We start from the raw sequence: 144,179 nt of genomic DNA, 5'->3' as shown, positions 1-144,179 counted from the left end.
GTGGAAGATGAGCGGATTGAGAAAGAGCGTGAGAGGCCCAACATGCAATGATTCATTGATATCTCTTTTAGAAAATTTAAACTATGCCTAGATATATTGGAAGAAATCAACTTAAACATTCATTAAAGCAAATAATTTCAAAACATAGAGAACTAACGTATTAGCATTTTCCTTCACAATCTTTAGCTTTGGTTTGGGCACTCGTTGCGACTACTTTTCTTGTCTTCCTTGCGCTTCTCCTTGGGTGGCTTCTCATGGAAATTTTTAAGTATACAATTTAGAGTATCATGAAGTTTAAAATTTTTCCTAGAGGTATGTTAAAAATAAAAAAAATAAAAAAACTTCAATGCCTTGATAAAATTTATTTGGATGTGCAAATTATTTTTATCCCTTCATTCAAGTGTAAGGATTAGCAATCGATGACTACTTATCTTCCTCCTCCATTCTTGCTAGCTTGAAATTTCGATAACTAAATAACTAAGTACACGACTTTCATGATCATTAATTCTCTCATCATTATTTCTACTAAAAGTCCAAAAATCTTTTCATCTAATAAGATTTTCTTTTACTTTTTAGCTTTCATCAAAAATACTAAAACAATCAGTTAGGATCATATTGTTTTCAATAAAAGTTTGCTTGTTGTATTAGTTGATTGCATATAAATTATAGAGTAAGATTCCAAAATATCATAGATCAATTGTTCCAATACCCTCCCATAATTTGATTGTCTGATTCATAAGTTTGAGCCCCAAAATTTAGTATAATCATGAACATCTCCTTTATCATTTAATATTGATACTACAACAATTCTTTTCAGATTATTTGGTATCCCTTTAGTGCTGACCTCCATATATGTGTCATGATCAATGCAAGCAAATGGGAGGACGATCAATAATTGTTGGCGGGCCTGACGTTGTCGAAACCACTCAAACTTCACCTGAGTGTGAAATGGACTGCATTAATGCATTTAGAATGTAAAATTTGCCAGATAGAAACCGCTCGCATGAAAATCGGCTCAACCAAGTGACAAAAGTGACAGTTAGTAGGTGCTACATTATGCAAAACTCTCCAAACGACTTCTAACCGCCAAACGAATTGTGCTGATAAAATCAGAGCATTGAATTTATCAAAGGGGAACCCCTCGTAACCGAATCAAGCAAAGATGATAAAAATTGACGGACTACAAACGCTACGTTATACAATATTGCCCAAATGTCGTCTATTCACAAAACAGACTTTGTCGTTGAGTCTGTAACGTCGAAAATACTCATAAAAGATAGGGGTGTCAAAATGGGTTTTTGAACCAGTTTCAGGGCCAAATCGAAACTGACCCACATTCAACTAATCCAAACCAAACCCGACCCAATTAGGCAAACGGGCCAGGAAATCAGACCCGAACCAGACCCGCCAAGTTTCCGGGTTGACCTAACTCAACCCATAAATCGGGGTTCCGAACAGAGAGGGTGCGAGGTGTGTGACACGCAGGAGTGAGCTGCGTGACGTGAGAATGAGTTCGAGCTGCGTGACGTAAGAATGAGTGCGAGCTGCGTGACGTGAGAATGAGTGCGAGCTGCGTGACGTGAAGTGCAACTACCAGGTGCGCGTGCGAGCGCGGCTAACGGCCTGCGACCGGGCGGGATGGAGCACTTGTGCTTGTGCGAAAAGCGCGGTTGGGTGCGATGTGGGCACGGTGCGAGTATGGTTTGCGAGTGTGAGCGGTCGCGAGTGCTGGATGTGGCGTGAGCGTGGTTAAGTGTGAGGTGCGAGTGTTGTGTGGGGTGTAGAATCGAGAAGAGAACAACCAGTCATCACCAACCCAAGTTGTATTCAGGACACCATAGGGTTTTTGAGTCAACTCAAATCCAACCTGATTTTTGAAATGGATCAGAATCTTGAACCTAAATGTATGGCAAATGGGTTAACTCGAATCTAGAATATTCCAGATGGGATCCAGATTGGGTTTCAGGTCGGGTCAAATATTGACACCCCTAATAAAAGACTATAATATTGCCTATGTCATTGAACAAACAAAAATGATGAAATGCACGAGATGACGACACATAAATTGAGAGGTACGAAATACAAAAAATTAGGCGAGGGGACAATTCACACTTTTTTATCCATTTATATATTTATTGATTCAAACTTTATTATTATTATTATATATATATATATATAATTAAAAAAAATCAAATATCCTAGTCCATTCTATCCTATCAGCCGTTTCAGCTTATCACCGCCCAACTTATGAGCAAATTTTATCCATAGCCACTTAATCTAGTGTTGGGAATAATAAAGAAAAGAAAGAAGTTATATTAAAATGCAGGCATGTGAACTTCCCTCTCACTCATTTGAAATAAGTAGTTGCTCTCGTCCCCTCTCCACTCTCGTTCCACAATACCGACATACGCACCCCTTCTCCCTTTTCCTACTCCCTCATCCGACTTCCCCTTGCATTCTCCACTCATATCCTTCAGTCGAACTCCCCAGCTCGGTTCCAACACAACAGCCAACATCTACTATAACCCTCTCCACTTACCTGCATAAGCCGCAACCTCCACCTCTGCTCTTCACCTAAGAGATCCCACACACGAGCAAATATCAGTCGCAACTACGGGTGTCAATTCAGTTCGGGTCGGACCCGGAATTGACCCGGCACTGTTCGGGTCAACCCGAACCCGACCCGTTTTTAAAAACGGGTCAGGTTTCCGGACCCGAACCCGTCCCGATTCGGATCCGGGTCAACCCGACCCGACACAAATGACCCGAAGTTGACCTAAAATTACTAATTTTCTGGTCAAAAATTGGTTCAATATTCGATTTTCGGGTCAAAAACGGGTCAATCTCGGGTTTTCGGGTCAAATATGAGTTTTCGTGTCACTTTCGGGTCAATTTAGGGTTGTCGGGTCAACCCGAACCCGACCCGATTTTTAAAACTGGTTGATTTGCTCAACCCGACCCGTTTCGGGTTTGGGTTGACCCGAACCCGGATTTTTCCGGGTCGGTTCGGGTTGTGTTTCGTGTCGTGTCAAAAATTGACACCCCTAGTCGCAACTCCTTTCTCAAACACTTGTCCAGCTCCCACTCTAGCCAACCCTGCAACAACCCTCATCTCATCTCCTTCTCTCTATTCGCATAGAGCCAGCACTCAACCACTCTCTTACCCTCACTCAACATCCCATCACCCCCTCTTCCCTAGCCCAAACACCCCACTGCCAACAATTCCAACTGTCGGGCTCATCCCACTACAGGAGCCCCCATCCTTGGTCCTCCCAACTCCAACATTTCCTCCACTTCACCGATGCACGTTACCCATCCAACCTATTGCTCCCTCCAACAGAAATCCTTCCCAAGTGTTACTCCTCTTCCTCCCTTAACTCCCACGTGCAAACCCATCCAAATCAACCTACAACAGCTCCCTCTTCAAACAGAGAGCAACTTATGTTACTCTCTCTTCATCTCTCTAACAAAGAGAGTCGCCATCTCTCTTATATTCTCTCTCTAACAGAGAGAAGTTTCACTTCTCTATTATTAGTATTAGTATTGTTATTAGTATTAATATTATTATTAGTGTTGAAGAAAGAGAGAGAAAATAGTAAAAAAAAGGAAAGAAAGAAAAATAAAAGAGTGTCCCCTTGTTATCATCCTCTTGTCGCCGTCGCTTGCGCATGTATAATTTCAAAAAACCCCAAATAAGCACTCATCCGCTTCTAATAAGCGTTGCCAGAAAAACTGCAAATCTAAGTATCTGTCTGCTTCTAATAAGCATGACGAGGAAATTTGCCTTTTGCTCGTGTAGGTAATGAAGACCTCACACGCTTCTGATAAGCATGTTGGGGAAAAAGACCTTCGGCCGCAATGTCAACCGACACCGACGATCTCGCTTAAGCGGGCGGGCCTTAGCTCTCCCAAAATTTCCCCTAAATGGGGGAGAAGCCGGGAGGCTGCCGAAACTCAGATTGAGCATTTATCCGAGCATTTACAGGGAATCGAGCCTAAGTTAACAATTAAAAAAAATGTAATTTAAAAGAAATTTATAAAATTAAAAGGCATAAATAGGGGGACTTTTACTTGAAATTGGCAGCTTAAGAACAAGAACAAGGGACTTCTAACATGCTGCCTATGGGTAGGAAGAGAGGATTGTAATATGAATGTAATAGCATGTCTACGGGCAAGAGCAGTAGGCTTTTGATGAAAATATCAATCTAGCAAGACAACAACAAAGGACTTCTAATGCATATAGCAACCCGCCTATAGGCAATAACAAGCAATTTCAAATGATCACTACTTGCCAACAAGCAGTATTAGAAAAGTTGTAAAAAATACAGCAACCCACTTACGAGCAATAACACGAGACCTTTAATGGATACTACAACTTGCCTACAGGCAATAACAGAAGACTTGTGTAGTGTTCACATCAATTAGTCTAAAGGCATGAGTAGAGAACATGCAATGCATAATAGTCTACCTATGGGTGACAGCAATGAACATGCAATGAATGTAACAATTTGCCTATGTTCAATACAGGGAAGTTGTAATGAACATCATGCTTATGGGCAATAACAGGAGACTTTTAGTACACGCTACAAATCAGCTATGAGCAAAAGCGGGGAATTTGTAGTAAACACTACAATTTACATGTGGGTAGGAGTAAGGAATTCGGAATGCACATAATTAGCCTTAAAGGCGAGAATAAGGAGCTCATATCGAGCAAATTAGCCTGCCTACAGCGACAATAGGGGATTCGTATCAAACAATGTTGTTCACTTACAAGGAAGAGCACGATCTTCCAGTGTTTATTGAACAAACATCCCCTCGAACTATGTTAAATGATATAATAACATGAAGTAAGAAAATAAATTGAATATCTCTCTTACATACAACAATTGAAATCTAATTTGCATTCAACAAATGTCACCGGATCCGCAATATTTATACAAGCAGACAGAAGACATAACTTTAAAACTTTGAAATGAAATTATGTGCGCACTCTAACAATAATTACGTAAATAATAATATTTAAATATTTTAAAGTCCTTATGCTTTAAAATGCAATTTTTTAAGCCTAAGAATGTTACTTCAAGCATGCCACCGCTAAAGAAGTGTGCAACAATTTCGGAAAAAATGTGACAGTCCCAAGAAATATGCTAACTCCTCAAGAAGCATGTCACTGTCGCGAGAAGTGTGCAATAAATCAACAAAAAATGTCTTGAGAAGCGTGTTGAGACATTGAAAGGCATGCAAACAAATTAAAATGTGCAAATATGTTATGCAAATACATCAAAATATGTGCAAGTGCATGCATCACATGAACGCATAAAAAAGCGTACACATTAATTTAAAAAAGAAGATTTTAATTCCTTGCATGTGCTCCAACAAGCGTTCTAAATTTACAAATGTCAATGTTTAAGAATACTACGCGGGATAAAAAGCACGCTAATTTAAAATCTTATTTTCAAAATAATTACATGCATGTGCTTTTACCATTGCATGTAACTCAATCTACAGGTTTGAGAATGTTGTGCAGGTTAAATTCCAAGTCTAATCCTTCTCCTTGAAAAGTCTAAAGTCTACATGACTTTGATTAACAAGTGAATGCCTAATTGCAAATTCACAATGGGGCTTTCTTCTAAAGTTCACATTAAGCCTTTAAAGGCTCTTTAAAAGAAACTTATAAAAAATATAAGCTCTTGATTCCTATCGTTCACACTATCATCAATTGTTCAACCTGATCCTCTGCTAGCAAGCAAAGATGGTTGACAAGGTTCACATAAATAATTATTTAAAACTCCTCGATAAGGTCATGTTGAAAGCTAATCTCAACCGAAGAGAACTCTACCTTTTAAATGCCTCTAAATTCCTACAAAATACAAACATTTTTCAAATGACTTTAACATCACCTCGGGGTGATGGCCTTGTTGAATGTAAATATTAATTGGAGGAGTTAATTTCAAAATTTCATTAAAACTCTTAAGCTCATACCGATGATGACCGTGTTGAAAGTAAATATCAACTGGAGAGGTCAATTCTCAAAGTTTATTAAGATTTCAAATCATTGAATCAACTACAATTCTAAAATTTAAATAAAAATTTAATCATTCATAACTCAAAGCAAAATTCATCCACCCTCTGTAACTGTTTGGCGAGGGCAATGAACTCAAGGATAACTCTAGCTCAAGAGCAAATGTCCAATCAAGAAAATCACTAAAATTCATTCTCAAATAATTTTTTGCTATTAAGGATGTGACATTGATGTAGCCGACCCCACGTAGTGGGATAAAGGCTTGATGTTGTTGTTGTTGTTGTTGTAAGGATGTGACATTGATCCTTTAATTAGTGGCTTAGCTAAACAGCTCTACAGAACCCGTAGATTGGCCAGATGACTGTATGTGATAAACGATTATGACTGATCCTCTTATCAATGGCTTGGCTAGACGGATCAACAAAGAACTTGTGGTTTGGCTAGAACGATTCCACATGGTAAATGATTATGATCGCAGTTTTCTGACCTAGTAACTTGGTTGAACGACTCCACTATATTGCAGTCACGGCTAAAAACCCGTATGTTCCCCAATGGCTAATGACATTGAGTAATGAATTATAGTGTATAGTCGATAGAGTATAAAACCCTCTATTAGCTAAAGTTGACTTGAATTTGTCCCTTACACAATCATTAAACCCATATCTACAAGGTACCCTTATATGAAGCAACCGATGGTTGCCGATAAAGATTATTCGGTCAGGTTGGGTCGACTACCTCCTCTGACTAAGTAGACTACGGATCATGATGACCGAGGACAATGGAACTATGAGATCTTGATCGGGTTCATTTCCCCTATCATTCGCTTAAAGTGCAAGTAGCAAATTTATAATTCTAAATTCTAAATATGTTGCTATTATATTCTAGATACTAAGTATTTGTTTAACGACTATCCTTAATCGAAAGTGTTCTCTCGTTATCGAGAGGAATAATTAACTATAGGGGCTTGCACTTATAGGAAACTAGAATTCAATATTTTAAAATCCTTACTAAGAGAGTAAAATCTCCATGTAGCATATTGCCTCTATCTAATCTGCCTTCCAAAAATATATAGGGGCTATTTGGTTGCCTGAAAAATGAAATAAGTGTAAAAATAATGCGAAGTAAAAAAGAATACTTTGGAACTATTTGGATGAGTGAAAATGGAACGCAGGACTTTACATTTTTTTGTTTGGTTTGAAGTAAAGTGAATGCTATGTAAATTGTAAGAAGGTTGTGACCGGGATGGCCAGTAGCCGATGGTGAGAGATCAAAGTGTGCTTAAAAAAAGGGTGAGGGTTCAAATAATTTACACTAATGGTATTGTGCTATTATATTACTTCAGATTAGAAGTGTAGCCCAATATTTGCATGCGCTTAAGGTGGCTAAATATGAAACTTCTGCATTACAACACTCTTTATAATAATACATATAATTTAACAAGGGCGACCATCATCATGTTCATTGTACTTTGACAAATTCTGCCCAAATAATAAATACACTACAACAACGATATTACACCATTGTATACATTAAACCTAAAACATTTGTCTAAGTGATTATTGATAAAAAAAATCAAAAGTACAGCATTGTCAAAAGATTATGGAATGGTTGGAAGGATTAATCTGGAACTTAAAGGATCATTAGTTCTTTCCCTGTAAATACCACCAATTATAAGCCAGCTAGAAATTTCAGGATTCTCACCACAATCTTGATTTATTGTGGGATGATCGATTGATCGTCCAAATAATCTAAAGTAAAATTTCAGAGTTTGTTGTAAGTACTAAAAAGAACAAAAGGATAGCCAGTACACTTTACTTGAGCGATTCACATATCTCCTAGCCAACTAGAAGATCACACTTGTTATGTCTAAAATTTATAGAAAGATCACTATAATTTTCCAAAATTATGAAATATCAAACCAAAATTACAAGAATGCCCCTTAAGCACAAAAATCTTAAAAAAAACAGAGAAAAGTACACCAATAACTGTAAGCCATTTCTAAAAGATTCCAACTTGGCTTAAGTGCATAAGGAGGGGCCGGCTATTTTGCGGCATTGACAACTACGGGTCCAGGTTGGACCGATTCAGCCGGCCCCTCCTGGACCGGCCTAACATTTAGCAAGTGAAAAAAATGAAATAATTGTATGAAACAAATTATATGAACCTCCTCTTTTCCAATGGCTCCTATTAAGTGTTGCATGAGGTAAATAAATTTGAACAGAACTGCTAAAATAGAGGCATACCAAATACATGGAGTTTCTAATAATGAAGGATCTAGATATAGGTTGATGAACATAGCTGCTACAAATGAGCTACAATGATATTTTAACTAAGGGCACAAATAAGATGATTGGGAAATAGAAATCAAAGTCATGGGAGATAATGATAAACAAAAACATACTAATAGATATAAAATGAATAAAGAAGGATTAGAGAGAAAGGCTACACAGCATATTTTTATTAATTAATCTTTTTTACATATTAAACATCAAACAAATTATTTAAAAAACCATACCAACACCTCTCTGGCCATGATATTCAGACTTGTAAACAAATAATATAAAACCTTGAGAAAAGACAGTAATAATCGCATATCCATGTCATCAAATTCTATTCATCCAAATCAGAAAAAACCTATAATGCACAGACACGAACACGGCGACACGGATACGACACGAAACGGACATTGGACATGCCAGTTATTGAAAATATAAGACACAGACACGGGTTGAACACGGTATTATAGTTTTTATTTTTAAAAAATAATGTATAAAATTTAAATAAGTATAATTTTAAAAATAATTTTAAAATAATAAGTCATTTAACTAGAATTTGTGCTTAAAATGATTAGTATTAGGATGTCGAGAGTCAGACGTCAATGTCGTTTATCAGTCACAGAAAGAGGAGATGAAAATACCTTCACTGCCAAAAAGAAATGAAAATGAGAATATTCGATGATTGCGTATTAAGTGCGGATGTTGATTTGGTGTTGTGGATAGGAAATAAGAAATTTAGTTTAAATCACGCCAAATACAATAAATTATATTTAAAAAAAATCATAAAATATTTAAGATGCGCGTGTCTGACACGCGTGTCCAATTTGTATTTAATATTTTTTAATTGGACACGTTTTCGGCGTGTCCAAAACGTGTTGGAGGAGTGTCGGACGAGTGTCGTGTCGGATACGATGTCAGACACTGCACGCCTCTTTGAGGAGAAGTGTCGGTGCATCATAAGAAAAAACTCTACCATAATTTAGACATATAATATGAAGTATATGGAATGCTCCAACTTTAAGCCCTTACTCTCCCTCTATTCTTTTTCATTGTCTTTGACATTTCTAAAGCCCTGCACGCCATCTATTCTTGCCTGCCTTGGCATAGATCAGGTGCTCCGAGAACCCTAGATGGTCTTGGCGACTATTGAACTACCATGCATGTTTATCTTGAGGAGAACAGAATAGGTTTGACTCACATCATGTTACCCCCTTCATAAAGGGTGGTAAAAAATGCTTTGATGAAATTTTGAAGAAATTCCAAAGTTAAACACCAAGTTACCTTGCACAAAGGTTACTCACCAATTCTATCAAACAGCCAAGAATGCACTGGACTTGAGTATCACGCCTTTGGCAAAGTACATGAACAAAAAGAATGGCAAAATCAACTAAAGAATCAAACAAAATACCATTAAAGAACTCTTTGGTGCTGAGAACAAACATCTCCCATGTTATTGAATCTCACAAATCCAAGTGGAGTTTAGTAGGATCAGGAATGAATCTCTCAACGAAAAAAAAAAGGGATAAAACAAGGTATGAACTCTAAGGCTTTCCATCCAATGTCAATGAAAAGACTGACAATCTCGGTTCATCATTGGATGATCGTCAAGAATGTCTGAATGATCTAAAGTCAACTTTTGAAGTCTAATGTAAGGCAAAAAAGAACAAAATGATGTCAAGTGCATTGTAGATGAGCAATTCTCACTCCCGCCAACTAGAAGATAACAAATGGAAGGTCTAAAAATTTGTAGAAAAATCTCCTTAATTTTTAGAATTATGAAACTATCAAACCAAAATTACAAGCCATTGGCACCATTTTAAGCACAAAAATTTTTAAAAAAATCACAGCAAATTGCACCAATAAGTCTAAGTCATTTCCAAAGCCAATCAAACTCGGTTTATAAGTGCAAAATCTACATTCTTTTTCATTTGCAAAAATTAAAAAAAATTTAATGTTGGTTGAAATTACTTGCTACAGATTTTGGTGAGGACTTGCTTCGAAACCTTACTGTATAATTAAAGTAAACGTAAGTAGCTATTATAAAGTTTACCTTTAACATTTAGTCCCAACTAAATATAGCACATAAAGCATTTAATTCACCAATTGTTTCTTTAACCCATTTACAGTGATTGATCAATAAAATAATCTATATAAAACAACAAAATCCATACACATTTAGCTTCAGTAGCAGGTGCCACATCATAGGCTGAATTAGATTCATTCATATAACTAAACTACTTGATGCCCAAGTAAGCATCAAATATATCAAAACTTGCCTAAGTTATTTGGTTTACACAAAACACAAATTATTTGATAGTTTTAAATAATCATAACCTAGCTTGGACTTCTTTATCATGAACAAAAACTCAACTGAATCATAGAATAAGGTGCAAGCAATTAATGTAAACTGAAATACATTCAAAATTGACAACTAGTCTGAAATATCTTAAGCATATAATGGTTAACTTGTTCTTCGCCTGCATGCCTTATTTCTTTCTTGCAAACTGCTATGGCCCAAAGCTTTAGCATGTCCAAAGTAAGCTAGCCAATGCTAATAACCTAATGAACTTAGCAAGTGAGGCAACTTATATATAATTGTATGAAAAAATATATATATGAACATCCTCATTTTCCAATTGTTTATAATCGTTGCTCATTTGAATAAAAAAGAAAAAAAAATGATAGAGGCATGTGTAAAAAATGGTATAGTCACCTTCTGCTTCTTAAGCCTTTTGTTCTCCTCTTCCAATCGTGAAACCTTGTTCTCAAGCTCATTAGTATAAGCCTGACAGTAAACAAAATATAAGCCAAGTTTGTTCTATCATTGAATACCATTAAAATTTGCAGCAGGAAGAACAGACCTTAAATCATAAAAGAATTTACCCATAGGAAATGCATATATAAATCGAAAAACAAAACTTGAAAAAAATTCACCTGCTTCCTAGCCCTTGATCGGGCAGCCGATTCTCGGTTTTTAATCATCCTTTTCTGTCTCCTATCCACCAGCTTATCAGCCATGTCCCCCGAAACTGCTCGTTTACGCCCCGTCATATGCGAATCAGAAAGAGTCCCTATAGTCGTAGATCGGCTCTGCATGTAAGTATCCATTACATTCTGCTGCGCCTGCTGCTGATCAATACCTGGCATATGGTGATACTGATGCAACCAATGTGCACCATGAGCATAATCCTGAACACCTTCCATCTGATTAGTGATTACCATACCACCTACATTCATGTCCTTATGCTTAACAACAGAACCCTCTGCAACTACACCTGCCTTAACCAGAAAATCCTCCAATGTCATCTCCCCAAAAGTTGGCTGTCTCTCTTGTCCATGTCCCACCTTTCGATCCTCATTGCTAGGACCTTTCTTCCGCCGCCCTTGTTGAATGTCCCTCCACACGTCATCCACTGTTTTCTTGCTCAGAGAATGCGGCATAGTGATACTACCCTGACGTTGGAGGCCAGAGCTAGAAGCATACTGAGAGAAACCCTCAATGTCCATTCCTTGGCCTTGATTTGCCTCCCCAGGGAATACGCTCTTGAGGAGCTCATCAAGGTTCATACTATGTAAGGGCTCACCCAGCTGACTTTGGACTTCATTGAGGGTGAGTCCATAGAGGGATCCTTGCCTGGACAAGCTCTGAATCTGTGGTCGCTGCATGCCGTCACCATTGCCACCACCACCCGTAGCCGCTATTGTTTGAGTACCCATCAACCAATCTTCTCTAGTTAAATCAAAACACTCATAGTTCCTGTCTCATAACCCACATGCAAATTGCAGGAAACCCTATATGCATAAGATAAGAACAGCCCTTTTCCTTGCTTTGATTCAGTGGACAAACTAGATCAAAGAAAGACTTACAGTAGCCTCATACCAGAATAAATTGAATAGCCTAGCGGTCTCTTTGGAAAATAGCTCTGACTTTCCCTCCGCCAGAAAGAGAAAACGAGGAAAAAAGCTGCAAAAGGGCCGAAAGCTCCCACAAACTCCACTCCAGCAAAATTAACGAAACCTTAAAATCACCTCCGAGCAATCAAGAGCAAATCCGAAAGAATCTCCGATCGAAGAACTCAAGGTACAGTGACTGCAAATCTAAGAAATCGGGAGTGGAGATAGCCAAAACTTAAATTCAACACATAATATTCCAGAAGGTTCATAAAAGGAGATTTACAAGGAAATCCATCAGTCAAAATCGCATTTTGAAGAACCACAACCCTGAAATAAAGGATCTTTCATCAATCAAACCTTCTAATCCTGGATTGCCGCCCCTTTTTCTAACACAGTTTCACCGCGCCGAGTCAAAGAAGCAAAAATATCAAAATAAATAACGAGAAATCGCTCAGCTGCAAGCCTGCAACGTGGATCTTCAAATCAATGAGCGTCAACGCCGATCTGTATCTCCAATATCTCGCGCCCGAAAATCAAGAAATCTAAAAATTAGGAGTAGGACAAGTGACGCAGCGAGGAGTCGAGAAGCGCGGTGCCGGCTCTAGAAAGTAAAAGGCGCTATTTGTATGACATTGAACATGGTGACCGATAGTTCTGAACTGGTTAAGAGAGAAATTGGAGAGGAATCTCTCTGTTTAGCGCCTCTATTCACTCGTGCCTACAAAATTGTGAGCTTGTAATAGTAGTCAAATTGAAGTAGTAAATAATTAGAAGCGCTTTATTGTCATAACTTGGAACAAATATGGATAATTTGTCCTATTTTGTATGACAGCCCCTTGAAAAAATATTATGGGGATGGTATTGAAACAACAAACGGTGAACAGTTCCACTCTAGAATTTTGATGTTTATCTTTTTTGGAAAGGGAATTTTTTAATTAAGCATGCTAAATACTACAATTGTTAAATCAATTTCGTTAAAACTACGTTTATTATAGCTTTTAAATTGGGCTGCAAACGAATCGAACCGAGCCGAGTATGTGAGTGTTCATGTTTGAGTTCGTTTATTATTAGCTTGTTCAAGTTTGGTTCATGTTTGATTTGAGCTTAATTATTTGTGTTCATGTTTTGTTCGTTTAAATTAATGATGTTCATATTTGGTTCATGTTCAGTTCGTTTAGTACTTATCAAGTTTTAAACAAACAAGCCTTAACGACTTATGTTCACGATCAAATTTAGTGAATTTTTTTATACTATGAAACAAGCACATTCATGAACAAATCTAATAAGTATTCTTGAGCTATCAAATTAGCAAGATCATGAATATATACATAACTAGTACTTTCGAACTACCAAATGAACTCGTTCATGAACAAACGATCTATGATTATCTTATATTTGTTCATGAATATCTTAAACAAACAATCTAACAAATATCCATAAATGTGAAATGTCTCTTGTTCATGAACAAATTCATTCTATTGAAGGTATGAAACAAAATGAAATTAAATTTATAATAAAAGCAATTATCCATTTAAAATGAAAATATGATTAATCTATATAAATATATTAATTGAGCTTATTCGTGAGTTCTAAATCAAACATGAATCGAGCTTAATGTCGAGCTTGTTCATGAGCTTCAAATGATGTTGTTCATGAACATAAATGAACCGAACACATTGTGTTCAAGCTTGTTTATTTATGGATCGAGTATTAAAAATGTTGTTCAAGTTTGTTTGTTTAGTTAATTAAACGATCACAAACGAGCTTTAACTGAACCGAGTAACGAGTAGCTCGTCGAACGTTTGGTTTGCTTGCAGCACTACTTCTAAAAATTTATTATGTTATAAGAAAAATTTTAAAATTTTTACATGGATATTTTGATATATTTTGTATTATGATAAACTAAAAAAATTGATTTCATATGTTAAAATTTGAAATATTATACAGCTAAATTTTTTAATTTTTTTTATGATTATTGTGTTCTAAAATATTCGTGGTAGTAGAGAAATATAAAATTTAGCGTTCAAACTAGGCACAAATATTTAGCACACATAAAATAAAGAGAGAGAGGTGCAAGTAATAAGAGCCACCCAGATTTTTATGTGAAAAATTCTTAATAATGAAAAAAATCATCGGATCTAGCTGTATTAAAATGATTCTACTAATCTTCCTGAGAGGGAAGGTCTTGACTCAATATAGCATATATATAAAGAAACTATTGAGCAAATGATTAGATGAATTGACAAAAACTTATATTATTATTTAAATAAATATTAGATGAATATATTAAAAGCTACTTTTTTAAAATTAACATTTAGTTATAAAATATAAAGAGAATAAAAGTGCGAGAAAGAGAAAAGAGAGAGTTTAAAAAATTCTAAATTTTTTTATTATCATAAAATATAATATTTTATGTGCTCTAGGTTTTCCCTTTAACCTATTTTTATAGATAAGGGTTTAGATAGTTCCATTAAAAAAAATAGATTTAAGAAAAATAAATATATTATATAATGTAGTTTAATAATGACTTATCATAAATAAATAAATAAAAAATTTACTAGTATATCACTATTAATTACTTTGAATATAGATTATGTGTTTTTAATAGGTAATAAGTCCCTATTAAGCAACCCATCAAATTCATTATAACTTGTTAAGCATTTTGAGTTATCTTGTTTAGTCAGCCACTATGGCAGAGTAGATTGGCAAGTTGCTTTAATGACTTTGGAATGCTTTGTATAGTTTGCTCTTGGGCTAAGAACACTTCATTAGAGAGCCCAGTGTGCCTTAATATCAGCAAGGATTTTACAATAGAGAAAGTTACTTCATATACCTTGGTGTTGAGCATGCTAGCTTGCTTCAATGGCTCTGACAAGTTTACTCTGACATATTTAATGGATTGACATTTCTTAATTGGCCTAATAAATATGAACGGAACTAAGCGAATTTTAGATATACAATTTAACAAATTTTATGCATAACCTCCTAAAAAACTATATATGTGAGCATACTAATACATAGATTTTGCATACAAGGTGGTTCAATTATTAGTTATTACATTATATATAGGATGAGCAAAGTTTTAACTTATTCACATCCAAATAAAAAATATATAGAGGGAAATTTATATAATTGTTTAAGAATGGCCTATAATGATCTCTTCAAAATGAATAATTATTAGGTGCGGAGTGTGTATCGTCCGCACAAGCACTGGGTACAGCTAGGTACCTAATGCTTGTTGCGGACGGTTCTTCCCGTCCGCACTCCGCACCTAATAATCTTCTCCTTCAAAACAAAGAAGTGGCCGGGCAGAGCCGCAGAGCTAGATTTACATTGAATAAGTACTAAATACACTATAAGAAGTTAAGCATGTGGATCCGTCATGCATATATATACTATAAAAATGAAAGCAGAGATGTGGGTCTCTTCAACTAGTACTAGGTTTCAGATGCCACGTGTCTACGTTTGTTGATCCTATTCAGTAATCACTCTACTGTGGGCCTTTTTATCATTAAGAGTAAGAGATAGAGTAAACTGCAAAGTGTTAGCTAAGGCCTCTTTTATTATTCTATTCTATTTTAATATTTAGTTTATATGAAAAAAACTTATAATGGAATAAAAATACTATCATAAGGGTTTGAATTTCTACATTTGATATGGCATTTATTGTATTCTAAACAATTGATGCATAATCTAATTCATAAACCTAGGTTTCGTTTGTGACAACTTTCTTATTGATTCTTAAAGCAAATTTATGTACCAAAAAACTACTTAGAAAGCAATAAGAAAGTTATCTCAAACGAAACCTTAGGATGCTTTTGTCGAAAGTATGGCGTTACTTGGAAATTTGGGGGTCAGTTGGTAGTTCGATGGTGATTAGACAAAACTTCTGTGTTGGGTAGTGGTCCGATAGAACTCCGGCGTCGGGCAATGGTTCGACAGAACTCCGGTGTCGGGCGATGGTCCTGCAGAACTTCAGGCGCTAGGTGGTGGTCCGGTGGAACTCCGGCACGGGTGGTGGTCCGGCGGAACTCCAAGCATCAAGTGGTGGTCCAACGGAACTCCGAGAGTCAGGTGGTGGTTCGGCGGAACTCTAGGCGTCAGGTGGTGGTTCGGCCGAACTCCGGGCTATGGTCGAAGAGGCAAGAGTGATCTCCTATCTCTCTTTTGTTTCCTTAGGCTTTGTGGTCCCTTTTCAAGAGGAAGAAGATGTCTATTTATATATTTTCTAGAATGGCATTGCCCGTAAATAGGGAAAAGATCAAGGGGTAAATGGGGAGTGGTTTGGATGGACGATCGATATTGAATCCCTTGATTGGGGATCGTTCGTTAAACATTTGAAGGTTTGAATGATGTTGGACTTCCGTGATCTTGGGCTCGTTGGATTTGTCTCGTTCAGCCGCTCGATTCAACTATTGCATGTCATATTTGGAAACCATTTGGTAATCCAAATTATGGTTTGAACCTTCCAACAGTGCTTCGGGCCCTTGACTTGGATCCATTTGGGCTCGGATTTGAATCAATTTGGTGTCGTTGGGTTCATATTTTTTAGGCATTCAGTTCGACTATAAGTTTGTTGAAATCGGATTTCGGATGGTCCAAATTTTAAGTTTGGAAGTTTCCAATTTAATTTTGCCTTGAAATTCGTGCCTGATCATGAAATTTTTTTTGTTGATGTATCAGTTGCCTCCTTATTTTCGGACGTCGAAGCTGCAGAAGTCCGAAAATATGTGTCACAGCCTTTTGAGAATTTTTTTTACAATTTGGAACTTGAAATTAATTCAAACTTGGGCATAGAGATCTTGAATGACTTTAAAAGTGTCAAAATTGTATCTGAAACGTCGAAAAATAGTCCCGGTATCCTAAAAATGTTTGATTTGCCCCCTCCAAGGCCAAAATCGAGCCCGAAAATGAGCCGAGGCTTGGCCGCCGGATATATCGGTGTTTTCAACGGCCGGTCCTCCGGTGATTTGATCGCCAAAATTTAACGGCTGTTTGAACCGCCAGAAAATTGCGGGTACATTTAGCCGTCGAAAAATGGCCGTCAAAATTCCTTTTCTATATGGTTTATTCTAGCAATTTTAAAAACACCAAAAAAATCATCGGAAAATTTTCAAACCGATAAAAATGGCCACCGCTATTCGACCATTTTTCTATAGTGAACGAGGTATGAGCTGCAGTAAACGAAGCTCAAAACAATTCCAAGAGTAGAATTATTGGACCGGTAACACCACATGAAATCAAGATACAGAACACCCAGAAAACTAATCTCAAACATTTTATTCTCCCTCCCTTTATTACAAATGCTAAATGTTTATATAGCCAATTGTTGGCTACTTAAAACGGTACGCACTCAGCTAAAAAAAAAAAAATGGAATGCTACCTTTAAAAACTTCAAAATCCTCGTTGATGGTGTATCTTATAAATTTCATCATTTAAAAAAAAAATTTGTCCAACTTTATGAAATCGAATCATCCTTTATTAGTAGTGTATATTTTGCGAGTCATACTAATATTCCTAAAAAACTTATTTATAATTCAACTTAGAGACATAAAACATTATTTATTTAATAAAAATATTATTTTTTAGGTTTAAGTTATTGTGATGATAAAATTCCATTTAATGTCTTGAATTTAATAGGGAATGTTCATTTATGTTCTTAAAAAAAATATTACTTGTCATTGACATTCAACTGATGCAGGGTCATAATAATTATGGGTAATTAAAAATGACAATTATATTTTGTTAAAACAAATTAATGATTTTCAATAACCATATTCTAAAATAACAATCATTATATGAATTATTTGTTCATGAATCAGTTATAGCTTTGTACGAATATCTAGCACATAAATAGATAAAAAAAGTAGGGCACAATATTCATAGGTGACACCAATATTTTTACATAGAAAATATTGAAAATGGAAAAAATCATGGGGCCTGACCCATTTTTGAATGAATCCATTAGTATTGATAGCCGATTACAAATAATACCCCTCCTAAGAGGAGGGTGTTGGTTCAATGTAGAAAATACACATTCTATAAAATGCATCATATAGCATCAGTTCTTAAGAAAGTGTTGGAATATTTATTTAGTCAGTAGGATTGTAGTCGGTGGGCGACGGTGGTTGGAAGGACCGTAGTCGATAGACAACAGTGGTGGTTGGAAGAGCTGTAGTGGGTGAGCGACGGTGGTCAAAAAGACCATAGTCAACGGGCAACATTGGTCGGTTGCATGGTCGACAACCAGCATAAAATTTATCGAACAATCATTTGAACCCACGTAGTGAGATAAAAGCTTGAGATTGTTGTTGTAGAGAACTCATAAATGTTATTGTGCTTGACAACACTGAATACTTTTTTACTTAATTTATTATCATTATTTTTTTTACAAATGTTGCGTGTTAGAAAATACGCGGCGGTAGAGTTTGTAGATTCACGTCCGAGCGTTGTACGTAAATTTAACACACAAGCAGAAAAGAAGATGTAAACACCATAGTTTTTACGTGGAAAACCCAAAAAGGGAAAAAACCACGGGGCCTCGTCCAGTTGTAAAGTTTCACTAGTGTTTTTGTAGATTACAAATGGCGGATTCGTCCCACAAGTTGGGATAATCCGAATACAATTTGTTTCTCCCAAGAAGTTTACAAAATTCTTCAAATTCCCTGCGTTTCCTGAAAATCCGGCAGAGTTCTGGCGTCTTCAGGCGACAGGAAGAGCTCCGGCGGTGATCGAGATGGTGAGGAATCTCCTTTTCCCCTTTTTCCTCTTCTTCTTCTCTCTCTTCACTTGAGTTCCCTTGGTGTAGAATGAGGACTCTATTTATAGTTTTTCTGGAGTGGCATAGCCCGTAAATAGGCGTGAGATCAAGAGCGAATTGGGAGTGGTTTGAATGAACGGCGGATATCGAATCCTTTGATCATGCACTGTTCGTTGGTCATTTTAAGACCTTAATGATGTCAGAATTCAATGATCTTGGGCTCGTTGGATTTGTCTCTTCGAGCCGTTCGATTCGAGTATAAGCTCGTCAAAATTGGAGACCGTTTGATAACTCAAATTGCGGTTTGAACCCTCCAACAGTGCTTTGAACCCTTGATTCGGACTCGTTTGGGCTCGGATTGGGTTGATCTTGGTGTCGTTGGGTTCGTATTTCCTAGACGCTCAGTTTGACTATAAGTTCGTCGAAATTAGAGTTCGGGTACTTCCAAAATTAATTTTTGAAGTTTCCAACTAGCTTTTGCCTCAAGATTCGTGCCTGATCAAGATAATTTTTGCGTGATGTATCAACAAAATAAGGCTGTAGTGTGAACTTGTTTCCACATTCCCTTGCAAAACTCCATTATAATAGTAATTGATGTGCATCTAGTTAGGAATTTTGTTGAGGATTTTGTTCTGCACAGCAGTGATTGAATTAAGAGCATCCAAAGCAGCTGTTTCTAGCAAGTTAAATGTTATATAAGGGTTCATAATATTGAATTTGATTTTTTTTTCCTTCAAGCTTATTAACTAATTCTTCTTTGTAAAATCTTAAGGGAAATTTTTTATCTAGTTGATCTAACAGCTTTTGCTCTTGATAAGCATCCATGATCACGGTTGGCGCCACATCCGTCATGTCCTACGCTGATATTAAGGTTTCATTTGAGATAACTTTCTTATTACTTTCTAAAGCTGTTTTTTTGTACAAAAATTTTGATTTCATAAAATTTTTGTATTAGAAAATTACTTTATGAAACAGTAAGAAAGTTGTCCCAAACAAAGCCTAAAAGGCACAAAAAAAAATTATGACTTAATTTAATGGCTAATCAAATCATCTAAAAATTTAAAATATAAAATATTCAATTTATACCATAGTTAAAATATTTAAATATCCTCAATACTTCAACCAAGTCATAGTGTCATACTAGAGTTATTTTTTTTTTTTCTCAAAGACTCAAACACATTAAAGGCCTCTTTGGGACGACTATAACGCTTTATAAAGTTAATTGTAAAATTATTATGAGGAAAATAATTTAATTTAATTTTGATTATAAAAATTAGTTTTACATCATAAAAATTTCTGAAAAATAATGAAAAATAACAAATAATAATAATAATATCCAATTGAAATTATGATGTTGTCAGAAAATCAATGTAATTAAAATGCTATATCAAATAGGCCCTAAATATTTCTTATTTTTGCATCTTTATTTATCAATATAACAATTGAGACATGCATTGTTAAATGAATTGAGAGCGGTGAATATTTAGCTTTTAAGGTAAATCATCAATGACATCAAATATTAATTTTTATAGAAAATTTATTTTTTTTATGTATTAATCTTCATTAGTGTTAGTTTTGTGTGGAATATGATTGAGTCGATCAATCAGGTTGTCCTGTTGACATAGACCTCAATTATGTCAGTCAAATCTTGTGGTAGTACAATCTCTGGTTAAAGATAGAAAATAGAGCATCATGACGATGTAGGTTGCAACGCCATGACATTTGCAGAGTGAACTCAGAGACAAAGAGTGGAGTTTCATAGTGCTTCAAACCTTAGCGGGCTTAGAAGTTTTTTTTTTTCCTTCTTATTTCAGTTGAAGGGTTGCATCCTTTAGATGTTTTTAAGCGTCGCTTTTCTGTTTTGAGTTGATTGCGGTGTGTGAAGGAGAGATAAAGAGAAAGTGTGAGAATAGAGATTTGTGCAATCCCCCAATTTTTATAGTGCATCCTTTGATTTGGTGTAGTGTGACGCCGTGATTTTTTCCTTATTTCAAAATTTTTCATATTAAATCATGTTGTTCTTCCTTCTTCGTTGCACTTTTATTTTTTCTTGTTTATTTCCCTGCGTGATTTTACTTTCCAACCAACTAACATTAAATGCCACAAATCTAAGCGGGCCAAAAACACCTACTACGGTCTGAAATCTGCCATATCCAACAAAATTAAATCTATGTAATTCAATTCAATAAGGCAAAGAGTTATATCAAAATATTATGATTGCATGCATTATGAATTTGTGATTAATATATCTTTCTATATTAGTATATTAGATTCATATATTATGAATCATTTCATATGAAATAGAGAATAGATTATTCTAGCTTCATTGTAGAAATTAACAAATTAGAAATACTAAATAGCTAAATACTATATATAAATCTCAATTTATATACTCTAAATACTAGAAATACTAGAAGAAAAGAAAAAAGAAATAGAGGCAAAAGATGGCAAAGGAATTTTGTATATGCGTGGAATATTAATCTTCATTAGTCTTAGTTCTGCATGGAATATGATTATGTCGATCAATCAGGTTGTACTGTTGACTCATATCTCAATTATGTCGGTCGAGTGTTGTGTATAAACAAGTTGAGTCGAGCTCGAGCCATATCAAATTAGAGCTAGGCTTGCACAATTTTTAGGCGGCTTGAACTCGACTCATGTGTCCGAACATCTAGCTTGAACTTGGCTCGTTAGCTCAAGCACGAATAACTGGCTTGAGCTCGACTTGATTGCAGGCTATAATAGAATGCATTTTTATAAAAATTTTATTGTAAGCTAGTTTCAAATTCTCAATATTTTTGTAAAAAAAAAAAATTAGTTTGGCATTAAGTAGATAGCTCCAAACTCCAAGCCTCTTTTTTGTGAAAAAAAAAAGTACATAGCCCATTCACCAACTATTTAAAAAAAAATTGTAATAAGGGAAAAAAAATAATACAATTTTTTTTAAAATATCATAAAATATACATATAATTAATACAACATTATAGCTCCATTACATTTTCATAGAGTACATTAGTTAAATGAACAAACCCAAATAAGGTATAACATTTCTTGATAACAAAGTTTGCAAAAATCACCCATTCTATTTTCAAATAGATTTATAATAAGAAAGTTAACCCAGGAAGATCTGTCCATTGCTACAAATTCTGTACAAAGTTTCTATGCTTGTATCACATGCAAGCTTTGTCATCACCATAGGAAACATAGAGAAACTCCATAAAAACCATCTCAGCAAAAGCTTGGTCGGCTCAACTTGTAAAGCCTTGAGTTTCTTTTGCATTTGCACCTGCTGCTTTAACAATTATAAACATTGACATATTTGCTGCTTAACAGCCAAACAGTTCATATTAATGAACATAATAAAATAGTTGAATGTTTCAAATGGCCTATCCAAATTGCAGATATAGCTACAAATCTCTCTCACAAACTTCACTTAACAAATATGACATTAGAAGATTATAAAGTTAATTAAAATTTTTATTTTTTTCATGCTTCTCTAACATTTGCCATTCAGTTTTTTAATAACCCGCAAATGACAAAAAAAAAAAAGTTAACTCTTTGCATAAATTGAATGTAACGGTAATGGTAATTTTTATGATTTGTTGCTAATCTACGAATCATAAAATTTAAAGTTATCTCCTTTGCATTAAACAGTAGCTTTGATTAGAAAATATTGAATAAGATACAAATTACCGTGGAAATGATTTTAAGTAGATGGTAATTGAATCTCAATCTCCTTATCCTCCTCCTCCTCCTCTTCCTCCAAAAGATAAACATCACAATATGTAAGCAAATAAATAACAATTATTAAAAATATATAAATAATAACAAATTAATACATTTGTCATGCCTTTCAATCCATATTGGGCATAAACCCAGTTTGACCTACATATCAAAGCTTGTAATGTTTCAACACCCAATTTAAAATGATAAGTATCTACAACTCTCTCGCATGCTGAAAATATAGATTATGAAGCAACTGTAATAATAGAAATTGATAGTATGTTTTCATCCAATATAAATAATATATGATATTTCATTTGGTCGTTCTTCCACCATGCAATACAATTGCATGTCCTATCAACTGGACAAATTTCTAGACCATCTTTAAAATATTTAGCTAAATATAATTTTGCAAGTTGATTACTGGTTTTTTCAGATACATAAGCCGCGAAATCAAACCACCCACTATATTTTTTTATCCACCTTCTTTGGTCATTCTTGAACTGCTACTTTTTCCGATTGAAGTCTTTCTCTCCCCAATCTAAAAGTTTCACCTGCCCCTTTAACTTCTTGTTCAAAGCATGTAACATATTCCTCATACAAATTATGTAATAATGCACGAAAAAATTGAAATATTCCGTGCACTCTCACCTCCAAAAATTATGGGATATGTAAACTCATAAAATTATTCATGTGACATTCTAGAGTAGGTAGAACAAACAAATTAACTTTACGGCAGCAATTGACAAAAACAATGTTTATAATTGTTAGAGCAATAGGCACAAATGATTGTATATTAAGCATAGACAATACATACAGTACATATTCACCCCCCCCCCCTAAATTTTTTTTTTAAAAAAAATTGATTATCTGATTTTTTCGGTAATTTATCCCTCTTTATTTATTTTTTAGTATTTATTACAAGGGTTTTTAGGCAATTCCCCTAAAACTTTTAAAATACCATGGTCTTTAGGTAATTGCCCCCCACAAATAGTAAAGAGAATTCATCATTGAATTCCAAAAATATCCTTCAAACTAAAATTTGTTATGGAGCCGATGCCCCAAAGACTCCCGACAAATATGCCTTATATGCCCCCCCCTAAAAATTAGGAATGGCTCCGCCCCTGTATTCAGTAGTAAGGAAAAAAGAAAACTATAACCTGATGGTAAAAAAAAACTATACTACGGTAAGAAAATTCGACCAACAGACAACAAAGCTCTAGACCTTATCTAAAATAGAGATTTCTAATGATATCAAGATAATCAATCTTAAATGTCATTTCTTATTTTTAATCTAAATTACAGAATGAATTTTTAATATCAATATCTCAAAAACAGATTTTCTATCACTAAAAAAATTGTAATTTCTTTCAACCCGTATATAATAAGCAATGATATGAGTAGAAAGGAATAAAAAATTTGAAGTAATATGATAGCCAAAATCATCCACATGACTGAGAGCAACAAAAATATTGAAGTAATACTAGAGCCAAAATCATTAGTATGATTAAGAGCATGTATAATGGTACACCTATTACAATTCGGGAGTCAAATATTTTGATGATAACAAATATTTTTAGATTGTATTTATTTTTTTTAATATTTTATTATTGTATATATTTTTTATGTGCACTAATATTTCGGGTTTAGCATACACCAAACATCGTTAGAAAATCAGAACTTAAGGCTGGATAGTATATGATTAATTTAAACAAGAGTATGCCCTTTTTATTTTCTTGAGTTAGTCAATGTAAAAAGTTGTATGTTAACTTAGCAATCGTGCACACACACAGGGGGAGTGAAAATAAATATTTTAATTTTTTTAAATAGTACTGGACAATGTGGATTTGTACTGAATGATCTAGATCATACTATACGATATGTGTAATCATAAATTAATGATAAATATTTAATTAATCTAGATCATACTATACAATATATATATATATATATATACAATCATACTTTACGGCCACTTAATCATATTGGACGATCATATATTTTAAGAAATCCTGTTGTTAATTAAATTAGGCAATAATTTAAATTTTGAATTTTGTTCTATTCATACTGTATGAACCTAATCGTATTGTACAATGCTTTAAAATATTTTCTATTTTAACCTTGTGAATAATCAATGGAATTTATATTAATTAAGTTTTAGATCGTACTATACGATATTGATTGTACTGCTCGATCAATAGAAGCGATATTTGGTCAATAAGCTTCATGGCGTTGCAGAATGAACTTAGAGACAAAGTGTGAAGTGTCGCAGTACTCCATACCTCAGTGGGCTAAGATATTTATCTTTTTTCTTCTTATTTTAATTAGTTGAAGGGTTACATCCAAAAACATCCTTTAAATGTTTTTAAGTGTCTCTTATATATTTTGAGTTGATTACAAAGTGAGAAGTAAGGAGAGATAAAGAGAGTGTGAAAAGAGATATCTTTGCAATCTCCCAATTTTTATAGTGAATTTATTAGTATAGTGTAATGTGATTTCGTGATTTTTTTTTTAAATATTTTTATATTAAATCATGATGTTCTTTCTTCTTCGGTGCACTTCTATTCTTTTTTTTGTTTATTTTCGTGCGTGATTTTACTTCCCAACAATTAGCATTAAATGGCACAAATCTAAGTGGGCAAAGAGTTAAATGGCACCTTCTCGTGTTGGAAATCATTCCCATTCAACAAAATTAAATCCTTCTAAATAAATTCAATTAGGCAAAAATTTATATCAAAATAAATTATGAAAGAAAAAATTTTACTTACAATAAAAAGTTATTTGACTTTAATTGAAGGACTTTTAAGTTATCCTATCTAAAAAAATAACCCCTTATATATGGTCTCTAATTTCCCCTGTTATTCAATCAGATCTCATTAAACAAAATTTATTTTCAACTGAAAAAATAATATAGTAATTTATTCATGCCAATATTTATATCATTTTAATAATACCAAAGCCTCTACCAACTACACATGATCTTATATCATTTTTTGTTGAATCTAACAATAAATCTGAATTTCAGTGTATAATTATTTCGAAGAAGTTCTATATATCCTTATTTGATGAATTTATGCCCTTCCCACCCCACATCTCCCTCTCCCTCTCTCTCTTTCTCTCTCCCTCTGTGTGGAGGCAGAAGTGCAGAGCTGCTCATAGGGAGCATGGCAACCCAATTGCCAAGTGTAGCCTCTCTCACACAAACCCAAGCCTCTTTTGAGCCTTGGTAACCTGTAACTCTTTTTGACCCTTGTCTTATTCACTCAGACACACCAAACTCATTGTCCAAAAAGACTCACATGGCCTTCCTCTTTCTCTCATTATACATCTACTCTCTCCTTATGTTGTTGAACCACTCATAGCCACCCCCCAAATTAAAAGCAAGCTAAAAGCTTAATAAAACGCCTTTTCCTTCTCTTAAACCCACCCAAATTTTCAGATGGAGAAATCAAATTCTTCTTTCTCTTCTCCCTCTCCTCCTCCTATTTCTAAGCCAAGGCACAAGAGAAGCAAGAATGCCCATGCGATCACTGACAAGAACAATGTGGGAGGAAGCACCAGTGCTTGTGGGAAGCGAAGCTCTATCTATAGAGGAGTCACCAGGTCATTCTTTTTATACAATTTTCTTCTTTTGCTCTCTGATTTTTTTGCTTTAGTATATCCATATATGTTTGCATGTCAACTACAGGCATAGGTGGACTGGAAGATATGAAGCTCATCTGTGGGACAAGAATAGCTGGAATCTCATGCATAACAAGAAAGGCAGACAAGGTTTATAGCTACAGAGATCATGAGTTAGGCTTCGTTTGGGATAGACTTTTTTTATGCTTCTTAAATTTTTTTTATTAAAAAGCTGCTTAAAGAAACAGTCCGAAAACCGTCCCAAACGAAGCCTTTTAATCTCAGATTTTATACCGCATTATTGATATTTGAAATATTAATCATCTGTTTCTTCTCTTTTGTTTTTGGGTTGATTTTGGGAACTTGGAATATTTATGGACTGGGCGATTAGTTTATTTGGGTGAGTTAATCATCTAAAATGCTTATTGCTTCTTATTTTTTCTGGAATATTGCCGATTTTCATGATCTGATTGCATGGGCTGATGGTGATATGGTGAAGGGGCCTATGATGATGAGGAGGCTGCAGCTCATACCTACGACCTTGCCGCACTTAAGTACTGGGGTCCTGATACAGTGCTTAATTTCCCTGTAATTAGCTTTTATCGAAGAAATCTCGTGCTAATTATTGCAATTCATGCATGTTTTATTACATTTCTTAATTTTTTTTTTTTGCATGAAGGCAAACACCTATTTGAAAGAGTTCGAGGAGATGCAGAGCATGTCAAAGGAAGAATACTTGGCTACTCTTAGGCGAAGAAGCAGTGGCTTCTCCAGAGGAGTATCTAAATATAGAGGCGTTGCAAGGTAAAATCTCATCAAAATAACAATACTGTATTTTTTCTTAACAAAGTTTGATACATCTAAGGGCATCTCCCATAAAAAAATCTAATTTTTCACTCCAAAATGAAGTGAAACTAAAAAATGCAGTGATTCAGCTTCAATCGAACTCCATTTTGCCCATTTTACAAAGGTAATGATTGTTCTCTTCTTTGGTGCATTTCTTCGACAAGTTTGATAGAGATAAAAAAATAGAAAAGATGAACAGTGCAACGTCAATATTGACTTCCGACTGTTCACGCGCAACCAAATAGTGGAAGTTTTACCGTTCAGCTGGAGCTCTCAAGCGATATCATACAAACATTTAGAGTTCGGTTGGAGATGCCCTAAGCTTTTTTGTAACATTCAGAGCAATGTGGTTTATGTGTCTCTACATACAATATGCAGATCAATATTAAAAAAAAAAAGAAGTATCCAATGTGTCATAGCTTGTGAATGAACCAGACGTATTCTGATAGTCTTAATATTTTGTGCTGATTCTAACACGTGATGTCAGCATTTCTACATGTGCATGATTCTAAGGAAAAATAGAGTAAATTAGATTATAACGTATTAATAATCAATGCTTGGGGATTACATTAACGAGAATAGTATTTTAGCATTTTTCTGAAATATAGGTGATCAGCTCGTTAGGTAAACCTCACCCTGCCAGTTGCAAATAAAAAAATAAGAGGATTCAAAGAGAATGCGAAACCACGTATTTAATTAAGGCTTCGTTTGAGATGACTTTTTTTTTACTGCTTCTTAAAACAGTTTTTTAGTACAAAAATTTAATTTTTGTACTAAAAAACTGTTTTAAGATGCGGTAAAAGCCGTCCCAAATGAAGACCAAACTGGTCTACGGCTAAGACTTTCTTTGTGACAGATTTCTTATTATTTTTTACAGCAACTTTTTAGTACAAAAATTACTTGGAAGTAATCAACATTTAGTGGTAAAAAACTATCTCAAATGATGCCTAAGGTTTCTTTCATGACAATTTTCTTACCATTTTCTAAAACAGCCTTTTAGTACATTCTACAAAATTTTAAACTAAAAAGTTGCTTTAGAAAGCAATAAGAAAGCCGTCTCAAATGAAGCCTAAATCAATTTGAAGGTTTGACTTGCCTCAATCCTGATTCACTCGTTAATGCGTAAATGCTTCTCATTATTTTATTGTAGGTGAAATATTTTGAAAATTGCATGTAAATAAAAATTAATTTCTAAAAATTTGTACAGGCATCACCACAATGGTCGATGGGAGGCTAGGATTGGACGCATCCATGGCAACAAATATCTCTACTTGGGAACTTTCAGTATGGTTCCTCTTCCCATGCCGTTTTCACATCTTCCATAAGAAAATTTCATTCATATAACGCCTCATTTTAATTTGTTCCTTTACTATTATTATTTTTATATATTATAATGTTTGCTTGTAGGCACACAAGAAGAGGCAGCCCAAGCCTACGACATGGCCGCCTTAGAATACAGAGGCCCCAATGCGGTGACCAACTTCAACACTAGCTACTATACAAGCCATCCACCCCCATCGCCAATGCCAATGCTAGAGCCCAACTATTCCATGATTATGCCGTCTCCTTCCTCATTGAAGTCTCTTGACAAAGAGCTTTCTGACATTATCAACATACAAGTCCCAGATGACTTTGGAGATCTTCTCTGGTCAGATATGGAGAATAAGGAGTTCGACTCTTCTCAAGAAGTTAACTTTGAGGAAACTAATAACCTCCATGATTTGTTTGATTGCGTTGGTTTTGAGGAGAATATCGAGCATCTTTTCGAGGGGATCGATTATGATAATGGCAATATTGACAACAATAATGATGATGGTGGTGGCGGCCTGGCGGAGGAAAGGGCAAGCTCGAGTACGCTTAATTCGGCTGCTTCTTATCCTCCTCCAGTCAGTATATACTCTTAGCGTAGTTGTTATTTGATTTTTTTTTTAATGGAATTGGGTTGGTTTGATTTGATTTGGTTTGATGTCATTTGGTTGTTATTTATGCTTAGAATTAATGATGGAGTTTTGCATTGACCTTACTGGCCGGCCAATATGGTTAACTAGATAATATATGCATGGCATGTGAAGTAAGTTGAGTTCTATTGCTTGTAAGTTGCAAGAAGCTTTGAATCATATTTATTTTCAATTGAATTTAAGAAAAGTTGGCTGGCCACTCATGATGAGAGGTAAGAAAATACTTTGGTACATGCATTTTTCTCCAACTAACATTCTGAACTTCTCTGTACTGAAATTTTTTGGCTTATAGTTTCTGTTACTTGAATCTAAATCAAATACAAATTAAATAATATTTGCTTCCAAAGTTATAGAAAAATGTCATGGATTTTAAGTCATTCTAGCTTATTTTCTCATAATGTAAATGATGAGGAACATGAACTCCTTTTTAAACAAAATCATATAAGAAAAAACATCTTGATCTTTTGAAATATTGGATTGCAATTCGAAGGTTGGATCAATGGCTTCCTCCACATGACAATATCATGAGAATTTCAACTACAATTTCATGCTTATTTTGTGTCACGATAATAGTTGTTGTACTTTATTGTTATTGTGCTATCCATTATAATGTGTAAATTAAGGTTGTAGTTCTTGAATTTCAAGGTTCTAATGTGTGGATTTAGGCTTCGTTTGGGGTGGTTTTCTTATTGTTTCTTAAAAATATCATTTTAGTTCAAAATTTTAATTTTTATACTGAAAAGTTACTTTAAGAAGCAGTAAGAAAACCGTCCCAAATGAAGCTTTAATTAGAAGTGTATTATATGAACTTTGTTGTTGGATCAGAAATTGAATACGATGACTTGCACTTATATGGATCATTTACAAATTGAATGTAAAGAAAATGTCTAATGAATATTGGAGATCAAACCACATGTGAGCCCAAGTAAAGGAACATGTATTTCTACATTATCAAGCTAAGTGACCTTCAAGAAATATAATTATCATGCCAAAAGAAAACCGATATGTGTCAATCTTTTAAGCTCGCCTTGATCAAAATTGGTCATGAAATCCGACCTAAATCACTATACATGGATAGAATGTAATCATAGGTAAGTTTTAAGGGCTTCAATTCATTTCACATATGAGTTCAGGGACGAGCTTCAAGATCACTTATTTGAGGATATTCCTAATGTTTTGTGAAGTTGCAATAGAAAGTACTTTTTAAAAATTGATATATAAAATAACTTCCTAGCATAATTTTTTTTTTTTGAAAATAATAAATTTTTGATCAAATAAAAATTATGACTGTAGTATGAAAAATAAAACAGTAATAAAGATGTCCCAAATGAAGCCTAAGTTTTTATTTGTGATCATTTTTTATTATTTTTGCATCAGAAAAAATATTCAATAAAAATTACATTTACATTTATCTTAATGACAATTTTTACATTATTTTTTTTTAATTTCACCTTAAAAAAGTTATATTTTGAAAGATATGTAAAATTGCATTTGAAGTCCAAGTGGCGGTGGCTTTTTCATTTTTAAACAATTCAATAAATATGTAATAATTTTATTTCTTGTGGGCCAGAAAAATTCTAACCTAAATTCTTTGTCATTTAATTTATTTTCCTTTTGCCCGCTTTGGTTAACAACTAACCTGTTTTGGTTAACAACTCCGTAAATTGCCTGACACTCAAAAGAAAATTTTATCATAAAAAAAATTAGCCAATTTATCTTACAATGGGAGTAAGTAACAGCTCAAAATTTTTAATATAATTAATTATCATCATTTGATTTATCATTAGCAGACTAAGCCAGTTCTTATTATTCTGCTTCATAACATTTATGCCAACAAGTAGACCCGTCAGGTTCAGCACGTGGATGCCATTAAAAGCAGCCCTGACCGACCGTAATCCGTCTTTTCCTCCAAACGCGAAGAAACCGGGAGGAGAAGCGGAGGAAGATCGAAACCAGAGGAGACGAACCAACAACCATCCATTCTCACCTTTGCTCCTTGATCACCCGACTGACTTGAAAAAGCCCCAGGCAATTTCCAGATTTCAGAATCTTTGTTTATTTTATAATCGATCTTATCCCTTTTTTTGTTGTTCCACGGTAATTGCTCTCGATAGTTTTGTTATGATCTCCTGTTGAGATCTGCTTTTAAGATCTAGGGATATTTCAGTGGGTTTTTGCACACGCTAGGCTAATTTGTTTATTTCATAGATCTGTTGGAGTTTTGTCTACGGGTTGGTTGCGGTTGTGTGAGGGGTTTGTATGGATCTGTTGGGTCTTGGCGTATTTTATTTGTTTTGGTTCTGATTTCGAGTATTTGCGTTGATAGAACAGAAAATAAGATGGGGCTGACGTTTACGAAGCTCTTTAGCCGTCTCTTTGCCAAGAAGGAGATGAGGATTCTCATGGTTGGGCTTGATGCTGCTGGTAAGACGACAATTCTGTACAAGCTCAAGCTGGGAGAAATTGTTACTACCATTCCTACCATTGGTGAGCACTCTACTTTTCCATGTTTATTTGTTCACTTGTGTGGTTGGAGGATCTGGTTTTGATTCTTTGGCATTAACTTGTTGAAATTCAGTATTTTTTCTACCAATTTTCTGGTTGAGGGTTTAGGCAATCATGAATTGTGGTATGAAGATGTATGGTGCATTATTTTCTCAATTTGTCAGAAAGCTTTACTCATGAAAGATTACGGAATATGGATATGATTTTTGGGCCGTGCTGTTGTGTTATTATATTTCTACGGTAGTAGGAGGATATGTTTTTAGCTAGCTTTATATGTGGCTGTGTGCTTTAAATGGCTATTACCATTAGTCTGTGGTGTTTTTTTTAAGTATATCACACCCCGTATCTTTGTAATTGATAGCTGTTTGTCTACATGTCAAATTTTTGTATATGCCTAAGAATTACATGAAGTATTAGTGCTATAATCATCTTTGATTTATATTTCACCGTAAAGATGAATAACTAGGCTACTCAGGTTGTAATACTCAGCAATTTGATAATGACACCAGCTACAGAAGGGACTTGGCTGGTGTTGAATCGTAAAATTTAAAATAATTCATACAAAATTCTATCTCATTGTTTGTTCAGAAGTACATATCTCATATAGTTTTCTGGTGAATTTGATCCTTCTTGGAAAGGATGTTATGCTAATGGATTCTAGTATATTTAGTTGAGATTAATCTTCTGAGACTGGATATTTTTTCCAAAATTCAGTTTTTATCTATTTGACTTCTAGTTTACATGTTTCAGTCTCTTTTTTTGTATTTAATGAATTTTCATATGAGCCTTATGCCATCACACTATTTCTTATTGCGGTAAATAGTTAAAAAGGATATCTTATAGCTTTATAAAAGGATTTAATTAGTTAAATGGTATCCATTCTTGATACCATACAGAATAATATTGGTCTGACTTATTTTGTTCTTATGAAGGATTCAATGTCGAGACTGTAGAGTACAAGAACATTAGCTTCACTGTCTGGGATGTTGGGGGTCAGGACAAGGTACTTTTCCAATCTCTTCAACAAAGCTTTGTGATTTCAAGCTCCATGTTGGATTTATGAGGTGTTCAGAAAGCTAAATTTGTAGTGAGCACTTACAGTTACAGTTCATTATGCTAATGACATATATCACTTGTATGCTTGTTTTAGTTAGAAAGTCTTTCTGCATTTGAACAATTTTACAAGAGTCCCCCACCCCTTTTAGGATGTTTTAAACATACTTATACTACATTCTTCAATTTGTTTATTATTATTTCAATGCACCACTTCTAATAATTATAATTTCATTCAAATTGAATGAATTCATGAAATGGAACATCATTAAAAAACAGATCCGTCCATTGTGGAGGCACTATTTCCAAAATACCCAGGGTCTTATCTTTGTTGTAGATAGCAATGACAGAGACCGTGTTATTGAGGCAAGGGATGAGCTCCATAGAATGCTCAATGAGGTATGTCTCATTTTTTTAACTTTCTTTGATGGGTTATGTGCCATTAGTTGCCTAACCTTCTTTCTTTGAATGTTCTTATTCATGGCCTATTCATATATATAAGTTGCTTAAGTTATTTTGGTTGTATTTTTTTTTTTCTTTTTATCAACTCTTTGCTTTAGCATGCTCCCATGTTTGCATTCCTTAAAGCATCAGCTGGGAGATAACTACTTCCTAGAGACCAAAAATTAGTGTAGCAAGTACAAAATAATAGGACTAACCTAATAATCATGTTCTTTACTACATTTCATTCTGATGGTATTTAATATGACACAAGAAAAATCCCCCTTTCGGCATCCTTATTTATTGTTTTTTTGGGGAACATGAGGAAGCGAGGATTATGGGCCCAGGCAGTGGTGTTGTAGTTCTGAATTGGGTGGCATTTGGGTTAGGGAAAATATAATAGCATACATCGATGGGCTGAATGGGTAGGAGAAATTTTTGTTAGCATTATTTCTATTGATCCATGAAACCTTTTTTCAAAGGCATTTGCATTAGATATAATGACTAAAATTGAATTTATGTCTTAATTTTAGTTATTCCTTCTAAGTGCAAGAAAAATGAAACCAAAGAAAGGAGAAAATGGTTTTAGGATCTTAAGTTTTTTAATAGTGTTGAAAAAAAGAAGGAAAAAAAGTTAATGTTGTTTCATGGGATTTGCTACTGAATTCTGGATAAGTTTTACAGAACTGTTAGTCATTTATTTGTACTAAGAATGGGCACTACAATACATGTCAACAATACAAAATAGTGCATGCCATGGCACATAGTGTGCATGGCGTAGGGGATGAAATGACGCACTCTGTTTGAGTCATCTAAGGGCGATTGCGCATTATGCAAAGCCCTTATTTTAATATTTATAATTTAGGGCCCAAAATGAAAATTTGTATTTTTAATTATAAATTTTCTAGTTTTTTCTTGCCCCACTTAAAATTTATTAGAGTATGATGACTTCCAACAATCCCAATGGATGAAGCTCTTGCATCTTTGTCTATCATGTCATTTGCCTCTTTGCTTCTTTTGGTCGTGACTTGAGAATGCTGCAAGCCAAGCATCTTCGTCTCTCTCTCAAACCATTTTCATCAGTGTCATCTCTATTTCCAAACACCGTATACTGAGCATCAAACCATCATTCGTCTCTCTCTTGTTGAGTCTCGTTGAATCTGAATGCTCAAACCATCTTAGACGAAAGAGGACTTGACAAAGTTCCAAACACACTTTTGGAGACCGACATACTCACCAAGGCCAAATATTCAAACCATTTTCGACGAAGGACTAGGGTTTGATAAAGGTGTATTCCTAAGCATTTGATATTGCTTGAGCTTTTTTTTTGTCCCTTGGTTTTCCTTTATTATTTCTTTCTAATTGTTTTGTACCATTGCTCTCTACCACCCTATCCGCAATGTGATATTTTATTTATTTCTTATCTTTTTTATTTTCATTTTTGAATTTTTGCTGATCTTTTTTTTTTCTATTTGATATATATTTTTATTCAAAATTTTCTAGCATACATATTTTAGTATTTGTTATCTTTATTAGTATTAGGTACCCAAAAAAATGTTCAATTTAGCTGCATGTTATTTATAATTTTTTAATATTTTGTGTCAAGTTTAAAATTGTTTATACTACACCATGCACTATGATTCCATGGAGACCTTAGCACTATGATGTGACATTTGCTATTTATAGTATGGGCATTGCTTTAATGAAGTGTTTGTGCTTGGGGTTGCATTGTTTGACTGGGGAAGAAAGGGGCATACATATAAAGAGATGAGTAGTACTAAATTGAGGCTGGTTTTCTTTTACTTGCAAATTCATTCATTCAAGTAAATATATTTTCCATTTTATGTAGCCAATCTTTTATTATCTAAATGAGGAACTTACCACTTAGAAAGGATACTGCTCGCGGTGGTTGAATGTAAAAGATACGATCACACATCACCACTTACACTATCTTTGGAGTGTGTGGGTCTACGAAAGGATCTTGCTCGCGGGGGTTGAATGTAAAAGATACAATCGCACAATCTTATAGGACAAAATGGTTGTAAATATTACAATCTATGCAAGCAGGTCAATGGTATAATAGATACAATCATACATATAATTATCCATGAGAATATTGTCTTTCGTTTATACATCTTGATAGACAGTAGTATATATGACTCAATAATCATGATATTTCTCCCATTCAATACATCAGCTCGAATTGGGTTGATTTGATGTGAGAGTTGGTTACCCGCGGACGTAAGTCTCTATGGTTAATTACATTTTAGGCCAAGGTCTAATAATACTCTCTATTAGGAATGTTATTTTATTCTCTTCTTGATTTTGTGCATAGGAATGTTATTTATTATCATTGAAGAAATTATAGATTTAAAATTTATCAGGAGTTAGAGAAGACACACTTGAGAGATGTACAATCTAGGCTTATGCTTTCCTGGAGTGAGCTATCAGCTAACATCCTAAACACAATCAATCGTCTTATGAATGCAAGATATGATGACTCTAATCTTAGGGAATTTAATATATTTAATCCAGAAAGTTTAATCAATATTTTATAATATGCAAATGTATATAGCTAGTGTCATATAAGATGATGCATTAAGCAAATGCTTAAAGAAAATCTTTTATTCATTTATTTAGAATGTTTTTTTCCATGGTCTACTAAAATAAGATAGCCAAGCTCCACCACAACATGATTGGATTTTTACTATAATGAATTTAAGTTCAAATGCATTTGCTTAGTTTCTTCTAACTTCAAGTCTTCTATAGAGTTTTAAAAGAGAACACCTTCAAAGGAGAGGGAATTATCTTTGGAGCCCTATTTATTTATGTAAACTAACATCTTTGAACATTTTATAACCTTTGAAATTGAAATATACAAATATACATTGAGCACTTTAATGTTGGGTTTCTAGAAGAACACAAGGTTTAGAGGAATCCTAGGCACATGCAAGGCTTTAAAGACCTATGAGGCTCTAAGTTTTAGATAGTTTATCTCACTGGAGGGAGTCAATGATGCAACCGATTTGTTCTAGTCTTACAAAGGCGAGATGGAGGGAGGAGGAAGCTTGACCTCGCAGTCCAAGTATCTTCACATTTCCTCCCAAATGAAAATATAACACAAAGAGATAAGTAGGTGTTAGAATTTCATGTATATTAATTTATAAATGTATACAAATAGAAAATTCATAGAAAATACTTTAGAACAATCATATATATTAACACAAAATATTAGCATTTATTCTTTCTAGGCAAGAGTATAAAATCAAGTATAACACCTTATTTATAACATCTCATTTACAAATAGTAGAGATATAAATATGTTCATAGTGAATTATGAAACTTTATGTACAATCATTTAAACTCGATATTGAATTTGATTTACACTATAGACAACAAAGATAGAACTTTTGTTAACAACAAGAATTTATTCAACACCATTCTTACTTGTAATTTGAACTTGATGCATATGTTAAAGGAAAATTGGGAAGAGAAAACAAATGCAATTTCACTTCTTTCCAATCATGAATGAATCTACTCATGCCATCTCCAATCTCATGCCAAACACACAAAGCTTTTAATCGAATAAATAGAACTTTTAGGAATGATGAAAAGAAAGAGAAGTTAAATGGTCGAAACTCTACTACTCCAACCTACCACCACTTTGAATGTATTCTCAAAGATGAATTTGTAAGAAAAGCACATTTCATTTATAAGATTTAAACAAGAGAATTATACATCAGTAAAGCCAACGAATTATTACTTGTAAGACATTCATATGAAGCATTCTCTATCTTGATTATCATATCAACTCACTTGTGTGAATTTAATTTTTTTTTATTTATAAACTTCTATTCGAAACATGAATGAATAGATGAATCATAATACTTTACATATGCTATTTCCACATTCACATTATAATTTGACAATTCAGGAGAAAGTTATTCATATTTTGCATTGAATACACTAATATCACAATATGAATATGTATATTAACCTTCCAACATGGCCATACAATTTCTTTAAGGTTGGAACAAAAATTTTATGAAAGCTTACTAAAATAGTCATCAACCCTTACATCACGTAATCTCAAAGAGATATGATAAATTTTTCAACAAACTTTAAAAACTCATTTAATGTTGGGGAAATGTTTAGCTTAAGCATCATTAGTGACTTAATAAAGTGATTAAACATATTAAAAAAATTAAAACTAGGCATAGTCACTCCTTTGATAGGTGACTTGTCTTATTCCAAAATTTTTTAAAAAATCAGCTTGAGAATATATTCATTGATGGAAGAGAGTAAGTTAATGCAAACTAGGGTAAGTCGCCCATCTTGTCTTATTTCACATTTTTTTTAAAGATCGAATCGAAAACCAAGCTGTTAATGGAAGAAAGTAAATTAACACTGCGGAGAATATAGTCATTAATGGACGGACAACTCATAATAATAATAATTTATTCATTATTAAATATTTTTTTTGTGTATTTATAACAATGTTAAACAAGATAAGAGTGTATTATCAAATAAGATTGACAATACTGGGTGTTAGAATCCATGTGGTCTTGTATAACATCAGTGATTGAAGACCATAATGAGAGAAAATAACATTGGGTTCTAATAATTTTATCAGAAATCCCTGTAAAGATTTTTATATGGTATTATTGATAAACAAATTTGAACTCTTTTGTACAATAGAACTTCAACTATGTAAGTCTCGTTGTATACTCAGTATTTGCATGTTCACTTCTCATTATCCGGCTAATGCATTATGTAGAAGAAAAGGCGAGGTAAGACAGATAGCTTCTTTAAATGTATAAACCACATGGTAAAGGAAACTATATTGAATGTTCACTTCCAATGCATCAAGAGCCACTTAAATAGTTGAAGTTATATTGTGCAAAAGAGTTCAAAGTTTTCTATCAATAACACCTTATAAAAATATTTATAGAGATTTCTAATAAAATTATCAGAATCCAATGTTGTTTTCTCTCATCATGATCTCCCATCACTGAAGCTATACAAGACCATATTGATTCTAATGCCAATATTATCAATACGATTTGATAACATATTATTGTCTTCTTCAGCATTGTTACATATGCACAAAAAATATTTAATAAGACCATATGGATTCTAATGCTCAGTATTGTCAATACGATTTGTCAACATATTATTGTCTTATTCAGCATTGTTACATATGCACAAAAAATATTGAATAAAATTTTATTTTAAAAAATATATTTTCTGTAAGTTGCCCATCCATTAACGGCTATGTTCTCAGTAGTTTTAATTTATTTTCTTTTAATAACGGCTTGGTTCTCGATTTGATATTTAAAAAAAAATTGAAATATTTTACGTTAACTTCCTCTCTTCCATTAACGGCTATGTTCTCAAATCAATTAAAAAAAAAAAAATTGGAATACGGCAAGTCGCATGTTAAACAGGCAACAATGTCTGGTTTAAAAAAAATACATGCTTAATCACTTAATTAAGTCACTAATGATGCTTAAGCTAAAGTTTTCCTATTAATGTCAAATATACACAATGTTGAAGCTCAATCTTGCATATGAACGCTTGCTAATATCAGACCTCCTTAAGCATGCCTACATTAATGAGATTGTAAAGAAAATCACTCATCAAACAATATGAAAAGACACTCATCTTGCAACAACGACCATACAACTCTTCTATTTACTCCGATTCAATACTTAAGGTCAAATGCAATTTCAAGGAAGAAAAAAGGATTGATGCAACTTTAAATCTTTCAAGAATCTCAAGGAACCTTCAACTTATTACTTCTCTTTTCTTGCTTCTCAAGAGAAGAAACAAATCCCAAATGATTGCTAATCTCTTCATCTCATCCATTCATTTTGATTTGAAAAGACATATCAAGAAGTAACAACTCAAAAATTTCATTAAAACTTCTAAAGAACAAATATCAAAACTCAAGAATGAAAGAAGCAGAACCACAACATCTCAATCTCTTTAACTCACCATTATAATAACATTGCATTAAGCTTAAACTATGGGTGTCAAAATAGGTCAACAGGTCGGGTTTGGTCCAACCCGAAAATCCTCATCTCAAATAGCCAGTGATACATTCGAAATATAAATACTAAAATGGAAAACAAGCTATCGACGACTCTATCCACTTCATCAAACAAGCTTGGCATATTTTAGAAAACTTCATCTTATTGCCCTCAATTCTCCAATATATATATAGTTCAGCAAATTGTAAGTCTTCATGAAGATTTCAGCACATGGTTAATAGCGATGGACATTTATACTATAACGATTTAGATGTATCTTGAGTAAAATAGTAAAGAAACATTATCTAAACAAGGAACATTTACATGACATAAATTTATATAGATCCTTCAAGAAAAATCTGTATAGATCTTGTACAACAACAATAGCAAAACATAGCAAAAATCTATATGGATTTTATACAAAATAATAAGAAATCAATACCAAAATCTATAAGGATTTTGCACAAAAACAGTAGGAAATTAATCCGATATTCTGTAAGGATTTTATACAAAAGCAGTAGGAAATCAATCCAAAAATGTGTATGGATTTTATACAAAAATAGAAGGAAACTAATACAAAAATCTGTAGGGATTTTATACAAAACAGTAGGAAACTAATCCAAAAATCTCTAGAAAAAAAAAGTATATTTCATTGTCTCTTTGTATAAATGTATACATGTATATTTTCCTTGCCATAAAGATAAAACAAGGTACGAAAATCTCTCACTTTGCTTGGCCGAAATTTGAAGCTTGTTTTGCTTGTTCAAAATCTGCTATAGGAGGTGCATGCTTGCTGAATGAGGAGCAGATCTTTCTCTTGATGGCCGAATGAAGAGCAAATCTTCCTCTCTTGGCTGAAATACCCAACAAATAGCCCTTTATCTTGGCCTAAATCTACAGCAGGTTGCTTGCTTTGAGGTCTTGTGAAAATGAGAGGGAGAAAGAATAGAGGTCACTTGGCCTTAGAGATACGGATTGAGGGAGGCGTGTGGGAGGAAGAAGAATCATGGAACGAGAGCCCCCTTGCTTGGCCGACCCTAATTCCCTTTTTTGCCTGAGTAAGAGCTGGAGGAATTGGGTTTTGGAGTCTCATGTGGCCAGCCCTAGCAGCCCCTCTCTTCCCCTTAGTAAAAACCTATCATGAGAATAGAATAAAAAATCAAGTGAAGCCCTAAATCTAAGGATTAAGATTGAATCCTGCTATTTCCTTTGAAATGCTTTCAAAAGTGATCCCCTTAACAGATTTCAGCCATTTGATTTGAGTTGGATGGTTATTATTGAAATGTTTTACATGTAAGCTTAATATGAGACAATTTGAGTGAAGGTTTGTTTCTTCCATTTATTAGATATGTGTATGTATATTAACTAGATAGATTTTTTATTTTTAAATGATGTGTTTTGTTTTAATAAAATTATATATTTATATATTAATTTTTTTTTATTTCAATTTATTCTAATTATCAGATTTATTAATAGAAAGCACATGATGTTCTCTCTTTTCGACACGTATCAAAAGATGTCCGATTCGTGCACGAATAGATTCATTTGATTCATCTTGACGAGCCGAACACAACGGTGCCATCCGTTTTGCAAGATAAGGTCCCAATCAAATGATTTTATGTACGGAACAAACATGCGCATAGAAGGCTCAAATGCACGTAAAATACACATAAAATTGGCATTGACCCAATCACGCATATTTAGAATAAAATAGATGACAACGTGTAATCAAAAGGAATAAATTTTAAGGCCGACGACGAATCTAGGTAAAATACAAAACTTGCCTTTCATTAGACTAGACACAACGGTGCAACTTGCAAGAAAGTGAATCGACTCGCGAAATATGCAATAAGGCTATGTAGCTGATCAATGCCAAAAAGGAGGTCAACAGAGTGTAACACCGAAGCACCAAACACATTCCATTACTTGATTTAGTAATTAGTAGCTTTTATGCAATGAATCAGTTAATTAATTTTGAATTGATTACTTTATGTTCTCTGAATTTTAGACTCTTTAGGAGTTTTTTTTTTCTTCTCTGATAACGTGAGCTTGAAAGATTCAAGGTTTCTTGACATTTCATCACCTTCATTTTTTTGTCTGGTTGATGACACGTGTCTAAAAACTTGTTCCTTCAAGTGTAATTATTTCATCATTTTATGTGGCATTCGTAACTCATGTATTCCTAAATGTTAGCTCAAGTAATATGCTACTCAAATTTTAGACATAAAAGTACTTCCTCCTAAATTTAGGTTGATTCACTTTTCTTGTTAGTTTCTGCTTGAACTGTATCGTTGGGTTGACTTCAGCAAGGCAGGATGGGGGAGATTATCCAAACTATAGCTTGAAAAAAAAAAAAAAAAAACTCGATGGAGTTATTCGTATGTTATTGTTCATGTTAGACATTGCTTGCTTCGGTATAGCTCAATTGAGACTTTGTCATTTCTGTGCAAACCAGATAATAAATGCCCTCTAGATTGTTACTTTGTTAGGTCAAACCAGCCATTTGAAAATACGCTGTTGTCTCAAGAGATGGTAACCCAAGCAAATAACGTCTGTTATTGCAATAAGATAGCACTACTCATTGATGCCCGATTTTGGCCATTTGTCATCCTCAGTAATCAAGTTGCAAGTGTCTTACATATAATTTGGGGCGGTATATCTCATTTAATTTTGTTGAATTGCTCAATGACTTAGGTTTCGTTTTGGATGACTTTATTATTGCTTCTTAAAGCAGAGTTCCAGTACAATTTTTTTTATTTTTATATTAAAATTATGTTTTAAGAAGCAATAAAAAAGTATTAGTGAGCGGCTAACTGTTCCAGTGGATATGACAGGATGAGTTGCGAGATGCTGTTCTGCTTGTGTTTGCAAACAAACAAGATCTTCCCAATGCAATGAATGCTGCTGAAATCACTGATAAACTTGGTCTTCATTCCCTTCGTCAACGACATTGGTATAATCTTTTCATCCTCCTTTGTTAACTTCTAATGAATGCTTGTTTGCCTACGGCTCAGTTGGGTTGTCGGATTTCTTAGATTTTTTTATTTTTTTTTTAATTGGCGTAATATTTGATTTAGATAATGCAAGTTTGGCAATGATCATATTCTGAGATAAACTTATGAATTGATGATAAATATGTTTTTTTTTTTTCACACTTAAGTTTGTTATGCTGTTAGCCATCCTTTCATTGATGATTTGTATGCTGGATGTGCTTTCCTGATTCTCCATGATGTCGTCAAATCAGCATTAGATCCAAGAAATTGGATTATTTTTTTGGACTTTCGAATGAATTAAACTTAAACACACATTGCATATACAAGTTTTAAATTCTAGATCTCTTGGTTGACAACCTAAGCTCCCAGCTAATCGATCCGCATAGAAATTGAATTTTTGATAAGATTTCAACTGCGTAAATGTTATAATTTATGCTACATTGTCATATTCATTATGTCTAAAAGAAAACCTTTTTATTCCTTTATAGACTAACTTCGATAGATTGCTTAATGAGAAAATCTTTGGAATTTTTCTCAGGTACATCCAAAGCACGTGTGCTACTTCTGGCGAGGGACTGTATGAGGGTCTCGATTGGCTCTCTAACAACATTGCCAACAAGGTGTACAACTCTTTCTGAACGATATATATTAATTTTAAATCTTCTTGAATTTGAATAAACCCCATTAGATCGAAGCTCTTTTTATGGACTTTTTATTTTTTGAGGACACTGGACAGAGATAATCGTCTGGTTTTCTCTGTCTACTGGCAAAGCACAGCTTGCTACAGTAACTATGCTTTTTTTTTTTGCCAAGGCCTCGATCAACCTTTACAGTAACTATGCTTTGACTGTAGATAGAGAGAAAAACCGGACGATTCTTTCCGTCCGGTGTCTGCACAGAATAATATTCTTTTTTATTCTTTTATATTTTAATTCTTCACTGTAATGATCTTCTTGTTGACAGTAGGCCTTCCATGATTATTTTCAGGGTTAAACTTGTGGGATGCCTGGACGGAGAGAGGTTTATTTCTCTAAAAAGTGATGAGTTTGGTCGTGTTAATTCTCCTCGGATTATTGAACTTGGTAAATGGTTTGTTTATTGCTCATGCTATCCTTATAACTTATAAGTTTGTACTCCTATGACACTAAAAAGGCTTCAGCAGTTGCCAAGTTGCTCTAAGAATCTATATATTTTCTCCCTGTTCTGTTTTTCTCATCACTTGGAGCACTCGGCGCACTTTGCTGTTAAAGAGAGATCAGGGTGTAAATCTTAATTACATGAATTTTGTTGCCTGTTATTTGTTCAGTATGCTTCAGAGCACACTACCAATTGTTCGCATATAAGATTAACGCTGCTTTTAGATTATTAGTTTAGAGTAAGGGTGTGAGTGAAGCCGACTTATAAATAGACTCCAGCTCAACTTAATAAATGACTCGTGAGTTGAACTTGATGAGTTAACAAGTCAAATTTGAGCTAGCTTTGACTCGATTCGGTAGCTCACAAGTCAGTTCATTTAAAAAAGATTAATATAAGGGTTTTGATTATTAAATTGTTAAAAATGTCTAAAATTTTATTTCATCCTTAAAAAAAAAAAATCAAGCTCGAGATTTTATTATAAATAATAATGATTATGATTTATTTACTGTTTACTTAGATAATAATCATTCTCTTTTCATGATAAATAAATTGGTTTGAACACATAAAATAAAATTTGAGCACAAAATTAATTAATCAAGTTCATGTTAAAGGTGACTCTAACTTGATTGAAATCGGTTGCACTCCTAATTTGTAGGGTGAAAAAAAAAAAAAGAATATCTTTGTTGCTTGCTTTAAATTTAATATTTTAAAATATTACTAATTATATTAAAAAAGTAACTTTTTAGTCAATTACTGTGTTTTTTTTTTTTTAATTTGGAAATAAATTAGTTTTTTTTTCTTCCAAACAATACATGAGGTGCTTTCATTTATTTTCAAAATATCTATTATGGAAATATGAAATAGCTTAATGATAAGAAGCCATTGTATCTGAACCTCACAACCGATCTATCTGGAATGAGATGAATTAAAGGCACAGAGCTGAGGTGAAGGGGAGAAGGTAGTGGGAGCTTGAGAGTGGAGAAGGTGTCACAAAGCGACTTCACATGAGTACATGACTTTATATTACATTGGTCATACCGTCTTTGATTGTAGTAAGACTCACCTCAAAATTCAGTTGAAAAAGTATTGAAACAAAACTTTAATTTAAACACATCACAAAACCATTATTGAATACAAATAAAGCGGAAGATTAATAAATCTCAAAATAATTTTCAATTTATCATCGAAAAATACATATAAAATATGAAATATCTACAATAGCACTTGGTAATACACAACATAATAAAATAAAAGTCAAGTCTTCAAAAATTAAAACAAATTAAAATATACCTATAACATAGATAGGAGCATGTTATCAAAAACTACTCAGCTCAAAAACTACCCTAAAATGAAAGTAAAAGTATGAGTGAGCTAACATGGCTTGGTAGGTTATTGCAGTCTAAAACAGAAGTCAATAACTGAAATCAAAAGAGCTGAAAATACTATGTTGTAATAATAAACTAATTATTGTACGGAAAGATGAAACTGAAATATATATTGATACTGGATGCATTTAATTAACCAATGAACAATACTGAAGCTAGGGGAGTAAACTTGACCCGACTCAAAAATTCTGAGTTCAGGTCAACCAGTTTGTCTTATGGGTCGGGTTCGGGTTTGAGATTCCAACTTGTTTTTAAAATCAGGTTGGGTTTAGGTTGACCCAGAAACTCTAGCCTACACGCCATACGTGATCCTAAGCTAACACCCGTTCGCGATCTTGGCTTTACTGCGTCTGTACCTGTTGGCTTCGCCCTAGCTTGATTTCGTGTGCCGCAGGCCCCACAGTTCACATAGGCTTGATCCCTCCTCCACACATGTTGGCTCGAAGCTCAATTCGAGTTGACTCGAACCAGGTTAGGTTCGGATTCCCGACCTATTTCCATAACCAAGTTGAGTTTTGGTCGAGTCAGCTAACAACAGGTCAAGTTCAGGTTGGACCTGAACCTAACACGACCATTTTGACACCCCTAACTCATGCTAAATATAAATAAATATTGACATTTTTCAGAATAACCCTTAGGCTTCAACATTATAAAACATCTCATATCAGAATCCAACCTTGGTAGCACATTGGCTCCGATATAATATCACATATCATATTAGAATCCCACCTCAACAGTTCACTGGCTCCGGCATAACATAATACCACATCGGCATAACAAAATTTTCTCACTTCCACAATGTCACATTTCTTTTAATATTATACATGTATTCAATACATTTCATTAAATAAAGCATAATTTGACTTAATTCACAAAGTGTCAAAATATCCTAACAGTAAGCAACCGAAGCACTAATGAGCAAAAATTCACTATTTTAAAATATAATCAAATTATCATAGATTGTGTATAATGACATCCCAAAGCTTTAATTGAATTAAATAATTTTTAAGATGTCAAAATAATTTTTTACTTTTTTGAAATTACCCTTACAAAAATTTTCAAATAAATACTCAAAATGACAAGAACTGTTACAAAGATAAAAGTTACCATAATCCTATAAAATAATATTTTTTTGTAAAACCAAATTATAAATTTGATCAAACAATCTCAAAAATATTAAATTATTGAAAACTGAAATAAGCAAAATATATTCTAGCTCAAGCTGAGTAAATTTTCCAACTATACCGACTGAATTAGGCAACTTAACTCGTAAGCCAAAATTGAGGGGAAAAAATAGAAAAATTGGTGACGATATCCATCAAAGCTTGGTAAGAATCAATTTTAAATATTATAAAATTATTTTATAATGCGTACAATATAATACTTATATGTTAAATTAATCTCAAAACAAATCCAAAAATTTCCTGAAACGAAAAATAAAAACTTACAGATCCATGAGATGTTAGAACAATAAAATTTAAAAATTTTAATGACCCTCAAATTTTGTTAACAACGATGGGCACCAACTCAAGAACGTTAAAATTAAGAGGCTCATCATAATTCAAATAACAATCATCCGTCCATGCGCTAGTAATAAAAAGTGAATGAAAAATCCATAGGCTTGCTTGGTCTTCTTCTCTTTTGATACTCTTTCCGACGAACAATTCCCTGTGGCCAAGGTTTCAGGCGGTCAGACCCATCTTCGGCTGAAAAAAACTATCATGTCCAGCCACTCTCTAAGCAGAGGACAATGATGCAGCAGATATCCAAGCTTTATAAAGACCATGATCTTTAACCCTGGAAAAATAACAATGGTAAGCTCAATCTATAGGCAGATAAAAGATGGATTTTTTGCATTTATCAGAGCATCTCTAGCCGAACTCCATACAAATGTATGGCATTCTTCCGTCGCTCCATCCGATTGGCAAAAATGCTGCTCTTTGATTGTGGGTGAACAGTGCGACACCAATATTGACGTCGCACTGTTCATCCGCTATTTTTTTCTTAAATTTGAAAATTAATTATGGGAAGGAATATAATCGCTCCATCCGATCGGCAAAAATGCTGCTCTTTGATTGAGGGAGAACAGTGCGACACCAATATTGACGTCGCACTGTTCATCTGCTATTTTTTTTTTTTTAATTCGAAAATTAATTATGGGAAGGAATATAATCGCTCCATCCGATCGGCAAAAATGCTGCTCTTTGATTGCGGATGAACAGTGCGACACTAATATTGACGTCGCATTGTTCATCCGCTATTTTTTTTTTCATTCGAAAATTAATTATGGGAAGGAATATACTAGGAATATTCTTTATTTGGTGGTAGAAAATAGAGTTCGGTTGGAGATAAGTTACTATATTTTGTTGTATTACTATATTTTGGAGTGAAAATTGAGTTTTTTGGTTGGAGATGGCCTCATTATCATTAGTTGCAGTGACTTATCACAACTATTTAGGGAAACTATATCACTGAGGGAGTTAAATTGTTGAAATGAAATTTCAGATAGCAAAGGGTGAACTAACATTAGCTCGAAACATAATGATGCAAATTAGAAAATTTATTATAATTGCATATTGATATGTAAATCGTGTGGGCTAATGTTACTTGTTTAGTTTTAAATTTTATATGTAATCATGGCAATGATGTTTGTGCCTATGAGAATAGGATGGGTTCTCTAGTATTTTGATTACATTGATAGATTTGGTTTACTACTGCAAGTTGATTTGCAGCTGCTCTGGAGTTCCATAATTTAGCTATTTTCGATCCCTATTTTAATATAAGGATGTTGTTTCCCAGTTTTTTTTTTCAATCACTATTCACTATTTAGGAAGATTACTAATTTACTACTCCAACATATCTTCACTTTCAGGTGCCTTTGATTCTGCTGTTTTCTTCTACAAAGATGACTAGTTATTTCCTTCTTCACGAGGCTTTCTAAACTATAACTGGAGCCAGTGGCTGGCTGGATATTTCCTTAAATTTTCCTAACGTAAGACTTTCCTACAATGCAAGTGTTTGACTGCTCCCGACTGTCACTGTAGCAGGAAATCAAACATAGCTGAAAATGGCATATTAAAATTAGAATATTATTGTTTTGCATGGAATGGATTGACAACTTTTCGTTCTTGCTGGAATCCAAATTTGTTGAATTCAAACTTGTAATTTCAAGCCATCTTTTGAAGGATTTTGAGAATTTACTGTTTTTGGGTCATTCTTTATTAAAAATAAGAGATTCTTAGGCATGTAAATTCAGTATATCGTTGATTTTTTTTTTTCAGTACTGGTATGCATTGTTAAATATAGATTCCTCAAGTCTTTCTGAAGATAAAAAGGCAATAGTCCTCCGATTATTCACATGTGACTAATTTAACACATAGTTTCATATTTCTCTAAGTTAGTTCATCGACTATATAAAATGAATCCCAAATGATCCCCTGTTTGAAAGAAACAAAAAAATCAACTACAGGCTATGAATTGATAAATAATATTTTAGAAAACACGGGTTTATATAATCTATCTGATTTAGAAAAATTACAAGGGTTGCAATACATTAACCTTGACTTATCCAATTCCATTCTACTGTTATTAGAGTTGCAAATGAACCGAGCATTCAACGAGCTACTCGTGGCTCGGTTCGTGGCTCGGTTCGATAATAGCTCGTTCATGTTCGTTTGATAAGGTAAACGAACGAGCTTGAATGCTTATGATAAATAATTGATAGCTAAATAAACGAGATTGAACTTAGTGTTCGGTTTGTTTATGTTTATGAACAGTATAGTTTAATGCTTGCGAACAAGCTCATAAAGAAGCTCGATTAGCGCTCGACAAAAAAGCTCAATTAGAACTATATTAGAGTTTTAAAAAAATATATATTATTAAATTTAATATTTTTTTTTTTTACTTCCCACATCCGCCTAAAATCTCGAACAACCCGCTTTCTGTACAAATATAAAATAAATCATAGATCGTTTGTTCGTGAACAAGCTCATTTGGTAGCTCAAAAACACTAATTAGAAATGTTCATGAACGGACTCATTTGATAGCTAAAAAATTCTCATTAGATATGTTTGTGAACAACCGTATTTGATAGTTTAAAAAACTTTGCTAGATATGTTCACAATAGGCCCGATGTAATTTTTTGTTAGAAGGCTCGATAAGGCTCATTTGATACATCGAGAAGTAGAGCTTATTTATAGCTAGATAAGGCTAGTTTGTTTAAAACCGTTTGCATCCCTAATTGTTATCCTTACTGATACGAAAAAATTTTGTTGTCATTGGAACCTAGGGAAAGGTGATGACAAGACTAAGTCTTCTTTTTGCCCTTGATATCTTGCTATTGATAGACTATACATTTGTAACTTATGCCTGATTCAAGCTTGTTATAAAGGTGTTAATGATAAATATCGTGTTTCAATTCCTAGAAAGATTTCGTAAGATTTCTACAAAACGACGAACACATTCACTTCTTGAATCCAGAATGAGAGTACTAGAACATCGAGTTGGTGATTTTGAAGATAAAATTGAGAGACTGACTATAATCTCCACCAACTGGTAGAAAAGGTGAAGGAATTATTATTTCTGATGATCATAAAAAATCTATATCAATTCTCAAATAGCCGAAAATTATTTCTATACTTTTTATTTTAAAACTAAAAATGTTGATCTAGTGGAAACATATAAAATGATGGGATTGAATCTCCACTATCCAACCATAGAAGAAATAATGGAAGAACTAGAAATACAAGCTACTCTCTTTCATATAGATGAAGATAAATGCCTGATATGACTAAGGTACGTAATTTCTAACCCTACAAGTGTCAGTTTTCAGACAGAATCTTTAGATGTATGGTGGGCCCCACAAAGCACATGAAAGAGGATGCTGTATAAAAATACTTCTAGAAGTTTTTGAGTGTAGGCAAACATGCCACCATTGAATTATTTATTTATTTTTTGAGCTAGGCATGCTTCCAATCGATCATAACTCATGCGAAGATGAAACGGAATGAAATTATATTTGCATGCCATTTTTTTTTTTATCAAAAACTTGCACTACTTCTCAATAAGCATTAACACAAACACCTTGCATGCTTCTTTTGATAAAAAATGACATAATTTCTCATAATCCCTCATGACTTCTACATGAATTTTTAAATTACCCATCATATGATTTAAACCATGAGCAAGTACAAACTTCATGTACAAAGAGTTCATTTCCAAACAATGTAAATCAACACATGAATTTCATTTATATCTCATGAAACTATACATTCAAGAAAAGCAAAGAAAGTTTACTGATAAAAAAAAAACTAGAAATCAAGCAAATGTATGTATTTGATTATAAAGAGGAAAAGTGCACTTCATTCGCCATTATTACTCTTGATTGCCATAGCTTCTCAAAGAAGAATGAAGGAAGATGGAAGGGAAGATGATAAAGAGAAAGAAGAGGAAGATGAGGAGAAAGAAGAGGCAAAACAAGAAGGGAAAAGGGAAGGAGAAGAAAAATAATGAGGAGAAGAAAAAGAGGAAGGGAGAATATACCTGCAGCTGAGGCACGAGAGGGAGGCGATCGAGTCGTCTTGCGAAGGCTTGTGGCTTCTCTAGGACGAGTGATCCAAAGAGGGGTTCAACATTGAGATCGTGAGAAAATAATGAGGGAGGAAGGTCATGGGTGTCTCAAGAATAGAGGAGAGCGAGAGGAAGAGACAAAGTGGGGACTTTAGTCCGTTCATCTGGGTGGTTTTGAGCAAGGGGGACGGAGAGATGTAGGGGTTGGCTAGGGTTGGGGTCGAGAGCTATGATGCACCGACAAACCTCTTGAAGAGAGAATGCAGTGTCGGACACGGACACGTGACCGACACGGCTGGGATATGTGTCGGACACGGCAGACACGTGTTCGATTAAAATAATGTTTAAATTTAACCTGAAATGGCTGTGACATGTGTCAGACACGTGTCGGACACGTTTGGGACACGCGTGACATAATTTTTTATGATAAATTATTTTAATTATAAATATATGATATCCAATGAACTATTATGAGAGAGAATTAGAGAATAATAGAAGTAAATAGATACATTCTTTGTAATTTAGATTAGAGGATAAAGAGATATCATGGGAGAGAATTAGTGAACTAGAGTAAAAAGACACAAAGAAGAACCAACTTTCATTACATGATATCCAATGAAATATTGCAAATTTTTCTCTTGTTGAACTAGAGTTGAAAGCAATGATATTCAATGATGATGATATTGAAGGCCAAAACAAACCTCTAAAGCTAATCCTAGTAGTTGAAACTTGAATGCTTGATGTTGTAGTAAGTGATTATTTACTTATATTTTTGTGGTTGTACTAGACATTTTGTACTAAATATTTTATATTATAAGCTAGACGAGTTATCATGTCATTTATTTATTATTGTTTGACATTTTTAATATAATGTTACATTAATATCAATACATTATATAAAAAAATGTAATGCCATGTCCGCGTCGTACCCGTGTCCTATATTTTCAAAAAATTTGTGTCCCGTTTCCATGCAGTGCGTGTCCGTGTCCGTGTCCGTGCATCATAGGTCGAGAGAGAGGGAGGAGACGAAGACCTTGTTCCATCTGAGGCGTACGAAAACAGGTAGACCGGAGAGAGAGCGGGTGAACAGCGTCGAATGAACTCAATGCCCCTCCTCTTTTCCTTCGTCTTCCTCTATACTCAAACATCGAAGCCGACGCTTTGTCCGTTGATTGTCACAATAACCCTTGATCTCTGCCGCAACGACGATAAGATTTTATGTGCACGATCAGCTGCTAAACTCAACAGGAAAAAGACGGGGAAAATCCATGATAATAATTAAAAATGAGAGTGATCACAACTGTTGATTTCAAAGGGTTGAATGGTAGTTGATTTGAGTTCGAATCATGCTAGATTTGAGTCGATTTGAGTTCAATTTGTTTCGATTGAATTTATTTGACGAAATTGTATCCAAATCAATGCTGATTCGAGCCATATTAAGCTCGACGAGGCTCCATCGAGTCAATCGAGTTCAGTTGAACATAGTTGGGCTTGGTTCGATTAGATTTGAGTTTGATTGGGTCCAATCAAGTCAATTTAATAAAATTGAACTCGAATTAATGCAATTGAAACTAAATAGGCACCGACTTGAATTGGATTAGGCTCGACGGAGTTCAATTAGCCTTATCGAACATGCACGAGGGAAAATCGTACCAAAATTGACGTCAACAAATGACCTTTCTTTTTTAGATTTAAATGAGAATTTGGCTCTTAAGAAGACAATGGAGAAAAAGGATTCATGTAGCCTGCCCCACTTAGTGGGATAAAGGCTTGATGTTGTTGTTATTGATGGTTGCTAATGCCCTGTCCCACCCAATGTGTGTTGCTAGTCCTCTAGCGAGCATATCTTAGACAACAAACTCATGTAGTAAGGTTCTCGAGATGCCTAACTAATGTCCTTTGAATAGAAATCCCATTCGGATATGATGCACTAAGGGCTTGCTAATCACATTGGAGGATGAATTCTTTCTACATGAGATATCGTTCCTAAAGTTGTAGGGCTTGGATGATGACATATAGTTCTTGCTCAAACGTTGCCCACTTTTGTTGTGGCTCGCTAAGTTTTTCACTGAAGAACTCAACCAAATAGTTTTCTTGAATAAGACATCACCAATGCTCGTCATATAGGAACCGACTTCTACATCAAATGCATGTTCAAAATTTGGGAGAACTAGAATGCATGTGGAAGTTATCTTCTCCTTTTACATGGCAAAGCTTACCTCTATTGTATGCCAGTGCAACCCTTTTTTTTTTAGGCAATCTGGGGATGGGGGGTAGCGAGAGTGTTGAAATTATGTATTAAACACTGAACGAAAGTTACAACCTTGTGTGAAAGCTACATACGCCATGTAGGTTAGTAGGTGTTGGCCACTCCCAAATGTTCCAAACCTTCTCATCAACTTGGACACAACGACTACTTATGATGAAGCTAGTAAGCTACATAACAAAATATTGTTTGTGAGAAATATATCTTTCTTTAAATCTAAAGAGGGGGTGTTAGTTGACCAGTCCAAGATTCAGGCCATGGTGGACTGACCTCTTCCTAAGAACTTGAGGGAGTTGCGGGGATTCTTAGGGCTCACTAATTACAACCATAAGTTTGTGAAAGGATATGACACCATATCAAAACCTTTAACAGAGCAATTAAAGAAGGACAACTTTAAGTGGGGGAGGAAGCGACAAGAGCTTTTCAAGAGCTGAAGACAGCTATGAACAATGTACCAATACTGTCCATTTGTGGTGGAGATAGATGCATCATGTTATAAGTTAGGAGCAATACTCATGAAAAGTGAGAGACCTATGACATATTTCAGCCAAGTGCTCATAGCAAGGGCAAAAGCTCAAGTCAGTATGTGGATGCGAGTTGATGGCGATTGTCTTAGCAATTCAGAAGTGTTTCATAGTCAGGATAGACCAGAGGAGTCTAAAGTATTTAATGGAGCAGCAGATGGTCATGGAGAAGCACCATAGATGGTTATCCAAGTTGCTTAGATATGATTTTGAGATCCAGTACCGACCAGGCCTAGAAAATAAAAAGCAGATGCCTTGTCCAGGAGGGTCGAGGAGCCATAGTTGGCAGCCCTATCAGTGCCAATGATCTTAGACTTGGAAGCAATGAGGAGAGAGAGAGTAAGCAGGATAAAGGGTTGAGGAAGATCAAGGAAGAGTTGCTGAAGGACCCGAACAGTTACCCCAGTTATGCTCTAATGGGTAATAACTACTCTATAAGGGGAGGTTTGTACTCTCACAATCCTGAAGTTAGATTCCCAAGCTACTACAGGAATTTCATAGCAGTGTGATAGGGGGGCATTTAGGGGTACAAAAGAAATACAACCAACTATCTGCTGAGCTATATTGGGCGGGGATACACCAGATGTGGAAGATACTGCGGCAAGGTGTGATGTGTGCTAGAGGCATAAGTACTTGATTATGGCACCCGGGGGGTTACTGCAACCATTAGCTTTATCTAAATGGGTATGGGAGGAAGTAACCAATGATTTCAATGAAGGGTTGTCAAGCTCAAAGGGATATTCAGTGATACTAGTAGTAGTGGACTGTCTGATCAAATACACACACTTCATTCATCTGAAGCACCCTTATAACGCGGTCATTATGGTTACTATTTTCAAACAAGAAGTGGTGTGCTTATATGGCTTTCTAGAAGCCATTGTGTCAGACAAAGACAATTTGTTCCTTAGCGACTTTTGGAGGGAATTGTTTTGTTTAGAATGGACAATCCTAAAGAGAAGTACAACCTACCACTCCCAGACAGATGGTTAGACATAAGTGGTTAACAAAGGTGTAGAGACCTATTTGAGATGCTTTGTATCAGACATGTCAAAGAGTTGGACAAGGTGGATTGCTTGGGCCGAATATTAGCACAACACATCATACCATTCAACAGTACAGACCACGCCCTTCAAGATTCTCTATGGGAGAGATCCACCTCATTTGATTCACTATGGACAGAGCACAACACTTGTGTCCAATGTTGAGCAGTACTTGGAAGAGAGGGACATGATATTATCTGAGCTCAAAAGATATTTGTTGAGAGCCCAGCAGATCATGAAAAGGAAGGTTGATGAGTACATGAGAGAAGTAAATTTCGAGCCAAGAGACATGATTTACTCAAAATTGAGGCCCTACAGATAGAAGACACTAGCCAAGAGGAGGAATGGAAAATTGTTCCCATGATATGTTGGGCCTTATGAGGTCTTGGAATGCATTGGAGTAGTAGCCTATCGATTGAAGCTACGACCCTCATCATCTTTGCACTCACTCATTCATGTCTCACAACTAAGAAAGGCAACAAGAGAGCACACATCATCGTCACTACCCCCGACTTTGACAAATAATATAGAGGTCATTTTGGAACCCCTAGAAGTAACTGGTGTGCTCAAAGGAGAGATAGAGACACAGGAGGTGTAAATCAAATTGAAGGATCTGCCATAGCACGATGCCACATGGGACCCATACAAGACAATCAGGAGACAATTTCCATCCTTCTACCTTGAGGACAATGTGCATTTTGAGAAGGGAAGTATTGTTACGGCTATAGGCAAATGGGGGTTGGACCGACCGATCCAGCAGGCAAAGGAGATAGCGAAACCTAAACCAAATCCAGGCTATAGATTTTGGCTCCTCTTATGGGGCCAGCAATGAACTAATTCATCATGTTAGGAGAGTAATTAAGGAATGGATCAATTAAGAAAAGATTGAGAGAAATTAAGGGGAGGATCAATTAGGAAAAGATTTCCTAATTGAATTCAAATTGAAAAGGGAAATTAATAAGGAAAGAAAGTAATTTTGGGGGGAATTGGAGAGTTTATTTAAGAAGGGATCTAAGGTTTATGTTTCTTCATGCATGTTTGGAGTTTTGTTGTAGTTTTTGCTTGGGAGATTTCCTTGCGGCATTTAGGGTTTGTGAGAAAGCTAATCTACCTCTCAACTAGTAGATCATTTGTATCTTTTATTGTTGTTGAAGAGATAATAAAAAATCGGCTATTGACTATGTTCTAGCAATATTCTTCCTATCTATTTGCTGTTTTTACTTCCAAGATGCATAGATTCATTGTAACCCTTTCATCGTGGAGCTCAGGCATCCTCTAGAAAAATCCATCAAGCATCCCTATGAAACATTCGATATCCAGAGTTGACAACGTTGAGACCTCCTGCATTTGTTCGTTTGTGATCACACTCCCTGTTAGGACGATCAGATTTTTTCTGTACATCTATGAATATAGCACGTTGAGTCACCGCTCTAACATCATGATGGAAGCCTGAAGGGTGGCCTGCACATCAAGATCTGCATCTATGTCACAGCGACTATCTTCATCCAAGCCAGCAATTGCATTGATTCTCCAAGCTCTGGAACCAACTTGGTGTAGAAGATAATTAAGAAACCAGAGAAAACTCCAAGTGCCTTTACTTTAGTGAAAACAGAGGACGGAACAAAAGACCCGGCTATTATTGATGAGGACATCGACAGACGCTACCGACATGTTTATCGCCGGCGAAACCGTAGATCGACGGCCTCGATTCAGCGCCTCTACTTTTGATTATGATGTCATGATGTATTATTTAGTATTTTCAGTTTTTCCATTTGTACCCCTGTGGGGAGTTGCTTTGTTATTGTAGCCCATAGGGCAATTTCGTACTTTCTTTTTTTTTTATGAGTTGAGGCCTATATATAGTGGTCTCATGTGTTGTATGAGGTTAATGAATATTTTGAATGAAATTTAGTTTGTTATCTTTTCAACTTCTTCTTGTGGAGAGCTAGAGAGGAGAACGAGAACCCAAGGTGAGGGCGAAAAGCAATACCCGCCAGTGACGTGGTCTACCTCCACCATCCCGATCCCCTTCCTCTTCCCAACCCGCCGGCCCTAGCCCACCTTTGGCCGCCGACCACCCCACCTCCTCCACCCACTCCCAAGCACGTCCACCGCCGGCCTCCTTCCACTCTCCCCTTCTTGTTCGAATTTTGAAATTACTTGAATTCAAAGTTTCCAAATTTGGCGAAGTCAAATATGGAAAGTTTTCGAATTCAAAATTCGAATGAAACCTAGTTGTTGGAGTCTTTAATCATGAGAAGCTTATTTAACAATGAAAATAATCACTATTATGAATTTACAGTTAGATAATAAGTGTTTTGTAGTATTCCATATGATTCATGTGAAGTTTGCTAACACTAGTTTTTATTTTGGATTCTCCCTCACCCTCGCTTAAATCTCTTCTCCTTGAAAGATTCTCCAACATCAAGCATGCATGGCGGATCCGGAGCTTGAGTGGGGTCTTGTATTCAACGCCGACGAAAGCATCAACATCCTAAAATCTCCGTGCTTTGACGTGGGATTTGAAGATGACACCACCGTGGAAGAATATTTGGAGCGAGTCGTCCCGATCCTTGCAAGCATCATCGACCGACGATTTTCAAATTACGATTGGAGTCTCGACGGCCATCCACTACATCCATCTCCACCGGCGACCTCTCCACCAACAAAGTTCTTCGGCGCCATCTTTGTAGTGGTAATATCTTTCATCGTTTGGCTCACCTTTCTCCGCTAAAGCCTACAAGTAGTTGAGTGAGAAGGCCTCGAGGTGAACCTCTCATTGTTAAGTGTTGGATTATGTTACTTGTACTTTGCATTTAAAATTACTTTGTTTTTTGAAAGGATAGTCTTGATTATTCTCTATTGCTAATCTTTGGCCTAAACAAGTTAAAATTTTTAAATTCTTAACTCTCTCTTGCATGATCGAAATAAACTTATAAGAGCAAAACTTAAAACAATTCTCTTTTAATTTTTAATCGTAACTCCTAGTAGTTTCACATCAATTATAGCTCTTTGCAATAAAAAAAAAGCATCTTCTAGATGTAATGACTAATATCTACCCATTAGCTACATGAAAAACAATAGTTATCTCAAAAGAATTAAAGGACTGACAAACTCTCACCTGCTGCATTACAAAGAGCTAAGATGCACCCTACTCCGGTAAAGGATTAACAATTTTTATTGCTCTTAGAATTTTTAAGTGAATATGGAATGACACTGAGATCAAGAATAGTAAAAATAACATAAAAAAGCCAATAAATAAATGCAGAGTACTTACAAGTAAATATTGCCTAGTTCAAATTCTTTGAACATATTGACATAGAAGCGGAAACCATCAGGGCTGACATCCCTGCACAATAGGCCTGAAAAAAGACAAGATTGAGAACACATCCAACCAAGCTGATGCAATTCTTTAAGCCAGCAGGGTAATATATCGTATATACCTCTACTTTCAGCATTTAACAGGTGTTCTTTGGCAAGAGCTGGTGCAATACCAAGTGTTAAAGCTGCATCACTGGGGCTTATGCCCATTTTCAGAGCATCTGGCTTTTGTGCAAGAGAGATGATTCTTGCGAAAACCTACATCATATAAAACATTAGCAGCTTAAGACAAAATTAAGTTCATTAAATTTAATCAAAACATGTGGAGACACATTATACTACAGAAATTTTGGGAGAATAATTTCGATGCAGAAGCTGGGCCCTTATTAAAGAGATTAAAGTGGAAAGGACGTTTTCACTGGGATATATTCATTATAATGAGAGAAAATAATCAAAATGGCTCCTTTTTTTTGTTTTTTTTTGTTTTTTTAATTTTTTTAGAATCAAAATGGCTCTTTGACTCTTCATGAAGGATCAAAATGATCACTAACTATATTAAATGATCATTTTAGTCCCTCGAATCTTTAAAAAAGAATCAAATTAGTCACACGGTGGGACTATTTTAATTCCGCTTTAAGGAGTTGAGGGACCAAATAAATCCTATAATATAATTGGAGGCTATTTTGATTTTTTATAAAGAGTTAAGGGACCAATTTGGTCATTTTCTCATTATAATGATGAAGGCGTGAATAAATTAAGAGATTTAGTGTTTGCACACAAAGGAAACGAAAAAATTATTTGGAGCATGGATGGATGGAGGTGTTAATGATAGACAAGAATGAAGTCATCATGTGTAAAACTATGGAGTATACAAGGTACATGCGCTTCAAGTGGAGAAAGAACATGTGCAGAGCATGGTTTAATAGAAGACAATGCAATATAGCAGAGAGTGAGAACTCATTGAAGGCAACATTAGCTGAAGTATATATGTGATTAGTAGTTGGGTTATAATAATGATGGCCTTTCTGAGAACAAGAGTATCCTAGAAAGATACATCCCAAGGTGAGAGTTTGTCACCAATATAAAAAGAATGACAAAACAAACACAGCCAAAAACTCTAGGTTGAAGAGGATGCCTTGGCTAAATAATAGAGAAGTGGGTGACATCAACCAGAACTACATATGGAATGCAATTAAAAAGATGACATATAGCCAAAATAGTGGCATCATAAAATTAAAGAGGTATGAAATATCATGGTATGGGCTATGTAGAGTAAATGATTATGCTCTCATTCAACACCCCATTCTATTAAAACATAAAGGAATGAAGTTTAATGAATGATTCCATTGTCAAAATAAAATGAGTTAAATTAAGAATGCATATATTCTAGAGCAACATAATCATAAAGAATTTTGAGCGTAGTAAAAAATAATATTTTATTTCCTGATAAAAAGTGTGAAAGACAAACAAAACTCCAACTTGTACTTCAGCAAATAGACCCGTATGACTCAAGAAAGATCATCAACAAATATAATAAATTACTTAAACTCTAAAGAGATGAGACCAAGACTCCAAATATCAAAATAAACTAACTCAAATAGGACACTACTATGACTTGACATAAAAGAAAATAAATTTGATGAAGTTAACTAAGCTCACATGCATTACATTTAAACTTTAGACGGAGATGAGACGATGGTAACAAAACCTTTTAAGCCTTAGTAGCGAAGGATGATCCAAATGATACGTCGTACTGGTACAGAAGATAGAAAGAACCTCATTTGTAAAGTGGTAAATTCCACCAGTGTCAACACCTCCAATCATTTTCCTCATATTGATATCATAAAAGACACAGTGGAATAGATAAATGGCTATAGAGCACCCATGACTTTAAGTTACATAGAGAATAGAGTTAAATGATAGAAAATTTGAGAACATATAACAAATCTAGGAGGGGAAAGCCCTTCAAGAGAAAGAGCCTTTCCCAACAGGAGGAGGAGAACCAATAGTGACAATAATAGAAGGTAGAGAATATATGATAAGGAATCAGAAAAACTATCAATTACCTATCATATGTGAAGCATCACCTTAATTTGCATAACATACCAAAAGAAAAAATTGTAAATCTATATGAGAAAATGACATAGGAGACAAACACTGATACTTGAGGGTATTGAACAATGTGATCATAGACCTCTTGAGAAAAAGAACGACAGACTCAATACAGATAGTTTGAGTAGAAGCACCATTAACAATCATATCCTGCTTAACAATTAACAATCATATTGGGCAATGGAGGGATAGCCGAATTTGGCCCAACGATAATTTAAAGGGTGATCTGTACAACATGTACAAGGGGAAAAGTTCTTCCTCCATGACCATGACCGCAACAACTATCAATATAGCCATCACGATCATGACCACCATTGTCAAAGGAAAAACGATATAATGTTAGAATTAACGTTCCTTCACTAAGGTGTTGTTGCACTTGTAGAATGCACGAATTCAATTGTATATGATTGATAAAGGAGAATAAAGAAAGCATAATTATAATTGATGTTTTTCATATAGATCCATAATAGATTATTGCATTTCACTTAAGCATTGTAAATTAAATAAAAACTAATTAAACTCCACAAATTCTCAAACTCAAGAATTGCCTCCTTTGTGGGTTGGTGAAGGGCATAAAATCTTAATTTAACCTCGGTTGACCCCATAAATGGGTCAAATCATCTTGAGGGCCCCCCAGACATTGAATAACCATAAAATGACATTCAATAGTCATGCAATCATAAAATTTAAACTTTGAATCCTTGGGTGCAAACCAAGAAAAAGCTATGATCGAATTGGCTCAATGTATAATTAAAAAAACGCTAGCCAACTTGGCCATCTTTCAAATCAAACACAAAATAAATCTTGTTATAATCGTACCTCAACAAAGCAACAAGAGGAACTGTCAAAGGCCACAAAGATTAGATCTATTGCACCAACTAGTACAGTGCATCTTGGGACCCAAAAACCTTGATGTGGACACTATTATGGTGCATAACTCACAAAATATATGGTGCTACCGAGTTTAACTAAATTCAAATCAAAAGTCAAAGATAATCAAAATCAAGACAAGGACAATTAAACATATAACCAAAACCTCCATTGGGCTTTCCTCTGAGGATGTAAGTCTCAATTGTTAAGCAGGCTTTCCTGAAGGGCTGGGCTATAAAACCCATATTAAGCATCTCTAATATTAGAGACATAAGGCATATGCTCAAGTAAGCCTTATCTAAGTTTAGGCCACTCTAAGATTATATTATTAAGTCCAAAGCCTTAAATCAAAGCCAACAATCAATGTCAAAATACTAATCAATTCAAATTAAATCAACCACCACAAGCTTTCCAAAAATTACGGTTGTAAGCCCTACATTGAATCAAATATTTTGGGCTTCCTTAAAGCTAGGTTTATAAGTCTTAGTCCTTAAATAAGCTTACATTGAGGATCAAGTCAACTTAAACCCAAGTACAATCAACTCATAGCTTAAGTTGCCTCGATTATACAGTGAGGTCATAAAATCCATTATTAGGCTGACTCCAATACATTAGTCATAAGCCCAAATCTTTGGGAAACTATACAAATAGATCAATAAGTCCCATACTTCAAATTAAATCAACACCAAAAATCAATTATAAATCAAGGTCTAAAGAAAAAAATTGTGTTTCCCTAGATGTCTTGTTAATACAATTCAGTCAGCATAAAAATCATAAGCATATACAAATATGCCAACAACTCGATCTTAAGACATCTCTACATCATCTAGAGCCATAACCCCTAACCTATGGGCCTCTATAAACCATAATATAAAATCTCATTTGTTTGGCCTTCTTCATTAAGAAATAAGTGCAAGGTCCCAAACCAATAAGTCTAAATCAACAAAGCACTAGTTAAAAAATACAAATCAACAAATATCAATTCATGGTCGAGCTTTATCACACTTGCATAAATTATAAGTTGTGCCTATAAACCCCTTCATATCAAGGTCATAATTCCCTCGCTTGGGCGTTCCCAGCATGTAAGCCTCAATCTTGTAGTTGACCCGAAGTTAAGTTGAAACAGGCCACCAAATCCAAATATCAAGCCCTCGATTTGTCTTTACCAAATCCAGAGACCTAGGCTCTCACATCTACACAAATTCCAATTAGGTCGACACAAAATCAATGACTGCACCACAAATAAAACTATAAGCAAATAAGACGAAAATCCCATAAGCCAAACTTTGAGTTGAGTTCATAGTAAATACATGCATCTCAAGTCTTATAAGTCCCAATTTCCCTAAATAGCTAGATTGAGTTTGGGACAAATAAAATAATTTCAAATCTTTAAGCATCTCTTTCAAATACAGAAATGTTAAATCATGCATTAACACAAATCAATCTTCAAGCCACGTAAAACACCCTTAAGTTTCACCAAACATCCAAATTCATCTGTAGGTAGATATAAGTCTCATATTTCCCAAAATGGAGACTCTTCTATCTAATGTAAACTAAGCACACACCAAAACAACCAAACTGCTAAAAACCTTGTTGCTTAAGATTTCTCTCCAAGTTAGGTGTGTTTCAACCCAAACTCACGCCAACTCATGTGTCTAACCTAAAGCATCTCATTGACATGACATCATAACCACGCATAAAACTAGCAACATGAAGGAAAATTTAGAAAAAAGTTAGATGATTACCCCGTTGTTTCTATAACTATTAATGATTAATATGACCTGGTAGATGCTTATGATGTAAAATTTGAGTAAAAATATTAAATAAAGAGGAACTTTGGTTTTAAAATAAGAATTATAGATTTCAACAAAATAATTTATCAAGGTTGTTTTTGAGTGGATAGTTAAATGACATTGTAAGACTCCGCTGAGAAGACTACTCATAGAATAAAATTTACAAGTTCATATATACAAATAAAGACTGAAGATTGAATCATGGGTATGATCCTATAATTCTTATATGTGTAACTTATGAATAAGTACTTAAATCACAAATCCACAAATGTCGATCATAAAGTAAAAGTGTCACAAAGAAACTTGATGAAACTATTTTCTGCATTGCATGAGACGATTCAGAGCGCTGCATCAAAGAGATGAAAAAAATAAAATTTGATTTCATTAAGTTTAAGTCAAATTCGTGGGATCATCCTACGGCAACCCTAAAGCCAAACAAGAGCACGATTGACTAGCATAATAAGAACAAAGTTCATTCATGCCATATAAAAAATAACAGTACGAAAACAGAAATTTGGATTCAGGTTCCACGCCCACGACCATCTTCATGAGAAAATGGGCCAAAATGGGCCAACAACAACAATAGATGCCTCCAAATAACAAAATTTTCATTTCCTACTGCATTATTTCATGACATCCTACATTCGTACCTAAAATTATGGACTAAAATACTGGCATCAACAAAAACAGATTCAGTTGCTGAAGTGTTCAATCACCAAGGAAAATTGAGTTTGATAATTTTTGGCAAGATTAAAAAAAAAATGGAAAATAAGCAAAATAGAATACAAATACAAGGGATGAACACAACCTCCTCATCACTATGGGCCTTGCTCTGAATGACCATTACTCCGCTATCAAACTTTCTAAGCATTGCAGGGCTGTTCAAGGTAATGAACCAACAAGAATAAACATTAAAAGGCATGTACAAATAAAAAGAAAATACTTGAAAAATTGAAAAAGGGTAGGCAACTGTAGAAGGGAATGCTTCTTGATGCCACACTATTGTGATAATTAGACCACGAAAAAGTGCTAGAACCTGAAAAAGGTGGAAGGTTCTGTTATTCATACACTTCATATTTTTCCCAGAGAGCACAGGCTTGCAAAAGATCCTCGGGTGAAATTAATTCTGTCAAAGTTAATTGAAAGTTTAAATGAAATTCAAATGAAAAGTAATTGAAAAGCTATTCAAGAAATACCTGTTCCTCTAGCACGATTAAAAAGACAGTACACATCTATCAGTGCAATCATTCCTCCAGATTTCTCAAGTGGTAATTTCACAAAATCAGCCAGCTGAAGAGGAGCAAGTCATCATCATCATCAATATCTTTATCCAAGTAATTTGGGTTGGTTTTATGAATCCTCTTTCTCCAATCGTTCAATTACAAAGGTAAATATCAAACTAACAACTTTATTCAATTTACATGTCTTAGATAGTAAAGAATTTTGTGATAATAAAGATAAAAAAACAATCGCAATACATGTGATTCAACATCTTGAGGAAGCTGTAGGACAGAAACCTTTCGAAAATAAAAATGAAGAAAAACTTCCCCATGCCTAAAAACTTAAACTAGTGAAAAAGATGTTTTTAAAATAAGGATCTAACAAAATTTAAGGATAAGATAAAGAAAATAAATTAAGAAAAATGGGCACGTCGCTGAAAATTGTGTTTGATATGTTTTCTTTCAAAATTAAAGTCAGACAAGGCTAAGACATACCCTAACATGTCTAGGGCACACAGTAACATGGTTGAGACCATGATGATGATGAAATGTTATTTTTTTCTCAACGAGCTAGCTTTGCAAATTATATTTTTTACTCAACAATGGTAAATATACAATTGAAGAGAACATTAATGTTAGTGATGATGATCATGGAAACATCCAGTTTGTTGGTCCAATTGGCGATACATATATGTATTTATGTTTTCTAAGTTGAATTGAATATCACATACCCTGTTTTTTTGGGTTTTCGGTATTTTATAAAATAATGTCTGATTATAATGCTCATGTTTTTTTTTTTGTTGATTATTAAGTGGACTCAGTGAAAATGAAACAGTAACTATACTTAAACCAACATTAGTCTTTCTTTTGTTGATCCGTAAATTTTGTTTGTGATATATAGGATATTTTATTTCATTATTTGATGTTTTAATGTAAAAATCTATAAAAAAAAAATACTAACATTAGGTAATTTAAATAAAGATCTGATCTATGGACTGGATAGTGCCGTTATTGGTACAACCATTAGGTCTATATTATCAAACACTAGTCAACTGCAAAATACTAAACATATCTAAAACAAGATCTGAACAACAATATTGCATATACCTTTGTATAAATAAAACCATATGCTTGAATTTGGCAACAATAATAGCTAAAAGGGTAACTTAATTATCCTGATTTGCTTTGCTTGAGAAAGAGTAAGTGCAGATAATATTTCTAGTTATCATGGTTAAAATAATTAGAAAGCACATTTTGCTTTTAATACATATTTTAGCAATGCCAGTTTGGTTTAATATAATGCATGCCACAATTTTTTGATTTTTCTCTTATTAAAATCTGTCAGGCCGTCCCGTGGCCTGCTTGATCATCAGATAAGATAATAACCCTGCAATCCATCTTGAGTTTCTTCAATAAAATGGAATATAGAATCTGAATTAAAATTAGAACTACCACAAGGTCAAGGTCGCCTTATTAGAATGTAAGACCGTATGACTTAAATGATTTCTAAGCATTGCCTCAAAGGCAAAAAGAAGTTTTAAAATGGTTTTATTTTAATTCCATGAGCTTTCGAAACACTAAAGACAAATAGAGAGGAATATAAAAATACTGGGAATGAAAGGGGATGGTAAATGGGAGGAATTTCTTGATCAAATGATTAACTTCATTTCATGATTATCATTACAAAAGTTCTCATTTTAAGAAGAGGTTGATGTAATGTAATTTGCTTAATTTGGTCCAAAATTATGGGCCACTTGTTTGTCAATTCAATCAATATTATTTAATGCACCATTTTATGTCATCAACCCTTTTTTTTCCATTTTATTCTTTGCTTTTAATAATTTTGTTCTTGGGATTATATAGCTAACGGTACATTTGGTATATAATAAGCCAAGGGGTGGTAATTAGGATGGTCGATTATGCAATAATAAAGATATGACGATTCTTTGGAGTTCATTTTGGAAATCAATTCCTCTGTCTTTCTCCTAGCTATGAGATTCTTTCTTTGTTTTTATCCTTGCCTCCATCCACTAGAGACATTCATTTATCTCTTCTTCTTAATCTTCTTCTTTCTAGCTACTTGTCATTCTTCTACATTGGATTTTTTTCTTCTCAACAAATCAATATATCAAAAGTTCAATATAACCTTCACTTTTGGAACCCCTTGCTATGCCAATTGGTATCAATATTGAAGCTCCCAAATTTGAGTTCGTCTTAAAGAAATAGGTATTTTTATATTGAGGTTTTTAAATATCATGGCATCACCAAATTTTCTCTTCAATCTCTTTAGTCGCTCTCTTCATACGCTCTTCATATGAATGCTCGAAAATTCCATCATACTCACTGACACAAATTCAATCTATAATGTAAAATTCTATAACTCATTGTTTTATTTTATTTCTCGTTGTACAACTTATTCTACTATTTTTTATATGTTTTATTATTATTGCATAAAATGTCTTCTTTTGCCACCAACAACATACATTGCCTCTTTCCACAAATTCTTCCAACACTTCATTAGGTTACTATCAACAAACTTTAAAAATAAAAAATAAAAAACCTCAAATTCAAAACTGTTTTAAAAGTTCGAATTTAAAATTTAAGGAAATTCTAATTTTAAATTTAAGAATTTTTAAAGTACTAAAAATTAAATTTTTAATATGAATTTTAATTCAAAATTTAAATTTAGTTTGAAAATTGGTTGCAACTATTATATCCTTTCCTCCCCCTTTCAAGCAATGATTCTATTCATATTCTCCATGATCTCCTTGATAATATCCTTCACAATTCTTCCATCAGAATCTCCAAATTTAACATTTGTTTCAATATCAATTTGAAATTTGAATTCTCAATTTATAAATTCAAATTGGAATTAAGAAAAAAAAAAAACAAATTTAATATCAAAGTTCAAACTTTTATCCAAATCACTTCCAGTTTTTCTCCAGCCACCATGGCCTAATCAAAGTATCAAACCCAATTATCATAACTACTTTTAGGCACTACTACAAAATACCAGGCCTAATTCAGATTTGTCTGAAGGCCTCCAATTTTTTCTAAACAATATCTACAAAGATGAGTATTGTGTTGTTAAGGATCGATGATGACATCCTTCTACCAATATAGTTGATGATGGAGATGCTCTTCCACTTACTCTTTTCCTCCCTATGATGGATTTCCAATACATCACTTCATTCAGTATGGCTTTCAATGCTATATAGCAAAATTAAAGATTACAATTCTTCCTCAATAGCATTTTAACTTTCAAGAGTAGTCTTAATAGCGGAGGGAATTGATGCAATGCAAGTCGTGCTTTAGTCATGAGTATTTGTGTTTGTTAGTTTAGTTAGTATTATTTAATTTGTCATGTTTATGTCATTGTTCTTACTTGTAATTTCCTTATTTTTTATATTAGATTGTTCATGATATTATAGCTATTATTATATAAACAAAAGGCCAAAGATTATAATTATGATACTTCATTATACAATAAAGATATGACCTTTTTTATATCTTCTTTGGGGATCAATTCCTCTCTCTTTCTCCTACCCATGATGGTCTTTCTTCCTCACCCTTATTCTATTTATCTCCACAATTACCTTTCTATACTAGATTACTACCTTATTAAGATATTAAAAAAATCCATCATAATCTTCACTTCTTCCCTGTAATGTTCCGGCAGGGACCACAGCAAAATTGAACCAAAACAAAAGAGTGAATTTTTAAGCAAATTTGATCCGCAGAATGCACAAAAAGGTGAAACATAATTAAAATACTTAGTTTAACTAATTGTTTAGATGACTTAAAGGCATGAGGAAGAGCAATAATAATTGTATATCCAAAAAATTAAGGATATCCAAAACACAAAAGTAAGTACTGGATTGCCTATATTTATAAATCCCTCAACCCGAATAATGAAGTCATATTTTAAAAAGTTTCAAGCATATGCAAAATTAATATGAACTCAAAGAAGGTAAACTTTTCTAAAATATGAGGAATGAAAAAGAATCAATATGTCCAGCCACCTATTATTGGTTAAGGAAAGTATATTCCAAAGTGATAGCAGAAAGAATCCATACAAAACATAAATGTAATATCTTACAAATAAATATAAAGAATTTTAGACCATCTCAAAAGCACTAGTTGAGTCGAGTGGTTTAAAAAATGCGACCGTATTCAAGGAAACTACTAAATATGCGAAACACTTTGGTAACACCAACATGACAAGGTTCATATTGCAGTCATAAAGAAAAATAAAAATGGCAACATAAAGTTGAAAAACTATCCATCTAGAGTACAAGAATATTTTATATGTGTGTGTGTGAGTGTGTGAGTGTGTGTGTGTGTGTGTGTGTGAGAGAGAGAGAGAGAGAGCTTACATTAGCTTAAAAATAATAATAAGCATACCTTTAAGTTTGCTTAAGTGAATATTTAAAAAAATATAAATTGTACTTGATATTTATTATCATCATCACAAGTAGCAGCACCAACAAGCTTATCCTAACTATTTGCAATCAACTTGGAATTTTTTTCCCTATATTAAAAAGACAATGTTCATTGCCTGAGGGTCCTGTTATTACATGATATAGGAAGAGATTGATGTATAAAATCTTATATCTGAATTACAGAGAAATCATTTCCTGGTTCCAACACATGGCATCCAGATGACAACACAGTAGATCCAACCATTGCTTCGAGACATCCCTCAATCTTCTTCTCAAGCTAGTCTACAAAACTCTCTTGATGTTTTGAATTATCTGAAAAGTGCCTATACATTAAGAAATGAAATACCAGACAAACAACTTATGTTTAATTGCATAGATGCTGTTTATTTAAAAAAGACTTTCTGAGTGAAAAAATGAATGTATCCTAGTAACATAAATAAGGAAAGACACATCACAAACTATTAATATCATTTCTTATATAAGTAAGCAAATTATAAGATATAAGAAACAAATTCATCAATCCACAAACTCAATGTGTTCTTAAGGCACATGTTCTTTTATAAAAAGCATATATTTAAAAATAATTATACCTGGCGAGATAATTGTTGATGATAGAGAGCACCGGCAGATTCTTTTGTAACCGGTGATACAATACCAACACTAAGTAGCCAATCTTGCATTTCTTGCTTAGAACCCATCTCCTCATCATTTGCATTAGCCTGAGCAGCTGAACCGGATAGCAATTTTTGCCTCATTTTCTCAGCTAATGCAACCATCTCTTTAGCTTTACTCTAAATAAAAACTTATTTGATTAAGTAATTCAAATAGGATCCTAAAGTTAACTTAAAGGAATATCATTTTCTTGGAAAAAAAAAAAAACCAGCAAGCCCTGATATTTGGATGTTAGATGAAAGAAAGACTTCATCATTCATGAGATTTTTAGAAAAGAAGATATTTTTAGTTGTTTTCATCTTTAAGATACAAAATGACATAACCTGATAAAAAATTCATGTGCCCCAGAGAGAATAGAAACTAAAATAAACTTAGCAAGCTATATTCCCAAGAATAACAATTTGAAGAAAAAAAAGAAAAACTAAAGCGCTTTGGTTTATTATTATTTAGATGTAAATTATTAGGATGCCAGCGTTCCTAGATGATCGTGTTATCTATCAAATGTGATGTGTTTGGGTTAGGCTTATTTTAATAAGGATGTCCATGTTTTTTATTTGCAACTATTTATATAGTGTTACTCTGAATAAGATTACATTAATGATAATCATAACACTTTATTTTAAAATGTAAATCTCAATTCTCGAGGGTTGATGGGAAACATATAGTAACCAATAACCCTAAGGAAATATGAAACAATAATGTAGCAATTAAGCTTGTATTTACTCATAAATTTCTCCAAGAAATTGACAATGCCCTCACATTTGAAGCAAAAAAGTGCCCCATATATGGAAGATCGACAATGGAGAAAGGTATCGCAGACCCCTAGCTTCTAATGACTGACAAGCAAGGGGAAGCAATAATAATGAAAAAACCATGGGCGAATTTAAGGAGGCTTCTACGGGCACATGCCCCTACCCTAAATTCTTACTGTATTTATTATATGTAATAAATATATATTAATATTTCATACCTATTTCATATTTCAAAAAGTAAAAGGTCAATTCATGCCCCACCTAAATAATAAAATTAATATATGCACCCCCATCAAGACAAAATCCTAGCTCCACCATTAGTGGCAACAAACAAACAAAGTGTTCATGTAAACACCAAGGATATGAGCTAATGCATATATAGTAGGCTATTTTAAAAAATCAAACCATTAAGATATTATAATATTATAACATCAGTATCATATAGAATCTCATTTGAAGATTTTCATAATACCAATAAGCTAATAAAAGACGAACTCAGTGCAAGATACATCCCTCATACACAATATCAAGGGAGGAGTTGATGTACACAATCTTACCTTTTAAGTTGCATAAAGATTGTTTACATAATTCAAAACCATGAGCTCCAAATCATGGTGGATGCAAACTTGCCACTGCACTAAGTCCATTGTCCAATAAACCAAATAGTTGATATCTTTAAACAATATAACATAGCAACAGATATCTTACATTCTCACCTATATTGAGAAGATTGAAGAAAATTCTTATTTGATGTTTTGCATAAATCTCTCTTCTTGGGGCCTATTTTCGTTATTTTCCACTAAGTAAACTTTTTACTCTAGAAAATTCCTATGTAATATCTAAGGACTTTCCCTTTTCAGCTATTCCTACAATGGGCAGTTGCTATAGGAACAACCAATTTTAGGTATGAATATAGGCAATCCATCAGTACTTCAAATGTAGATAGTAAAATGCAGCAAATAATAGCACTACAAAGGCTTATACAAAGTTTCAAGGTACAACAGGAGCAAAAAAAAAAAAAACCCATAAAACTTGACTTACCATCAAAGCATTGAGGTCCTGGAAAGCATCCTGCAAGCTCTTATCCGTGCTCTCCCACATCTCCTGCTCCTTCCTCAGAATACCCGCAACACCAACCACCGCCGTTCTCACTCTGCTCGTTCCCTCTACCGAGCCGCTATCCCTAATCTCCCCCACATCCTCCCTCCCCTTCACCTCCTCCACCTCCCAAGACCTCGACTTCAAAACCTCCCATAACTTCCCGTAAAACGCTTCCGAATCGCTCTTACCACCTCGCATCACGATCGTGATCACCACCGACGTCGTTCCCTTGCCACTGGTGATCTTTCCATCGCTATCAGAAGTAACCTGAATTCGAATCTTAGGGCTAGTGAACATACTTTTGATCGATTTTTTTGGAGGAAATGCATGGATGACTGAACCAAGGGGAATGAAATGGGCGAAGCGAGAGGTTTCATTGATCCATAAAAGGCGGTGAGAGGTGAGGGTGAGGAGACCAGAGCGGAGAGGGGGGAGAGAAGGATTTTCCTCTGCTTGGAGGTCGATGGATGAGATAAAAAGGCGTTCAACCTCGCCGGGGAAGAGTACTGGCCGGCCGGAATCGGTAAGATCGACCGGTGGTAGCCAGGCGCTGGCGGCCATGTACAGAGGAGGATGGTAACTAGATGGCCGTCGCCCGTCGGATTGGATATCGTAAAAGCGGCGGTTTACTTCGCGCGAGAAAAGTCAGAAAACAGCCGCTGATTTTTGGGGCTTCATTTATTATTATTTTGCTATATTTATTTATTCAATATCTAAATTTACTATTTATTTATATACCATTTTCTTATCTAAACTATATCTAAGTATATGCATAAAAGAAAAAAAAATGTCAAGATATATTGATCCAACACATCATGAGGATATTTTAAATCATCTAATTTGTATTAAAAATAATACAATTCAAAATATTATTTATAACAATAATTCCAGCACAAATCAATTTATTTTGAAGCATATACTAATGAAATTTGCATCACGATATTCTAAACATAATGTTTTATGTGACTTAAAAGCTAGAATGAAATATAAGTAAATATTTAAATATGAATATTATATATATAATTACATAAATTTTTATCGTACATAGGTAAATCCCTTATTAGTTTTTAGTCCAATTTTTTCAAAATTAATTAAATCTTGTATGCATTCAAATATACATTACAATAATAAACTCTATTAGTATTTTCAATTTCCTATAATGTTCCTCCAATATTTACATGTCACGAGGATGGTATTATTGAATAATGCTTGACTTTGTGATGTATTCGATTCAATCTTAAGCATACTTGTTGAGTTTGTATCTGCCAAACCTACGATCATCTTTACCCCAAGTTAGCAAATTCAATAAAGATAAGACACATGTTTATCTACTCTGAGTGATAAGTTTCTTTATACATTTCCAAGCAAATCATTGAGATCTACTATGGGTGATGGTATCTTCTTTCCTTTATTATCAAGCTTAGAGGACCATTCCTATGCTTCCAAATCATACATTGATTTGTCTTAGTATTTGCTAAAACTGCTCTAGTTGTATGATTTTACATGACTTCATAGCTTGACCTCCATGGTTAGAGGCAAATCCAACTTCTTTTTTCAGAGTGATCAAAATTTTAATTAATTAGACAAAAACGACAAAATTTTAATTAATTAGACGACAACAACAACAATGATGATGATGATGATAATAATAATAATATAACATCAAATAATAATAATAATAATAATAATTATTTTTTTAATTAACCAACATAATGCTATCAAATTTATAAGAGAAAATTTTTAAATTTATCTTCTAACTTAATATTGATTTTAATAATAATATAAGTTGGAGTATAATCATATACATTATGTTGAAGCTAGACTCTAACTTAGAAAAAAATAATAATAAATAAGCTTAATGTTAGCTAACTTAAGAAAAAAAGGAATTATTAAACCATAAAGTAAGCATAATATTTAATAGATTTAAGAATCGCTTCCACATAAATCATAAATCAATAAAAAAATAATTGGAAAAATAGCCATCTCTCGGACTTCAATGCAATAAAAAATAAGATTTATTTGGATAGAAATTATATACTTTAGAGTTAAATTGATTTCAATGCAATGCAATAAATTTTGATTGAAAAAATAGCCAACAAAAAATAAGATTTATTTGAATAGAAATTAAATATTTTTCTCTTATTTATTAGAATTCTTTTTCAAACCCAACTTATAAATCATAAGACACTTCTTTTTTCCATTAGATAAAATTTCACTCACACTTTATACAAACTAGAACGTAAGTACCGTACATTTTTTTAGTGTCTTCAACCAATGCTTCTTCCTCTTCCTAAATGGTAGGCAAAATATTTTTTTTTAGGGGATCAAAACTTCAAATTTATCCTCCATATAGACTTTTTTTTAAGGTGGGCAAGCTATGCGGTGATTCACCAATGTCCATGGCACTCTTTAAGATGCATCATTCATCAGATGGAACCTACTTTTAGAGATTTTGAAGGGCATGCAAAAAATATAACATATTTATCATTTTGAACATCTATTTATGCATAGAAATTGAGGGCTCGTTTGTTTCTACGGTATTTCTTCATTTTTTTTCTTTTTTTCCGTTTGAAACTGGAAAATGCAGGCGTGGAGGATGTGTAGCAGACTTTTTTAAAAACTCTGTTTTTGTATTGTTTTGAGAAGCATTATTTATTAGCTTATCCGTTTTAAAAAGACCTTTTCTTCTATTGACGTTTTTTATACCGGAACGGAAAAAAACCAAACGAAGCCTGAAATGATGAAGTGAAAATATTAGTTTTTGGCCCTAGATCTTAAGCACATGTGTAGTAGACAACTAAGGAGATTAGAATAACAGAGGTATCCGTTAGTGCTAACTCTTAGCTTTTAAGTATCATTTGCCTAGGAAATCCTCTAGAAGTTACCACCCAAAGTAATCGCCTTATATCTTCAATACAACTATAATCAACACCACTTGAATTTGTTGATAATCTACCTAGACATATCATTCACTTTTCCAATTGGCCCCCTCCCAAGATACATACTAGATCACATTAAAAATTTTCCAACTAATATCCAAACCAACTACCTAATTTGACTCCTTCAACTTCTTGGTTCTCCAGGTAGTTTATGTAATAATCATACATTCTTAAAATGGATTTATTTAAAAATTTTAAAATTTATAAACTCAAGTGTTGCGACACTGTGCTTTCGAGCGCAATGACGCTAGTATTCGACGTCGCGGCACTGAGTTTTCTGTTTTACAGTTTCTCTGGACTGAGAATGTCACAGCCCAACCTAATATGACCTGAAACTTCACATGTCATGCCATGTCCGATTGTGGCAAGACTCAAATCTCAAGATTCAGTTAGAAAAGTACTGAAATAAAATTTCTAGATTTCCTTTAAAGATGGTTGATGGTGTTATCCCAGTTGTAGCCTATAATAAATGATCGATTACGCCGACAGATAAAGAGTAGCGACTCTTTATTGATTTAATGAAGCCATATGTAATGATAATTTATTAATTGAATATAATAATTGATTAATTGAATAATTGATAATTAATATGACTAATAAACAACTAGAAATCAGTTGAGATAAAGGATGTTGAAACATCGTATTAAAATTGAATGTTCTGCCTTACTAAATCATACATTGATGCATGCATATATTAATAGCACTGATGACATTGATTGATAGATACATTAATATCATTGACAGTGTTATTTTATAGATATATTAATATCATTGACAATATTGAATGCATTAATAATACATAAATATGTGATGCATATCAATATATATATGATAGATTTTTTTAATGATTTATAAATAATTTTTCCACCATTATTTTTCAGATTTATTGAATTTGAAACCAATTATTGATTTTTAGATTTATTGTAATGATTCCTTGCTTTTATTATTGATCATGTTAAATTTTATTGATAATATTTTGTTATTAACTGTATTGACTACTATTGATTATATTATATTGAGCATATCATATTGATTATTTAGTCATTGCATTAAAAGCTTTTAATGAGTTTTGAATTATTGTTAGGCTTTTAAGCTCATTATATAGATTTTAATGATTTTAGATCATATAAGGAGTCAAAACAAGTTAGAGTGAGATTGTCAGAGATCATCAAATTTTATTTAAATTTTATTATGTATTTTTTTTAATTCTTTTATAGTTAGGAGCTTGTGATAGAGTGATTTACTAACTAATATAAATGATATTTTGGATGAATAAATAATACAATATCTTGATATATATAATTTTAGTTGCTTTATCAGGTTATTATTTATATTAATGATTTACAGAAGCTATGGTATATTCTTAAAATGATAAATAAACAATTCTTCATATTATATATAACACAGATTAGAGTCTGCTAACCAAAACTACTCAGCTCTCACATTACCATTTCCCTGGTTTGAAAACAAAATTCAAAGTGGGAGAGATTTAATACAGCTTAGTAGGCCATCATAGCCTAAAATAAAATTCAATAACTAAAACTAAAAGAACTAAAAATACTATATTGTAATAATAAATTGAAGCAATATACAAAAAGATAAAACCTAAGCATATACTAAAACTAAATACATTTAATTAACCAATGAACTATACTAAAATTGAAATATAAATATATATCATATAGCAATTTTTATAATAACCGTCAGGCTCCAGCATCATAACACATTTCATATCAAAATCCAATCTCGGTAGTCCAACATCTTTGGCATAACATAATGTAATAATCTATTTTTAAATGATTTTTTTTTAATAAGAAATCTAAATTTCAGTGGCGTGCCTTGTCGAAGAAGAGAGAGGGAAGAGATATATGTTTTTTAGTGCTTTTTAATACTTCAATTTTGTTCATAGATTTCTTTTATTTATTGTAAGTAACTCAAATCTAGTTTTAGTTCTTAATAATTTTGATTATTATATAAATTTTCTCATACTGAACAGAATTAATTATTTCCTACTTCATTTAATTTTGGCATTTGCATAAGTAAGAAAGTTTGACTGTTAACATTATAAAATGGGTTGGTTGTTAAAATAGAATACTCTACGTAAGAGGATGGGTAGACGTGATTTCATTTAAAGATGGTTGGTGGTGTTATCCTAGCTAGTTGTAGCCTATAATAAATGACCGATTACGGCGACGAGTAATTAAAGAGTAGCGACTCTTTATTGATTTAATGAAGCCACATGTAATGATAATTTATTAATTGAATATAATAATTGATTAATTGAATAATTAATATGACTAATAAGCAACTATAAATCAGTTGAGATAAAGGATGTTGAAAACATCATATTAAAATTGAATGTTCTGCCTCACTAAATTATACATTGATGCATGCATATATTGATAGTACTGATGACATTGATTGATAGATACATTAATATCATTAACAATATTATTTGATATATATATTAATATCATTAACAATATTGAGTGCATTAATAATACATAAATATATGATGCATATCAATATATATATGATAGATTTTTTTTAATGATTTATGAATAATTTTTTCACCATTATTTTTCAGATTTATCGAATTTTAAACAAATTATTGATTTTTAGATTTATTGTAATGATTCATTACTTTTATTATTGATCATTTTGAATTTTATTGATAATATTTTGTTATTAACTATATTGACTACTATTGATTATATTAGATTGATCATATCATGTTTATTATTTAGTCATTGCATTAAAAGTTTTTAATGAGTTTTGGATTATTGTTTTTAATGATTTTAGGTCATATAAGGAGTCAAAATAAGTTAGAGTGAGATTGTCAGAGATCATCAAATTTTATTATGTATTTTTTTATTCTTTTATAGTAAGGAACTTGTGATAGAGTGATTTCCTAACTAGTATAAATGATATTTTGGATGAATAAATAATAAAATATCTTGATATATATAATTTTAATTGCTTTATCAGGTTATTATTTATATTAATGATTTACATAAGCTCTGTATATTCTTAATATGATAAATAAATAATTCTTCTAAATTTTATTCTAGGGCGTTGCGCACATAATCCCATCTCGATCGCCCACTAGCACATGCATAACAGAATCACACCTCGATTACCCACTTGTATCGATATAACAAATCCCATCTCGATTGCCCATTAGCACGGGTATAAAATCACATCACATTTCTTTTATATTATTAATGCATTTTATTAATTAAAACATAAATTATACTAAATTCAAAAATTATTAAAATGTCTCAATGGTAGGACATAGAATTACTATTGAGAAAAAATTTACTGTTTCAAAATATAACCAAATTATCATAAAGCATGCATAACATTATTCTAAAAGTTTATTTGAAGTAAAACATGATTTTTAGATATTGAAATAAAGTTTTTAATTAATAAAAAATACTTATTTTTTTTTAAATTACATGATAAAATATTTCAAGAATATACTCAAAATATTTTAAAATCTCAATATCTATAATATATAAAAAGTTATATAGTGAAAGTTTCGTCAAAATAAAATTATCTTCATTTTTTAGTAAAGAAAATATAAACTTGGTCAAAATAATTTAAAAAACTATCAAATTATTGAAAACTGAAATAGGCCTACCTCTAGACGAGCAAATTTTTTAACATGCATGATAGACAAAAATAGTTCTACAAGACTACAACCGCCAAATCCTAGCTTTTCTTCTTCTCTCTTCTCTATTTTCTCTCATTTTTCCAAAATCATTCTATGTTAAATGAATTGAGGGAAGAAATAGAGGTTTTAATAAGTATTTAAGTAGATTTAGATATTTAAGATAAAATATATTAAGGGTATAAGTGTAATTATTCTTATTATTCATATTTTAACATAAAAAATCATATAAATGTATTTGTATCTTCAAATTTGGAGATTCAAAAATTCTAAAAATATATTCAAAAGTTAACTAAATATGTCTAGAATAATCAGGTGAAATTAATTTACAAAATGAATACCTAACCATCCCAAAAACCTCACTTACTGACATGTGTGAATTTCTTAAGAAATAGTGACAATGCCCAAAAATTAAGAAAAAAATATTATAATTACAGCACAATAATACCTATGTTATGACAAAGAAGGTTTGCAATTTTGACTTATAATGACTCACAAAATAATTTTTGACTATTATAGATAAAAAATATCTTTTTTTTTTTAATTTTTGAGCTATAATAGAGCATGTAATGCTGGGCACATAATCATATATTTTAATATATTTTTTTTTTCACTCAGTCATTCCTCCCTCTCCTCATTTGGCTTGTTGGGGAAGGAAAGCAAGGAGGGAGAAAAGAAGGGGAGAAGGAGATGAGAGAGAGGAAAGAAAGGGCTTTCGAGGTTTTTGATCATTGTAGGTGACTTTCATCACACCTCTCTTTTCAAAGTTCTTGTATGTTCTCTCACATTTTCCTTCATATTTTTGATATCAACTCAATATTGGAAGAAGTTATTACTTGCTTTTGTGATTTGATGCTTAAGAGCAACTTTTTAATCTCCTAGTTCAAATCATGTTGTATAATTCCTCATTATGTAACCTTGGGTTCGATCCACATTTGTAACTTTTAGAGATTAACGTTGCCCATTATCTTCATTAGAAGATTCTTTAGTATGGTTGATTTCACTTGTTACCCTAGCTTCAATTGTTGAAATAATGCTCCTAGTAACATTATTTTTGTCAATATAATTTCCACTAACTTCATCAAACATGCCCTTATCATATGATGAAATCACTCCTAAGGCACAAAGTCTCTTTTCTAGCTAACAATTTTGGGAGGTTAAGGGTCTACTAAGGGACTAATACCTTATTTTCCAATCTTAATATCTATCTTATCCCACAGCTTATTCAACATTGTTGTAAAAAAGGACATGAAAAAAATGGTTTTTTCGCACCTCATTTTAACCCCCTTGAGTCAACATGGAGTGTAATAAATAGGAAGAATAAATAGATGTACTCCTTACTAACACCCACCTTGACCTATTTATGTCGGGATCAAGTGAGTAGGAAAAACCTCATCTAAACTATAATCCCAATACAACAAGTTTTCCGATTTTAACATTTTATCTAAACCCATCAAATAAACTAGGAGCTTTACTCAACTTTTAATTAAACTTTATATACCCAAATATCTTATTGTACATCTTACAACTTTGATTTCTATGTACACCCAAAACTTTATACACAAAATGCATTCACCCTCCTGCCTAAAGCCCCATTGGCTCATTCCTTTTTTCTGCAGTACAACCACTACAAGTGAACTAAAAGCTCAATGAAACATATAATCTTAGTACAATAAATAAGAAACAATAATACGCATTCAATTATAAATGATATTTGACTTGCTATAAAATAATCTTAAACTTTATAAAAGATCAATGCATATAATGGAGCACTGAGTGTATTCTTTAACTTTTCACATATTTCTATTTTTGTTTATTTTTCAATACTTAAAACAAGTCATATGATAACTATAGACTTTGCATATTTACAGGTCTCTCACTCAAGGTTGTATCTGCATTTTCAACTTTTTAGAAAAGAGAGTGTCATATACCCTATATACGGTCCCCTAAGCCTTACCTCGTCAGGTCTATCGCTTTTAATTGTGCTGGTCTATCCCTCACATATGACATTTATCATTAACCTTCTCATGTTCATAACATACATTTGTAATATCATATTATAGCATGTATTGTATATCAAATAACTCACATCTATAGTATCATATTGCAACATGTATTATATATCAAATAACTCAAATTATTAACTCAAGTGAACAAGTAATCAAAAACTCATAATATGGTTAATATGTAGATTAATATTATGACGATTATGTTGAAATTTTCTATTTTGTATACTACAGATTGAGTATCACCTCGTTCTCTAGGAAACGAGGTTGCATTTGTTCTCCTAAAATACTCTGATATCTTTTCATTTTATAAACAACCTAAATAATATGTTTTTTACTACCTCGTGTACCACAAGGTTGTTCAATTCTTACTTTCTTTAGTAAAGCAATTCTAATTATGAAGATTTTCTTATAGCCTTACAGGCTTACACACTAATAATTCTTTGAATTTCCTTAATAACATAGCAAAATCCTCATAACTAGTAAGGCTTACTAGCTCCTCCGTCCTGCCAAATTGCAAAGAAAACAAAATAAATTAAATGATCAAAGAAAATAGATCAAATAACAAAATGAAAACCTTTGAAAAATCTTCAAGCCTTATAGGCATCAACTAGTGACGTGTTTGTCACTTGTTAACAATTTATTTATTTATTTGTGACGAGAAAGCACTGTCCTTAGGTCAGTGAAAACTCCAATCTACCTAGCATGCAACCCACACCAATTTACACAGGCCAACACTTAAGGCCTTCGCTGCTTGCCAAGAGATTCGAATCAGGGACCTGGGCTTTGCCCAGACAATTCATTTATTTCTATATGTTAAAACTTTCTCTAATTCTTTTTATCTCTCTCTCTTCCGATTATTTTGTTATCTCTTCTTTTCCTTTCACTTTTAAGCTCGATCGATGATTCAAGTAAGATATTGACACTTATTAAGGATAACTTTAAATTGAACTTGTGGCTTTGTGTGAAAAAGAAAAAGGAAAAGAAAAATATGGAGGACAAATATAGGGAGTAGATTCAAGTTAAGCCTTTATATTTTTAAGCTTTTACACTTTAGTTATTTAGGCTGTATATATTTAAATTTTAAATTGTAATATGAAATTATACACTTACACTTAAGACTTTAGTTAAGCCTTTCTATTTTTTAATTTTCTACCAAAAGGAATTGTGAAAATATACATACAAAATTAGATTTGAAATTTGACAATTTTTGTAATAAAAACCAATTTTGATTTATGAAGCTTATAATTTATAATTACAAATTATAAAAAATTTTCAATAAACATATATTTTGAATTTTTAAAGATTTAATTTCCTTAAATAATAAATATCGAGCACAAAAACTAAAAATATAAATTGTCGAAATTACTAAAACATGATCAAAATAGATACCAAATTATTAAGGCTTTGTTTAGAACATCTTTTTGTTTTCTTCTTAAAGCAGTTTTCTAGTATAAAATTTTTAATTTTTTTACTAAAAAATTGCTTAGATAAATAACAAAAAAAGTTGTCCCAAATTAAACTTAAATTATGATAGATGACTTCCATTTTCATGGCCTATTGCTTACAAATTACACCATTTTTTTTTTCATTTTTACCATCTTAGGAATAATTAAAAAAAAAATATTAGGATATCCTAATTTTACTCTTTGACACACATAACATTCATCTCTCATTATTGGACATTCACGCAATTTTGTAATAGAATGACCATAATTTTGAATGTCAAATAGACAAATAGTTATATTATTTAAATATATTTATCTAATAGTTTAACTATATATATTTTTGAGATTGGTGAGCATTCAACCATCAATATGCGGGAGTTAAATTTTCTCCAATAGCCCTCACACTTACAATGTTTAAGAAATGTGGAGGACTTGATGCACAATTTTTTCTTCAATTATATTAGAACCATAAATACAAAAACATCAAGAATAGCTTTCGGTTTATACATGTATTTAGGATGACATGTAATTTTGTAATTGGCTCCCTATACCCAGTCCGTACCGTCAGCTCTCTATATATAGGGACCAATAGCTGCTGTGCATCCGTTTTTTTTTTTCTTTTTTTTTCTTTTTTTTTTGGGACATTTAGGCCATTTAAGGCAAACTCACACACACAACGCATACACCAAGTCTCGAACCCAAGACCTCTTAGTTGGAAGCATAGCTCTCAACCAACAGATCAAGGTGAGCTATGTGCTATGCATCAGTGAATAATAATAATATACTTTCTCTTTTCTACTTTTTACAAGAAATACTTTCTTTCCTTGGTCCATTGGTTTCTTCAAATTAGGAGCCACATTTTTTAATCATATTTTAATCCCTAACATATTAATGTTTGTAATTTAGACTGAAGAAAACAAAAAAACTTCCATAAAAATGATCACACCCTCATAGGAAATGAATAAAATTTGTAAGATATCAATCATAATGTTTTGAGGGGCTGTTTGGATGCAGAATTTGAGCATGATTGAGCTTAAATTGTGTCAAACTACAAAAATGACAGCTTTAAATTTTGTAGAATCTAATTTTTTATTTTTTATTTTACATTTTTGTCATAAATATTGGATTTGTAAATCCAAGAATTCAATGGAATTACAAGATTGAAGGACATGGAGGAGTTGTTCGGTAGCATATTTGAAGCAAGATTTACGCAAGATTTATCATATATCCTGCCAATAAAAAAAAGGTAGCCATAAATTCTCACCCATCATAAATGCGGGATTTACCCTTTTTTGTTGTAAGTTTGGGATTTACTAAAATTCATAGTTTGACAGGATTTAAAGGGATTTATGGATTTGCAAAGAGCTTCGTGGCAAGTTTTGGTTATGACTTCCAATTTGACATGAACAATATTGTAGAAATAGGCGAAATAACTTCTTTAGCGACTCTTATAAAGCCTACTACACTTGAAGTAGAAGGAGCAACGAAGAAGATAAATGATAGGCCTTAGACAGGCCTTTAGGTTTATGAAGGGCATAGAAAAAGATAAAAGTTATTTGATTTGAAGGTTGATATAAGTGCTTTTAAAATCGGATCGGATCGGCCGGTTCAACCGGTTGAACCGCAAACCAGCTGGCTGGCAGGTTACGGATCAACATATAATCGGTTTCGCTCAAAACCACCTTTGACCCACTCGAATCGACGGTTCGACCGCCGAACTGACTCTTGTTATTGATAACCGATCCGATTCAATTTTAGTGATATCTAACGGCTACGATTCGGGAATGCGAAGCACATACAAGAGAGGGAAAAATAAAACCCTCATTCAGATGATCTTCTTTTCGACTTCTCTGCTCGTTCGCTCTCCCCGTCTCGGTGTCTCGCTCATTCACGAAGCCAGAAGTCAATAAGGCAACGTCTCCTGCAGTCTACTCGTTTGCGAAGCCAGAAGCCAACAGTAGAACACCGTTTTTGCGTCTCCTGCTCCTGGTTTGTTTCTAAAGGAGTTTTGTTTTTGTTTTGTTTTGTTTTGTTTTGTTTTTTTTCAAAATCCACAGATTTCATTTGCTCTTTTTTTTTTCCTTTTCTTGTGATGGTGCTATTTTTTTTAAATATAGAGATTTCATTTGCTTTTTGTATCTTGCTCATCTCCGTTAGCAATAGTAGTTACTCTTGCTTTGTTCTCGTTGGCGAAGCTTGTTGTGAGTTTGCTTGTTTTCTTAGTAAGAGTCTTTTATCCTATTTTAGATTCATGAATTGTTTTACATTTGTATTAAGCTTGCATTCTTCAATTTGGAATGTCAAATTGCTCTGTTGTAATGTTCCTCGTGAGACAGCCCTTCCATACATAAGATAGTTGTGTCATTATTATAATATTTAAATATAATAAGTATGTATTATGTCATCCGGTTCGACCTCGGTTCGTCTCTGATAGAACCATCAAACCCCTAACCTCTCATTCTTCCGGTTCATTGACTGGCCCGGTTTTAAAAGTCTTTGTTGATATAGAATCGATAGAATAACTGGGTTACTTGCCTTTGAGAATGTTAGAAGATTATTATAGATTTTTAAGAACCGATTGTATCATTTTCCTGTTTATGTCAGCTTTGTGTTTCTGTTAAACTATTCTCTCTAAGTTTTTGGTTTGGCTTTAAGGAAGCTAGGCCAAGCGATGCAAGCTTATGATGTAAGTTGAGTTGGTTTTGTTTGGTGAAACTAAATAAATAAATAAATACATAAATAAATAAATATTGTTGTAGGCTAGAATATACATGACGATAGAGTTATAAATTTTTTGTGTCAGCATTGTACGGATATCCAACACACAAACATAAAAAAAATGTAACATCATAATTTTTATGTAGAAATCCTGAAAAAGGGAAAAAACACGGGGTCACGCCCAGTTGATAGTATTTAACTAGTGTTTGATTAGATTACAAGTGGCTGACTCATCCCTGAAAATTGAGGACAAGCAGATTACAATAATCAATTGTCGGTTTTAAATTTAGTTACAAACGGGGTTCAAAAATCCAACGACATTTGGTGGTCGGGCGGAAATCCTACTTCAATTGACGTTCGGGCAGAAATTCGGTGTTAGTTGGCTATCGAGCAGAATTCCGGTGTCATACGACAATCAGGCAGAATTCCGGTGTCATACGGCAATTAGGCGGAATTCCAGCGTCAGTCAGCAGTCGGGTAGAACTCCGACATTGGTCGGCTGTCGGGTGGAAGCTCGATGCTGGTCGAGAAGGAGTTTGGTGGTAAGAAAGCTCTCTTCCTTCTCTTCTTGCTTGGGGATCCCCTCTCATGAGAAATAAGGAGTCTATTTATAATTTTATGAGAGTGACATGACTAATAAATAGAAGAAAGATCAAGAGTAAATTGTGAGTTGTTTAAATGGACGACCAATGTTGATTCCCTTGGTCATTAAATGTTTACTGGACATTTGAATGTTTTAATGATATTAGAATTTGACAATATTAGGCTCGTTGGATCCATCTCGTCGAGCCGCTCAATTCGACTATAAGCAAGCCACATTTGGAAACCGTTTAGTAATTCAAATTATGATTTGAACCTTCCAAAGGCGCTTCGGGTATTTGTTTGAACTTATTTGGGCTCGGATCAAGTCAAATTTGGTGTTGTTGGGTTTCTATTTTTGAGACGCTCAATTGGACTATACGTTTGCTTAAATCAGAGTTAGATGGTTTCCATTTTAATTTTTGAAAATTTCAACTTAAATTTGCTTCGAGATTCATGTCCCATAAAAATTATTTGATGATATATCAAATGTAATTGAGATAGGCTTAGAATACTGTTTGGTTGAATTTTGGTTAATTAACTTATGATGGTGTCTTACTATTGTATTCATATGAGTTGTATTATTAGAGGAGCTTAACTTTAAATTTACTTAATTAGAAGATCAACAAGTTATCGTTAAACATTTTTATATAATCATTTAAAATGATACACGACCAAGTTAATCCTCTTTTAATAATTAGCATGTTTGTCTTCATTTGTATACTTGATGGCTTATTTATACACTCAATAGTCAATATGCAAATTATTTCTATATATAGATAACATTTAGATCCTTAATCATAATAAATCCTAAAATATGTAGCAAATAGTTTATCGAGATTTAACAGGATTTACACTATGTAATGCCAAAAAATTTTCAAGATTTAATAGTCTCTGAATTTGATAAATTCTTATTTATAGGATTTACTAAATCTTTCTTGAGTTAAATCCTACATGCAACCAAACAACTCCGAAGTGTAGGGGAGAGATGAGAATGACTTGTTCTTCATCTGTTTAAGTTCGACGGGCAATCCAACGAAGGTGAGATCGAGGGTCATGCCTTTGAATCTTCTTGAAAATGAGAGAGCAAAGATGATAATACCTTAAGAGAATTACAACTAAAACTTTGCTTCATATAAAGTCAAAACAACAATGAAGAAATGACAACGAGGAAAAGGAAATCCTACATAGGCTTAAGGCTCTTGGAAGCACATAAAAAAAATTAGAAAGGAGAGAAATTATGAAGAAAGCATTTATTTATTTATTTTTTGTGTTTCATGTGGGAAAGAAAACTTCTTAATTTTTGTGTTTCATTAAAATTCTCGATTATAATTCTTTTTTAAATAAATTCAGAAATTCTTTATTTTATTAGTTTAATATTTCCGTGTCATCTACTACTCGTCAGAGCCATGGCGATTGCGAGCTTCGTCTCTTCCACCGCCGCCTCCATCGGAAATCCTTCCCTCTTCATCCAAAACCCTAATCCTAAGCCCATCAGTTATATCCTTCTCTCTGATCCTCATCATCACAAAGCCCTCGCCCTTCGCCATCACCGTCGGCCGCCCCAAGCCATAGCACTTCGTTGCTCCTTCGTCGCTACACCTCCATCACCTCAGCCGAACCTTCTTTCAGATTCCACCCGCACAATCTACTCCCTCATGTCCCTCACCCTCTCCGCCGTTCGCCGCCTTTTCGCCGCAGCTGCGGCGGCGGCGGCAGCTCCTACCCCGTCTGAGCTTACTGAGATTCAATCTCTGCGGGGTTGTCTCGCTTGCAGTGTTGGGCCGCTCTTCTTCGCAGCCCTCCGGGACCGGCCAAGTGGGTATTTGAACACTCCGCTGACGGTTGTTGCGTCGGGCATGGGTAAATGGCTTGACATCTACAGTGGCGTCCTTATGGTGCGGGTCCTGCTCAGTTGGTTTCCCAATATCCCGTGGGATCGGCAGCCTCTCTCTGCCATTAGGGATCTCTGCGATCCCTATCTCAACCTTTTCCGCAACATAATACCGCCGATTTTTGACACGTTAGACGTCAGCCCGCTTCTAGCTTTTGCAGTATTAGGCACGCTTGGTTCGATCCTCAAGAGCGCTCGAGGAATGTACTAGGTTTAAGACTTCTGGAATGGATTCGTTCCTTTTCTTGATGATATATGGCTGCAGAATTAGTATTTGGTATATGTCAATTTCTTGAAAAATGAAAATCATCCTTCCATACCTGTTAATGTGTTTTTTTTGGGTTTGTCATTTTTATTTTTAAACTGAGAAACTGTTTGGCTGAGGGATATTTAAGATTTTAAATTTTTAAGATGAATGTTATGTGAATACATTGTTTGCTTTGTTCATAATTATATTGAAAGATGCCAGCATTTTCTTGATTGTTGTTGTTTGGCTTGAAATTTTATGTAGAGTTATACGTGTGGTAAGATTCTTCCCTTATTTTTTACTTATTTGTAAAATATTTAATATTTTCTTAGAATTTAAAATTGGCTAAAGAACAGTTGAAGGCACAGCTAGCAAAATAGAGTTTAGAGTTCGATCTTTTGCAAAATGTACATAATTTACCAAGAGGAGATTACATGACATATAGAAAATTAACAGCACTGAAACAAATGTGAGGTTTTTGATTTATTCGAATATATAATGAAAGATTAGACATTTACTGTACACCAAATCAAGACTCATAGAATTTTAGCAGTATCTTCCATTATTCATAGTTTTTCTTAATTAAAGATGAAGACTTTCATTTTTCATGCTTAACTAGATTTTGCCCTGATTTTATCTTGTATTGTAATGTGAATGGGCTATTATTAGAATGAAGGGGAAAAAAGTGGGGTGGGGGGAGATACCAAATTTTTTTGATACTTCACAACTGGAGAGTTTAATCAGATACTTGACATTTGTTGGAGCAATACATTATCTTAATTATACTTCTCAGATACACTTTATAGTATGTTGAAGTCTTAGATTGCTGCTAGGTTGATTGACTGCAAATTGGTAAATAACATTGAGGCTTATTTGAGAAATATCCTGAAAGGTTATAAGTGTTATCATCCAACCACCAAGAAAACTCTTTTATATGTTGATATTACCTTTGATGAACAAACCTCATCTTCATGGGGAGATTGAAACTGAGGAAGATGAGTAAAGTGAGTTTGCCCCTCTTGACCTTCAAACTCCACTTCAAACCAATCCACATAAACTTAAAATCAAAGTCCAGGAAACTGAGGACAAAGTTATTATGGATAACAGGAGGTATGGGCAAGTGTATTCCAGGTGTACAAATTCAAATTATGCTCTAAAGCATATCCAAGAATCTGAACCATCTCCTAAAATTGAGGCAAACATAAGTATACCAAAAAATCTCTCTTACACCCAATAACCAACTTTGTATCCTTCCATAACCTCTCACATTCACACAAAAAAATTATGGTTACATTAAATGATATTCATATTCCTAATGATTTTTTTGAGACCTTATTTGATGAAAATTTAAAAAGTGCCATGAAAGATGATATGTAGGCCTTGAAGAAGAATAATAAATGGGAAATCACTGACCTACCAGTAGGAAAAAAAATCAGTCGGATGCAAATGGGTGTTCTCTGTGTAATATAAAGTTGATGGTACATTGGAAAAGGTATCAGGCAAGATTAGTGGCGAAATGGTACACTCAGATGTATGACATTGACTACTAGGAAATTTTTGCACCTGTGAGCAAGATGAACACTGTGAGGATACTGCTATCACTAGAAGTTAATTACAAATAGCATCTGGAATAGCTTGATGTCAAAAATGTATTTCTACATGGAGACTTGGAAGAAGAAATATTTCTGTAGATTCCACCAGGATTCACGGAGAAATCTGGGGGTGATAGTGTGTAGGTTAAAAAAGGATTTATATGGGCTAAAATAATCACCTAGAGCTTGATTTGAAAGATTCCCAAAAGTCATGCTACTTAATGGTTTTTGGCAGAGCCAAGAGGATCATACATTATTCTTTAAGCACTCAAACTCAGTAAAAATCATAATTTTATTAGTTTATGTGGATGATATTATCTTGATTGGGAATGATAAAAATGAGAAAGTGATTATGAGGAAAATTTCTTGCCAAAGAATTTGTGATCAAAGATCATAGTAGATTATAATATTTCCTTGGAATTGAAGTGGTTCAGTCCAGCAGAGGAATAGTCATTTCACAGCAAAAATTTATTAATGTTCTTCTTAAATAAACATATAAGGTAAGTTGTAAACTAGGACCAATACCAGTAGAACCAAATCTCAAATTGGGGGAAGGTAAAAGAAAATCTAAATGTAGAGAAGGAAGCTTACTAGAGACTTTGTGGGGAAATTGATCTATCTTTCCCACACTAGACCAAATATAGCGTTTGCTGTTAGCATGGTCAGTCAGTTCATGCAAAATCCAAAGCAGACTCACATGCAAGCTGTAGACAGAATAATGCACTACCTTAAGGGGAACTCGGGTAAATGGATTCTCTTCAAAAGAGATTGTGGAATAATCCCAAAAGCATATACTTATGCAGATTATGCAGGATCACCAGTTGATAGACGATCTATCTTAGGACAATGCACATTATTGGAGAAAACCTTGTTACTTGGAGAAGCAAGAAACATAATGTGATGGCAAAGTCTAGTGCAGAAGCAGAATATAGAGCTATGACTTTGGGAATATGTGAGCTACTATGGATCAAGATGATTCTAGAAGACTCAATGCTCAAGTGGGAATGACTCATGGAGTTACATTGTGACAACAAATCAACAATTAACATAACTCATAGTTCGATTCAACATGATAGGACCAAACACATAGAAGTGGAATGACATATATAAAGAAGAAACTAGATAGTGGTCTTATATGTATCTATCATGTCTCATCAAAAGATCAACTTACAGATATTCTTACTGAAGGAATTGATCATGGTTTAAAATTGCGCAATATGAGGCTCACCTTGAGGCCCGCCTTTGCGCAATTCCAATAAAAAACGCCTCAATGCTTACACCTCGAGTTTTTGTTATAAGGCTCGTGCCTCAACTTGGTTGAGGCCCGCCTCGCCTCACTGGAAAGAGGCTTATGCCTCACGCTACATATATTAAAACTTACATAAATCTTGAAGTAAATGACCGACATTGGACTCTATAGGAGAGGAGGAAGGGGAGAGAGTAGTTCATCATAATGATGATTCAAATGAAGAAACCCCTTAATGATGATAGTGCTGATGACTTATGAGTTCTTATGTGATATGTTATTGCTATTTATTTTTAGAAATTGGAATTATATGTTAATGAAAAGAATACTAGGATTTGGGAAAGATAGAATTTTGAGTTGAACTATATTTCATGTTGTCTTATTATTGGGATATTTTGATTTCGCTTCATATCTTATGCTTTTTTTATGTCTTGTATTATTCACTCATTAGTATATAAAAAATTTATCATTTTATGTTTACGCATTCTTTTAATTTTGAGGCTTACGCCTCGCCTCACGAATGAAAAACGCTTCAATACCCGAATACACAATTTTAAACATTGGAATTAATAACTCTACCTTTCTGGGGCTGATTACCAAGCTGGGAATGACAAATCTGTATCTTTAGTTTGAGAGGGAGTGTTAATCCCAGCCGTCCCTTGGTATTTTGATCCCACAACTAGGATGGGGATCCATGGGATACTCACCTAGATTGTGACGATCTACGTCGTCCCTTGACATTTCGATCCCACGGCTAGGATGTGATCTATGGGAGGCTCACTTAGATTGCGCCGATCTCCTTCCATATTTAGGTGTCTGATTTATGAATGATTATATTAGAGCAATTATGTATGATTACATAATTATTGAGGTATGTCTCCCCCTCCTCCAATCTGATCCCTTCTAAGCTCTGTAGCCCCACCAGAAATCCTCCTCCCACCTATTATATGATCCTCACCATGGTTTTAAGTGACATCATGGTTTTGGATAACCCTGCATCACCCTTCTTACCTCCACCACCAGCTCATCATCTATGCTCCCCAATTAACCTTGGTATCCCGTAAGATCTGTAGTCATTTCATCCCCATGATGACATTAATGCTTCCCAACTCTAATGGAAGGAAGTCCTCTCTCATTTAAACCTCGTATATGATCAGAACCGCTCCTCTACCCGTCTCCACCTTCTTAGTGCCCATAATCATTCCATAACACCCTGTATCCACCAATTTCACCCCCAATTGGTCTACAACCTAATTAGAGATAAAATTGTGGGTCTCCCCATTGTCTATCAACACCGCCACCTCCTTGTCTGCTATTTCTCCTTTCACTTTTATGGTGTAATTTGGAGTGAATCCCACCATTGAGTTTAAGGAGACATCCATCATGTCCAAATATAGCTCTTCCTCTTCTACCGATGCCTCACTCCTACCTCCCTCAACTTCCTCATCATCGCAGACGGTGAGAACCTAGAGAGTTCAGTCCTTATATCTATTCCCCGGTGTATACTTTTCATCACATCTGAAGCACAATCCCTTATCCTTCTTCTTCCACAGCTCCTTCGCAGTGAGCTTCTTGAAATTTCCCCCGACCGCCCCTCCTACAGGCTTCTCCTTTAGGATCTCTCAAAGGCTACATGGTGTTGGTCCCGTTGGTGCTAAAATAGTGGTGATCATCCTGTATGAACCTTATGAGCTACTGCCTCTGGCACCACTCTCTAGGTGTTTTTGGTCCTCCACTGACTCTGCTAGCTCCATAGCCTCTCACAAGTCATGAGACCTCATCACTCTAAATGCTGTCTGGATATCTGATTTGAGCTATGTGGGCTCCAAAAATTTGGCCTCGACCTCCACATGTTGCTTTTTGGGGGTGTTTTAATGGATTAAGTTCCAGGGTAAATTTTGGGAAGGCAGATGAGTTTGTAGAGAAGACACTACCTAGAGATTTCACCCTCATTTTTTGAGGACTTTATGATATGAGTTATGGTTTCCTATAGGCGCAAACCCCTATAGTTAATTACCCCTTCTGATAACGAGAGAGAACTTTCGATTAAGGCTACTTATCAAATGAATATATAGTATCCGTAGATACGTGATATTCAACATATAGTAGCAGCATGGGCTTAGGGATACTTGGAAGTTTGGTTGAAAATTTTAATATTTTAAAATTGAAGTTTCATCATTTTATACTTAAAGCGAATGGTGGAGGAATAGATGATGGACTCGATCAAAATCCCATGGTTCCATCGTCCCGGGTCATTGTGGTCCATGGTCTACTTAATCAGAGGAGGTAGTCGACCCAACCTGATAGAAGGATCCTTGTCGGCAGCCATGAGTTGCGTCGTCCATGGGAATCTTGTAGACCTGGGATGGATGTTTATCTGAGGGGACAAATTTGAATCCACCTTAGCTAATAGAGGGCTTTGTACCCTATCGATTATATCCTATTGATTCAGATATCAAGGATTTGATGCCATTGGGGAGTATACGGGCTCTCGCCATGACTGTAATTTATTGGCGTCATTTGGCGGCAAACCGCTCGGTTCAGAGGGCCTCGGTCTTAACTGTTTACCTGCGGTGCCATTTGGCGACAAAACCCGTGCCATGTCCTTACTGACAAGAGACTGTTTGAGAATGAATCTTAGTGATATTCTCGATTAGATATTAGCTCTATGTGAGTTGAAGTAATTTTCAGATCTGTCAACCTTAACAAATTATTATGGAGGGTGGATGGATTTTGTGCTTTAAGTGGTTGATGATTAATTTCAATTTTAAATATTTGGGATTTCTAAATTTTTTAGAGTTTTGGATATTTAATTTTTGAATCTTATAGGTATTTGGGTGGTATTTGAATAGTTGGAATTAACCCCTTAAGGTTGAGATCTACGTTCAACACGGCCATCATCGGGGTGTATGAGGTCATTGCATTTGAGGATTGAATATTGTTCGATGATTCTATCAACTTGTTGACAAAGGATCGGGTCCATAGGCTTTATGCACATGTGAATGAGTTTTCTTGATTATTGACCTTGAAGGCCTTATAGGAATGCATAAAATAAATATCCCGGTCGATGCTACGATCTTATATTTGTTCGATGGATCGAGCCATGTCGACTCCATTTGTCAGCATAGAAGGATCGGGCTCGAACTTGAGTTTATTTATTAACCCGTGCAACATCCCTAGACGTCGCGTGTGTACCCATAACACGCTCGCCGGGGCCCATGCGAATATTTGATTGCATATGCACTTCTTTATGTCTATGTGTATACATTTGTAGTGCATGTGTGGGGGCATTTTCAGGAACATTTAACGTTGATCTACTGTGCGAATGATCAACATTCAGGTATGCCCCAATACTCTATGTAGATGCTCGTAGATGCCTTCTGTCTGCTCGTATGAGTGTTGCAGATTCGGTGACGTGGCGTAGCACTACGGTCATTTGCCCATTTCATATAGGAAAATTGTCGTGTACTACTTGTTGCTTTATGCCGAAGGATTATAGTGCACTAATGAATCTCCTGCTAGTTATTCGGAGATAACTGCATTCACATGCCTTTGTTTGTGGTTCTTGCTTTACATACAAATCTTCTAGCGCCGGTCACATGAATTTCTATTTACTGTAGTTATTATGCATTTTGTTTGTAGTTGACACACCGGGCGTACAACGAATCTTCTATGATAGCTTGTATTTGATGTATTCACTTTGTATTTTGCCTATGAACAATAGATTGAGTGTACAATGGGTCTTCTACAGCGGCCTGTAAGAACACACATGCTTGTATCCTTTTGTTGCACTTGTTGTATATCCAATTCCCTCTTCTTGTAGGGGATAGGTATATTCATTGGCCATTGTACTTCTGCAGGTTGTACGAGTATTGCAGCGATTGTTGTATACTTATGTATTCATCTATAGAGAATGTTATCAACTGCAGGCAACGTTCACTTGTTGTATAATTATTTGTTTAAGGGTACTTATCTTTGCATTTTCGATTCATTAGTAGAGGGTAAAGTCCTTTAATCATAAAAAGGCTTACTCGAGCCACTTTTCATGCTAATAAATAAATCCATCAATTAAAATCAATTCAATCAAGTAAAACTTACATGTGTTAGATATGCTTCTTTCAGTTAGACGGAATCTTGTAAATAAGGATGGTTATGTCGTGGATTTAAGACTCTTAATGATGATGTATTAGTACCTCTGAAGCGTAAGCTACCATGCTTCTTGGCTTTGAAAAATTATTAAAGTTGGTAGTCCAAACCATCTTCCAAAAAAACTAGTTAATATCATTCTCAAAAGCTCATTTTTGCTATACATTCATCGATTTGTTTGGGATGCTTGAAGGGCGGCAATGCCCTTGAATGTTACTCAGTCAAAGAGCTTTAATGTTGGTAGGCTAATTCTGCTGGTATATCTGGGATGAAAACCAATAATATCTTGACTTGATCTACCTCCATCCCACAAATCATTCAACATTAATCAGCTTCAAACCTAAATGTTAAATTTACATCTAAAATTAACCTAAACATCCTCCTTAATCAAGAGTGTTTTCTTACAAGTGAGAGGAATTAACTATGGGGTCTTACTTTTATGGGAGGTCATATATAAGTAATCCTTGTTTAAGATCAGATATTTGGTTAAAATAAATATAACTACATCAATAAAATTATTTGCAAGTTCCTATATTCTCAAATGGGCTCAAGCAGGTGGTTTTTCTCAAGTTGTCAGTTCTAGGGACCCCCTAGGGAAGGTTTCTGTCTCTGTACTTTGTTAGAAGGCTTGAGGCTTCATATATATATGTTGGATATGTCTTTCATCTATATATAAATCATGAATGTCATTTTGCATTTGTATCTTAGGCCGTTAACGATATTGGTTCATTTCCTGCCCTATCCACATGTATTTTAAGAATAAAAAATAATTTGAAAAGTATGCAAAATTTTTTTTCCTTATATGAAGAGGGCATGCAGTTGACAAATTATTATTATTACAATGATTTTGAATTTTTAGGATGTAGCTACAAATAATTAGACATGTCATGCTAGTTAAGTTGAAAAATCTATCTTTCAAAGTAAACTCATTTAGAGAAAATGCAATTGGAAAATATACGTAGCAATAAAATATGGATTTTTATCCAACAATGGGTGAAACGTATATGTAATGCTTTAATCATATTCAGATTCGTACTTAGTGAATGGTTGGATGTGATGCTTAGAAACAAATAGGATTATAAGTTTAATATTAGAATTATACACTTCAGGTGCATTAAGCTTCACACTTGTAATTTTAAAACGTCTTAAGGTAACTTCACTTGAGAAAAATGAATGTGAAGTTTTAAAATTATGGGGATATAATGAATATATGATGCTTTGTAAAAAAAAGTGTAATGAATGAAAGCAAATCTCTATCTTTTGATAATTTATATATAAGCTCAGTATTAAGGAATAATAGAAATAGGGATATATGAATGTATGCAATTATGTATGTGTGTGTGTGTGTGTGTGTGTGTATACATAATAGCTAAGACAAGAGGTAAGAGATTTAGAGACATTGATCAAATTACATTTATTAGAAGCGAATATAATAGGGTCTAAGTTTAAGATGAAGATATCGAGGATATGTAGAAATGCTTCTTTGAAAAATCATGAAATATGTTTTTTAAGAAAATTATTAACAAATTCATGAGATTTATTATTGATTGATTCAAAAAAATAAAATGAAGTTAACTTTGAAGAAGGGATCTAGATAAGATACATATTGAAATTTGGAGAATTATGAGGGATGCTATGATGGTTTGGTTAGTACAAATTTTTATTGGATTTTGAATATTAAAGAGATGCCAATTGAATGTAGAATTATTTTGGTGCCAATATTCAAGGACAAAGGAGATGTTTAAGAGTATGTTGACCTTAGGGGAATTAAACTTATGAGGAGTACTGTGAAGCTATTACAGATAGTGATGAATATGCACTTAGAAAAAAGTATGTTAATTTTAGAGAACTAGTTTAAAGATGTTAGATATGTGTATAATCGGGCATTGAGTTATGGAGGGGCAAAAGAGTTTCTAATTGCAATCTGATAATATCAAAGATCAACATTGAGTCAATATCTTTTTTTTTTATTCGTTATAGAGATCTTTACAAAAGATATTTGAATTAAGATGTCTTGGTGTGTTGTTCTAATTGGTGAGATATCCGTTGAAATACATGGGAAGTTAGAACAATTGAAAAAAATATTTAGAAGATAAAGGGTTTGGAATTATTAGAATCAAGACATAGAATATGTAATTTTGTCTGTTGGTTATTAATTATTATTAGAAAAGAGTGTGATACCAGACTTGATAGGTCTAAGTATATTGGATCTAGTATATAGAAGTTTGGATATATATGATGAGGGTATTACTTTTAGAGTTGAGATTAGATTGTTAAAATGAAGAAGCGTCTTAGGAGTTTGTCCATAAGAAGATATCATCGATGCTATCTAGTAATTCTTGGATCGGTGATGTTGTATGGATCTAAGTGTTTGACATTAAAAGTAGTCATTGATATCTAAGTTTTGCTTGTTGGAAATAAAATAATGAGGACAATATATGAGAAATAAATCTGGGAAGGATAAATTAATAAAATTTTATATTAGAGGAATAACATGAGTGACATATTTCAAAATTTTAATCGAAATAGGCTTGTGTGGATTATCTGATTATATATGTATTACGAAGACTAGAAAATGCACCCATTATATGTAGATAAAATTAGTTTTGGAGGATTGGGAAGGAAAATTGTTTGACCTAAGCTAACATGGATAGAAGTTCTTCAAAATATTTGTGAGAAATTGGATTAATGTGTTAGACAACACAATGAATGGAAAATGAGGATTAAAAAAATTGATCCCAGATAGTTGGGATAAGATTAATGATGATGATTTTTATTTCCTAAACAAAGCAAAAGGTAAATGTTTAGGCATGCTAATACAAAATGAAGTTCTGGAAAAATTAACCTTGAGAGACCTCTTGAATGTTAAATGATGCAATTTTCTTTTCTTGTTGCCATTGACGGCTGCATTTCAGTTATATCTTTGTTGAAACTTGAAAGCTGAGTTGAGGTCAACAGCTTTATAATTTCCACCATTGACCCATCTGACTCATGATTTGTATAGCTTCTATTAGTCTTGAGTCTTGACAATATGATGATCATGTCTTCTGCTGATTCTATGTCCCCTTTTTGTTCAGTATGTTATCCATTTCTCTCCATCTTCAATGAAACATATTTTTTTGAGTTCAGTTTTGATTTATTTTGATGCACTATGCATATATACTTACTATTTGTAATTTGACGTTTGAGTAATCATGCAGATGATTTGAGGAACTATCGAATTTCACAGAATTACATAAACGGCTATATGAAGGAAAACCAAGAAAGAATACTATGATTGTCAACTCAAAGTATCTTATTTATTAGAAAACTAGCCATATAAAACTTAGCAGCATCCAGCTCATAGTGTGGCGTTTATTATATTGTAATGTTATTACATACCCAATAATGACACATTACATTAGAATATTTCTTGTTTATCAACAATTTCTTATGTCTTTGATGAAATATATAAAGGAGCTGGGTACATTTCTCAATTTGAAATGCATCCATCCAATCTACTTTGGATTATTTGGAATGACTTCACTATTTCAAAATCTCTATGGCTTTGAAAAGTAATCCCAACCATCCATTTGAAGACCATGTTTGAAATTAATTTTATTTCCTATTTTTTCCATTCATATTACCAACTTTTTTGACATGAACCCAATTAATCCTCTTTCAAGTTAGGCCAAGCTGTGCTAAACCCTTTTGTTTTATTTCTTAAAATTATTTATCAGCATGTAACTTGATATTTAAGAGATTGAATGGCTGTCCAGATAACCGCAACTCAAGTTCCAAAAGATTGTATGATTTATGTTAATCCTGCCTTACATGGTTCAAGAGTTCAAGGATATATAAATAATAATACATTTCAGGAGATCGGTAAACAGTGGGTTAGATTGTACTGCTTTTGTACCAATGCACATACATCTCAATCTATAGCTTCCATCGTGGACCTATATAACTAGGTACTTTGTTGTTTGCCAAAATAACTTGTTTCAAGGCCACAAAGTCTTTTAATTGTCTGAAGAAATTTTTGTTAGGGATTTTTGTGCTTTTTTTTTTGTCAAATTCAAGATGATTTGTTTGCAATTGTCAAAAGGTTTTCATTCCATTCATAGTTTGATGCCTCACACTAATGCTTATTGTATTCTGCCACAGGATACGCATAGCAAGTATAATTATAGACAGAGGCAGGGCCCGTGATGTAGTTTACCTCAGAAAATATGCTCAAGGATGCTCGAGTAGCTTCAAAAGTTCAATCTGAAAAGTTGCTATAAAATTTAATTTGAGTTGATTTGATCGATACTTCTAGTACAATGCCTTCCAATTTGTGCAATAACAATAGATTTAGCAGCGCCTTGTTTTCTAACATGCTCAAAATGATTAACTAATGCTACGTGTGTCCTCAACCTCAGCTGTTGTTGTTTTGTGCTTATAAATTGGAACTGTTTGACGTGTGATCATCATTTTTTCTCAAGTTTCATATTGCATGGGAAAACTTTACTTACGATTGTGAGTGTATGATGCTTATTAGGGAGTGATATTCGGAAATCATTATATTAGGAGTCTATAATTTGGGAAATTATGTATTTATATTCCCTTTGTTAGATTTATTCAATCTTTTGCTTTTTTTTTTTCTATTGTGGTCATTATATATGCGTATTAATAAACTTATAGACATCATCAGTCCGAACGAGATCATCTAATTCTCTTCTCACAACATGGTATCAAAGCACAAGAAAAGGTTGTTGATCCGCTTCAGTAACTTGTTTGTTGCCTTATGGTCCACTCAAATTCATCCCTAGCCCCATCTGCACATTCAAAATCTAAGGCCCCAATTACATCGACTCACCTCCTACAATCCTTCATGTGCTTGATCTCCACGACCCAAGCCCTATTGCTCACTCCTACTTGTAACTATTGGTTCATGATCTACGCACTGGTATCCCTTGCTGCATTATTGCTGTTGCTTTTGTGCTAGGCACTTGCGATCTTGTTGCACTGTGACTAATTGCATTAGGGCTTGCATTCACAGTGTATGTTTGCTCATGCCATGCCATATCACAAATTCCACTTTGTTTATGTTGTCTTGCATGTTGTCTTGCATCTTGTTGCACTGTGACTAATTACATTAGGGCTTCTCTTGTTTCATACACTTGGTTAGAAAATATTAGAAATGATCTTTCTTTATTAGATTTAAATGAGATTTTGACTTTTAATAGGACACAATGGAGAAAAAGGATTCATGTAGCCAGCCCCACATAGTGGGATAAAGGCTTGATGTTGTTTTTGTTGTTGTTGTTGATTTACTATCTTTTTCTTTCTCTCTTGCATGATATCATGAGCTCCCCATCTCATCTTCATGATGCTAATCATGGTTGAGGCTGACAAAGTCGTGGCTATCATAACCATCCAAATCTCTTTATTTCTAGTACATATTGCAATTGTACTAATCATCTTCCTAAATAGTGTTGAAAAAATTTATGATTATCTTTTGACAATCTGATATGCATCAATAGATAACTCTAGGGTATTGTACTCATCAAAGTTTTGCTCTATTACTATCTTTCAAGATGAAAATGATCAACTCATTTCAATAGGAGAAGAATTCTCTCTATTTCTCAGGGCATATATGATGAGGACATCAGGACGTTTATCACCAGAAGCATCGGAGATCGACGACTACGATTAGGAGCATGTATTTTTGATATATTTCATGTATTAGCTTATTTTATTTCAAGTTGGACGTTTGTACCCTTGCTTATGTTTTGTTTTGAGTTGTAGCCCTGAGGGCATTTCAGTCTCTTCTTTTATCTTTGAGGCCTATATATAAGGCCCTTAGTCTTGTATTAGGTTTAATGCTTGTTTAATAAAAATATTCTTGGTTTTCTTTTTGAGAGCTTGTGAGTTCTTGAGTGGTGAAGTCCAAAGTGTGGGCAAAAGTAACACCAACCGGTCATCGGAAGTGTCCCCGGCTCGTGGTTCGACTCCTCCCTTGCTTCAAACTGCCAACCATCTCTTCTTCTTGCTTCAAACCACCGGCCACCCCCTTCCCCACCAAGCCACCAGCCCAATCCTAGTCTACCCTCCTCCTACAGCCGACCCTTAACCACCCTTCCATTCATATAGCCTTCGGCCTAGCCCACAAACCCGTCCTCTTCTCCCTACCCTTCTCATAGCAGCCGACCACACCTCCTTGGCCCTCTTGATGATGATTTCAATCATCATTATTACATGCCTAAATTAGTCTAAATGATTTGGGAAAGATTTTAATTCAATTTGAAATTCAAATTTGAATTTTAATTACTTTCCTAAATTAACCAAGCTAAATTAGGAAAGTTCCTAAAATTAAGTCTAATTTAATTTTAAATTAGATTTGATTTCTTTATCATTTTCCTAAATTGGATTAAAGAATTAAGAAACTTTAAATTCCCTTACAATTCTCTCTCTTCCCCCCATATATGCTCCCCCCTTAACCCTCTCCTCCTCTCTTTCTACTTCCATTATCCCTCCTTTGAATTTGAGATTTAAATTTCAAAATTCAAACCCCCTTTCCTATTTTACTAAATCTGAAATTAATTTCAGAATTTAGTTGCTTGGCCATATTCCAAACCCTGACCCTAACTTTGCAAAACCAACCCCTCCCCTCCCTTGGCCGCCCCTCTCTCCTTCTTCCTCCCCCTTGGATTTTCTTCTTTCATTAGTTGTTCTCTAAGAGAAGAAGAAGAAGACAATCATTCCTCCCTGACTTTCTTACTAGTGCTCGGGCGATCCCTAGCGTGACCACGGATTCGACTACGACCCGCAAGGTTTAGTGGATATTCTTCAATCCTTTTTCTTCGACCTCAATTTGGACGTTGACGACTCTGTTGAAGATTACGCCAATCACATTTTATTCACCTTGGCACCTTCTATTGAAGAACATCTACCCTCCGGACATTGGCGAATCACTGAACGTCCACCCGCGTCTCCCCTTCCGGCTAACTTTCAGTCTATCACTTGTGGTGGCATCATTAGGTTTGCTGAGATTCTCTTTCCGCTAAGACCTTTCAAAGAGCGTAAGTGAGGGAAACTCAAGGTGACTTTTCTAATTATTAAGTGGTGGATTTAAGTTTACAACATTTAAGTTTATGTTTATGATTGAAATTATTTTAAGTTCTTGTTATTCTACTATGTAACCGATTGCATAACAATATTGAGATTCTTAAATTCCTAAAATCCCATATGGTGAAACATTAGTTTATTGTTACTAAGCTTAAATTAAGTTTTTTATAAATTTCTAAGCAATTCCTAATTTGTTTCACATCAATATATTTCTTAGGCTTTGCTTTCACTATTTCCGTTGGCATTTCCTGGTTTCAATACTTCTGACATGCATGTAATTCATAATTTGTCATTGCATGCTTCTTCTTTTACATGTATCATAATTGTTGATGGTTTCTTATCCTCTATTTTTAGAAATGACACTATTGCAATCTTACTCTCTTTAATGCCTTACATGTTCCTAGTTTACAATAAATTTATTATTTATATAGTCTTACTATAACTCATAATTGTGATGTAACATTTTATCTTATTATTTGCTCGGATCTTATTTTGAAGTTAACCATTGGTGGGAGTGTTGAATCTGGAGTTATAGTCTTGCATGTTACCTTATTAAATATTTTTTTTATACACTTCTTAACTATTAATTGTCCATTAATATCCTCTCTCCTTAATATACCTAGTTTCTATATTGGGTATTTAGTTGCCTTTTTTGATATTTTTCACCAACATTATAAAATATCTTCTCATGCACTCATATATTTTTTTGATTAAGATACTCTCAGATACAAAGGTTGGGTGCCGAATGTTGGCCTTTAAAAGAGAAGCATAATACTAAGTTAAGTGTGGCAGAGATGAGGATGCTCAGGTGGATGAGTGGCTTTACCCTTAGAGATAGGATACGAAATGAGCATATACGTGAAAAGGTTGGAGTAGCTCCAGTAGAAGATAAGATTAGAGAAAGTCGCCTTAGATGGTTTGGTCACATAAAACGGCAGCCTTGTGATGACCCGGTTAGGAGAGTAGAGGTATTAGATTTGACTTATGTTAAGAAAGATAGGGGTAGACCTAAAAAGACTTGGTTAGAAAATATTAGGAACGACCTTTCTTTATTAGATTTAAACGAGAATTTGACTTTTAATAGGACACAATGGAGAAAAAGGATTCATGTATCCGACCCCACGTAGTGGGATAAAGGCTTGATGTTGTTGTTGTTGTATACTCTCAGATACCCATAAAAAGATATAAATGTTATGATCCTCTATTCAAGCATTTATCTACATCCTTAGCATCGTTTTCCATGTCTCTGTTGTTTTTATTCCTAGGATGGATATAGAAGCACTATAACTTCCTCTATGAAAATTAACTGTGTATGCTGAACTGGATGCACTTAATGACCAAGCCTGATCCAGTGTGGTAGTAAAATGGAGAGTCGTAACTCTTTCTGCATTTGAAATGTTGTTGGTTAAGATTCTTAGAAGATTTTAAGTTCTTCAATAATCAAGGCTATGATTATGACAATTATGTAGCTTACATTGAAAGCAATCTTTGTGTAAAATGGAAGGGCCAAACATTTTGAGGTTAATTATTATTTCATATATGATGTTTTATTTTTCATGAGTTTTGTTACTCATATTTTCAGTTCATGACAAGTGACATTTTCACAAAAGCTCCAGGTCCTATAAGTTGAAGCTAATAAACATATATATGCTACAATTTGGGGGAGAGTATTATCGAATGCTGTTTATTTGGATGTAATATTAAAAAGTCATTATATTATGAGTGTGTATAATTAGATAAAATAGTAATTGTTACCAAGAACACAATAGTAGTACTAGTATTCCTGAGTGAGTTCCAAAGCCCTACATGAGGTCCTGGTTGGGTACCCATGCATTACTCGGACAGGCTTTGCCCATCCACGCTCACCCATGGTGAGTTTCAGGATGCCATATCCACCTATACCTACCCACTTTCCATGCTTTTTGAACGCAGTCTGTCACGGATTGATGGCCTTGAAGCTTGTTGTTCTTTGCTATGATTGTAAACTTTCAAGACGCATATTAGAATTTATCATAGTCGTAGCGTGGTTAAGTGCTGCACATTACATAGTGAGGATTGCAGTAATATAAGATATATGGTGATTAGCAATGTAAATCAATTTATCCATCGATATTGAGTACCCACTCATACCCACCCACAAGGCCATGGGCGTACCCATACCCACCCACAAGGCCATGGGTGTACCCATACCCACCCATCACCATTGGATATGGGTGGGTACATAGGTGGGTGTGGGTATGGGTGCCCAATGTAGGGCTCTGGTGAGTTCATCTCTCTGTGTGAGACTATATTCATAACCCTACTATCGACAGAGCCACATGGCTTTCCCATAAGTAAAATCATACAAGCTGGCCATTGCCATGTATGCAAGCCAGCTTGTTCTTGTCGCCATCGATGGGACCGTGCACATGGTGGGTCTCAGCCCCTGGGTTAGGCTTGCCTACTGGAACATTGGGTCCCAACCCCAATTGAAAAGCCACCTAGGTAGCTCATCCGTTTTCTCAAAGCTTGGAGATTCATTTCAACTTTCATGTGCCTTTCATATGTCTAGATAGCTTTAGGCTCTGCACGTTGGCATTAGCTACTATATATTCTGTATAACTTATTACAATAAGTGCAGAGCTCTTTTGAATATAATTGCTTGGTCCACCCCATATTCTAAGTATCTTTGTAGCCTGCCAGCAAGGCTTGTGAGTTTTGTTGCTAGATTTTGGTTGGGTGAAGATTTGTCTGTATGTGATTTTTGTTTTCTTCAAAATCTACTGTTAATAAAAATAGAAAATATTTCATAAAATGGAATGCCTTCTTCAGAAAGAGTAAGATAATATTGTGGCTTGTCGTCCGGTATAAAATGAAATACTGTTATTCTATTGCAAATAGGCTGTAGTTTTGTTTATGGTTTTTCCATGATCATCAAATGATCGAAATACAATTTCTGTATAATGTTTTTTTCTGTCTTATATTCTCCACTCAAATCAATGTAATTAGGAGGCTTACAGTCTCAATTTATGCTTGCTATGTAATGCCTTTGAGGGATTATTAATAACATCATAGTTTGGGCTAAAATTTTTTGTACTAAAAAGTTGATTTAGAAAATAATAAAAAATTTATCCCAAATAAAATCTTAGGCTTGGTTTGGGACGGCTTTTTTTTTTGCTTCTTAAAGCAAATGTTTAGTACAAATATTTTAATTTTTGTACTGAAAAGCTGTTTTAAGAAGCAGAAAGAAATCCATTTCAAAACAAAGCCTTAGTGTCAAATAATGGAAACAATTAAATAGCTGAATAAATTTCCTTAACTATTAATCAATCTCCTTTTTGGGATTCATTTGACATGAATTTACATACACCTCTTCCCATATTCAACATACCTAAGCTTATTGTTTTTTTACAATCTCATCCCCTTGTTTCTGTGTCATGAAACAAGACATCTTTCAAAAAAGATGAGAGGTCTATCCAAAACAGTTAATTTGGTGGTGAGAAAACACTGCAAATTTGAAAGCCAACTTTTATAGCTAAACAATACAGACATGGGTTCTATCTTTAATACCAACTTTTGCTATAGAATCTTTTCATTATGATTTTCTTTAGTGAAAGAAATTATAAGGCGTTCAAATTAACAACTTGTATTCCTTGATCAGTATTATGTTCAGTATAATATTATTAGGGGATAAGTAATTGGCTTCCATTTGATTCTCCATTCTGAGTGTCATAAATTTGGCCTTTAATTAGAATCAATGTAGAAGACTATGCAAGTTGGGTGCATGGGACACAAATTTGATTAAATTGGAATGATCTAGAAGCTGCGGTTGACTATATGAAGTTTTTGAAAGAGGTGACATTGTCTGAGATCATTGGAAATAGTTCTCATTAGAAGCAAGAGGAGAAGAAGGGTGATTTTTGCATTAGAAGAGGGGAATTAGAGGGAATTGTAGAGAGCTATTTATGTCTCTTTTTTATTAGGTTTTAAGAGACTTAATAGAAAATTAGTTGCCGGAAAAAGGAATGTAATATAAAAGGAATGCAATATAAAATAAATATTTTTGAGTTGTTTAGATGAGTGTGAAAGAAATGTATTAGATTATTTTTTTATTTGATTTGAAGTAAAATGAATGTAATATAAAAAAGTAAAAATGATAGTAGGTAGTGGCCGACATTAGCGGTGGTGTGGCCAATGATGGTGGTCGGCGGTGGTGGCCTGTGGTAGGCGTCTGGCAATGGTGGTTGATAATGGGCGGTTAGCCGGTGGTGGGCTGTGACGGTGGTCTGCTAGTGGCGATGGGCTGCGGCGGTGATGGTCTGTCAATGGCAGTAGTGGCCGACAACGGTGGTTGCCAGCGGTGGCTGGTGGTGGTGAAAAATAATGTGAGTACCGAATAAATAAATATATAATTTCTTATTAATATTTGAACTTCAAAAATCAGCTTAAATAATACTACTTGAATTATGTTAATTTTAATTAATTTTATATATTTAATTATGTCTATCAATAAATTAAATATTTATACCATAAACATCAAACATATAAGTAATTTGATTTGTTTAAAGTTCAATTAAAGTTCGAACTCGAAAAAAATAACTTGATTCAACTTAGTTCATTTGCAATCTTATTTTTAAGGTTTAATTGATGAGTCTTTTAATAAAAGATTTATATGAAATGCCACTCAAATATTAAAGACTAAAGTTGAGCGCTTAAAATCATGGAACTAATGACTCAAATCTAAAGGACTTATATGATATTTATCCACATTTTTAAACTACATCATATATATGAAGTCAACTCTTAAATAGGTTAAATTATGATGCCATTACAGGACCCGCATGATATGTGTTTACAATGATTATTAATTTATTTAATCGGAAGTCAACTTTTAATAAGCTGATGATGCCAATAATGAACCCAAAAGAAATATTGAGAAGCAGCTGTTCAATGATTAAAATCATGGCTTCGTTTAGGAAGATTTTATTATTATTTTTAACAGCAGTTTTTCGATACAAAAATTCTTAAATTAGTAATTTTTATATTAAAAAAGTTGCTTTTGAAAGCATTAAGCTTTCATTTGGGATAGCTTCCTTATTGCTTCTTAAAGCAATTTTTAATATAAAAAATTTATTTGTTATACTAAAAAGTTGTTTTAACGAGCAGTAAAAAAACTATCTCAAATGAAGCACAAGCGTTGATTGGAATAATAAGTGTTCAATAATGAAAATAGTTTTAAAATTTTGATAAAGAAATGCATTTTTAATTTATAATAGGATATGATGTAGATGTGGATTTCATCTCATACAAAATATTAAGCATTAGATTAAATAATTATAATAAAATATAAAATTTGAGGATTATTTAGGTCTTGTTTGTAACGATAAGGTTGCAATGATGTGCTGCCGATTAATTTGAATAGAAGTCTAATTAGGTGATTAAAAATAGACTGAGAAAATTAATACTTGATCAGTTAAACTATTATTTTTTTGGAAGATGGAGACTAATCCCATACATCTCATATAGAATTCATTTATGTTTTTAAATGATTGAAATTTTAATTTAATATTGATAATTAATTAAAGATATATCTGATTTAAGTCTTAGTTAAATATGGTTAAATGAGATAAGATGTATGAGACAATTTTTTTTTATTCTTGTCTTTAGTAGTATCTCTCTTTACTAATGGTTGAATGAGATAAGGTTTCTTGGCAATGTATCAACATTTGAATTAAAAAATTGTGCTCAATAAATTATAAAATAATAATTATTATTTTTATATCAAGCACAAAATCACATAGTTTGATCTTGAATTTATGGCCTTATTTTTTCTTTAAAAAAAATTCAAAGGGTTTGCTTAATAATGAAGTTGGTTGCTTATTTTCTTATAAAGTTAGTTGTGTTACTATGGAGAAAATAACTTTTTTGTTACGCACACAGAAATTAACTTTTAATAACTAAAAGTTTCTAAAAAATTGTGAGAATAGAATGAAAACAGTAACCGAACGAAATTATAATTTTTGTATGAAAAAAAAAAATCAGCTAGAAACCTACCCTAAATAGACCTAAATATGAAGATTTGTAGTTCCATGATCCTGCTTACATTGTGGACAACATTATTTTAACCTATGAGCTTCTGGGAGATTTTAATCATAAACACAGGAACAAATTTCTTTGTGCTAAATTTGACATTCACAAAGTCTTTACTCGGTCTCTAGAGACTTTATTCTTAATCATATGTCTGACAAAGGGTTTCATGTAACCTTCATTGCTTGGGTCAAAGGTTGTATTATTGATGTGGATTTTTCTATCTCCATTAATGGAGCATTGGAAGGCTTCTTTAACTCTTCCTCCGGCCTTAGACAAGGATGCCCTCTTTCACCTTATCTCTTTAGTATTGCTATGGATGGCATTTCCTCTCTTTTTGAGGAAGTAACCGCTACCAAGCACTTCGAAGGGATTAACATTGGGAATTTCTCTATATCACACTTACTCTATGCAGATGATCTGTTAGTGTTTGGTAATACTATTACTGATAATGTTCATGCTCTCAAAAATATGTTATAACATTTTGGTGATGCCTCGGGCCTGCGGGTTAATTATGATAAAAACACTGTCATTTTCTCTAAGAATGTCTCAGTAGATTCTGATATTGGTAGTATTCTGAATATTCTTATATCCCAAAGCCCTTTTAAATATCTTGTACTTCCGATTTTCACTAGAAAGCTCCGCAATTTCGATTTCCAACCTTTATTGCAAAAAATTGTATAGCTCCTTAGATGGCTGGAAAGCAAAGTTCCTTTCATTTGCTGGGAGAATCCAATTTCTGAGTTGGCTTATTGGATAAGAAGATCCATCATACCAAAAAACTACTGTAAAATTATTGATAGAATCTGCTCTAGATTCATATATCACGGTGATATTGCTAAGAGGAAACTTCATATGGTGGCTTGGAAAGATACCTGTAAACCGAAGCAATTTGGTGGCATTGGGATCCTTGCCATTAATACCCTTTACTATGCATTTAGCGGGACTTTAATATGGAGATATTTTAACACTGCTAGTCCTTTATTTAGCTAGTGGAGAGCCAAGTACATCTCCTTTTGGTGCCTCATTCCCGCACCTCTATGTATTGGAAATTGTTATGTGGTGTTGTCGTCCAATTACAGGCCTGCTTTAATTTCAAAATTTTGAGTGATTCTTCCCTATCCCTCCTTTGGGATCCCTGGTACAATGGTAAACAACTATATGAAATCCTGCCTGAGCGCTCCTTTGAATTCTTAAGGCAGGATTTATCCCTTTATCTGGTCAAATTCCTTATTACAAATGGCAGCTAGACTGTCCCTGCTTATATGCCCCCTCCCATTGCCACTGAAATTTCCTCTATTCCTATTCACAAGGATGGTTGGGTTTGTAATTGGCTCCAGGACTCTGAGAAACCAGCTTTTAGAAATTTTATTATTCATTATTATGATGATTGTGATAAAGTTAACTGGGATTTTATTTGGCACAAGCGATACGTTCTCCACTTCTCAGCATTTGCTTGGCTCGCTTTTAGAAATGGTCTAAAAATTGCATAAGCTCTGAATATTAGAGGGATCCCGACTCCTCCCAAATGCTCTTTCTGCTCTTCCTCTATGGAAACTCAATCGCACATATATTTCCGATGTGATTTTACTTTTGGTTTTGTGAAAAAAATATTCCCACACTTTACTGACTTACTTCTCCGACCTAACCTCTATCAAATGTTCTCTTATATCAATGATTTGGACTTAAACAAGCAGCTGAGAAACCTCCACTTACTTATGTGCTACGATGCTATCTACTAATCTAGAGGGTCCGGCCGGAACGATATAATTTTTGGGAATTCTTTTGATTGCTCCTCCACGATTGTTTGGAAAATTAAAAAGGTAGTGCTTCTTAAATCTACAAAATGGAAGGATTCTCATCTTTTCCTTCATATGCTTCACTGATGTGCGAGTTGGAGTTTTTGGCTGGACTCTCCCTAGTCGCTTTGGTTTTGGTTTTGGTTCTGGCTGTTTTTCTCACAGGACCTTAGTTCTCTGGCAACCAAGGTTTTCTGATTCTTCTTGAAGGCTGGCCGAGCATCTTTTGGACGGACAATGATAAGTTTTGGTGCTACCCAGCTTCTCCTTGGACGGTATCTCTCGGCAACCAGGAGAATTTGATGCTCTCTATGTGCTGGAGGTCTCGATTTTGTTGAACATTCTGAGTCATCTCAGCTCTTGTAACTATTTTAGCTTTTTTCTTTTCCTGTTTTTTAGTTTCAGGCTCTCTTTTACCGCAACTACCTCATTATTTTGGTTTGTTGCTAGTTTTTCTTTTATACATGTAATTATGTTTTCTTTCCTTCATAGTTTATAATATGGGCTATGGTCCCAAAATTTCCCAAAATAAAAAGTTTTTACACTATCGAGTTAAATTAAGATTCATCCCAATTATTTTTGATTCAGTTAAACAAAATATCTTTATGCAACATGAATCGAAAAGCTAATAATATAATACAATAGATCTAATCAAATCACTAATAACATTAATCAAGGTATGGATTTTAAGAACATAATGTCTAAATTCTCTACATCAAATAGACTAAAAAATCAATATGCTCTCAAATTATCAAGATACAAAAGCTTTTTTGTGTAACACTTTTGAATTAAATTCTCCAAGGGGGAGACAAAGAACCTACTTTCACAACATTTTATTCTCTCTTTTAAGCTACTTTAAGTCATTTCTCTTATTTAGCTCATTCTTTAAGCATCATAATATTTTTTTTTTCCTTGAGAGTTATTTTTCAGAACACGCTTCTTATTTTTTTGACTATAAGCATACACAAATTAAATCAAGTCAGCATAAAATTATTTTTGACATAAAATAATTTAAATCTTACCTCCATTTTAGATATAAGAAATAATACCAGTCAACCACTTTAGGTATTCAATTATGCAAAACTAGAAAGCTCAATAATGCACATTCAATTCACATGGTGGTTCACTTGAACAAGTAACAAGGCATTGAATAAAATGAACACCAATGAAACTTGTCAATCTTTATGGGCTATTTGGTTACATATAAATAAAAATATCTATTTTTTTAACATAAAATAAAGTAAATTATTTATTATTATATATAATATAAAGCATCTTAAATACACCAGTGTTAAGTTAATTATAAAGAAAAAAAAATTTCAATATATTCTAATGTAAAAAAATATCAGAATAAAATTTAAAGCTTTTGAATTTATATTAAAATGAATATTATATTTAATATCTTGAATTGCACTAATTTTAGAATAAATTTAAGAGTTTTCAATTTTACCTAAATATATTTTGCATTTAGATATTCTAACATGATGTTTTCATATAAATTATCATTTTTTGCACATTTATAATGAGATTTCAATAAATAATAATAATAATGATAATAATAATAAATTTCTATTTTTATCATTGGGCTTACGCACTCAATAATCCCAAATAAAATTGTTATATCTGTAAATAACGCTTAATTTTAAAAAATTAAGGTAAAAAAGACATTCACCACTTTGTAAGACATTTAGTTCGGGAATGTCTTGTTTTTATCTTAAATATTTATGTCAAGCTGTAAATGTTTTTTGAATTTGTAAAAAATGGGGGACTCAAATGTAAAATTGAGGTAAAATTTGAATATGATTGCAAAGTTATTTATAGTTGACTAAGAAGTACATCTCTGCCTGCCTACTTTCCTTGTAGATAATATCTGTCTGTCAGCTAAAAATTAGGTTATGTTTGGGACAGTCTTTTTAATATTTTTTTTGAGAAATTTTTAATATTTTCTCTATAGTAGTTTTAAAATATAAAATTAAATAATTTAAGAATTTAAATATAAAATATTAAAAAATTTGAAATTTTATCTTATACTCACATATATATATATATATATATTTCTTAATATTTCTTTTATAATCACTCAAATTATGTCCGAACTTAAACCCGATTAATTAATTAAGCACGGCCTCAAATCAATGGTGGCTAATGCTTAGCTCCTTTATACTCTATAAGTGATGAGCAATCTATCATTTCTCAATAAATCTATTTCTTCCTCTACGGTCAAAGCACAGACACTTACAATCTTCACAAGAAGGATTAACAGAACCGAGCTGTAAAACTCCATAGAATTATCAATGGCAGAAATCAAACTTTTTTTTTTTTTTTTGGCATAGATTTATTAACTATGGACGAGGAAGGAGATCAAGAAAGAGAGTAAATATATATTTCACACAGAATATGCTTTATGCGCGTAACAAGACATCAATTGAAAAATATAAAAGAGAGAAAAATATGATAGTAGAATTCACTCATAACTCTCCCCTCATCAATTTCTTCTATAACTTCCTTCTCTTTGTTACACTTTGAATAACGGCCGCGCAGCTAAGAATTTTCCACCTCAGAGGTAGAGGTGGAGGTGGAGGAGCAGTCGCAGAGTGGAGGCTGGTCGAGCTCGACCTCGCGCTTGTGGAAGCTCCGGTGGCAGTTGCAAGCGGCGCAGAGGAGGGCGGAGGCGGTTCCATCGTCGCCGGAGGCCATGAACTCCCTGCAGCCGTCGACGGCGTAGCCGCCCATGCTAGCTGCATGGTTTTTCCTGCACTCCGTGTACCGTATCACAACCTTTTGATCCTTGATCTTCTTCCTTGTGGAGCCATTGGGGGGAGAAATATAATTAGCGTTGTTTGGCTCCGGCTGAGGCCGCATGCTCTCTTCAGCTCTTCTTCTGCCGAAGTTTGAGAGGAGATGGATAGATGAAGAAGAGAAAGTTGGCATGGAGGAAGGTGGAGAGATATTAAAAGGGGGGGAGGTAGAGGTAGAGAGAGACAGAGAGAGAGAGAGAGAGAGATGAAGAAGAAGATGGCTTACGTTTGCGTGTGGATTTTATATGGAAAGAAAGGTTGCCGTGCCTTTTAGGTGTTGGCTCAGTGGGTGGGGAGTGGTTTTGGTTAATGGAACAAACAATCTCTCTCTTAATTATAATTCATAAAGCCTAATTGTGCGGATAAGTGAGCCAAAGGTGGAAAATATTTCTCGCCATTGATATGCTTGTCTTGTGTATCTTTAAGATTTTGAATAATATGTATTAGAATTTTATCAAATTAAGGTCTTAATTATGACTCTTCATAATTTTTTTAATTCATTAACTTAAATTATAAAGTCAAAAGTATGAATATGATTATATATAATGTTTAGAATAGTTAGTCATATAATGAATTTGGATACAATTGTTTTTAATGTGATTATAAAAATAGTAGAATTAATTAATAAAAAGATTAATTTATTAAGTCAATACATATTCAATATATTACTCTATATTATATAATATTTGGAATATTTCTTTTTATGGTATAGTTATTTGTTATGTGTAGGAAATATAGCCAATGCTCAATGGAGTGAGGATTTAATTTAGCCCAATTATATGAATTTTATTAATATCATATACATACATATATCTATATATTAGATTTTTTATGTGAAAACTATTTAGAGTGAAAAAATCATGAGGCATAACTAATTAGTCTAACAAAATTTATTATTTATTAAAAGTTGGTGTAAGGGTGGTCCATCGTCTTCAAATTATTAGATAGAATGCTTGTTAAGCAATTAATAAAGTCAATATAGAGGTACATCCATTTTTAATGTTGTAGATGCATATGATAACATGTGATTAATTACAATGTAATAACAAGCTATGAATAAAGTGCAATTCTAAACAAAGACTTATGATTGTGACATTATCATTGAAATTTCAATAAGTATCATAAAGTGTTTTAGCCCTAGCCTGCACGTACATGTTAATATAAGATGACACATAAGTGCCATGTTATTTTAACTTTGTGACAAATATTCTCGAGAGTGCTCTTGATTATCCTTTCGAGAATATTGAATCACACATGATAACATTCACCATTAGAAATCCTATTGGGAGAACCTTAATTTTTAAACTAAATGATCTTGAATACTAATTAGTAATATTGCAAATCCAACAATGAAGATGTTACATATAGTATGATCCTGACGCATGTTACAAATATTTAATGAAACTTTAGTTTACCTTCCAAGACAGACACTACAATGTGCGCACAAATATGAATAATCAAGCCTCTGAAGGAACATCTATAATCATCTAAGAACACATAAACATTAAGTATAATAATCAAAGGCCTAACACGCTCTTTTGAGAGATGCCCTAATTGTACTCATAATTAGACATTCTTGTACTCATTTTTCCCCCAAATAGTGAATAATATCTCCCAGTTCTTTGCACACGCAATAGATCATGTACCTCATACTAATAGTTAAAAGCATGCCATGAAAGAAAGAGATTATTACATGCGGAATCCGGACATAGAGAACCGTTAGATTTTGTGACCATGAATAATAAATCTCAGTTAGCCAGCTATTACTCACTACTGCACTTTTACTGTTCACCCGGGCTATTTTACTATTCACGGTCACAAAACCGAACAGTTCTCTATGTCCAGACTCCGCACGTAATAGTCTCTCCCAAGAGAGAGGCAAGAGTGAAATCTGTGTGCAACAGATTTCAAGGTAATATTAATGACAATTTAATTCACAAAATTAAAGAAGCTATAACTGTCATAATTACAAATCAAATCACATGCTGAACGTATAAACACATCACTTATTCACTGAGGACCAATTGCTACTAATCAAATTTACTCATTTGTATTCAAAATTAACAAAATCTAATGAAGAGAGAATGAAATCTTCGCAGACATTTGGAAGTGTCCTACTGAATTTTCTTTTTAAAAAAACCGAACTTAGACACAACAGTTAGTATTGAAAATTGAACTTGCATAGACAAAATTATCCAATACATAAACAAAAAAGAGATGTTGGGTCAGTGGTAGGGCAAGATTTCCACAAGAGATGAGCCAATGTCACTTCATTGCCCCCCATCTCCATATCAAACAAACAGTTCAAATTGAATTGCAGCAGACAAGCTAGTCCTCTCCATTCGTGTGGTTCCATAGAATAAAATTGAGCAGGTAGAGGGAGGCCGACCTTATCATGTTAGCCATTGAAGTTATGGAACCATATATGCACTTATTTATTCTTATCCAACATGCATGTTGCTTGTTTTGACGCATACACTATCTTTTAATAAAGCAGAGATGAGAGTAATATATCTATACATAAAAAACATTATGACTGCATGCATTAAATATATATGCTACTTTTTTGTTCTTCTGTGTAATGATAAATTAGGTGACTTTAATTCATATTTTATGTGTATTAATTTATGTTTTTAGTAACTAGTTAAGGAAGAAATTGATCATCGAATATGTTCAACACACAGATCTAGCATTATTGGAATCTTATTCGAAGCTTGTTGTATTTCAAAATTATGATTGAAAAATAGTAGTAGAAGAAGAAGGTTTAATCATATTTGAATGTATCATTCGGAACATGTTTGAACATGGCTAAAGCATTTTTGAATAAGAGTAATTAATGCTTGATTAGTATTCGAAGATATTCGATCATGGATCCTATCTTTAAAGCATGTGGTCTCAATCTTAATCAAATTTTATTAGACTTCTCAAATGTTTTTGAATCAAATTTAGCTAATAATCATCCTTCATTGAACCAATACAGCTAATTTTTATTTTTTTATCAATCAAATTTTAAAAAATTATGCCCAAAGAAAATTTGAATAAAAAAAAATTACAGCAGTCGGCAAGAGGCAACCACTTCAACAAATTTGATCACGAGGTCGTAGCGTCGGTCAAAATTTCTACGCCAGCATTTATCTTTAATTTTTTTTTAAATATATTGAAACTAAACAACTTCAACTACGTTGTTGACTTTGCTGTTTTGGTTTTTTGCAGAAAGTTAGTTTCAAAATTATACTTACTTGAATGTATCATTCGGAACATGTTTGAACAAGAGTAATTAATGCTTGATTAGGGTTCGAAGAATATTCGATCATGGATCCTATCTTTAAAGCTAGCATGTGGTCTCAATAATCTTAATCAAATTTTATTAGAATTCTCAAATGTTTTTTGAATCAAATTTAGCTAATAATCATCCTTCATTGAACCAATACAGCTAATTTTTATTTTTTTATCAATCAAATTTTAAAAAATTATGCCCAAAGAAAATTTGAATAAAAAAAAATTACAGCAGTCGGCAAGAGGCAACCACTTCAACAAATTTGATCACGAGGTCGTAGCGTCGGTCAAAATTTCTACGCCAGCATTTATCTTTAATTTTTTTTTAAATATATTGAAACTAAACAACTTCAACTACGTTGTTGACTTTGCTGTTTTGGTTTTTTGCAGAAAGTTAGGCATAGAGCTTATCTGGCTGCGGGGTTTTGCAGATGTCATGGCTCAATTGAATTTATGTCAATTTTTTTTAGTAAGAGGTCAGACTTAGTGTTTATTTGGGATGTCTACATTATTTTATAAAATTAATTGTAAAATTATTGTGGAGAAAATAATTTCACTATTATAATTGCAGAAAACACATTTTCATTATAATTTTTTTTTGAAAAATAATGAAAAAGCAATAGCCAATCAAAATTATGATTACTATCTGAAAAACAAATCAGCCAAAAAACTATACCAAATAGACTCTAAGTACATTATCAACATCCATTTAAGCAATTTAGAGATTTGCTTTATAAAGAGTTGATTGATGATTATTATTTTAAGATTCAGTACGTATTTGAAATGGAAGATAATCTACTTTCACAGTTCCCTTATTATCTTGTATTTTAGATTTTATTTGGGACAAATTTTTTATTGTTTTTTAAAGCAGCTATGTAGCATAAATTTTGTTTTGAATTAGAAATTTTGTACAAAAATTTTGCTTTAAAAATAATAAGAAAGTAATCACAAATGAAATCTTAACGATGATAAAATATATGATAGAAGTTCTTTCTAACATACTCTGATTGATAATTTTGTTTGTGTATGTAACTTGTTGAATATGCCTTTAATATATATTATTAAGGGGCTTTATTACGCCTATTATTGTGATCTTTTTGTGAATATTGAAGATGGCATTCATCCTAAGAGATAGGAGAATAACCCCTAAAGCTTGTTCACTCATCATCTCCTATTCTTTCTGGTTAAACAAATAAATTTCATCCCTAGCTTCTAACAGTTGGAGTTTTCACACACACACATTTTTTTTATTTTCTAAAATTCAAAAATTTTTGGACATCAAATATATCAAATTTGATATTCTCGTCCGTCATAATCAAATTACAAATCTTGTGATAAAAGCTTTGATACAAGTTGTTATGACAGTAATAATATTTTGACCAAAATTAAATAATGAAGATGAACAAGCACAACAAATTCATCTGCTCTTGGTTTGTTGTTTGGTCTCCCTCTTAAAATTGATCATGCTACTTCTATAGATTCATGTCCCTCAGTGGCGCGTGTCTTATAGTTGAGCTTGACATTACTAAAAAGCATCCTGATAGATTGTGGCTAGGCCCCAAAAAATTTGGTTACATTCAATGTGTTGAAATGGAGGTTTTCACTTCCTATTGTGGTCTTTGTAAATGTTTACGGAATTTAAAAGGTGATTGTCATCCTCCTCCTAACTCTGTGCCAACTTTTCCTTATGCTAATCCTAATTTATCTATTTCATCTATTGGATGTGATTGTTGTAGTAGAAAAATTGGATGCTCCGTCGCATTTGTTCTTTCCTCTTTTACCGGTGCCTAGTTTGGTGGATAATGGGGACATGAACTTGGAAAACCATTTAGCTGTGGATGGTGGTCATGGTGATGCTCATAACGCTATTGATGTTGAGAATGTTGAGGAGGAAGTTGATCCTTCAAATGACAATGAGGAATTGATTATTTCTTCTTATTTCAGAGAGGATGATAAGGTGATATTGGATTCCAACACTTGTGTAATAAACTTAGTTCCTTCTCCTACTACATCCCCCTCTCTTTTGGTCGGTGCAGAGGTGGGGACTGTTGCAGATCATGCTGTTATTTTTGTTTCTTTAGATGATGGGATCGGTGAGTTGGGTGTTGGGACCTCAAATGTGCTGGTTGTTTATGGGAATGTTGAGGATTCTAATGGTGTGGATGTGTTGGATGAATTTCTCTTGGATCCTTTGGAACCAGTTCTAACAAATTTGCCTTTCATTGATCACATGCCAGTTTCTCCTATTAGTGCCTCTTTTCTCGAGGGTGTTGATCCTGTGTCTAAAAATGATGGTGTGTCTCTTGTTGATGTGATGCAATGTTAACTTACCTAGCTTGTAAATCGAGGGAAAATGAGGTGATGCAGAGTGACTAGTTAAATGATGACAATTATTCAACTATTGGAAAGGAAATTAATGAAAAAGATTTGAATTATTGCGATAACTTTAATTTAGATATTCTTCAAATAGCTGATGTTGATTTTTTTAAAAAGACTAGTAAGCATAGACTACATAAATCGAAAAAGAAATAATTTTTCTTTGTGGATTTGGCCTACCTTATGCTATTTGCATCTGCTTGGTTGGATTTGGCTTCATTCTTTAGAGTGTTATGGGTGGTACTGATGGCCCCTATTTTGGGAATTTTTATTGAGTGCGGACTTTGGACATAGCTCTACATCCAGAGTCCTGTAATATGGTGCCACATGGACCCCACCATTATCCCACCGTTCTATTTACAACATTTTTTCTAATTACATTGCGGCCTGATGACTTAACCCGCCCTATTAGCGAAAAATTGAGAAAAAATGCGATAATTCTATTTAATTAGTTTTTTCCCAATTACAGTTCGGCTTATGACCCGACTCAAAATTAATTTGCATTTATCATTTCAGTTTTTGAAAATGACCCGAAGTGTCTCAGTTTTGCACAATCAGGGGTTTAGGATTTCATTTTACTCCACAAGAAAGACTTGCGGGCGATCTTCATCTTCTACACGAAGCCATTTTGTTTACTCCACTTTTTTTATTGTAGAAATATAAGGCATGGCTAAGGTATGTTTTTTCATATTAGGATAACCTATACTCATTTGGAACATATCCCTACAAAGTTAGATGTAGTTGATCAGCAAAAAATGCGTAGCGTTACCCACAAAAACTAACCATATGGACCCAGTAGTACCCTGAAGGGGTAGCTAGTGGTACTTAGCGATTCCTAGATGGGGTACCCAGCGGTACCGACGGTACCCAAACATGATACCTAGTGGTACCCATCAGTACCCATCGGTTCCCAGATGGTACCCAACGGTATACACATATACAAACCGGTATGCTCTACATAAAATACAAAAAAAACCCTAACACTAAACGTGGTATTTATAGAATGAATAGAACTAATAATGCATTCCTGTTTTCTAAATGAAAAGAGGTACCCAAACGGGGTATCCAATGATACCTAGATGGGGTATCCAGTGGTACCCAAACGAGGTACCCAACAATATCCGATGGGGTGCCCAGCAAAACAGAGAGATACAAATCAATACCCACTGCAGAATACAAAAAATCCTATCCAACCCTAAACCATATACGTGACAAATACAAATGAGTATATGTTATCCTACTATGCAAAAGCATACCTTAGCCATGCCTTCCGTTTTTACAATGAAAAAAGTGGAGTAAACAAAGTGGCTTTGTGTAGAAGATGAAGATTGAAGATGAAGATCGCATGCAAGTCTTTCTTGTGGAGTAAACGGAAACCCTAAACCCCTGATTGTGAAAAACTGAGACGCTTCGGGTCATTTTGAAAAACTGAAATGACAAATACAAATTAATTTCGGGTCGTGTCATCAGGCCGCACTATAATTGGGAAAAACTAATTAAATAGAATTACCACATTTTTTTTCAATTTTTTGCGAATAGGACGGGTCGGGTCATCAGGCCACACTGTAATTGGAAAAAATCGTGATAAATAGAATGGTGGGGTCCACATGGCGTTATATTACATGACTCCAGACGTAGTGCCATGTTCGGAGTCCGCACCCAATAAAAATTTCTATTTTGGATCTTTTTCTTGCTTGGGTTCTTTTTGTTTTTAGACTCGAGATGCTTTTTTTATGCATTGCCTTGGGTGGTGGTGGTCCTTTCAGACCCAAGGTTCGCCGATTGGTTTTGTTGGGTGTCTTGGGGATTGATGGCAAGGCTATGGGGTGTTAGTTTTTGTTTTTTAGACTATGATAACGCATGATTCTTGCAAGCCCCCCCTGGAAGACCATGACTTGTTTTGGAAATCTTGGTGGTTCCTGTGTGGTCTAGGGTGGCTATAGTATTTAATTGGGTCTTCTCGATGATTCTTCCTCTAATGGATGGTCCAAGCTTGACAACCGGGTTGCATTTCTGAGTTCGACACTTTGGATTACCTCTCCTTTACATTTTACTTTACATTTTATTGTTTAATGTGGTATATATTTTTAGCTTGGTATTTTTCTTTTTCTTTTTTGGCTTTGTTGGCCTATTGGTTGTATGCCCCTTTTCTTTTAGAATAAAATCTGTCTTGTTAAAAAAAAAAAAGAACAACAAATTCACATGATACACAAATTAATATTGTTTAGTGAGATCCAACTATATTTATAATCGCACAAAGATTAAATACTCCACTAACCTTCAAAAGAGGGCACATTAAAGAACTTCAAATGTATAATTTAAAGATAAGAATTAAAATTATAAGAAGGAGAGTTGTTAAAAAATCAAATGGCCTAAATCTTAAGCCCTTCTCACAATCTTTTGTTTTTCCATTTTCTTTATGTACGCTTATGTTTATGAGCCGAGTGGTCAAAATATGATTGTGAAATACAGAATTTTATGTATGGAGTATAAATTTTTTTTTTCTTAGAATTTGAGTAACTGCATTATGAAAGCTGGACAAAATAGTTAAAATACATATTCATCTATAAAAAAAAAAGATTAAACAGATGATAGCTTGCAATATAATTACAGAGATTATGTAAATGATGATTTCTAATAAGATTTATAAGAATTAGTTAGAAGTTGATAATTACAAAATTTATAGGAGTTAATTATAAAAAACTATCAACACATCTCAATAAGTTATTGCCTCTAGTTTAAAATCCTTAAGCATTATCAAATCATTGCATATGACTATAGTCGAGAAGATATTTTTTAGAAGATTTATTAAAATCTCATTTTCATATTAAATGAAATAAGAGGGTCTTTGTACTAGTTAACAAATTAAGCCTACGTAACGGCCGGCAATAAAGGATCAAATTGCCCAAAGCCTTACGACTTGTATTGGTTGATCTGTCTATTTTGAAAAGACGGCCTACCTATATTAGTCATGCATGTTTGGTATTTCAGACTAATCAATCATGCAAACCAAAATAAATTTAAAAATTTTAAGGTTTAATTTGATTAAATTTTTATGAAAAAATTCTAACCCAATTTCTTCGCGTTAGAAAATATGATATACAATTTTTTTTAATTACATAAATATGTAACTTGATAATTAATTAATTTTTTTTATTAAATTCTATTTGAATAAAATTTATTAAATCCAAATATTTTATCTTGAATCAAACAGACCTTAGAAGGCATAAGCATGCCTGTCATTATTCTTCTAATCTTGTTGGATATTTGACTTTTCAGAATTCTAAGAAAATTTTAATTAAATATTATAGTCCTATTGCAAAAGCACGGAACCGCTTCAAAACATTTAAATATTTTTAAATACTTCTATACTTATTTAGTTATCTGTTTTTTTATTTAAATAAAAAGACAGTTTATTCCATCATAAGTAAGGAGGATATAAACAAGACCAAACAAGAGCAAAGAAGATTACAAGTCAATAACTAGCTAGTGATAAAGAAAACTCAAACGGTGAAGAAGGCAAGAAGCCATACAGGTTCAGTAAATAGCTCAAGCTTCCTACAACTATTCTGACACCAAGCACGAACCATCTAGAGGAGGAAGGAAGCAACAATCCACAAAAGGAAAACGCAGCTGAGACAAGCAGCATCTAGCATCCAGAACAAGGCCACCAACATAATAAGAGAAATAACCACCAATGGTTGCCAATAAGCCACAGTGTCCAGGTGAGCAAAAAGCCGCAACATCATTGCCCATTTTAAAAAAAATGCTTCAACTGCAAAGGTAGTCCCCAACATCACATTCCACGCAAAAGAAAGCCAACCACATCCACAAAGCCCAAAAGCCCTCTATCCAACTGAAAAACATAAAATGACTTCCAACGTAAAAGAAATCCCCCAACTTTAGAGAATAACCACATTTACTTCCTTTTCTTTTTATGCCGCCGACGTTTGCCACCTCTATGGGAGAAGGCCTTCTCAACAATGTGATTCACATTCAAATTAAACAAAGCATCAAACTCCTCCACGGCCCCCTCCAGATCATCTTCCTCGCCCTCACCATGCGAGGACAAATGCTCATCAAGCCAATCAAATTGTTTCACACAAGAGTCATGCAATGAAGAATCCAAATGCACTTCCAAATCCTCATTAGAGATAATTGAAATAGGGATATAAACTGTTCCTTCAGAAATTATCAAGAAAGAAGTGGGCATAGCAGGACCAACTACATCATCAGGTGTTCCACTCAAAGAATCATTTAACAACTCAGTGTTCACACAAAACCCCACCTCGGTGTGAAGAGAAATATTAGGAGTAAGGTACAATAGATCCTTCACCACATTAGCTAGAGAAAAATCCTTATCAGCCTCTTGCATTGGGCAATCATAGATAGTGACAACAAGGTCAACTACCTATAAACCATCAAAATTTGCATTAACAACACCTAAATTCTACTTGACATGGCCAATGACATCCAGATCATCAGAGACCAAGATTACAGGCTCGAAAGATAGCCCAACATCAGTAACAATTGAAGGAAGCACCCCATCACTAACATTTCTCTCGTTTACATCAGCAAGCAAAACACCATCGTCACTAACATTATAATTTAAATTGTTTTGGCTGCCATAAGCGGGCTTTACACTCACATTAACTGGAGGGGGAATAACTGTTAGAGAAGGATTAATATGGTGATTTAAATTGCTGCATTCCATTTTAGAATGACCTAATGAGTTGCAATGGCCTCAATAAGAATGAAACTCTTCCATTATCACATATTGTATATACCCTAAATTTTTAGGGCCAACACAAATTCTATTAGAAAAATATTTGGTAATATCTAACTCCAACAGGACACGAGCTACGAAAGGACGATAATCAGTTGAAGTAGCATTATTCATTTTTAAAGGCTAGTTGAAAATGGAGCCAAGACCATGAAGTATTCTCGGTGAGAATAGGTGTGGCCACAAGTAGGGAAAAGAGACACACATAGGAATGATCAGTGATTGGACTTCGATATCAAGTGTTAGAGACCATCTAACCAATTTAATAAATCAGTTGCGGATAAAATAAAATCGACGGAAAAAGACTCTACAATAGTCTAAAACACCAACAAGCTTTATCAAAACATGCCTAGGGTTGAGGACAGTGACCGAACATTCTCCATTCAATTTTAGATTGAAAAAAAAAATCCTAATTGCATCAACGAAAGGTCTACGATTGAGAAATTTTGCCAACTAGAGCGAACTCAAACAGAATGACAAGCGCATTTATTTCCTCTTCTGAAATCCAAAGAGCCGGCAACCCCCGATGAGAAGAAATTTTGAGATCAAAGAAAGAAAACAAACAATGGGAAGCCCCAACTAAAACATCTTTGAATGAATGAGAAGAATTGTTCCCATTCATAAAAGCAAGGTCCTTTAAGAGATTAGCCACCATGACCAAAAAACGAAAATGATGAGGCACCACAAACAACACAAAATGAACTAGGAAAGGAAAAAAGAACTTCCCTAAGGAAAATGGCGTCGGAAGCCACCACGATGGCGAGAAGGTCGGCGCCAAAGGATATGGCACAAAACATCACGAAAATGAAGAGCACGGACTTGCCGGGAGCGCCAACCCTTTTCTATACATATTTGTTAAACAATCTCTTAGGTTATGTTTAGGACACCTTACCGATTGCTTTGTTTTTTAGATAACAATTGTAATATTGTTTGGCAATTGTTTTCTTGTTATTTTTTCACTATTTTTTAAAAATTTCCTATAATAAAAAGCTACTTTATGCAACCAATAGTACTTCATTTTTTTTTATAGAATTTGAAGTACTTATTTTTTAGCACTTCATCCACCGCATCCATTTTATATTAATATGAGTATACAAAATATATAGAATTATAAAATAAATGTTCAAAATTATAAATATTTAAATAAAATAAAAAACAACACAATGAATTAATTTTTATCATAACAAAAAAATTAAATATATTTTAATATTAAAGATCAGTCTAATAATTTTAATATTTTATCTTACAATGTTGATAAAAATTGATTCAAGATATTGTGATGACTTTCTATTCAAAATTTTAACCTAATTTGATGCTTATCTGACACTAACATTCACTTTAAAGGGGGGAAAAAAATCTAATGGGCTTTAGTTTGTAAACTATTCTTTCAATGAAATGTTGTGGACCTAATTAATTGATACTTGGTGGGTTTGATGACGGCCCAATCATGTTGTATCTATGTACGGCAGTTGTGTGTGTACAAAATGCAAACACATACAAAGTATTTTTTTTTTTAAACTTACCGATGCTTAGTTTTGGTTAGTGGGCGATACGGTTAAGAATCCTTCAACTCGTGCTCAATTACCCTCGAGCGACAGCGCCTTTTATGTGGGGCCCAATCAAGTGCGGACCATAAAGTTTCTGGGATGGGTACCTCTTCTAGATCAACCGAGGATTAGTCACACCGTAAAGCACCTTTTCAGGGGTGACAGTATATATATATATATATATATATATAGGAGAGTAAAAATTTTTTTTTGCCCCTCCTAAAATTTTTTTTTGCCCCCCTAAAAAACTCTTTTGTCCTAACTTGTCCTAAAATATTTATATATTTCTTCACATTTAGTTCTAATATTCTCTTTCATATTTTTCATGACAGTTTAATTACACTTTTTTCTTTATTTTCTTGCTTAATTTTTTTAATAAACTTTTCACAATATATAGATATATAATATTTTTTTAATATTTAATTATTTTTGTGTTGTATTTGCCCCCCTTCAAAATTGAAGCTGGTTCCGCCCCTGGCTTCTATGAAAAGTTATTCCCTTAAAATATTTACAATAGGCTCAATTTAATCTCCTTTTGATCAATTCTCCCTAAAAGATCACACAATACCATAACCAAATCAATATGGCATGCCCCGAACTGGATTCCTTAGCCTATCACATGGTTGTGCTTGTTGATATCTATGCAACATTTTCTTTATACATCATCAAAATGGGTACATAAAATGAAAATATCAGAACATGGGAATAAATATGATACAAATTATGGCTATCCATTTACGTTGTTGTGCTTTCTCAAATTACAACTTAGTATACTTGTTCACTGGAAGAGTTAAGCGAGAGTAATTGGTTTAGTAGTAGAAGGAAGAGGAAGACAAGTTAGTTTTCAATGAGCTCGAGATAGCTGCCTAACGAGAGGAAAGGACACCCGGTACAATCTTTCTTTGGTCCCATTCCCGGTTACGACTGGACGTGGGACATATATTTGAATGTTTGCTCGGATTAGCGGGGTTTTGCTAAGAAACATTATAGAATAGAACCCTTTGATGAGAGATATGAGCAATCATATGTAAAGAGGGACCCCTCACAAGTAAAGACAGTAACTTTTCAGAAGGAAGTTATCTATCCTCAATTCTACATTAAACTAGTGAAGAGAAAGTCACTATATTTTCAAAAACTCTTAAGTTCTCAAGAATTCACAAATAAAACATTAAACACCTTTCCATTTCCTTAATTGTCATTATTAATTTTCTGACAATACCATATTCCAGAGATGACTGTTATTCTCCTACAAATATTGTCAAGTCTTCTCCTCAGCTTCCAACTATTAGCCAAAATAGATAGTTCTGAAGAATTGGGGACTCTTCACATTAAATAACTCATTAAAGCTCAATGGATTTACCTTAGAGCATTGAATCACAAAACTAAAAGAAAGCCAAACTCATAGGAGGAGTGTAAATTTTTTTTTTGCTTCCATTGAGTAGCCGATAAATATAAAACCTGCAAATCAGTTTTCTTTTATCTGTTATGTTTGGTCCCAAGAAGGGCTGCAGGTATTTAATGCAACCATTACTTGATTTTACTCTGTGTTATTGTTCCTCTGTCTTTTCCGTGTGATGGAAGTCTTCAGTTGATTAAGTTACAACCACATTTTATTATCATTTTGCATGATCTTTACCATAGTAATCACCACCCTAATAATATGTTCAAATTAAAATTAAGAAATGAATTTGATATATATTAACTACATTCAACTTTTTAATCGGCGGCGACCGTTCATTAGTAGAGGGCTAATCAATTGGACATTTGATCTTTCATTCAGCGAAGATAAGTGTTTCATATAATTTATATCTTCCATGAGTCCTGCAATGGGGTGCCGAATGTTGGCCATTAAAAGAGAAGCATAATACTAAGTGTTATAAAGATGAGGATGCTTAGGTGGATGAGTTGTTTTATCCTTAGAGATAGGATAAAAAATGAGCATATATGTGAAAAAATTGGAGTAGCTCTAGTGGAAGATAAGATTAGAGAGAGTCGCCTTAGATGATTTGGTAATATAAATGGCGGCCTTTCGATGACCTGGTTAGAAAAGTAGAGGTATTAGATTTGACTTATGTGTTAAGAAATGTAGAGGTAGACCTAAAAAGTCTTTGTTAGAAAATACTAGAAATGATCTTTCTTTATTAGATTTAAACGAGAATTTGACTTTTAATAAGATACAATGGAGAAAAATGATTCATGTAGCCGACCCCACGTAGTGGGACAAAGGCTTGATGTTGTCGTTGTTGTTGTATGTGTAATGGGAAAAAAAGTTTCACAAGTGAGAGGCTAACACATAATCCATGTGATTGAACAAACCAATGTTGCATGACAAGGATTTTTTGTAATTACAAGGATAAAATGCTCAAAGTTGCTGACAAACCAAGCTTAGCATTGCTGTCAAAACCAAATCAAGGATCAGAAGAAGACCACCATATTTATTGATTGCATATGATTCATGAAACAGTTCCATCATATAACCCATTTTCTATGTTTCTTCTTCCATAGAAGTATGATCAATCAAGACCTTCATGCACATGGCTAGTAGAAAGCATACGAAAGACACTTACCTTTAGAACATAAGCTCAGAACAGCAATCGGCAGAAGAAAGCTCCAAGAAGGCATCCATCAGCCCGGTGTTCTCCTCAAGCAACCATTTCTCCAGCATGAACATTGGTGGCTGCTGGCTCTGCGATTCCAGCTTATTAAGATCAGATGCCACCATTTTGAACTGTTTTTTCTCCTCAAAAACTGAGTCCAATGCTGTTTTATCCACTCCATTAACAGAGTCCTCCAGCAACAGCTGCGAGTTGATCTCAACATTGAAATTTAATTGGTTCATAATGAAGCTGTCGTAGTTGTTGATCATTTGATGTTGCAATTTTTCATCACTGAGGGTTTGACTTGGAGAGGATCTCATCCAACCTTCAAGGAGCCTGGATATATTTTCTGCACTTGAGGCATAAGTAGAGGAGTTATGAGCGAGGATATGAGAATTAGAAGTGCCTGAATTCCTTATTTCTTCGATGGGGTAGCCTCCATGAACTCTCTCTTGGATTGTAGAGCCTGCTGAATCAGATGATGTAATGTAGTTGCTCCTTGCAGCTTGAAACGTTTTTATCTTCTTCTTGAGGTGGGTGTTCCAGTAGTTCTTGATATCATTATCTGTTCTTTGTGGAAGGTATGAAGCTATTGCTGCCCACCTGAAGAAAAAATATACATGTATCAAGTTTTGATTCAGTATAAAACGTAATTGGCCATTAAGCCTATCAATTTGTGAATGTGGCATGAGAAAAGAGAAAGAACAATGCCTGTTTCCTAGCAAGGCCTGAAGCTGAATTATAATTTCTTCTTCATGAGAGTTAAAATTTCCACGCTTAATTCCAGGCCTAAGGTAATTAGTCCACCTCAATCTGCAGCTCTTGCTACATCTCATCAATCCTGCAAGCAAACAGTTATCCTTTTCCTCAGAGGCTTTGTTTGGATTGAAGAAAAATGAAGTACATGAAATGAAATAACCACAATTTGCGGCCTGATATGAATGTGCAACCTTTGATTTTAGCTTTCCAACCTTTTAATTTCTATTCGCACAAATTCCTTGTATCCAAGCACTCACAAAAAAAAAAAGAAAAAGAAAAGAAGATTTCAGCGAAGTATAAGGTGAAAGATAAGAAAGGCACCACTATTTGTAGGGACTAATCTCCAGTTCCCAGGTCCATGCTCCTGTACATAAGAGACAAGAATGATGTCTTCTTCTGGAGTCCAAGGACCTTTCTTGATGCCGGTTTTATCACAGCAAGGAGACCTTCCCATGGCTGGCTAGCTATCACAAACCTTCACCGTTCTTCCTTCCCTTCCCCTATTTACTTTCAGCTGTCATCTTCCTTTCTTTTTCTGTTGCTTACAGGTGTCTCATAAACATGTGAGTGTTTATATATAGGGAGACTTAGGGTAGTGAGTGAGCTCCTTTTCACCTTTCATCTACCTCTTTGATTCAATTGCTCAATTTCTTTTACAAAGTCAGCTCATGAGCTCTTCCTTCTCTTCTTTTTTTTCTTCTAGGTGTTCACATGAATCAGGCCCAACCTGCCAAAAAGTAATATCTGCATTATTGGATTGAGGTTCATTTCTTGGTTGTTAATCAAAATTAAAACTTCTCCATCCTGCAGCTCCGAAACCTGCAATCAATATTATCGGTCAACAAAGATTATACTGAAAATCTTGATTGATCGAGATTATATAAGTAGTCAGGTGGGTCAAGAGTTGGAGAGATTATTTTGTGCGGGCCGGATGAGAGAATCGTGCTTCGGTGCCGAGCGCGATACACTTTTTGGGTGACATGACACATTTTTTTTATTGGTCTCTGGACGACATCCAGACTCCGCACATAATAATTTTTCCAAGAGTTGGTCCAGATTTCATATAACAGTTGTTTGCATGAAAATTTTGAATAACTCTTCCCTCATGTTTTTCAGAATATGTTTCAAAAATATTATTTTTGAGAAAACAAAATAAAATTACTGATTGATGTAACAGCCTTTAAAAAATTGTGATAGTGAAAATAGAATAGATACCCACCGCTGCTTGTCCGGGTGGTGAAGACGCAAAGCCTAGGTCCCTCGTTCGAATCCCTTGGCAAGTAGTGAAAGCCTTAAGTGTTGGCTCATATGAATTGGTGTGGGTTGCATGCTAGGTCGACTGGAATTTTTACTGGCCTAAGGATAGTGCTTCCTCGTAAAAAAAAAAAAAAAAGATAATCCATAAAAACACAAAAAGAAAAGTTTGTTGCCAATTATACGGACTGTCTATCTGGACTCTGCTGCATAAGTCAAGGGTGCTATTAATGTGGCAATAAATAATATAGTTCTAGCTAGTTTAATGCACATCTTTTCTATTGTACATACTTTAAGTTCATCGTTGTCATAACTCATGAAAATTGCATCGTTGTAATGCATCGCTGCATCTTCTACAGACTTTAACACGTGTGACCTTGACGCGTGAGCTTGCACTGGATGCAATTAATTGGCTCTTTTGTACATCTATGGTGGATTGTGGGTGTTTAGATTCAGATACTGGTTAAATTTTGCTCTACATCGTATAAATAAATTCATTTAAGAGTTACGGGCATGTCAGTTATTTGTCCTTGGTCATGTTAATTTTCCTTTAATATCCTTCTGCCCCAAAAATCATTATTGTTCCTTTTGTTATTTTGTAATATATAGTTCATTGGCCTTAGAGGTAAAAGTAAGTACAGACAGTTCTTCTAGACTGAAAAAATTTAAGAGCCCTATGAAAAGAGGAAGAACCTAATAATTTTTTTTGGCATTATTATTGCATGTCAGAAAATTCACGATGATAGAGATTGAGATTTTGTTTGGGACGGCTTTTTGTATTAGAAAGTTGCTTTAAGAAGCAGTAAGAAAGCCGTCCCAAACAAAACCTGAATTTTTATGTCTTAACTTTTCACGAACATCAAACACATATAACGAAAAATAATACACTGTAGACCAAAATTTTTATGTGAAAAATCTGAAAAAAAAAAATCATAAGGCCCGGCCCATATGTAAGGATTCATTATGCATATATGTTACAAAAGTTTGTTCGTCACACCAGATCCATAAGGCGGTACATGCTAGCAACACGGGATATGCTGAGTGGATATGAAGATATGTTTTATACTCAGAAGAAGCAAAGTGCATGTACAAGTAATATAACCAGAATTTATATGAAATCAAATATCATAGGAAAAACTGAATTTTCATTTCATTATCATATATTCAAATAACAGTACATCATCAAAATAAAACCACAATAAGCAAAGAGATATAAAAGAAACAATTGCAGAAATGAAACTTCCTAATGAACTACTATAATATATAAAAATATCAAATATATCCTATTGCTCGTAGATCTGATCCTGTAGTAATCGTCCACACTAATGCTCCGACATGATCTGCCATGGAAAGAGATAACGAGTGAATTTGATAATTCAAATCTAGCAAATAACTTCTATCTATTAAAACATAAATGACAAAAGAATGAGCTACGCTGTATGACCAATCAAACCGATATGAATAACAATATATAATTAACGTATCAATATAACAATGCCACATGTCATAGTCTCTATGACGGGTTCTAGTATGATAATATTACAAATGTATGTATCAAATTGTTATTAAAGCAATCTTATTCTAATGTTTAAAATGCAATCACGCTAGGTGTTACCCCAATATGAGTTACCAGTCATCCACCATTTTCAACTAATGTCTATTTATATATATTTATATATATATCCATAGTTGATTTCATCAAACACCCTGCAATAAAAAGATAAACACCAACTCAAAAAAAATCAGTGATTTCCAATAAAGTCAGAGTGGGCTCCAAAAATTTGCGCCCCGAGATATTCCGCAGACACCCTAATGTCGGAGCTATGCTATTGACATCGAAAATGTGCTTGTAGCCAAATCCTGTAGATAACTTCAGATATAAACATTCCTGTTGATGACCGCTTTGTTGTTTTCATTTCTTTTGGTATGGCCTATTCTGTAACCTCATTTGTGTATAAATTAAGGCATATTGAATAATAAAATGATGGATGGTTTTATTAAATTTCTGAGTTCCTTCTCTGGAGTTCGTTCTGTATCTTGACATGAGTCAGGTGATGGTGTGTTTGGTTTCTCAGTTGGCTGAGGTGTTTCGTCAGTGCCTCCTCTTCCAGGAAGTTCTTTTATAAGTCCGCCAATCTCACCGTCCCTCCTTGCTGCGAATTTCTCTCTCTGGAGCTGAGTGTCAAGTGGTATCATAGAAGGCAAGATACAGCCTCAAAGAAATCTTCAAAGACCATTCCAAGAAATCTTGATCAAAGATTTGCAGCGAGAGATCGCCCAACTGCAACAACAACTCGCTAGGTGTGAACAAAGGGAATAGGTGACACATCAGAATGAGGAAGAAGACATCAATCCCTTCCACCAAGAAAGCTCTAGTGAAGATGAAACAGTAAGGCGAACATTCGAGCGGAATAATAGGAAGCTACCCCACGATTGTGGAATCAAGCCCAAACTCCCTGAGTTCGACGACCGAATGGATCTCGATGAATTCATTGGGTGGTTACAAACGGTTGAGCGAATTATTGAATTCAAAGAAATACTTGCTGACAGAATCGTCAAACTTGTGGCAATCAGACTCAAACGTGCAGCATCTCTATAGTGGGAAAACCTGAAGAGATCAAGAAGCCGAGAAGGACGAAGCAAGATCGTTACCATGCCAAAAATGAAAAGAGAACTACATCGAAAATATATTCCTGAGCAATAAAAACAAGACTTGTCCTTGAAATTAATGCAACTACAACAACAAATGACAATGGAAGAATATGTAGCCGAGTTTGAACATATCTCCTTAAAATGCGATATGGTTGAACCTAAAGAACATACTATAGCTCGCTTCTTGGGGGGTTTGCAACTTGCAATTGTCAATATCTTACAACTTCAACCATATTGGATCTTCCAAGATGTGGTAAATTTAGCTTTGAAAGTGGAAAAACAACAAAGACGATTCAAGAAAACCTCTGGAAAAATCTTGTCACTAGATTCTTTTGGCCGAAAAAAAAAAGAAACCAGACAAGTACGTGGTCGAACCTCGTAGACCGATCGACAATCATCTAGCCCATATACAGCCTCGCGCAACTCAGCCCCAAACAACCTTCCTGTCCCACAAATGTTTTAAATGTCAGGGGTTTGGGCATATAGCGTCCAATTGTCCAAATTGCCGAGTCGTAACCCTGACAGAAGAACTTGAACTGGAGGAAGCTGCTGCTGATGGAGTTGGTTGATGCCGAATTAACATACCTACAGGGCAATGAGGGAAATCTGCTAGTCCTTAGACAAACTTTGAACAAACACAAAGGAGAAACACCAAATTCGCATGCGACCAGTGACGAGAGTAAAAGCACTTTCAAGACAAAGGAAGGCTTATACGAATGGACGGTGATGCCATTTGGTGTGTCGACGCCCCCAACACCTTCATGAGACTCATGAACCAAATTTCAAAATTCAAATCATAACATGCATGCATTTTATTCTTCGTTCACGGTGTTAGATGTTTCCTCTTTTGTTTTGTATTTTTATTTTATTCTTTTGTAGTTATGAGCTATTAATAGATCGTTGATTGTTAGTGATCTCCTGACTATAATAAAGGAGATTTTGGAGAATGAATATAGTGGAAAATTTCAATGTGTATGATATTTAATTGCTTTTGATGAATATATTTATTTATAGAAGCTCTAGTAGATTATTTAAAAGATAAATTAGACAATTTTTTCAATTTAGATCTCAGGGCGCAATAAAGGAGGCCTGGATTGGTTCAGTCTAAGAGCAGTTCACGCTCTTACAGATCTCTCCCTCAATTGGAGAAGACAGAATCACAATTTTGTATTTCTATAAGTATGAAGGAGAATGTTGGAGATGTGATAATTAGATGATGTTAATCAAGCAATGATGGTTAGACAATGACAGTTGGGTAATTGTGATCAATCGTGGTCGGATGATGGTAGTTGAGGGATGCCAGTTAGACAATGGAGGTCAGGCGATAATGATCAGCAGTCAAATGACATTGGTTGAGTGATGACAGTAATACAATTGATGCCAGGCTATAGTGATCGAAGATCGGATGATGACAGTTAAACAATGAAAATCAGAAAATAATAGTTAGGTGGCAGTGGTTGAACAACTATATTCAAATGACGATGATGACTGACAATGATCATCAACGTCAAACAATAAGGAGAGCTCTAGAGTTCTTCATATTTCTAAGCTCTCATTCATCTCAAGTCTAGATTCCCTTCACGTGGAGAATTGTGGTCTATTTATAATATCTTTAGCATTGTCAGTTTGAAAAATTTAGTCAAAATGTCATAACATTTTATCAAATTAAATGTCTCATCCGGAATCCTTTAATTATGGAGCATTTATTTATCATTTAAGCATAATAAAATGTCCTTCAGTGACTTATAAATATATATATATACACATGCTAATTCCTTTTTTATCCCAAACTCCTATAATTTCTAGAGGAGATATATGATGAAGTACAAAATAATTTAGAAAAGGAAATAAAATCACTTATTTCTAACTGTCACATTTAAATGATTAGCTAGAGAAGATTCAGATTTAAAATTCATGTAGTGGTCAAGTCAAAAGTCCACGATGATAATTATTTTCCAGCATATCCAAGGATAGTTTTCCAACTAATGAGTTTATATTCAAAAACAATGCATTCCCACTTAAAATTGTGTTGCAACTAAGCTGACTGTGCCCAAACACTAAGATAGTCATGAAAGTCCAACAAGAAAACCTTCGTGTTCCATAAAAAAGGCTACCTTGCGGAATAAGCATCAAACAGTGTTCCAAAGGTAACTTCAACAAACTGGTGAGATATATGCAGTGATATATGGATTCATAACTGATAATGAACTTATTTTCATTTTAAGAGAAATATTGTAATGAAATTACCTGACGGCAACTTATAAAGTAGCGCTTCTACCAATCTACTAAAACAAGCCTCGTGCTGGCAGCACTGCCCTTCAAATCAAACATACTAATCAAGCACGAAACCTGTTAAAAACAATCCTTATCTGCCTGTAGCATAGAAGTGTAGCGTTACTTAAAGAGTGCCCATTTTCTTTCAATGTGAAGCAGTTTTTCTAGTTCATTTTTCCTCCAAAGATGTTAGCTTGATTGTACCATGTTGGTTGGAAATAAGTCACAAAAACAGAACTTCATATTTGGTATAAGGCAGCTAATGACTGCTTTTTATCCATTACCAGAAATCGTTGCATGAGCATGTTCCACCAACAAACCGATGAAATCTAACACGGTCCCTTACAATGATCTCTCTACCATATTCCTGGCTTATAATTTTCGTCACTTCATGGCAGTCGGAGCAAAATCTGAGGTTCTTCACAACTCGAATCATTGCAGGTGCTTTAGTCTTTATTAGCCCAAAAGCAATAGCCAACCTTTCACTGTGCTCACAAAGAGCATTTTCCTTTTCCTCTTCATCTACATCATGCAAAACAGATGAAGTCCATGGCAGATGACCAGAAAATCTAACTCGCTTGGATATGGCTTTCAATTCTGCCCTAATCTGCTTGATCTCTGGGTGGGACTCATCACTTACTATAAATTTATGCACAAAACCATCAATTTCAATGTAGCTGCATCCTGGAGTAACCTTGATACCTTTTTCCTTCATCTTTTTCCTCATATCACTCACCTTGTCCCAATGAGATCTAAGGGCATAAATATTTGATAAAAGCACATAATTCTCTGCATTTAGTGGCTCTAACTGTAGGAGATGCTCAGCTATAATTTCCTCCTTATCTTGACCTCCATTTTTCTTACATCCCACAAGAAGTGTCCTCCAAATTACAGCATTTGGTGGAAAAGGCATCCTTTTGACAAATGAGTATGCTTCTTCAAAAAGGCCAGCTCGGCAAAGTAGATCAACCATGCATCCATAATGTTCCATCAGTGGTTCAATGCCTAAATCATGCATGGATGACCAAAACCTCCTACCATCTCTTACGAGACCACTGTGGGCACAGGCTGAGAGAGCACCGAGGAAAGTCACATTATTAGGTTTTACCTGAAAAATGATGGATAACCCTTTTACTAAACATTATTAAAAAAAATAAATAAAGTTAACCAATGTATATACCATGCTAGGTGTCCTTCACTGTTGGTACAGGAGAGCAGATGAAATACTATTGTATTAATTTCATAAGTTTAACTGTTACAGGAGAATAGGAGATGTATTATATAGAATAGAAGAGAATGTAATGATGCTGTTCTGCAATCCGTTAGAGACAGTCTGGCGTGACAGAGGAAATGGAGGCGGCTGGAGCAGTGTGATCCGTTGGGGAAACGTGGCTGAGTCAGCCCTGATGGTTGAGTGCGCTATCATCACCCCCGCAAGTTGATCGTCCGGTGGTTGGACGGTCAAGTTGGTACGAAGTGTATGAAAGCAAGCCGGAGAGAGCGCCTTGGTAAGAATGTCTACTGGCTGATTGACAGAGTCGATATGATGTAGTGCGACGACATTGTTCTTGATGTGTTCACTGATAAAGTGATAATCAATTTCGATGTGCTTGGTGCGAGCATGGAAGACGGGGTTGTTCGCCAATGCTAATGCGGATGTGTTGTCGCAGTGAATTGCCGTCGGCTGAAGCTGTGGTTCATTGAATTCTGCTAGAAGGCGGCATAGTCAGATTACATCCAAGGTGGCTGAGGATAAGGCACGATATTCAGCTTCTGTGGAGGACTTTGAAACATTGATTTGTTTATTAACTTGCCAGGAAAGTATATTGGGCCCAAGGAAGGAGTAGAAGCCGGTTATAGACTTACGATCTGTTTTGTCAGCGACCCAGTCAGCATCCACAAAAGTTTGCAGTTTGAGGTCACCTTTGATGAATGGAATGCCGTAATGTTGTGTGCCTTTGATGTAGCGGAGCAACCGCTTGAGGGATTGATAGTGTTGATTGCTTGGGTTGTGCAAATGCTGGCAAATTTGATTTGCGGCGAAGGCAATGTCGGGTCTAGTAATGGTGAGGTATTGAAGAGCTCCAGCTAATCTCCGATATAGGGTGGGATTGTCGAAAGCTTGGTCAGGAGACTGACATTGAGACAGTTTTGTAGGCAGTGGAGTCAGCGCAGGTTTGCAAGAGAGGAAACCGGAGGACTGCAGTAATTCGCGAGCGTAGGGAGCCTGATGCAGAAACAGCCCATTGGCGGTTCGTTGGATTTGAATGGCAAAGAACGTATGTACCAAGCCAAGTTCTTTCAGGGCAAATGTAGATTTCAGCTTGTGTAAGAGGTGCTGAATAGTGTTTGAGTCATTTCCTGTAAGAAGCAGGTCATCTATATAGATTAATACATAAAGAAAAATGTTCTTATGAGCATAGAGCAGCAATGATGGATCGGATTTGCTGAAGACGAAGGCATACATGGGTCGGATGAGCCGGATCAATGAAGCCTGGTGGTTGCTTCATGTAGACATCTTTATGTAAATCTCCATGTAAGAAGGCATTGGATATGTCAAATTGTAGAACTAGCCATTGACGTTGGAGAGCAATGATGAGTAGAATACGGATGGTGGGCATCTTCGCGACGGGACTGAAAGTTTCATTGTAGTTGACGCCGTGCTCTTGAGCAAAGCCTTGTTCAACAAGGCGGGCTTTGTGGTGTGCGACAACACCATTTGGATGAAGCTTAGTTTTGTATGTCCAACGGCAACCGAGTATGGGGGTGTTTGGTGGAGCTGGTGTTAGCGACCAGGTATATTGGTTTTGCAGAGCATTGAACTCATTGTTCATGGCTGCTTTCTAATGGGGTAGGACAATGGCTTGTCGAAAAGTAGAGGGGGTGTGGGATGGATTGGTGATGGCAGAGAGATCTAAAATAGATTTTGATTTTAGGTGACCCGTCTTGTAACGGGTTAGCATAGGATGAGGCATGGGAGTGGGAGTGTAGGATTAGGGTATGGGTGATGGTGATGAGGAATGAGATCTATGGGTGAAGGTGGATGAGGAAGATGGGGAGATGGGACTGTTGGATGAGATGTGGAATTGGGATGGTGTGGATATGGAGGTGGATGGAATGGAAGTTGGAATGGGATTGGGGGGTGAACTGAGGGTAGAGGTTGGTATAAGCATGACTGGTGGTGAGGTTGGATCAATAGAGGATTTGGAGGGAGACAGAGGAGTGGTTTGAAAGGGTAGAACTTGTTCATGAAAGACAACGTGGCGAGATATGTGGATTTTATGGGTGGAAAGGTTGTAGCAATGGTAGCCTTTGTGAGATGATGAGTACCCGATGAATAAGCATTCCTGAGAACATACGTGGTTGAAGTTTGTTTGAGGTTAAGGGGCGTAGCCACGGGAAGCAGAGGCAACCGAACTTTTGAGGTGGTCATAGGAGGGTAGGTGGTCATGAAGGCGATGAAAGGGAATTTGATAGTTGCAGGCGCTGGTGGGAAGGCGATTAATTAGATAGTTTGAGGTAAGTAGAGCTTCGGCCCAAAAAAATTAGGTGGTAGGTAAGCAGCTTGAAGAAGTGTGCGGGTTGTCTTGATGAGGTGGCGATTTTTGCGTTCGGCGAGACCATTTTGCTCCGACGTGTATGGGCAGGTAAGTTGGTGTGTAATGCCCTGTTTTGCGAAGAAGCTGCAAAAGGAGTGGTTGGTGAATTCACCACCATTGTCGGAGCGAAATGTAATTATGTTTGTTTTAAATTTGTTTGTGACCATTTTATGAAACTAAGAATTTTGAGAATGTTTGATCTTTAAAGTTCATCAAGTATACCCAGCAGTATCTTGTGTAGGTGTCGATGAAGGTGACAAAATATCTGTAACCATTCATGGAAGAGGTAGGGGATGGCCCCCAAACATCGGAGTGAACAAGAGCGAATTTGGTAGTAATATTTGATTTACTTAAAACAAAAGGTAACTTATGGCTCTTGGCCATGGTACATGGTTTGCATAAAAGAGAGCTAGATAAAGTACTACCAAAGGGAATTACATTAGCTAAATATTGCATAGTGCGAATGTTGGGATGGCCCAAACAGTCGTGCCATAGATTTGGGGAGAGCTGTTTGGAGGTGAGAGCGATTTGGGAAGGCTGAGAGGTTGAAATTGTGTACAGGCCATCACGAGCTTGTCCACGAAGCAGAACTTGGCAGTCCGTTCGGTCTTGAATGAGAAAGCCATGCGCATGTAAGGAAACAGAGCAGTTGTTATCGGAGGTTAGCTTATGTATAAATAACAAATTGTGGGAAAGTGATGGAATATGAAGAATTTGTTGAAGGAGGAGCTTACGCTGAGTATTGGGAAGTGGCAATATACCTTGGCCTTGGTTTTGGATAGGGAGGGAGTTACCATTGGCGATGGAGACTGAATCGGTGCCGTAATAAGGTTGGGATTACTGAAGAGCTTGAGCATTTGCAATTAGATGAGATGTGGCGCCGGAGTCCAATACCCAATCGGTGGTGGTGTTGGCATTGGGTTGAGAGTAGAGAGCCTTGGTTGAATCGATGGCTGAGTATTGGAGATTGAAGCGATGCCAGCATGTGAGCGCAGTGTGACCAGTCTTTCCGCAGGTTTGGCAAATCAGATGGACGTTATTGCTGGTCTCCGGGGGTCGGTTGGGAATGGCCGAGTGTGAGTTCCCGCGTCCACGATAGTTTCCTCTTCCTCTGTAGTTTCCTCTGCCACGGTTATTAGAGTATAAAGCCGTGTGATCATAGGAGGGATGTGTCTCGTGCTGCAGTTGATTTTGAATGTTGATTTATTCGCTGCACAAGAGCAAATAGAGGACGTCGAGACTGATGGGAAGTTGCGAGGTGCGAATTGCAGTCTTGAAGGCATTATAAGCGGGAGGCAGTCCATTAAGGATGTACATGAGGATGTCCTCTGAGTCGATGTGTGATCCGGCAACGGCTATATTGTCCACCAAAGTCTTGATTTGAGCAAGATATTGATTCATAGTGTTATCCTTCATTTGAACATTATGCAGTTCACTCTTCAGCTGGATTACCCTCGACCTGTTGGTGGGTTGAAGCCTGTTGGATAGTGTCGCCTAGATTTCACAGGTGCTTGAGAGGTGAAGAATGTAAGGTAATACTGAGGAAGAAATTGTGGATAGCAATGCAGAGACGAGGTTCTGGTCAATGAGCCTCCAGAGCCGGCTGTCGGCGTGGTCTTCAGGCTTGTTGGGGTGAGTTAGACTTCCCGTCAAATATCCCTCAAATCCGTTGGCTGCAAACAGTTTGTATATTTGCAAGCTCCAAATAGCGTAGTTCTCATTGTTGAGCTGTAGATTGACGATGGATTTCAAGTTGGACATCAGAAACTTAAGAGGAGGAGGTATGACGAACTCAGTCATGGAGGCAGAGATTGAGGATATCGGCGGTATTGTCGTTGAGGAGACCGGAGGTGTGGTCGCTGATGAATCTTGTTCGGCCATTGGCGGTGAGGCTTACTGCTCTGATACCAAGAAGAAAGCCCTGCGAAAATGTTTAAGGAAGAAGAGATAGCAGAGCAGATGAAATACTATTGTATTAATTTCATAAGTTTAACTATTCCAGAAGATGTATTATATAGAATAGAAGAGAATGTAATGAAGCTGTTCTGCAATCCGTTAGAGACAGTCTGGTGTGACAGAGGAGATGGAGGCGGCTGGAGCAGTGTGATCCATTGGGGAAATGTGGCTGAGTCAGCCCGGATGGTTGAGTGCGCTATCAATTCTCATAGGGTTTGTCTCATGGGCTTTATTGATGGATTCAATCCTTATCCATCACAAACATTAACCACTGTCGAAGGCAATAATCCAAACCCAAATTACTCTCTCTTGATTCAATAAGATTTGCACAAAACCAGTGTCAAAGTAGGCACAATTTCTCCAAAACATTTTATTTTCATTACATATCTTGTACATCATAAGAAGCTTGTAATACCCTAGCTGACAATTCTGACAAACCATCTCAATGGCACCTCACAAGTAGGGCTATAAAAAAAGCTCATCATTCGCTAACATCTAGGTCTCGATAGAAGCTCGTGTCAGACTCAATGATCAAGTAAGCAAGCCGAACAAGAATAGATATTTTGAGCTCAAATTTTCAATGAGCAAAACACAAATAGAGGCTCTGGTTGATTGTGCTAAGCTCATTTTGACTCAAAGTAATTATTTAAAAATATGTAAATATATATCTAATTTTGTAATATACTTGTTATTTATAATGTTAGATATTAAATTATTGGTTGTTAAATTTTGAACTTAAATGGTCATTGTAATCATAGAATTTCAGCAATAAAAATTTTTAAATTTTAAAAATTTATTTTGATGCATTATGAGTTATTTATGAAAAAATATAATTTAGTATTTTTAACTAATTTGAGCAGAACATTAGTCGGACATGAACAAACACATTAAACATGAAGACGCTATTCACGAATAATTTCAAACACGAGCTAAAGTTGAATGAACAAATTTTTGAATAAGTCGAACATGAACAAACAATGAGCTCGCCCAAGCTCAAATTGTTTACAGCCAAACTCAAACAATTGAAAGAGGATCCCTGCCTTTTAACAAAAGGCATATAAGTAATCATTAAATATATGCAACATACTAAAATTATTTGAGGCAAATTAACTATACTTGGCTACCCATCGATGAGGATGATCTTAGTCTTGAAATCATAAAAGGTCTTGATGAAGAATACAAAGATATCAGCCATGCATGCATTAGTCCTATTACCATTGAGGATTTACATGAAAAGCATATCGATTTTGGGAAGGGGTTGTGAGGGAATTGCTTTTGCTGGATTGGTGCAAGCTATAATGTGAGAGGTTTGGTTTCTTTGTTGCCTCCCTACCTCGGCATATGGAAACTCTATTGAAAACAAGGGAATGACATAATCACATAATGCCCTAGCTTTACACATATGCTTTGGGCTCCATAAAATGCCTAAAGCAATACCACATTCTTTCCTTAAAGCCCATGTAGCAACAGCTCAAATATATCAAACAAACAACTCGCAAACCTTCTAAAATTATGAGTCTATTGAATTCCAGCAAATCTCATAGCATAACGACTAACCTTCAAAACAACTATCTTCATTCAACGTATCCCATTTTTGAAAACGTCCATATTTGTGACAACATAGGCATATCCATCACTCATATTGATTGAACAACCCTACCATCTCCATCCAATATTTTTCACTTAAATAACATTATACGTGTTCCTTCCATAAAAAATAATTTTATTTTTACTTCTCAATTACATTCCAATAAAAATATTTTATTTAATTCTTACGATACTCCTTTCTATGAAGGATCTTTGTAAATGTACTAAATTGATGTAAGACATGACTGAAGTTGGTGCTTATAAGTGGTTGCGATCATCGAAAGCTTGAGTTTTCCTTCTCCACAACAATGGTGTAAAGGCCGGTTCGGTCGGCTCAATTGAACCGGCAAGCTCTAATTAGAAACACCCACACAAGCAAGTCTTTTGTGAGAGGAACCGAACAGGGCTCGATCGAGCGGTCTCTGCATGCTCATGCCTCATGAACTGATCGACTCACTATTTTAAATGAATAAGTGCGTGAATGAGTGAAAAAGAACGGTTCCTCATGTAAGACATCTCCGTTTCACTCATTACTATAGAAAAGAATAACGAGAGAAGCTTTGTGCTGAGAGGAAGAAGGAAGAAGGTAGGTTTTCTAATTTTATTCATTTTCTGCACATTTCTTTTGTGATTTAATCTTATGAAATGATTAATTATCTTAGAGGAAGGCAGAAGAAGGAATTGGCAAAGAAAAAGAAAGAAATTTTGGGAGAGAAAAAAAATGAAATTTTGGGAGAGAAAAAAGAATGATTTTGTGTTGGAAAAATTCTCCTTTGTAAGTGATTTTAATCATATATTGTCCGTTCAAATTTTTTAAGAATAGAATTTATAAAATTTATTTTTATGAAAATAAATAGTGTATGATTTTAGAAAGGAAGAAATCAAAATTTGGTAGAAATTTGACTCGACAAGAAGGACAAATTCCTTGAGGTAAAAGATGTAAGCTAGAAACTTAACATTTATTATTATTTCTTTAAGCTTTGAGAACCCCTTCAAAGTTATTTAGTAATGTTAATGTCAATTAATATAAATTAGAAGAGAAAAGGATTGGATTAATCTAATGTGCGAAGGCGAAGTGCTGAAGTCAATAAAGGATTTCTCAAGAGATTTGAGGTAAGAATTCATTAAAAAAATGTTTATGTAAAATTAAAGAAAGTTAAATATAGTAATAATTTATGTGATTGTATGTGAATTTAGGTTGTAATAAGGAAGATTATTTCAAAGGTCAAAGATTTAAAATGAATTGAAGCCCGAAGTATAAAGGTTGTTCGAAGGATAAAGGTGGGTAATTATAGCATAATTATTTTATGGCAATTTTAAATTCTTTTCTTTATGTAATTACAATTCCTTGTAATTATTGCAATTACTCCATGTTATACGAATTAATTGAAACAATAAAAAAATAAATGTAAGTTATAAATATAAGGAATTATCATTATATGGATAATAAATTTAAATGTTAAATATGTAACAACCTTGAGAATTATTATATGACTAAGATTATAACATAATGTATATACGATTAATGATTAGAAAAAAAGCATATAATTCATTATATATTTTTATATAACTGTTATGTTATAAGAGTAATTATCCACTGAGTTTATCATATAAACTCAACCTGTTAAACTAAACTTTCAAGTTAGCCTCTTGACATTTAGAAATGAATGAAAGAGGAGAGAAGAATGTCTATAGAAGACGACCTACAATGCCAGCAAGTAATATATGGTTTATGTAAATGTTAAGCATGTGAAAGATTTTATTAGTTTGATGAAAATTGTATTAGTAGCTCTTCAGTTTTTTATTTAGAATGTATATGATAAATTGTTTTAAATTTAAAGAAATGTTACAAATGTCCGACTGTTCGTTCCCGCCTCGTTAATTCGAGCATCCGAGCCAGGTCGTGACAAAAGGCTTCAGTTGATCAATGGCATCATCAACTTGGTCATCCTAGTCTTCCTTGCCACTTTCCTGCTATGAAAACTATGATGCTCCTTCATTCTCTTCCTCACCATTGGCCCACACTTTATTCCAAGCCAAGGCCTCCTCTTCTCTCCAATCAAATTGCATAAAAAATCACTCCATGAATCATATGAATGACAAAATCATAGTCTGGTTGGTCCAACAATCATACACAATCACTCACGAATAGCTAAATTTTCATGCATTTCCTAGTATTGTCCACCTCCTCTAGCCCTAAAATACCCTCATAATCCTATACCACTCAAAACAATCATCACATGCAAACATGTGCAAAAAACCACATCTACAAACCTCTCAACAAATTAAGCCTAACAACCTTTCTTGCTTCTCTCACTATATATCTACTACGTTAGTTTTGCAAGCCATAAAACATCATGAATGGCTTGCAACCATGTCCAAAGAGGTCAATGCACTCGCAATGCCATATGAACTCTTGTTTCTCCCCATCTTTTAAAACTTAGTTGGCTGCAAATGGGTTTTTCACATCAAGAATAATCCAAAAGGATGTTCCATAGACCACCACAAAGCTCTTCTCGTGGCTATAGGGTTTCACCAGTATCATGACATTGATTATAACGAAATGTTCGGCACCGCTATCAAAACTCTAATTGTTGATTCTTAGTCTATCTTTTTCCAAAAGATAGAAACTAAAACAATTGGATATCAAGAATACCTTCCTCCACTATCAACTAGCAGAGGATGTTTACATGAGCCATCACCATGGCTTTCACAATCAAAATAAGCATAAAAAGTGCTCTATGGTGACAAATAAGGCCCACGAGCATGATAACAAAAGCTTTGACAATTCTCTTATATGCTAGGGCTGTCAACTCCAAATCGAACACATCACTCTTTATCTACTCACAATGACATATAATAATGCATCTTCTAGTGTATGTCAATGATCTAATTCTCAAATGTAGTGAGATAATCTTCTTTATTAGCTCACAAATCAGCTGCAATAACTTCAATCAAAGAACTTGGTGAGCATTCCTATTTTCTTGGCATTGAAATAATTCCCTCAACATGGTCTTCTGTCAGAACACAAGCACATATATGATCTCTTGGAAAGAACAAACATGGTGAACGCTGAAGATGTAACAACACCTACGTCTCCGAGTCACATGCCAACAAATATTGATGGAATATCCTTAACTGATGATGCAGAATATTGCTCCATCATTTGTGGCCTTCAATACTAGTTTTTCATTAGACAATCTGTTTCATTAGTCATCAACAAGCTATTCTGTGGGCTCCGAAAATTCGGCCCCGGCCTCCCCGCCACATTGATTGATTGCACTTTTTTCTTTGGCGAGGGAGTTTTAACAGAATGAGTTCTGGGCTAAATTTTGAAAGGCATATGGGTTTGTAGATAAGACACTACCTAGAGATTTCGCCCTCATTTTGTGAGGACTTTATTATGATCTGAGTTCTGATTTCCTATAGGTGCAAGCCCCTATAGTTAATTACCCCTCTCAATCATGAGAGAGAACTTTCGATTAAGGCTAGTCGTCAATTAGATACGTAGAAATATACGTGTTATCTGTCATATAGTAGCAGCATGTGTTTGAGATATGGAAGTTTGGAAAAAGTTTAATATTTAAAATAGAAATTGCACCATCTAACACTTAAAGCGGATGGTGGGGGAATGGATGATAGACCCGATCAAGATCCCATGGTTCCGTCGTCCCGGGCCATCGTGGTCCCTGGTCTACTTAGTCAGAGGAGGTAGTCGACCCAACCTGACAAAAGGATCCTTGTCGGCAGCCATGTGTTGCTTCGTTCAAGGAGACCTTGAAAACTTGGGATGAATGTTTGCCTAAGGGGACAAATTTAAATCCACCTACAGAGGGCTTTGTGCCCTATCGATTATATCCTATTTATTCATATCTTTGGGAACGCAGATATCTTTTAAAAACCTTATTTATAATTTTAAATATACTTATAGAATATTATTATTATCTTTCTAGATAGTATAATATTCTATTTGTTATATTGGATTTTAGAAATGATGAATTGTATAAACTTATTCTTTCTTTTGGGTGTTCTAAAGAATATTATGTTCGTATTTTAAGATGATATAATATTATCTTTTTTACACCTCAATAAAAGAATAGATAAACTTTTCAAAAATCTTATTTCTATTTTTAAACACGTTATCTAGAATTTCATGTTCATCTTTCGAGAAGATATGTTTCTTTGAAATGTGTTTGATCATGAAATATTATTTTTCAAAACCCTATTTTGATATTGAATCCATTGTAGAATATTGTGTCAGTCTCTCGAGACTGTACTTTATTCTCAATGCAGTATTTAATTACAAAATAGGAGAAATCAAAATCTGCGTGATGATATATTTTTTTTCCACCATTTATTACTTGTGTTCAAACACAAGGTGGTTTGACCAAGTATTTCCTTATTTCGGTTGGGTTACATCAAGGATCAGCCTTAAGCCCATATCTTTTTTCTTTAGCCATGGATGTTCTCACTAGACATTTGCAAAAGGATGTACCTTGGTGTATGCTTTTTGCTGATGATATTCTTCTTGTTGATAAAACTAGATAGGGAGTTGAAGGTAAACTTGAAATATGGAGGTCAACCTTAGAGTCTAAAGGTTTTTTGCTTGAGTAGATCTAAAACGGAATATATGGAGTGTAATTTTAGTAGTAATAGACCTAGTGAGGGGATTGTGACTTTAGGCGATCAAGTCATTAATAAGAGTACACGTTTTAGATATCTTGGATCTATTGTTCAGAGTGATGGTGAAATAGATGGGGATATTATCAACAGAATTCAAGTTGGATGGTTGAAATGACTTTTCTTTATTAGATTTAAACGAGAATTTGACTTTTAATAGGACACAATGGAGAAAAAGGATTCATGCAGCCGACCCCACGTAGTGGGATAAAGGATTGATGTTGTTGTTGTTGTTGTTGTTAGATTACATCAGCGATTAGCCTTAAGCCCAT

At 34.2% G+C, this 144,179-nt stretch overlaps 8 protein-coding genes across 13 annotated transcripts in view; 3 read left to right on the top strand and 5 right to left on the bottom strand.

Moving 5' to 3' along the window:
* Positions 1 to 12,938, bottom strand: part of LOC110098225 (ABSCISIC ACID-INSENSITIVE 5-like protein 2) — a 16,954-nt gene extending 4,016 nt beyond the window's left edge. The window contains exons 1-2 of the mRNA XM_020824971.2: positions 11,233 to 12,938; positions 11,012 to 11,083 (exon numbers count right to left, since the gene is read on the bottom strand). Coding sequence (XP_020680630.1) covers positions 11,012 to 11,083; positions 11,233 to 12,015 — 855 coding nt within the window. The 5' untranslated portion in view covers positions 12,016 to 12,938. The remainder of the gene's footprint in view (positions 1 to 11,011; positions 11,084 to 11,232) is intronic.
* Positions 12,939 to 26,114: 13,176 nt separating this feature from the next.
* Positions 26,115 to 29,046, top strand: LOC110098242 (ethylene-responsive transcription factor WRI1-like). The gene is made up of 7 exons (XM_020825001.2): positions 26,115 to 26,278; positions 26,364 to 26,446; positions 26,688 to 26,696; positions 26,796 to 26,884; positions 26,976 to 27,100; positions 28,350 to 28,426; positions 28,550 to 29,046. Exons 1-7 carry the CDS (start codon positions 26,115 to 26,117, stop codon positions 29,044 to 29,046), a joined length of 1,044 nt encoding a protein of 347 aa, XP_020680660.1.
* A 1,926-nt stretch (positions 29,047 to 30,972) lies between these two features.
* On the top strand, positions 30,973 to 43,432 carry LOC110098236 (ADP-ribosylation factor 2). 2 transcript variants are annotated; one of them, XM_020824993.2, is made up of 7 exons: positions 30,973 to 31,128; positions 31,427 to 31,587; positions 32,538 to 32,608; positions 32,938 to 33,057; positions 41,966 to 42,084; positions 42,663 to 42,744; positions 43,112 to 43,432. In XM_020824993.2, the coding sequence occupies exons 2-7, from the start codon at positions 31,440 to 31,442 to the stop codon at positions 43,115 to 43,117; spliced, it is 546 nt and encodes a 181-aa protein (XP_020680652.1). In that variant the 5' UTR covers positions 30,973 to 31,128; positions 31,427 to 31,439; the 3' UTR covers positions 43,118 to 43,432. The 2 variants fall into 2 exon arrangements, with proteins under 2 accessions (XP_020680652.1, XP_020680651.1); XM_020824992.2 differs by having other exon boundaries at positions 30,975 to 31,128; positions 31,432 to 31,587.
* A 2,674-nt stretch (positions 43,433 to 46,106) lies between these two features.
* On the bottom strand, positions 46,107 to 70,990 carry LOC110098222 (vacuolar protein sorting-associated protein 36). Of its 2 annotated transcripts, XM_020824965.2 has the most exons (8): positions 70,268 to 70,990; positions 68,393 to 68,593; positions 63,337 to 63,430; positions 63,209 to 63,266; positions 62,949 to 63,018; positions 57,488 to 57,623; positions 57,322 to 57,406; positions 46,107 to 46,443 (listed from the first exon to the last, which is right to left on the bottom strand). In XM_020824965.2, the coding sequence occupies exons 1-8, from the start codon at positions 70,886 to 70,888 to the stop codon at positions 46,383 to 46,385; spliced, it is 1,326 nt and encodes a 441-aa protein (XP_020680624.2). In that variant the 5' UTR covers positions 70,889 to 70,990; the 3' UTR covers positions 46,107 to 46,382. The 2 variants fall into 2 exon arrangements, with proteins under 2 accessions (XP_020680624.2, XP_020680625.2); XM_020824966.2 differs by lacking the exon at positions 68,393 to 68,593.
* A 14,084-nt stretch (positions 70,991 to 85,074) lies between these two features.
* On the top strand, positions 85,075 to 98,699 carry LOC110098224 (ylmG homolog protein 1-2, chloroplastic). Of its 3 annotated transcripts, none has more exons than XM_020824969.2 (2): positions 85,075 to 85,861; positions 98,426 to 98,699. In XM_020824969.2, the coding sequence occupies exon 1, from the start codon at positions 85,100 to 85,102 to the stop codon at positions 85,793 to 85,795; it is 696 nt and encodes a 231-aa protein (XP_020680628.1). In that variant the 5' UTR covers positions 85,075 to 85,099; the 3' UTR covers positions 85,796 to 85,861; positions 98,426 to 98,699. The 3 variants fall into 3 exon arrangements, with proteins under 3 accessions (XP_020680628.1, XP_020680627.1, XP_020680629.1); XM_020824968.2 differs by lacking the exon at positions 98,426 to 98,699 and adding an exon at positions 96,959 to 97,266; XM_020824970.2 differs by lacking the exon at positions 98,426 to 98,699 and adding an exon at positions 96,016 to 96,325.
* An 11,416-nt stretch (positions 98,700 to 110,115) lies between these two features.
* On the bottom strand, positions 110,116 to 110,720 carry LOC110098235 (mini zinc finger protein 1). Its single transcript, XM_020824991.2, has one exon. The coding sequence runs from the start codon at positions 110,698 to 110,700 to the stop codon at positions 110,311 to 110,313; it is 390 nt and encodes a 129-aa protein (XP_020680650.1). The 5' UTR covers positions 110,701 to 110,720; the 3' UTR covers positions 110,116 to 110,310.
* A 14,244-nt stretch (positions 110,721 to 124,964) lies between these two features.
* On the bottom strand, positions 124,965 to 127,092 carry LOC110098229 (transcription factor MYB60). Of its 2 annotated transcripts, none has more exons than XM_020824982.2 (3): positions 126,227 to 127,092; positions 125,858 to 125,987; positions 124,965 to 125,749 (listed from the first exon to the last, which is right to left on the bottom strand). In XM_020824982.2, the coding sequence occupies exons 1-3, from the start codon at positions 126,357 to 126,359 to the stop codon at positions 125,119 to 125,121; spliced, it is 894 nt and encodes a 297-aa protein (XP_020680641.1). In that variant the 5' UTR covers positions 126,360 to 127,092; the 3' UTR covers positions 124,965 to 125,118. The 2 variants fall into 2 exon arrangements, with proteins under 2 accessions (XP_020680641.1, XP_028549713.1); XM_028693880.1 differs by lacking the exon at positions 126,227 to 127,092 and adding an exon at positions 126,097 to 126,147.
* A 1,197-nt stretch (positions 127,093 to 128,289) lies between these two features.
* LOC110098228 (pentatricopeptide repeat-containing protein At5g48910) overlaps positions 128,290 to 144,179 on the bottom strand; it is an 18,672-nt gene continuing 2,782 nt past the window's right edge. Inside the window, exons 2-3 of the mRNA XM_020824980.2 lie at positions 132,059 to 133,193; positions 128,290 to 128,499 (exon numbers count right to left, since the gene is read on the bottom strand). Coding sequence (XP_020680639.1) covers positions 132,366 to 133,193 — 828 coding nt within the window. The 3' untranslated portion in view covers positions 128,290 to 128,499; positions 132,059 to 132,365. The remainder of the gene's footprint in view (positions 128,500 to 132,058; positions 133,194 to 144,179) is intronic.

The sequence above is a fragment of the Dendrobium catenatum genome, unplaced genomic scaffold (assembly GCF_001605985.2).
Source record: "Dendrobium catenatum unplaced genomic scaffold, ASM160598v2 fragScaff_scaffold_377, whole genome shotgun sequence".
Taxonomy (NCBI): domain Eukaryota; kingdom Viridiplantae; phylum Streptophyta; class Magnoliopsida; order Asparagales; family Orchidaceae; genus Dendrobium; species Dendrobium catenatum.
The sequence above is the reverse complement of the archived record's forward strand: the minus strand, read 5'-3'. Positions and strand labels throughout refer to the sequence as shown.

Bases quoted from the DNA above. Each gene is read 5' to 3' on its own strand.
- LOC110098236 (XM_020824993.2), top strand. From the start codon at position 31,440: ATGGGGCTGACGTTTACGAAGCTCTTTAGCCGTCTCTTTGCCAAGAAG. The intron at 31,588-32,537 runs GTGAGCACTCTA...GTTCTTATGAAG, and splicing joins TACTACCATTCCTACCATTG to GATTCAATGTCGAGACTGTA. The intron at 42,085-42,662 runs GTATAATCTTTT...AATTTTTCTCAG, and splicing joins TCCCTTCGTCAACGACATTG to GTACATCCAAAGCACGTGTG.
- LOC110098242 (XM_020825001.2), top strand. From the start codon at position 26,115: ATGGAGAAATCAAATTCTTCTTTCTCTTCTCCCTCTCCTCCTCCTATT. The intron at 26,885-26,975 runs GTAATTAGCTTT...TTTTGCATGAAG, and splicing joins ATACAGTGCTTAATTTCCCT to GCAAACACCTATTTGAAAGA. The intron at 28,427-28,549 runs GTATGGTTCCTC...GTTTGCTTGTAG, and splicing joins TCTCTACTTGGGAACTTTCA to GCACACAAGAAGAGGCAGCC.
- LOC110098235 (XM_020824991.2), bottom strand. From the start codon at position 110,700: ATGCCAACTTTCTCTTCTTCATCTATCCATCTCCTCTCAAACTTCGGC.
- LOC110098229 (XM_020824982.2), bottom strand. From the start codon at position 126,359: ATGGGAAGGTCTCCTTGCTGTGATAAAACCGGCATCAAGAAAGGTCCT. The intron at 125,988-126,226 runs GTGCCTTTCTTA...GTTTGCTTGCAG, and splicing joins ATTAGTCCCTACAAATAGTG to GATTGATGAGATGTAGCAAG. The intron at 125,750-125,857 runs GCATTGTTCTTT...TTTTTTCTTCAG, and splicing joins CAGGCCTTGCTAGGAAACAG to GTGGGCAGCAATAGCTTCAT.
- LOC110098222 (XM_020824965.2), bottom strand. From the start codon at position 70,888: ATGGCCGCCAGCGCCTGGCTACCACCGGTCGATCTTACCGATTCCGGC. The intron at 63,267-63,336 runs GTATTTCTTGAA...TAACTTTGACAG, and splicing joins TAATCGTGCTAGAGGAACAG to AATTAATTTCACCCGAGGAT. The intron at 46,444-57,321 runs GTAAGTACTCTG...TTATTTTTCCAG, and splicing joins GAACTAGGCAATATTTACTT to GGTTAAAGATCATGGTCTTT.
- LOC110098224 (XM_020824969.2), top strand. From the start codon at position 85,100: ATGGCGATTGCGAGCTTCGTCTCTTCCACCGCCGCCTCCATCGGAAAT.